A 144,179-nucleotide genomic window follows, 5' to 3' on the forward strand; every position below is an offset into this window, starting at 1 on the left:
CAATAAATGGTTGTGCTAACGGGGCATTTTGCTGTCTCTATTGTGGGCACCAACCCACTTGAAAACTCCCATTCAAAAATTCTGCTTGCCCCCGTTGACAGTGTCTTGTGTAAGTCAGTACTGCACATAACTTCAAGTGCGGTAGCATGACTTCAGGCACTCAATGATGTACAGTCAGTACACCCTAAAATTATGAAAATATGTCACCCAACATACTGTACACATGGTCTATTTGTTATACAAGAATCACTACATTCTTGTGTAGTCTGAAAATATAGTGGCACTCTTAAAAGCCATTTTGCTAATTACAGAATGCTGATACAACACATACGTATTGTGAGATATACACAGTACAATAAGTGTTACGGGGCCTGTACGAGAAATGACGGGGCCTACAGGGGATGGAGTGGACCCACTGTGTTGCGAACCTCTGTACAGAGATGTGGACTTGGCTGCTAGTATCCCCAGATTGGTACCCCCACAGAAGGCTCCATTGACAATGGCTGACTTGGACAGACGAAGTACGATAAGAGCAGGCAAGATGCAGGGTTCTATCACAGGTCAGGGCAGACGGGGGACGTTCACTCACGGTTAGTAGAGGCAGGGCAGGTGGCAGGCAGTCGAGGTCAAATTCAGACAGGGTTGATTACAGAAAATTCATATTCCAGTCTCAATGTAATACCACCAGCAAGCCAGAGTATGGAACATCATTTTTCAGGCATGGAGCAATGTGGGAGGTACCCATTTATACCCGGGAAAACTGGGTGGAATTTGTCGTGGCTCGAATTACGTTCGAAACCACTGCGTGTGAACATACCCTAACATTGTTTGTGTACTTCATATTAGGAAATAGAATAAATGTGTTTTACCAACTATGTGTTTTATGACCTGTCAATTAGAAATTTTCCCAAGAATGGGCCAGTAGAGAAATCCATTATACCTAAAGTTTGATTTTTCAGTATTTAACCATTAAAATAGTTAAATGTTTAATTCTCCCTTCCCTTTTCATTTCCAGGGAAGAATACCAGTGAAGTGGATGGCTATAGAATCCTTGTTTGATCACATATACACCACACAAAGTGACGTGTAAGTTTTTTATTTCGATTTATGGGGAATATTTTTGTTTTATTTATCTTTTATCTTTTTTTTTACCTGTACTAAGGAAGCAAAAGCTGAAGACGGCCAATAGACTACAAGCAGTGTTCCCTATAAGGTGCGCGCCCGCGCACCTTCCACAGTCCGCCCGCTCACTAAAGTTTAAAACCTGCACACTGTCACGGGCGACGGGCGGATGCAGTGGCTTTCACTTGTATGTGCTTCCTCAGGACTAAGATACAAATTATTACTATAGGCTGCAGGCCACGTTAGGCCTGCAGCCTATAAGGCGCTGGGAAGACTCCCTGCGCAGGCTGGCGTGATGACGTCACATCATTACGCCGGTCTGCGCATGCGTCCCGCTCATGAGCCAGTGTAGTGCTCTGTTTATCACGGGAGCGTGGCAAGGTAAGTACAATCTTTTGTTTTTTGAGGGGCGGTGTGGTAATATACAGGGGGGGGATTGCTGTGTGGCAGTATAAACAAGGGGAGAGCGGGCTGTGTAGCACTATATACAAGGGGAGAGGAGATTGCTGTGTGGCAGTATATACAGGGAGGGAGAATTGCTGCGTGGTAATATACACTGGGGGTATTGCTGTGTAGCACCATATATAAGGGGAGGGCTATTACTGTCTGGCAGTATATAGAAGGGGAGGGCTATTGCTGTCTGGCAGTATATAGAAGGGGAGGGGGATTGCTGTGTGGCAGTATATACTAATTTAAAATAAGTTTTCTTATTCTCTTATTTAGTACTTAGGACTAAGAACTTTGACTACAAGTCAATTTTATAGGTCGTCTTCAGCTCTCCAGACATACTGCAGTGGAAGTTTTCTGTAACTGGAGGTATACGTTAATTATAGCCTTTATGTACTATCTTTTGGTAACAGGTGGTCTTTTGGAGTTCTTCTGTGGGAGATTGTTACCCTTGGCGGAAACCCATACCCAGGTATTGCTCCTGAGCGTCTCTTCAACCTCCTTAAAACTGGTTACAGGATGGAGAAGCCGGAGAACTGCAGTGATGAAATGTAAGACTGGTGTCTGCTTGTTTTTCACCTTGTATATAATGATTGATAAGAATTATTTTTGCTTGCTAGAATAACCTCAAGATTAAAGAAGCTTGTGTTCACATCGATATTAAAGGAACTCTAAATCTTTAATATGAATGAGTTGACTACAACATACCTGAAGCATAAGGCGGGTTTCTCGCCCACCATATTGCCAATATGTAAGGGTTCAGTGCTATATACTGTTATGTTACAGCACATTTAGGCAACTTTCATAGGCATTTCCTTAGTTGAACAAACAAAAGAAAAGTGAATGGCATTAATTGTGCTATGAATTTATAGGTACAATCTTATGCTGAAATGTTGGAAGCAGGAGCAAGACAAGAGGTCAACATTTGGTGAGATCAGTAAAGAATTGGAGAAAATGATGGTGAAAAGCAGGGTGAGTCCAGAAGGGAGACAGCACTGTCATATTCAAGATGAATTGTCTATTTCTCAAATCTATTACACACAATGTTGACGCAACAACTGAGCCAGAATATATTGGACTGATTTTTCTATAGGGTATGTCAACCGGTACCCGCCCTCCAGTGATTTATCCAGTTTCAAATCATAGGCGATCATTGACTCCATTGAAAAACAGCTTCAATAACGTCCGTAAAATACGACAAGGAAAAACGCGAGTAGTTACAAAAACGTCTGAAAATCAGGAGCTGTTTTCAGGCGAAAACAGCTCCGTAATTTCAGACGTATTTTGCTAAGCGTGTGAACATACCCTAATAAAAAATGTCACTATCCAGAAGCATCCCAAGGAGAATCGGCTCCTTATCACACAAAAATAGGTAAATATTCATCTGTATTCTCCATACTAGAGAGAGACTAAATAAAAAAACATTCATCTCAAGAACTAATAACATAGAATTGTTTCAGACAATGCTCACAGATATATTAAAGCAACCATGACTTATTAATCTCAAAATGGCTCCTTCAGACCACAAGATGGATTCCAACTATCCAAACTGGATGCCAACCATACAAGATGGAGTCCACGCAAAATGTCATCCTTTAAACCTATTCTAATCACCTTCACACACAACAAATACAAATATTACTAGGAGAAGTCATGCACTATAGAATTAATAAAGGTATACGGTATATAAATCTTCTATGTAACTATTAAAGCACTTATTTGAAGAATGCAAATATGCCTTTAAATTTTATACAACCAGACATACCCTAGGTCAGCAGCAGAGGCGTTGCTAGACTATGAGCACCTGGGACACCTCGGATTACTGGTTTACTACCAGAATGGTGGAGTTCAGGGGCGGCTAGTTATTTGTTCTTACCCCCAAACACATAGTCTCATCATAAGAAAGTATAGCATAAATCGAAATATTAAAAATATTAAAAATACCGTCGTAACATGATCCATTATTATAAGCATACACCAGACCGGTAAATGCAGTACTGATTTTGCAGTCAAAGAATAAACAGCTTTCAATCCAATGACTCACAGTTGACGACTTCTCTAAATCTAGTCATTTGGGCAGATTTACTATTCAAAATTGGCCAGAATTTTGGCGTACACGCCACTCTTTTCGACATGCTCGACAAGGGGACGTGACTTATAGGGAAAGAGGGCATAGTCTGTCAAAAAGGGGGGGTAACTTAAGAGGCAACATGGTGTAACAAAAAAAGAACCAAAATTTTGTGTTAAAAATACTGGCATAAACTAAGCCAACCAAGAGTGGTATAAGGAAGAAAAGAGTCTAGGTAGATGCACCAAATTTATCAAAGTAGTGAAAGCTGCATGATAAATGTGGCGCATTTCATGACTGCCTTGTATACAGGCCCTCTTACACCGGCCATAACCGGTGCAACGAGCGCCGATCAATGAGACATCTCGTTGATCGGCGCTGGTTTGCGCCTGTCACAAGGAGCTATGTATGGGAACGAGTGCTCTTCACTCAGATCGTTCGCCCCGATACATTTGTATCATGTCGGCATCGCGTCTCCCTGTTTACACTTTGAGATGTGCTGCCGACAACGATAATATTTTAGTTTTTTAAAACGATACGATCAGCAGATGATCGAGCTCATTCATCTGCTGATCGCTGCCCTGTTTACACAGGGAAATTATCGTCAATGAGCCTTCTATGAACGCTTGTCTGCCCTATAATTGCCCAGTGTAAAAGGGCCTTTAGTTTACACAGTCCAAAATTTAGACAGTATTAGTAAATCTGCCCCATTTCCATCCGGATCAGCCCGGAATGAAGGCTTGTACCAGCCATCACGCATCTCTGTAGAGTTTGCCTGCCAGGCGTCTTTGGCTCCTTGCTTTCACACCACATGCCCCTATGAGAGCCACAATGCCTATTATGGCAGCCACAATACCTTAATAAGTTCAGCCCAGGTCAATTCTCTAGTTTCAAATCCTGTGTGAAATTTACCCAGAAAACACTCATTTTGTGACTTGGAATTTTTTGGAAGCATTTACAACATGCATTTTGTACTCCACTTTCTAGGATTATTTGGACCTTGCAGCCTCTACTCCTGCAGATTCCATGCTCTATGATGATGGCCTTTCTGAAGAGGAGACACCTCTGGTGGACTGTAATAATGCCCCACTCCCCAGAACTCTGCCCTCAACTTGGATTGAAAACAAACTCTATGGTAGAATTTCCCATGCGTTTACTAGATTCTAACTACGCTATCCAGTAGGACAAATACTATCTATCTGAGCATTTATAGAACTCTGCTTCTCAACAACCCAGGGCTGTGTGTCTCTAAGAAATCAAACTATGCTTCAACAGCTGTTTAATTTTATTTGGATTTTTTTTTTTCCTTTTTGTAAAATTTAAATGCCAACGGTTTAAATATTTTTTGCAGCAATATTGTAGAAATTTTCCATAAAACACGTGCCTAAAGCATAGCCAAGGAAATTATGTACATAAATAGAAGGCTCTAAATCCAACTCATATCTGACATTGTATGGCGTGACCCAACAGCACTTAATATATAACTTACATACAATATGTCCATATCTTGATCACCTACCATTCAGCAATCATTCCATTTATGTACCTTGGCCTTTAGAGCAATCTGGTAGTGCATGTAGTCAACAGTAGAGTCTAGGCAAAATGTGAGCTTAAACTATACACCAAAACTATACTAATACTTAGAGAACAAATATTCAACACCAGTAATTGAAACACTTTATTGATGAAGCAATGAACTACTTTTCCTAAGTTTAAATGATGAGAAAAACATTCATAAATTGATTGTCTATTGCTCCAACCATGCTGTCTCATCACAACCAGTAGCTTCAATCTTAGGCCTAAGCAGTGTGTGCAATGTACACAGGACTTAATGTATCAGTCTTAGGCTGGATTCACACGAGCATGTTCGGTCCGTAAAGGACGGAACGTATTTCGGCCGCAAGTCCCGGACCGAACACACTGCAGGGAGCCGGGCTCCTAGCATCATAGTTATGTACGATGCTAGGAGTCCCTGCCTCTCCGTGGAACTACTGTTCTGTACTGAAAACATGATTACAGTACGGGACAGTTGTCCTGCAGCGAGGCAGGGACTCCTAGCGTCGTACATAACTATGATGCTAGGAGCCCGGCTCCCTGCAGTGTGTTCGGTCCGGGACTTGCGGCCGAAATACGTTCTGTCCTTTACAGACCGAACATGCTCGTGTGAATCCAGCCTTAAGAGAGAAAAAAATTGCCTCATTTTAATAAAGGAGGCCCGAAGTTTAATTCCTTTTTACAACTAAGAAACATGGCCACAGCATGGCCTAGTGGGGATACCCAAAACAAAGCCCCAAAAACACTGTTTTACCAAACCTTTTTATGGTGGAAATGCTCACAAATTCTCTGGAATTATTATTTTTTCTTGCCCAGAGGTCTAACTTGAAGTTCCTAGGACACAATGCAAACAGGGCCCCCTCCTACCATATAATACTGATGTGGGCCACTTCAGACACCAGGTGCGACTTCTACCTCTGCACTCCCTATAGTTAAACCCCTGTTCTTGCCCTTAGATATCTCACAGACCTATTTTGCAGGTAATTGATGCACAAACTGGAAGTTACCCTTTGTTATGTTGAAGGGCAACGGTAGAAATGAATAGTTTAGAGGCGAGAGTTATGTAAGAGGGGACTTCCAGTTTTCAAGTGTGTGGTAACTAAAAACTTTTAATGATGTATAAAAGTTGACTTGTTCTACATTTTTGAGGTAGGAGGCATATCTATCTACTTGATGGTACAATATTATCGCACCAGTATCTTTTCATGGCTGAAATGACCATAATATGAAATAATTTATAATATACTGTATATAAAATCTGATTAACGCAGGGCCGTTTTATTATTCATTACTAAGGTTTTATTATAAACCTGGATGTATTCATTCACTTATCAAATTATATCATTATATTTATTTCTGAGAGTTTTATGCATTATTGATTAGGCGAGAGACTTTACATTACTAGTAGTTTTATTTATTTCTAAGGTGCCACTACATTTTATTGCTGTAATATGTATTACTGTACATATTGATATGATTATGACTGGGAAAACAAGCATTGGATAGTAATGATAACCATATCCTAAATTCTGGCCATAAAAAATAATAACATTTGATCTTCTGGACATAAGACCATATTCCAAATATTGCAATATGACCACATTGTAATTCTGGCAAGAAGATCTTATTCTGATAAACATGCGTTGTCAGGCTCGTGTGGTTAGATATCCACCTTTCATTCTGTAGTTGGAGTGTAGGAAGATTCTAGTTACCATCTGCATGGCATAACCTCACACAATAAATAAAAATCAAGCATAGATGAACGTAAAATGTTCCTTGCTCTCAATGCTATCCACCCAGGAGTAAAAAATGACAAAAAAATGACAAAAAAATAGAAAAAAATTATAAAAAAAATGACAAAAAAATAAATATATATATATGACTTCTGGTGGAGAGTTGATGAATATCATTAAAGGGGTTGTATGAAATTAGAAGAACATTCTTGCTCTCTACAAGAAACAATGCCACTCATTTTCAGGGCCTCCGTCTGGTATTACAGATCTTCCCTGTTAAAGTGAATGGGGCAGAGCTGCAATACCGGACACAGCCCATGGAAAAAAAAAGTTACCCAAGTGGCACTGTTCCTTGATCTTATACTACCTCTTTAACACCCCACCTTTCCAAAACATGACCGTATTCTGACAATCCCACGTACAAGTTATTTTGCAATCTGCTTTGTTTCTTTCATGTTGTCTGTTGAGATGTCTCTGGTATAAGTGTCTTGTTGTGTTGGTGACCTGAGACAGTAAGCATAGTTCTTGCCAAAACTCCTTCATTTTTTAGCTTCTGATTTTCAATAATTAAAGAATCAGACTTGGGATTTTCCATTATTCTGTGTTCAATACCCATACACAATAAGGGGAAGAGTCTTACCAATGTTTGTAAGAATATTAACATTGATATACCCTGGATTATAAAATCACATACATTGGCCTCACGAAAACTCAGTCTTAATTTGCAACCTTACGTGGTGGACCTCCTCTTAGTATATCCTGCTTGCCCTCATGTTTCACGACTGCTTCTTGTTGCACAGACATTCGCCATTGTTGTTGCCTTGGAAACACAATAAGATTAGTTAACGATTTCTGATCTGTATACATAATAAATAAAAGAGAAGTAACCATAGAATTAATAATGTGACCCTTTGACATCACTTCTCCTATTAAAGATTGTCATCTTGAGCTCTTCTGCAGCCAGGACTAGAACATGACTCCAGTTGTGTAAAATCTTTGCATTGCACAGTCTGTGTGACTCAATGTGGGAGATGAATCTAAACTGGTGTAAGAAGTGGTGGAGAAGTGGTCCTTAGCAATAAATCCGGTCGCTGCTTTCATTTTCCAAGGGGCCTCTGAAAAATTAGGTGGAGTCTGATTGGTTGCTGTGAGCAACTACTTTACTTTTATTTTTAACCAGTCTTTCTCGCCAAATGACTGTGATATCGGGTCACATCCAAATTTCAACAGACTTTAACTTTGATACGACTTGGAAAAGTTCCATTCTAGTATAAGTGAGCGAAAATAATGACGTTTTCCTTTAACTTCTATAAGATGGTGACTCAGGGGAATAAAATATTGCATTATGTCTAGTTTAAGATCAATTTTAAAAAGGTATATACTGTGTTATTCTTAATGAAAGGCTGAAGACGCCGGTGCAAAAAATGGCCATTCTCTTTTTGGTGTTCTTTAAATCCCAATGTCAACCACTGCCCTCTCTGGCCTGCTTTAGGCATGACACAGTATATTAATTTAATTCCTTTTATGGAAGCTCTTGACCTGTTTAAAGAGAATTTACATCTAAAAATTCAAAAATATCCATATATTGGTAAACCAGAAGTTAGGACTAAAGTTGCCGTTTTTGCAAAAGTGACAACTAAAAGTTCTACCATACTAGTTGTCACCTTTGCATGATCTTTTCTTCAACTGATGGTGCCAAAATTATAGTTTACTAATTTCAGTCAATAACAAAGTGACAACTTACCGTCAATTACTGAGAATCTAATTCGAAGGTGACAACTAATATGGCTGCACTTCCTGTTGTCCCTTTAGCAAAAACGGCTGCCTCAATAAAATACTAATGTATGTAATTAAAAGAAACATAATTACCAATAACTAACATAAATTATTTACTAAGTTATGTTCAAATTTATAATTTGGATGGAAGAGAGAGTCTTGTTGAGGTCCCTTCACTATTATCAGACTGTTAGCACTCTCCAATGTTCTTTAATATACTATTTGGCAGGGGAAAGAAATATTGAGGTCCAACAAGTGGCAATACTTATTAATAGCCCCATGGTTAGTTTTCAGCTTTCAATGTCTATTATGTTGTGTGTCTCAGTAGCAACATCAATGGCTTGTGTACTTTTCTCAAAAAGGGAGTTTTGCCAAGGGCCTTACTGTCTGCACGTGAAGCTATTACTATATATTTTTGGTTCTTCAGTGCAGAACAAATTATGTCTTTTCATTTTTAGGCATGTCTTATCCGAACTGGCCTGAAGAGAGCCCCGTTCCAATCCCGAGATTCGATGCCAATAAGTCTGTTTTTTCAAGATATGCCAATGACTGTGTTTATTCTAATTGGATGATTCCACCCGCAACGGCAAAATTTATGGACAAGTTTGATAGCTAAATATCAGTTTTATTTTTCCCTAGAAGGTAACACAATTGTGTTGAGTGGGGAAGAAAAAAAGTAAAAAAACACACCACACAAAGAATAAATGGAAAGTCCGTTAGCTGGTTCTTTGTGCCAGTGAAAAGTGGTCAAACCAATGCTGCCCTTGTGTGTCAGTTGCTCCAAAAATTTAGCTTGACCTACCTCTAAGGCTGCCGGAGAGGGCTGCACAAGTCACCTCACTATATATATATATATATATATATATATATATATATATATATATATATATATATATATATATATTTCTGTATATGTATTACTCCCAAGCAGCAGGAGTGGGCTCTGTGTTATTCTTTCCTACAACATATCAGATCTGTAAACTAAGTAGAACCTTTTGTATATGCTGCTGTTGCACAAATAGTCTGTATTCAGTACACTCATGTATGTGTTGCTGTGAAAAAAAAGTATACTTTTTATTTTTGATCATATGTTAATTTAAAAAAAATATTATTTTTAAAGTGTAAGTTGATGGTTATTTTATTTAATGTGTGTGGGCGCCTCGGTACAAGAGATCTGCCTGTCTCATTTACTGACCTTATGTATATGTATACATATTGCATCTGCTGTATATGAAGGAACGAGATATACATTCAGACATACAGTGTTACATGAAAAAGATTGGGGTTATTCTCACTGGTTCCTACAATCGGAAAGTTTTGAAACCTCTTAATTAAAACGACATGTAAACTGGTTTGTACCAGGACCTTGTGAATGACTTTCGAAAAGGTCACTTGTAAAATGATATAGCCTATAGAAAATTAGATTATATTTTAAATATTTCTCTGGAATACTGTTTTTATGGTTTCTTCATCATAATATAGCACAGATTCACAAACCCAATCTCAGTAACTTGTAGGTGCAGTCCTACTACTGCGGAAGACCGTGTTGCTGACCACGTTGGTTTCAAGTACAGTGTCTTCAGACATGATGTCAAGTCAAAACAATGAAATAAAATAGACAAAAAAAGACAAAATTTTATTTGCTAGGAGATGCCAAATAGCAGGTTTTGTTTTTTTCTCAGTTTCCAATTTTATATTCCTTTTATATGTATTTTTTTAAGTACAGAAAATTGTATATTTTAGATATAATTTCAGTTTATTACAGGATGTGTTTGAGGATTGACTGCCTATCAGGATGGCCTGTTGAAAGAAGAAGCATAACATCATTTTATAACTACTATGAGTTTCCTCGTGCTGTACTGATTGTTTAGCTTCACTACAGATGACATGTTCTGCCAAGCCTGAGCCTTCCATATATATGGTTTTGTGTCTTATACGTGAGGGACCTTTACAAATGGTTTAGGTGCGCTTGCCTTATCACTGAACCATGGTTGTCAGACTGTCACATTAAATTGTGATTTTAAATGCTGCACAGTATGGAAATGTTACTATGTATCTGCTCTACCATGAACCATGCCATTGATGAATTGTATTATAATAGAAATAAATCATTCTGTCATTCGAGAAATGTACCAAAGAAAGATTCTAGGTTTGACTTTCTAATTCAGATTAGTTTTTTTTCCTTTACTAAATGTCATTTTACTGTCATCAAGTTGTGTTTTGTATGATTCCTGGGAAAATCATCTTTTTCTAAGTATTTTGTGCTCTAAACTTGTCAAATTGAATCCCTACAAAAATAGCAAACTGTACAATAGGGCACAAGGCATTGAATGCTTATATTCATTTTTAATTTGAATATACGCCTACACAAATGCACATCAAGAATAAACATACTACACAGGAACCCACTGTGGCTGTTACGGGCCCATGGAGTTATAGCTCATGTCGGCCCTATGGCCTATTTCCGCTATATGTGGATAAGGTTTGGAGTACCCTTCCACTTGTATTGCACTGTAAATTGTTGCAGATTTGGGGTTGGAATCTGCACCGCAAATTCGCTAAGTCTGGCCACACCCTTAAGGTATGTTCACATGGCTTATTTGCGGCCGTATTTCGAGGCAAAAATGGCCGAAAAATCGGAAGCAGAACGCCTCGAAACCTGGGCCCATTGATTTCAATGGGAAAAACGGCATTCTGTTCCGACGGGGCATTTTTTACACGTTTTTAGACGTTTTTGGTTAAGCGTGTGAACATAGCCTTAGCCAGAGTCCAGACATAGTGTAAATTTTCTGCTGTGGCTGCCAATCTGTTGCTTGATTCTGCAACAAATCAGTAGCATATAAGGCATACTGTGGATTTAAAAACATTTTGTAGAACCCCATTTAGTAGCATTGCACTGTAATATATTGCATATGTCTAGTGTAGACGGATATCCACAACAAATATGCCAAGTCTGAATGTGGTCTTACAGCACAGTGGATGAGGACTCTACAAATGTCCATGTTTCATTACAATAATCCTCACATGACCAGAAAAGATTTCAGCCCCATGGAATAACAAATGAAGATTTCCATTCAATGACGAGATACATAAGGGCTCGCGCACACTGGCATGTAGCATGTAGGTCTCCTTTAGTATAAAGTTGCACAGCCCCCATGCAGTGCCGTACAGGTTGTGTCAGACTCTGTGTGTACGACGGTGTTCTCTCCTATAGACAGGAGAATGTATTTCTGGTCTAAACATTGGGATAGATCACTTATGCTGTAGCATGCCACGATTTGTTTTCTATTGGATTCGTACAGTCTGCGACAGAGAAAACATCAGTATGAGATCTGGGCATACAAAGGTAATGTGTCCATGATAATTGTGCACGAGCCATAAGTTGGTTTAAAAGCTTTCAAATGATACTTAAAATTGTAAAATGCTTGGATCTATAAGCAAAAACAATTACTCATCGATTCACATAAAAAAAACAAAACATGCGTCAAGTAATTTCTTTTCTATGTCATAAGAATCATAAAGATAGATGGATGGATGGATGGATAGATAGATGGACTTGATAGGCATGTGGCACTTCATCAAGAACTGGTGGCACCCAACCATTGAGGCCTGGCTAAGAGATTGAGAAGAACTAGTTGGACGGGTAAAACCTTTTTAATATGTATTTTTTGCTCCAATACATCTCAAATTAAAAACAGAAATGAAGCAACTTTGCAAATAGTCTTATTAAAATGATATTACTGTTTTAGTGTCTTCAGCTCCTATTCAAACCTGTGCGTAGCCATGGTTACAGACCACAAATAAAAATCCTGTGTAGTCTGATTCTATAGTAATACCCTATTTTTTATTTGTCCTCCAATTTTTATCTAATCTACCAGGTGTATGATACCAAGAGGTAGGGGAGAGATGGAAGGAAGTATGACTGCAGAATCCAACTACACAGGGTTTTGTCTGTTGTCTGTAACTATGGAGACAAATGGGGCAGTACAGGAGCTGTAGACTCAAATTGGTAGTATATTTACAAGGTTGATCCCCTTTTTTATTTTAGATACCTTTGAACAACACAAAATGATTGTAAAGGTGGAAAAATCCTTTGAGTGCAATACTATGAGTTTCCGTGTGCATAAGGAGAGTGGCACTGCTGTGAGGCACTCAGAGATCGCCCAGGTACATTGACACACCGCTGGTGGCACACACTAGGGCCACGGAGGGACAATATGGACAAAGTACAATTATGAGGACTAGAATGGTGTAGGGCCATAGGGAGAGGTAGAGACCACAGATTCAGAGGGGCATTGGATAATATGAAATGAAACAGTCAAAATTGATCTGTTCATTCAACCCTGCCGATGCAACGGTCCCCAATCTGAAGATCCATTCAGTCTCCCTTTGAAGCACTTTTTTATCCTAGTTACCACCTCTCACGGATGGAGCAACAAGATCAATTCCCATAAACCTCAAGTCATTAAACCCTTCCCGCCACAGCCCTTTTTCAGATTTTCATTTTCGTTTTTTCCTCCCCACATTCCAAAAGCCATAACGTCTTTATTTTTCCGTCGATATAGTCCTATGAGGGCTTGGTTTCTGCGAGACGAGCTGGAGTTTTTCGTAGCACCATTTATTTTGCCATATAATGTACTAGAATTTTTTTTTTGTGGGGTACAAAATAAAAAAAACAGTGATTCCTCCATGGTTTTTTGCGCACCGTTTTTACGGAATTCACTGTGTAATTAAAACAACATAACTTTATTCTGTGGGTCAATACGAATATGGTGATACCAAATATATATAATAATTTTTTCTATATTTTACTACTTTTACAAGTAAAAACCTAAGTGTAAAAAGAAAATGTATTTTGTGTCGCCAAATTCCGAGAGTCATAACTTTTTTTTATTTTTCCGTCGATTAAGTGGTATGAGGGCTTATGTTTTTGCGGGATAAGCTGTAGTTTTAAATAATACCATTTTTGTGTACATGCGATGGTTTGATCACTTTTTAGTTCATTTTTTGTGGGAGATTAGGTGACCAAAAAATAGAGATTCTGGCGTTTACATTTTTTTTACGGCGTTCACCGTGCGGGTTAAATAATGATATATTGTAATAGTTCAGACTTTTACGGACGCGGCAGTACCAATTATGTTTATTTTTTTATTTTTTTTACTATGCTCTAGGGGGAAAATTTGAAAAGGGGGTTTTTTCGAACTTTTAATTTACATTTTTTTTTACACAAAAAAAACAAACTTTATTTACCTCATTTTTACTTTTTTTTATTAGTCCCCCTAGGGGACTTCAACCAGCGATCGTTAGATCGCTTGCACGATATACTGCAATACTAATGTATTGCAGTATATCGTGATTCTGACTCATCTATTAAGCCCTGCCTGAGGCAGTGCTTAATAGGTGCACAAAGATGGCGGACCTGGGGGCCTTCATTTGGCCCCCAGGCAGCCATAGCAACCATTGCCCCCTCGCGATTGCGTTGCGGGGCGCGCAATGAGCTGTTAGAGGGTGTAGCCCCCCTCTTTCTAACCATTTAAATGCTGTGGTCGCTATTGACCGCAGCATTTAATGAGTTAAACAAGCGGGATCGCGCTTGAGCGCAATGCCGCTGGTTACTCTGAAGTGTCGGCTCTAACAAACAGCCGAGACTCGCATCGTATGGAGCGGGTTCACTCCGTGAGCTCGCTCCATACTTCCCCTACCCGACTTTGGTGTATGGATACGTTAAATGTCGGGAAGGGGTTAAGAGTACCATTATGTACAGTATTGATGTGTCTAGAGATAGGAGTGTCCCGCCTATGATTAATGTCATCAATGTGATCACCAATTCCTTTACGGAACTCCCGTATTGTCTTTCCCACATACTCCATTTTGCATATACATGTTGCCTTATAGATAACTCCACGTGACCTACAGTTTATGAAATCATTGATTCTAAATATCTTCTTAGTAATCGAGCTTAAAAAGCTCTTGCCACATTATATAAATTTATATGCTATACAGCCACTACATTTATACCAGCCTTTAATTTTTCTCTCAAACTATATCCCTTTCTTGATTTCGGGGGAAAAATAGCTATGAACCAATCTGTCTCTTAGAGAACAACCCTTCCTGAATGTAATCTGAGGGACCCAACACATCTCTGATGTCCCTGTCCATTTTAAGAATGTTCCAATATTTTCTGAAGATCTGTTTCGCTCCATTTGCTCCATTATCAAATGTTGTAATCATCCGGATCATATCACAACCCTCGCTAGTATTTATTTTAGGAGTAAGCAGTTTGTTATGTTTTTTGGAGAGTGCCATCTGAAAAGCCGGTCTAAGTACATCATCAGGATGTCCTCTATCCCTAAAGCGAGATCTGAGGTCACCTGCTTGACGCATAAAGCCATGACACGATGAACAATTTCTCCTAAGCCTGAGGTATTGTCCCCTTGGGATGCCTCGTTTTAAAGGGAGTGGGTGGTTACTGTCCCATCTTAAGAGGGAATTAGTAGCCATAGGTGTCCTATACACCTCAGTGTGAAGTTCAGCCTTATTTGTAGTAACAATGAGTACATCTAGAAAAGGTAAAGAGTGTGCATCGATCTCATAGGTGAATTTGAGACCTATCGCATTCGTATTGAGCCCATTTGTGAACTCTACAAAGTCCTCCCTAGTGCCATGCCAAATGACAAAAATGTCATCAATATATCTTGTCCACAGTTCCACCCTATCTATCAATGGTATAGCCTCATCACCAAAGAAAATAGTCTCCTCCCACCAGCCCAGAAGAAGGTTGGCATACGTGGGGGCACATGGGCTCTCCATCGTAGTGCCCCTGAGCTGGTGGTAAAACGTACAATTAAATAGAAAGTAGTTCCTTCTTAATAAGAACCTCAAAAGTTTAAATAAGAAGTTACTGTGGCACGAAATTGCAACCCCCTAGTTGCCAGAAATAATTCAACTGCTCACAGCCCCATATCATGTAGGATGGAGGAATATAAGGCTTCTACATAAATGCTCGCCAGCCACATGCCATTTTCGAACTAAACACCCTCCAAACGTCTGAGGAGGTCTGTGGTGTCTCTGATATATGTTGGAAACGCGGTCACAAAGGGGCGAAGTACTTTATCTAAATAAATTCCAATATTCTGACAGAGACTGGTAGTACTTAACACTATGGGTCTGCCATTGAGTGGATTAACACCTTTGTGGATCTTCGGCAAGCAATAAAAGGTTGCAAAAAGCAGCAGGGCGCTCGGGAGGAGGTAATCAAACTCCACTGAGTTAATAAGGAGAGTGGTTTTAGCCTCATCTAAAATGTCTTTAAGTTCTTTCTTAAACTCAGTTGTCGGATTATGCTGTAAGATCTCATAGCCATCTCTGTCATAGAGGTGTTTGTCACACATTTTTTGTACTAGGCTACAGGATCATGCCGGTCTACGCAAGGATCCCGTCGTCGGCGTTGTGCGGTGAGTACAATTTTTATTGTTTGTGGGCGCACTGTCTACAAGGAGGAGGTGAGGGGCTGTATGACACTGTCTACATTGGGGAGGTGGGGGCTGTATGGCACTGTCTACAAGGAGGAGGTGGGGGATTATGGCACTGTCTACTGGGTGGGTGTATGGCACAATCTACAGAGGGGCACTATCTACAAGGAGGGGCTGTCTGTGGCAGCCAGGTGAGGAGGGCATCATACTCTGTGGAGGCCACTAAGCGGACATTATACTGTGTAGGGGCACTACAGGGGGCAATATACTTCACTTATGGGGCATAATACTGTGTGGGCACAATTAGAGGACAAAATACTGTGTCCTTGAAGGGGTTATAATATATTATTAAATATTATTATTATACTGAAAAGGGGGCGCTAAAGGGGCATTATGCTGTGTGGGGGCACTATATAGGGCATTATACTATTTTATGGGGCATTTTTTTATGTTGGGGTGGGACGCCAAAAGATAATTTTGCACTGGGCGCCATCTATCCTAAGGCCAGCCCTGCCCCGCCCCACACAGTAATGATGCCCCTTTATGCCCCCTATAGATAGTGCCACAGTACCCATCTAGATATTGTCTATGTGCACAGGTCCATAGCACCATGTAGATAGTGCCCATGTAGATAGTGCCACAGTGCTCATGTAGGAAGTGCTACGGTGCCCTGTAGACATTGCCACAGTGGCCCTTTAGACAGAGCCACACAATGCCCATGTATGTAGTGCCACACTGCCCCCTGTATAATGCCCCACTTCCCCTGCATAGTGCCACACTATGCCTTGTATAGTGCCACACTGCCCCCTGTATAGTGCCACACTGCGCCCTGTATAGTGCCACACTGCACCCTGTATAGTGCCACACTGCCCCAGTATAGTGCTACAGTGCCCCCTGTAAAGTCCCACACAGGCCCCCATAAAGTTAATGCCACACTGGACCCCGTATAGTGCCACACTGCCCATGTATAGTAACCCACTCTTCCCTGTATAGTGCCACATTGCACCCTGTATAGTGCTAAACTGTCCCATGTATAATGCCAAACTGCCCATGTACACGGTGCCACAGTGTCCCTGTAGATAGTAGCCATGTAGATAGTAGCCATGTGCCAAAGTGCTCATGTAGGTAGTGCCACAATGCCCCTGTAGAGTGCCACAGTGCCTATGCAGATAGAACCACACACTGCCCATGTACGTAGTGCCACACTGCCCCTGTCAAGTGCCACACTGCCCTGTATAGTGTCACACTGCCCTCTGTAAAGCGATGCAGACTTGGTCTCTTCTGACCAGGCCAGTTCCAGCAGAACATTGTAGATGGCTCGAAGGGTTCCTTTGTCTCACCAGCCCTGCCTGTTGTGTCCGCGTCCTAGGGACACGGACACAATTGAGTCTGGGGCCCTGCGTGCGCGACTGCTTTTACGGGCCAGGTTGTCAGTGGCCCCTGTCGCAGTCACGCACGCAGGGCCCCGGATTCAATTTGGCGTGGCCTTTCTTGTCTACTAATTGACTGGCCAGGGAGGCACATGTCACCCAGCCAGGATCGCCTTTAAACAAAGGCCCTGGGCACAGTTCAAAGTGGGGCCCCAAATGCTGAATTACTGTATCAATAATGCAGTCAATTCAGAAGGACGTGTGCAAAGAAATGTATCGCTGATTTCTAGCGCGTCCGGGAGTGTTGCATGCCCCAAAGCATATGTCCCCCCTCTCACACTAAAAATTATATATATAGCCAGTTCTGGGTGTATGTGCAGCATAGGGGCCCACCTATAGAGTACGCCTTCTCGTGGCAAGTGGGCTCACACAATTTGATCAAAATGTGCCCTAAGAACCTCAAAATTGTAAGTAAATTCAGCAGTAATGCATATTTATTTATTGATGGTTCATAGGTGCCATTGGTGTTTGCAGAGTGCTGTCGCCATTTTCTTGTGTACTGTGTGTGTATGTATGTATATATATATATATATATATATATATATATATATATACACTACCGTTCAAAAGTTTGGGGTCACCCAGACAATTTTGTGTTTTCTATGAAAACTCACACTAGAAAATATAGTCAAGACATTGACAAGGTTAGAAATAATGATTTTTATTTCAAATAATAATTTTCTCCTCCAAACTTTGCTTTCGTCAAAGAATGCTCCATTTGCAGCAATTACAGCATTGCAGACCTTTGGCATTCTAGCTGTTAATTTGCTGAGGTAATTGAGAGAAATTTCACCCCATGCTTCCAGAAGCCCCTCCGACAAGTTGGATTGGCTTGATGGGCACTTCTTGCGTACCATACGGTCAAGCTGCTCCCACAACAGCTCTATGGGTTTGAGATCTGGTGACTGCACTGGCCACTCCATTACAGATAGAATATCAGCTGCCTGCTTCTTCCCTAAATAGTTCTTGCATAATTTGGAGGTGTGCTTGTGGTCATTGTCCTGTTGTAGGATGAAATTGGCTCCAATCAAGCGCTGTCCACAGGGTATGGCATGGCGTTGCAAAATGGAGTGATAGCCTTCCTTATTCAAAATCCCTTTTACCTTGTACAAATCTCCCACTTTACCAGCACCAAAGCAACCCTAGACCATCACATTACCTCCACCATGCTTGACAGATGGCGTCAGGTACTCTTCCAGCATCTTTTCAGTTGTTCTGCGTCTCACAAATGTTCTTCTGTGTGATCCAAAAACCTCAAACTTTGATTCGTCTGTCCATAACACTTTTTTCCAATCTTCCTCTGTCCAATGTCTGTGTGCTTTTGCCCATATTAATCTTTTCCTTTTATTAGCCAGTCTCAGATATGGCTTTTTCTTTGCCACTCTGCCCTGAAGGCCAGTATCCCAGAGTCGCCTCTTCACTGTAGATGTTGACACTGGCGTTTTGCGGGTACTATTTAATGAAGCTGCCAGTTGAGGACCTGTGAGGCGTCTATTTCTCAAACTAGAGACTCTAATGTACTTGTCTTGTTGCTCAGTTGTGCAGCGGGGCCTCCCACTTCTCTTTCTACTCTGGTTAGAGCCTGTTTGTGCTGTGCTCTGAAGGGAGTAGTACACACCGTTGTAGGAAATCTTCAGTTTCTTGGCAATTTCTCGCATGGAATAGCCTTCATTTCTAAGAACAAGAATAGACTGTCGAGTTTCACATGAAAGCTCTCTTTTTCTAGCCATTTTGAGAGTTTAATCGAACTCACAAATGTAATGCACCAGATTCTCAACTAGCTCAAAGGAAGGTCAGTTTTATAGCTTCTCTAAACAGCAAAACAGTTTACAGCGGTGCTAACAAAGGGTTTTCAAGGGTTTTCTAATCATCCATTAGCCTTCTAACACAGTTAGCAAACACAATGTACCATAGGACCTCTGTCCTTGATTATAATAGCACCATACACTATGTCCCTGATTATAATAGCACCATACACTTTGTCCCACACACACAGTTCTCCAGATCCGCTGTAGATAGTACCCACATACAACCCCCTGTAGATAGTTACTTTAACATCCCCACTGATAACCTAATCTCCTCACCTGCCTCCCAGTTTATATATTTAACCTCCTCCTTAGGTTTGTCACAACTTACTAACTCTCCTACACATGAAGACGGCCATTCACTTAACCTGATTTTCTTCCGTCTCTGCTCAGTTTCTGAGTTTAATAATTCTCCTCTCCCGCTCTCTGATGACAACCTTCTATCCTTTACTATCACAAATGCTCTACTACCTAAAACATACCCATCAGACATACAGAAATCTACATGCCATTAACACTCAGCAACTCATAAACAGCCTAAAGTTCACATTGTCCCTTATCTCTTGCCTCTCCTGTCCCAATCTGGCCACCAAACATTATAAGAATACTCTGAAAAACGCTTTGGATGAAGCAGCCCCCCCTACACTCCGAACCACCTGGCAAAGACATCCACAACCCTGGCATCTTAACCCTTTAGGCATTTCACAAGAATTAAAGCAAATTAAAGGTGAAATTTACAAATGTAATTTTTTTTGCAGAAAATCTGTTTTGATCCATTTTATTTGTATAACACAGAGGGTTTTACCAGAGAAACGCAACTCAATATTTATTGCCCAGATTCTGCCGTTTTTAGAAATATCTCACATGTGGCCCTAGCATGCTAATGGACGGAAACACAGGCCTCAGAAGCAAAGGACCACCTAGTCGATATCGGGGCCTTATTTTTATTAGAATATATTTTAGGCACCATGTCCGGTTTGAATTGGTCTTGTGGGGTCAAAACAAAGAAAACACCCAAGAAAAGATATCGTTTGGCAAACTACACCCCTCAGTGAATTTATCAAGGGGTATAGTGGGCATTTTGACACCACAGGTATTTTGCTGAATTTAGTGTAATTAGGCTCTGAAAATGAAAATCTACATTTTTTTCTAATAAAATGTCGTTTTAGCTCAGATTTTTAAATTTTCACCATAGATAAAGGAGAAAAAGAACCCCAACATTTGTAAAGCAAACTCTTCTGAGTACGGCAATACCCCATATGTGGTACTAAACTGCTGTTTGGACCCACGGCAGGGCTCAGAAGGGAAGGAGCACCATTTGGCTTTTGTAGCTCAAATTTTGCTTGATTATTTTTCAGGTGCCATGTTTCATTTGCAAAGCCTATAAGAGGCCAAAACAGTGGAAAACCCCCAAAAGTGACCCCATTTGGGAAACTACACCTCTCAAGGAATCTATCTGGAACAGGGGTCTCAAGCACGCGGCAGCTAGCTCCATTTCCTGCTGGTACAGCAGGATGTCAGCTGTAACATGCAGTTGACATCCTTCGGCTGATGGCGCAGGCTCAGCTTCTGAGCCCACCGCCATCTTTCATCTGCGGCCTGGAAGCCTTTTAAGCCCCAGCTCAGGGCGTGGCCAAACAGGCTGCCATACTTGGCAGACATGGGGCCATTGTTAGGTCTTTTGTTGCCAACAGCCGATCGGCTAGCGTGACTACCCGGGTCTTTTAGCCCGGTAACCATGCTGCAATACTGTGATTGGTCAGTGCCATACCGCAATTGTTCCCCCGACGAGTTCCCCCGATGAGTGACTCTGACTATCGGCTGTCTGTGACAGCCAATGACACTGTTCTGTCACCATGTCTTTTGACATGGTGACAGAAAAGTACCATGACGTAACTGTACTTCATGGTGCCTTAATGCAGTGCAAACCATGACGTACAGTTGCGTCAAGGTGCGTTAACCGCTTCACGCGCTGCACTGCAACTGTCCGTCCTGCAGAGGGCTTGCTTCCCGCATCAGGGCGTACAGTTGCGGAGTAGTTCCCGGCGCACACTCTCTTAACGGACAGTGTCCGCGAATCGGAAGGTTAGCTGTCCCCGACAGCAGACACTCCAGTCTTGCCGGTCAGCGGACTATCGCCGCTGATTTTGGCAATTAACCCCATAAATGCAACGACAGATTGCGTTCGCCGCATTTAAAGGAACAGTGTCACCAAATTTTTTTTTTTTTATATCAGTTTTATGTTAGGGTTTTATTAAAAATGTTTATATTTATTTGTGTGTTACATTTTTCTATTTTTACACTTTTTCTTCCCTATGGGGGCTGCCATTTTTTTTTCCATTTCTGTATTTGTCGATTAACGACACATACAGACATGGAATACGGCAGCTCCAGTCCCATAGGGACTGCGAACGGGGCCCGTTCCATCCACTATGGTGTACGCCGTGTGTGTGGGAACGGCGCATGCGCCGCTCCCACACAGTCCGATTTGAAATGCGCGCCGTCCGGCGGCATTTTCCTGTGGACCGGAAGTCGCGGCCGGGCAGTAAGATTACTACTTCCGGTCGCGGCTTCCGGACTTGTGCACATGGAGCAGCGGCAGCAGACGGAGCGGACGGACCGGAGGGAGCGGCGGCGACTGGAGCAGGTAAGTGATTTCTATGTATGTTCGTGTTTCAGTGTGTTTTACTAGTGTATGTAAACCTTCTACACTGTGTGTTAGCTCAAAAAATGGCGACACACAGTGTAGGAGGTTAGACCGTTCAAACCCCTCGTTTCTCCCGGCACTACTCAGGATAAAGGAGGGGGGATTCTGAGAGCTCACTAGAGCGAGGGATTTTTTCCCAATTTTGCAGCATAAAGCAATGTGGTTGCTTTACCACATGCAATGCTGCAATTTTGGGAATTGCTCCATCTAGTGACCAGTGCTGGGAAATATTATAAATTGAATCCAATTTATAATATTTCCTGACTCGTGAAAAAAATAAAAAAAATTAGAACAATGTTTAATCACCTACACACTAATTGTTTAACTAAAAAAAAAAAAACATGTTTTGCTGGCAACACATTCCCTTTAAGTGGTTGGAAGCACATTGGCAGCCCCCACATAGTGATTGTTAGAATACATTACACTATGTAGGTAGTGTAATGTACTCTAGCAGCGATCAAAGCTGCAAGTCTAAATGTCCCCTAGTGGGACAAGTTAAAAAAGTTAAAAAAAGTAATACAATTTTTTTTTTTTTTTAATTAAAAATAAAAGTTATTCGTTATATAAACAAAAAATGTTTTTTGAATACATTAAAAAAAGTACACATATTTGGTATCGCCACTGTAATGATAATAATGTAGTAATGTAGTAATATTTTGCCGCACGATGAACACCCCAAAAAAAATCTATAAAAAACTACACAAAAATCACTATTTTTTGGTCACCACACCTCCCAAAATAGAGAATAAAAAGTGATCAAAAAGTCGCATGTACCTGAAAATAGTACAGATAAAAACTACAACCCGTCCCGCAAAAAACAAGCCCTTACAGAGCTTTTTTGACTAAAAATTTAAAAAGTTACGGCTCTCAGAATACGGTGACAGAAAATAAATTAATTTATAAAAAAGTGATTTTATTGCGCAAACGCTGCAAAACATAAAAAACCTATATACATATGGTATTGCTGTAATCGTACCGACCCACAAAATAATGTAAAACTGTCATTTTTAGCACACGGTGAACGCTGCAAAAAATAAACTAGAAAACATTGTCAGAATTGATGGTTTTTGGTCACCCGACTTGCAAAAAAATGGAATAAAAAGTGATCAAAAAAATCGCATGTACCCCAAAATGGTGCGAATGAAAACTACAGATTGTCCCGCAACAAATAAGCCCTCACACGGCTCCGGTGGTGAAAAAATAAAAAAGTTCTGGCTCTCAGAATATGGCGATGCAAAATGTGCAGAGTGTCCAAAAGCGGATAAGATTGGGCACCATTTATCAGTGCGACACCGGCCACACATCTATGAATTATTATTTATTTACTGCATTATTATACCCTCTTATTATGCCCTGATGTTCTCCGCACAGATTACATATGCCCCCACGTTATAAACTGAAATACCAGCAAAACCCCAAACAAAACAACTACCAAGCAAAATCTGCACTCCAAAAACAAAATGGCGTCCATCCCTTCTGAGCCCTGCAGCGTGCCCAAACAGCAGTTTGCGCCCACATATATGGCATCGCCATACCTGGGAGTACCCTCAACGTTTTATGAGGTATTTGTCTTCAGTGGCACAAACTGGGCACAACATATTATGCACTAAAATGGCATATCAGTGGAAAATTGCAATATTGACACCATCCGCTGTGCATTAACCCCTTTGCGCACTATGACTTAACAGCACGTCCTGGTGCGGGGGTTGATGTATGGAGCGGGCTCACGTGCTGAGCCCGCTCCATATGCTGCGGGTGTCAGCTGTGTATTACAGCTGACACCCAGGACTAACGGACAGGAACAGCGATCGTGCGGTTAAAGAAGCCTGTAAAAATAACAATATACTGCAATACTTTAGTATATTGTACCAGCGATCCAATGGGGATCCCTAAGGGGACTAATAAAATTTGTAGAAGAATTAAAGTTATTAGTAGTGAGAAAGAAAAAGTTTAAAGTTAAAAAACACCCCTTTTCCCATTTTTCTTCTAAAGTAATGTAAAAAAATAAACAAAATTGGCATTATTTAAATCGCACAGTGAACACCGTAAAAAACGTAAATAATTTAAACCGCAAAAATCACTGTCTTTTTTTGTCACTTTAGCTCTAACAAAAAATGAAATACAACTTTTGGATCACTTTTTATGTAAAATGGTACCAATGAAAACTACAGCTCGTTCCGCAAAAAATAAGACCTCCCACCGCTCAATCAACCGAAAAATATGAATGTGGTGAAACAAAACAATTTTTATTTTAACAATTATATTTTTCTTTGTAAAAGTAGTATAATATAAAAAATACTATATAAATTTGGTATCACCGTAATGGTATTGAGCCGCAGAATAAAGTAAAGTTTTGTTTTTACCGCACGGCAAAAGCTGTAAAAACGAAAATTCCAAAAAGTGGAATCAGATTTTTTTCCTATATCAGCCTGCAAAGAATTTTTCCGTTTCCCAGTACATTTTATGGCACTTTAAATGATGTCAGTAAAAACTACAGATCCTCCCGCAAGAAATAAGCCCTCACACCACTCTACTTACAGAAAAAGAAAAAAGTTCTGACGCTAAGAACGTGGGGAGTGAAAAACGAAAATAAGAAAGAAAAAAATGGATCAGTCCTGAAAGGGTTAATTCATTTCTAATGAAAAAAAAATTATGATCACATGTGGGGTATTTTCGTACTTGGGAGAAATTGCTTTACGACAATTGTTTGTTTTTTTCTCCTTTATCCCTCGTGAAAATGAGAAAATGCAACATTTTGGTTGAAAAAAATTGTGATATGCATTTTCGCGGCCTAATTCTAATAAATTCTGCAAAAGACCCGTGGGGTAGTCTAAATGCTCACTATAGCCCTAGAAAAATTCCTTGAGAGGTGTAGTTTCTAAAATGGGGTCACTTTTGGGGGGTTTCCCCTGTTTTGGTCCCTCCAGGGCATTGCAAATGCGACATGGCACCGAAAACCAATGCAGCAAAATCCGTGCTCCAAAATCCAAATGGCGCTCCTTCCCTTCTGAGCCCTGCTTTGGGTCCAATCAGCAATTTATTACCACATTTGGGGGGGTATTGCCGTAATCGGGAGACATTGCTTTACAAATGTTGGGGTGCATTTTCTTCGTTATTCCTTGTAAATATTAAACATTTCTATGTTTTTTCAGAAAAACCAGTAGATTTTCATTTTTACAGACTAATTCCAATATATTTAGAGAAAAATCTGTGTGGTTAAAATGCTAACTAAACCCCTAGATAAATTCCTTGAGAGGTGTAGTTTCCAAAATGGGGTGACTTTTGGAGTGTTTCAACTGTTTTGGCACCACAAGACCTCTTCAAACCTGACAAGGTGCCTAAAATATATTCTAAAAAAAAAGGAGGCCCAAAATCCACTGAGTGCTCCTTTGCTTCGGAGGCCGGTGTTTCAGTCCATTAGCACACTACGGCCACATGTGGGATATTTCTAAAAAAAACTGCAGAATCTGGGCAATAAAATAATGAGTTGCATTTCTTGGGTAAAACCTTCTGTGTTACAAAAAAAAATGTATTAGAAATTAATTTCGGCAAAAAAAATAAAATGTGTAAATTTTACCTCTACATTGCTTTAATTCCTGTGAAACGCCTAAAGGGTTAAAACACTTTGTGAATGCTGATTCGAATACCTTGAGGTGTGCATTTTTCAAAATAAGGTGACTTCTTGGGATCTTCGAATATATAAGGCCCTCAAAGCCACTACAGAACTGAACTGGTCCCTGAAAAATATGGCCAAATTGCTGCTCAAGTTCTAAGCCTTGTAACATCCTAGAAAAATAAAAGAACGTTCAAAAAATGATGCAAACATAAAGTAGACATATGGGAAATGTTAACTAGTAACTATTTTGCGTGGTGTTACTATCTGTTTTACAAGCAGATACGTTTAAATTTAGAAAAATGCAATCTAAATTTTGGTGCTTTTCAGAAATAAATACCAAAATTATCGACCAAATTACAAAAAGTAAAATATGTCACGAGAAAACAATCTCAGAATCGCTTGGATAGGTAAAAGCATTCCGATGTTATTACCACATAAAGTAACACATGTCCGATTTGAAGAAATCTACTGTGTCCTGAAGGCCAAAACAGGCTGGGTCCTGAAGGGGTTAATATTATATTTCTGTTGATTGGTATAGGACTGAAAATAATCAGTGTTACACATAAAAGGGCAGAGTCCACATCGTAAACCTGCACATTTATATGAGCCCTGTATGTGAGCCAGTTTCTGTCCTTATTTGTATTCCGACTATTGAAATCACTTGGGGAAATCAATTTCCCAGTAGACATGGAATTCCTGGATACAAAACCGCATCCTGTATAGAGGATCCTCTTGAGGGAATTGTCCCCATAGAGCATCGGTAAATATATTTTAATAATGGCAATTATTTGGTTATAGTCAGAGATAAAATCTGTTGAAAACACCACTTTATTGTGTTCTTGACGGTTTGGTTTTTTGGGGGATATAAATATTATTTTCTAGTTTTTGTATTGGTGATATTTTTAGCTCGAATTGAATTGATATTAGAGTATCCCCACACACGTAATCTAGTGTCTATAGTGACACACTCCTGTAAATAATTCTTCATGGTTGGTACAGATTCGTTTGGCTCTGATATATTCCCCAATGGTGGTTATTATACTGCTATGGGTTATTATACTGTATGGGGAATCTGTGTGGGCATTATACTGTATGGGGGCATTATACTATTTGGGTCAGCTATGGGGGCATTATGCTGTACTTGGCAGCTATGGGGCATTATGCTGTATGGTCGAATTTTGGGGGGCATTATACTGCATCTGTGTTGACTTTATACTCTACAGGTGCAAGTATGGTCGCAGCCAGAGGGCATTATACTGTGTGGACTGAACCTTTAAAAAAAAAGAGGGACAGCATCGGATGTCTCTCTGTGTGATACTTGAAAGTTGGGAGGTATGCATTAGAGGGTAAGGTCTGTCTCTAGCTGTACAATAAAAGGTTGGGGCTGCCTCTTGCTGTACATAAGGGGGTCTGGTCTCTAGCTGTATTTTAGATGTTCTGGGCTTTCTCTAGCTGTACATTGGGGTCTGGGTTGCCTCTTGCTGTACATTAGAGGGTGTGGGCTGTCTCTAGCTGTACATGTAGAATAAATATTGGGATGCACTCCTCAAAACTAAGGTGTGGTGCGAATGGGGTTGCGAAGAGCTCCCAAAATATGTAGTCCAGATACCCCAGCACTCATTGAAGAAACAAATAGATTTTGAATGCAAACATTTTTTATTGTATCATTAACTGCTGTATAGCATCAACAAAGATTAAATGGCGACTTGATAGACGTTTCAGCCAATCCACGGCCTTTGTCACTGTTGTTGTAGGTGTATTGAGATGGGTAAGTAAATGTTACATAGTTACATACATAGTTACATAGTTACATAGTTTGTACGGTTGAATAAAGACACATGTCCATCAAGTTCAACCAAGGGATGGGAAAGGGGAAGTAAAAAATTTCTACACATAGGAGCTAATTTTTTTTTGTTCTAGGAAATTATCTAAGCCTTTTTTAAAGCCATCTACTGTCTGCCAGACCTGCCAGTATGTGTCATTACAGGGTATGGGCTGTCTCTAGCTGTACATTAGAGGGTCTGGGCTGTCTCTAGCTGTATATTAGAGGGTATGAGCTGTCTCTTGATGTACATTACAGGGTATGGGCTGTCTCTAGCTGTATGTTAGAGGGTCTGGCTGTCTCTTGATGTATATTACAGGGTATGGACTGTCTCTTGCTGTATATTAGAGGCTCTGGGCTGTCTCTAGCTGTACATTAGAGGGTATGGACCGTCTCTAATTGTATATTAGAGGGTATAACCAGAAATTTTTCATATTTTCAAGAAAATGTCAAAAGCCTTTTTTTTAAGTACCAGTTCAGTTCTAAAGTGGCTTTAGAACTGAAATGTATTAGAAACCCCCATGAGAAACCCCAATTTAAAAACTAGACCCCTCAAAGTATTCAAAACAGCATTTAGAACGGTTTTTTTTAACCCTTTAGGCGTTTCAAAGCAATGTGGGGGTGAAATTTGCAAATTTCATTTTTCTTGCAGAAATTCAATTTTAATCCATTTTTTTCTGTAACACAGAAGGATTGACCAGAGAAGCACAACCAAATATGTATTGCCCAGAATCTGCGTTATTTTTTAAATACCCCACATGTGGCCCTAGTGTAGACTAAAACACAGAAGCAAAGAAGCACCTAGTGCATTTTGGGGCCTCTTTTCTTATTAGAATATATTTTAGGCACCATGCCGGGTTTCAAGAGGTGTTGTGGTGCTAAAACAGTAGAAATCCCCCAAAAGTGACCCATTTTGGAAACTATACCCCTTAAGCAATTCATTTATAGGTGTTTTGACCATTTAGACCCCACAGTTGTTGCACAAAACTTATTTGAATTGGGCTGTGAATTTAAAAAATGTCTTATTTTCACAAGGAATAAAATAGCACATTTTGCTACCCAATTTCTCCTCAGTGTGGCAATACCCCATTTGCGGTGATTAACTGCCGTTTGGGCCCGTGGGAGGGCTCAGAAGGGAAGGAGCGTTATGTGTTCTTTGGAGCCCAGATTTTGCTGGATTGGTTTTCGGGTGCCATGTCACATTTACAGAGCACCAGTGGTATCAAAGCAATAGAAATCCACCAAAAGTGACCCTTTTTTGGAAACTACACCCCTCAAGGAATTTATTTATGGGTGTTCTGACCATTTAGACCCCACAGTTGTTCCACAGAACTTATTTGAATTGGGCTGTGAATTGAAAAAAACAAACATTTTTCCAATAATATGTAGTTTTGGCTCAAAATTTCTTATTTTCACAAGGAATAAAATACCACATTTTGTTGCCAAATTTCTCCTGAGTGTGGCAATACTCCATTTGTGTCCAATGTCCATGTCAGTGTCCGATATATTGTGCCCAGCATGTGCCACCGTAGAAATACACCCCATAAACTGTAATGTGGGTTCTCCCGGGTACGGCAATACCCTACATGTGGCTGTTATCTGCTGCCTGGGCACACGGCAGGGCTCAGAAGGGAAAGATGAGGGGAATAAGCTGTGTGGAGTGCATCAGGGTAAATAAAACTGGGTTAAATTAAAAATTAAGGGATGTATGATAAATTCTAAAACAATCTTTCATACAGAGCCCTAGTTTTTCAGGACACGTGTTGAATTGGTATATTGTGCTGTAATGGCCGGAAGGAGGTGAAGGGAAAGTGAGCCCTAATCTACCCACCGCCCTGTCCCTGCCTACTTGCAACGACCCGCCCTAGGCGACGAGGTACAACTGGGCGGCGGTCCCTACGCTGTCTAAGTGCACAGGGAAACAAACAGGGAACATGCAAGGGAAGGGGCAGTAGCCACGGAACGCCACGAGGAAACGGAGCGGCGAACGGACAGTCAGGACCAGGACGAAGTGAGTACACCCAAGCGGGCAAGGAGACAGAAGCAAGCCAGGGGCAAAGCAAAGCAGGACAAGCAGAACTGCAGCAAGGCAGAAGCACGGCAGAAGCAGGCTGGAGCAAGCAGCAGTGGGGCCAGGAATCCAAAAGAATTACAAGCACTGAGGGAGAGAACAGGGCAGGTAATAAAGGACAGGGGGCGGAGCTAACTCCGACAGACCAGGCCGCGATAGGCTCTCCCACTCCTGAGCCTGCCACCCTGGTTGGTGGGAGATGGTGTCAGTCGAACAGGTCTGGCCTCAGGTGTGGATTGATTAATCCCAGGAGTATACCTAGATGAAGTACCTGGCAGATCCCTAACAGTACTCCCCCTTTTATGAGGGGCCACCGGACCCTTACTAAGGGGACCCGGTTTAGTGGGGAAGAGAAGGTGGAACCTCCTGATCAATACCCCAGCGTGAACATCACGGGCAGGTACCCAAGTCCTCTCCTCCGGCCCGTATCCTCTCCAATGGACCAGGTACTGGAGGGAGCCCTGGACCATCCTACTGTCCATAATCTTGGCCACCTCGAATTCCACCCCCTCAGGGGTGAGAACGGGAACAGGAGGTATCCTCGAGGGGGACCAGGACGGGGAGCAGCGTTTAAGGAGGGAGGCATGGAAGACGTCATGTATGCGAAATGATGGGGGGAGCTCCAGACGGAAGGATACAGGGTTGAGGACTTCAATGATCTTATAAGGTCCAATAAATCGGGGAGCAAACTTCCTGGATGGGACCTTAAGGCGCAAGTTCCTGGACGACAACCAGACCAAATCCCCGACGACAAACCGGGGGTTAGCAGAACGTCTACTATCCGCCTGAATCTTTTGTGCGCTCTGGGACGCCTCTAGGTTCTTCTGAACCTGGGCCCAGACAGTGCACAGTTCCCGATGAACATCCTCTACCTCAGGATTATTGGAACAACCAGGGGAGACGGAGGAGAATCTTGGGTTAAACCCGAAATTACAGAAAAACGGGGAGACCCCTGACGAGTTACTGACCCGGTTATTCAAGGAAAATTCAGCAAGGGGAAGGAATGAGACCCAATCGAATTGACAGTCAGAGATGAAACATCTTAAATATTGTTCCAGGGATTGGTTGGTCCTTTCCGTTTGGCCATTAGTTTCGGGATGGAAGGCGGAGGAGAAGGACAGATCAATCTCCAACTTTTTACAAAAAGCTCTCCAAAATAAAGAAACAAATTGTACCCCTCTGTCAGAAACGATATTGACTGGGGCCCCATGGAGACGCAGGATGTGTTTCACAAACAAAGAAGCTAACGTCTTGGCGTTAGGTAGCTTCTTAAGGGGCACAAAGTGGCACATCTTGCTGAAGCGGTCGACTACCACCCACACCACCGACTTGCCCTGAGATGGAGGCAAATCGGTGATAAAATCCATGGAGATATGGGTCCAAGGTCTCTGGGGAATGGGCAAGGAACGTAGTAGGCCCGCAGGTCGGGACCTAGGGGTTTTGGACCTAGCACAAACCTCACAAGCGGCGACGTAAGCCCTAACGTCTTTAGGCAACCCAGGCCACCAATAGTTTCTGGTAATGAGGTGTTTGGTGCCCAAGATGCCAGGATGACCAGATAGAGCGGAGTCATGGTTTTCCCTGAGTACCCTCAGCCGGTATTGCAGGGGAACAAACAGTTTGTCCCCAGGGACGTTCCCGGGAGCTGCACCCTGATCAGCCGCGATATCAGAAGCTAAATCAGAATCCGTGGCAGAGACGATTATACCAGGGGGTAAAATACAAGCAGGATCCTTCTCAGGAGGATTGGCCATGAAACTACGTGACAGAGCATCAGCCTTAATATTCTTGGACCCAGCCCTATAGGTAACCAAGAAATTAAATCTGGTAAAGAATAGTGCCCACCGAGCTTGTCTAGGATTAAGCCTCCGGGCCGATTCTAGGAAAACCAGATTCTTGTGATCCGTAAGGACCGTTACCTGGTGTCTGGCCCCCTCCAGGAAGTGCCGCCACTCCTCAAAAGCCCATTTAATGGCTAGAAGTTCGCGGTTGCCAATATCATAGTTACTCTCCATGGGCGAAAACTTCCTAGAGAAGTAAGCACAGGGGCGGAGATGGGTGAGGGAGCTGGTACCCTGGGACAAGACGGCCCCCACTCCGACCTCGGATGCGTCAACCTCCACAATAAATGGCTCCTCTTGGTTGGGCTGAATCAGCACGGGGGCCGAGATAAAGCACTTCTTGAGGGTCTCAAAGGCCAGGACGGCCTCAGGGGGCCAATGGAGGACATCAGCACCCTTGCGGGTAAGGTCCGTAAGAGGCTTAGCGACGACCGAGAAGTTGGCAATAAATCTCCTGTAATAGTTGGCGAACCCTAAAAAACACTGTAACGCCTTAAGGGAGGCAGGTTGGACCCATTCCGCCACAGCCTGAACCTTGGCAGGGTCCATGCGGAATTCATGAGGAGTGAGGATTTGCCCCAAAAATGGTATCTCCTGTACCCCAAAGACACATTTTTCAGTCTTAGCAAACAGATTATTCTCCCGAAGGACCTGGAGCACCTTCCTGACATGCTCCACGTGGGAGGACCAGTCCTTGGAAAACACCAGTATGTCATCAAGGTACACAACAAGAAAATTACCCAGGTACTCTCTCAGGATTTCATTAATAAAATTCTGGAAGACAGCAGGGGCATTACACAACCCAAAGGGCATGACCAGGTATTCGAAATGACCCTCGGGTGTGTTGAACGCAGTTTTCCACTCATCCCCCTCTTTGATGCGGATAAGGTTATATGCCCCCCGTAGATCGAACTTAGAAAACCATTGGGCTCCCTGAACCTGATTAAAAAGATCCGGAATCAAAGGAAGTGGGTACTGGTTCCTTACGGTGACCTTATTCAGGTTACGATAATCAATGCACGGCCTAAGACCACCATCCTTCTTCCCCACGAAGAAGAAGCCAGCACCTACAGGAGAAGTCGAGGGGCGAATGAAACCCTTGGCCAGGCATTCTTGGATATACACCCTCATGGCTTCACGTTCAGGACATGAAAGATTAAATATCCTACCCTTAGGAAGCTTGGCACCAGGCACCAAATCGATAGCGCAATCGTAATCTCTATGGGGGGGCAACACCTCGGAGGCCTCCTTAGAAAACACATCGGCGAAGTCCTGAACAAACTCAGGAAGCGTGTTTACCTCCTCCCGGGGAGAAATAGAGTTAACAGAAAGACATGACATAAGACATTCATTACCCCATTTGGTGAGATCCCCAGTATTCCAATCAAACGTGGGATTATGCAACTGCAACCAGGGAAGGCCTAAAACCAGATCAGACGATAATCCCTGCATCACCAGTACAGAGCACTGCTCCAAATGCATGGAGCCAACAAGGAGTTCAAAAACAGGAGTATGCTGAGTAAAATAACCATTAGCAAGGGGAGTTGAGTCGATTCCTACTACAGGGATAGGATAAGGTAAATCAATACAAGGCATCTTTAGAGACATATCTCCCACTCCTGAGCCTGCCACCCTGGTTGGTGGGAGATGGTGTCAGTCGAACAGGTCTGGCCTCAGGTGTGGATTGATTAATCCCAGGAGTATACCTAGATGAAGTACCTGGCAGATCCCTAACATGTGCCCTACCTTATCCCCCTCTTTGAGCAGGCTCTGCACCTCTTTTGACTTTTTCCCTTCTTGCCAGTTTGGGGAACTTCTCCTGGAAAATGTTGCCCTGGTATGATGTGTGTGGCCTGGCTTCCAGAAGTACTGGGTGCCCCCGCTTCCTGGTCTTGATAACCGCCTCTTGAAATTCCAGGAAAGTTCCCCTCTGGCCTGCAAATCGACGTAGCACGTACACATTGTACAATGCCATCTGTATGATGTGCACGGCCAGCTTCTTATACCACACCGCCTGGCGCTGTAGGGCTTCAGGACTTGATCTGACAAGTCCACCCCTCCCATGTACCTATTGTAGTCCAGGATGCAGTCTGGTTTGGGGGTCTCTGTACTGGTACCTCGTACTGGTACATGGGTGCTGGTGTGGCCATGTATTGTCGTCAATACAAGGACATCTCTTTTGTCCTTGTACTTGACACACAATATATTGCTGCTAGAATGTGCACTGCTCTCACCCCTGCTGAGTGTTTGCCCAAGCAGAGTCTTAGGGAGGCCTGAAAAATATATAGAGGGAAAACCTCCAGCTCACCTTTAGGCAGAGTGTCAGCTGCCAGCTGCGCCCGGATCCTCGTGTCGGCACATGTTGATTTAGAGTAGGAAAGAGGGTGGATGGAATCCAGCGCAAAGAAACAATTCCTAGAAGGTTATAGTTAAAATGGAAACTTGTTCCAATTTTATTGATAATGAAGTAAAGCCGGGAATCAATATCCCACAGGAGAAAGGTGGATGTTTGGAAAGAATACGCTGCCAACGCGTTTCAGACGATCTCCTCGTCCTTAATCATGGCAGAAGTGAGGAGATCGTCTGAATGTCTTTCAGTGCCACCATGGTGCCCATTTGCCACTAATTGCCCCATTGGCGTCCTTCTGCTTGGTGGCACCTTGATGCCCATTTGCCATTTACTGCCCCTGTAGCCTTTAGGATCTTTTGTGACAGAAGAACAATAAAGGGGCAACAAAATGGCAAATGGGCACCAAGGTGGCACTGAATCCTCTGTACATTTGCCATTATTGCCCTTTTGAGACCCCCATCAGTGCCCCCATTCAAACAAAGCACACAGTCAGTGACTGACCTGCTGGGCTTCTGAGAAACACTGCCTGCTGGAGCTGGAGCCGGCCATAGAAAACGTTTCCTCGGTGTCCCCACCAACCCTGGAAACGCATAGGAAGTGCGCTGTCTCCTCCCTGTCTTGCGTCCTAAATGATGTTATCACGCCTGTCTCATCATTCAGGACTCAGGACAGTGTGAGTGGATGAGCCAGTATTGAAGTCCGTAAGTGAGTCGCACCTGACCAGCTGGTGCCCCGAGTAGTGGCCACGGCGCGGGGCATGCACACCCGGTGGCGCCTCCTTACAGTGCGGCGGATGGCGCCCTGTGCGACCGCACTGGTCGCACGTACCTAAGGCCGGCCATGATTGGGGCTATTGCCCCTGACGTTTTAAGACCTTCATGACGCTCCTGGCTGCTAGTGCTGCATCGTTGGGTCACTTAGGAGACCCAGCGATGCAGCTGAAAGCTGAGCGCCGACAGCCAAGAGAGGAAGTTTAGGGGGCAAGGAGTATTTTTGCACTGGGGCCCGTGAGTCTTTAGCTACGCCCCTGGTATAAGCTGTCCCTTGATGTACATTAGAGTGTATGAGCTGTCTATAGCTGTATATTAGAGGGTATGAGCTGCCTCTAGCTGTATATTATGGGGTATGAGCTGTCTATAGCGGTATATTAGAGGGTATGAGCTGTCTCTAGCTGTATATTAGAGAGTGGTATGTCTCTAGCTGTATATTAGAGGGTATGAGCTGTCTCCATCTTTACATTAGAAGGTATGGCTGTCTCTAGCTGTATATTAGGGAGTATGAGCTCTATCTAGCTTTATATTAGAGGGTGGCCTATCTCTTGATGTACATTACAGGGTAAGGGCTGTATCTAGCTGTATATGAGAGGGTATGAGCTGTCTCTAGCTGTATATTAGAGGGTATGGGCTGTCTCTAGCTGTATATTAGAGGGTATGAACTGTCTCTAGCTGTATATGAGATGGTATGAGCTGTCTCTAGCTGTATATTAAAGCAGAGGCGTAGCTAGGTTCTCCAGCACCCCGGGCAAAGATTCAGTTTGGCGCCCCCCCCCCCCAACCTCTTTCCCGACATCTCCTTCCTCCTCGCCGTGTTTGTTTTCTCTACCAATCGACGTGTCATTTCTTTTCCACATTTCTTTTTATGTAACGCGAGCATAAAAGCATTTGTACATTTTACAAGCAATATAGTTCTATACACAACACAAGAACCAAGCTCAGTACATATATACAGCCCCAGAAACAAGCTCACTACATATACAGTGAAGGAAATAAGTATTTAATCCCTTGCTGATTTTGTAAGTTTGCCCACTGTCAAAGTCATGAACAGTTTAGAATTTTTAGGCTAGGTTAATTGTACCAGTGAGAGATAGATTATATATTTTAAAAAAAACTGAAAATCACAAAGTCAAAATTATATATATTTATTTGCATTGTGCACAGAGAAATAAGTATTTGATCCCCTACCAACCATTAAGAGTTCAGCCTCCTCCAGACCAGTTACACGCTCCAAATCAACTTGGTGCCTGCATTAAAGACAGATGTCTTAAATGGTCACCTGTATAAAAGACTCCTGTCCACAGACTTTTAATCAGTCTGACTCTAACCTCTACAACATGGGCAAGACCAAAGAGCTTACTAAGGATGTCAGGGACAAGATCATAGACCTGCACAAGGCTGGAATGGGCTACAAAACCATAAGTAAGACGCTGGGTGAGAAGGAGACAACTGTTGGTGCAACAGTAAGAAAATGGAAGACATACAAAATGACTGTCAATCGACATCGATCTGGGGCTCCATGCAAAATCTCACCTCGTGGGGTATCCTTGATCCTGAGGAAGGTGAGAGCTCAGCCAAAAACTACATGGGGGGAACTTGTTAATGATCTCAAGGCAGCTGGGACCACAGTCACCAAGAAAACCATTGGTAACACATTACGCCGTAATGGATTAAAATCCTGCAGTGCCCGCAAAGTCCCCTTGCTCAAGAAGGCACATGTACAGGCCCATCTGAAGTTTGCAAATGAACATCTGGATGATTCTGAGAGTGATTGGGAGAAGGTGCTGTGGTCAGATGAGACTAAAATTGAGCTCTTTGGCATTAACTCAACTCTCCGTGTTTGGAGGAAGAGAAATGCTGCCTATGACCCAAAGAACACCGTCCCCACTGTCAAGCATGGAGGTGGAAACATTATGTTTTGGGGGTGTTTCTCTGCTAAGGGCACAGGACTACTTCACCGCATCAATGGGAGAATGGATGAAGCCATGTACCGTCAAATCCTGAGTGACAACCTCCTTCCCTCCACCAGGACATTCAAAATGGCTCGTGGCTGGGTCTTCCAGCACGACAATGACCTGAAACATACAGCCAAGGCAACAAAGGAGTGGCTCAAAAAGAAGCACATTAAGGTCATGGAGTGGCCTAGCCAGTCTCCAGACCTTAATCCCATCGAAAACTTATGGAGGGTGCTGAAGATCCGAGTTGCCAAGCGACAGCCTCGAAATCTTAATGATTTACAGATGATCTGCAAAGAGGAGTGGGCCAAAATTCCATCTAACATGTGTGCAAACCTCATCATCAACTACAAAAAACGTCTGACTGCTGTGCTTGCCAACAAGGGTTTTGCCACCAAGTATTAAGTCTTGTTTGCCAAAGGGATCAAATACTTATTTCTCTGTGCACAATGCAAATAAATATATATAATTTTGACTATGTGATTTTCTGTTTTTTTTTTAGATAATCTATCTCTCACTGGTAAAATTAACCTAGCCTAAAAATTCTAGACTGTTCATGTCTTTGACAGTGGGCAAACTTAAAAAATCAGCAAGGGATCAAATACTTATTTCCTTCACTGTATACAGCACTAGCACAAATACAGATCAATTTAGTGCAACCCCTGCTGTATAGTTATGTACAGCGTAAAACTACAGCTCCCAGCATGGCCCGAACAATGGTAAGGATATGCTGGGAGTTGCTGTTTCACAAAAAAAAAATCCTATCATAATCATACCACCCATCATCTCGCTGCAGATCATACAGTGACTACAGTGCTGATTAGAGGCAGAATGAACATTTACATTAAGTGACTCAATGGTGACGTCTCAAATTCTAGTTATTTTTCTCCATTTGGTCCAGACCTCTATGATGACTTCTCCCGGTCACAGACCATTTCTGCAGTTTGCCGCTCAGATGTCTTCAGCTTCTCACTTTTCCAACATTTCTACACCTATAAATAGAGATAAACTTCTCATTATACCACACACTACACACCTGTAATGACGGGGGTAGGGAAACGGACAAGTGAGCCCTAATCTACCCGCCACTCTGTCCCTGCCTACTTGCAACGACCCGTACTAGGCGACGGGGTACAACTGGGCGGTGGTCCCTACGCTCAGTAAGTGCACGAGACAAACAGACAAGGGAACACAAAGCAAAGGGAAAGGGGCAGTTGCCCACGGCAACACCGTCAGCAACAAGAGTGGTGAACGAGCCGAGTCAAACCAGGAGTGCACGAGGTACCAAACGCAGAGCAGGAGAGTAGTCAGTAAGCCAGGGTCAGTATGGAGCAGGATCAAATAGTTAGGAGCTGTAGCTGGGCCAGGAAACCACACGAGAAGAAATACAAGCACTGGAGGAACAGGAAAGGCAGGTACAAATAGAGAGAGGGCGGTAGCTATCTCCGTCTGGCCAGGCTGTGATAGGCTCTCCCACTCCTAAGCCTGCTATCCTGAGTGGTGGAAGATGGAGTCAGTCTCAGAGACATAGACTCAGGTGCAGACTGATTACCTATGGGAGTATACACAGAAGTTGTGCCTGGCAGATCCTTTACAGTACCCCCCTTTTATGAGGGGCCACCGGACCCTTTCTAAGTGGACCTGGTTTATTGGGGAAACGAAGGAGGAACTTCCTGACCAGCGTGAACATCCCGGGCGGGTACCCATGTCCTCTCCTCAGGCCCGTATCCTCTCCAATGGACCAGGTACTGGAGGGAGCCTTGGACCATCTTGCTGTCCACAATCCTGGCCACCTCGAACTCCACCCCCTCAGGGGTGAGAACGGGAACAGGAGGTTTCCTCGAGGGAGCCAAGGACGGGGAGCAGCGTTTAAGGAGGGAGGCATGAAACACGTCGTGTATTCGAAAAGATGGGGGCAACTCCAGTCGGAAGGAGACAGGATTGAGGACATCAATGACCTTATACGGCCCAATAAACCGGGGAGCAAACTTCTTGGACGGGACCTTAAGGCGCAAGTTCCTAGACGATAACCACACCAGATCCCCGACAATAAACAAGGGGTTAGCAGAACGTCTTCTATAAGCCTAAGTTTTTTGTACGCTCTGGGACGCCTCTAGGTTCTTCTGAACCTGGGCCCAGACTGTGCACAGTTCCCGATGAACGACCTCTACCTCGGGATTGTTGGAACTACCAGGTGAAATGGAGGAGAACCGTGGATTAAACCCAAAATTACAGAAAAAGGGGGAGACCCCTGACGAGTTACTGACCCGGTTATTAAGGGAAAATTCGGCGAGGGGAATGAATGAGACCCAATCATAGTGACAGTCAGAGATAAAACACCTTAAATATTGTTCTAGAGATTGATTAGTCCTCTCAGTTTGGCCATTAGTTTCAGGATGAAAGGCAGAAGAGAAGGACAGATCAATCTCCAACTTTTTACAGAAGGCTCTCCAAAACAAAGAAACAAATTGTACCCCTCTGTCCGATACAATATTGACAGGGACCCCATGGAGACGCAGGATGTGTTTGACAAACAAGGTAGCTAACGTCTTGGCGTTGGGTAGTTTCTTGAGGGGCACAAAGTGGCACATCTTACTGAAGCGGTCTACTACCACCCACACCACCGACTTGCCTTGAGATGGAGGCAAATCGGTGATAAAATCCATGGAGATATGGGTCCAAGGTCTCTGGGGAATGGGCAAAGAATGTAGTAAGCCCGCTGGTCGGGACCTGGGAGTCTTGGACCTAGCACAAACCTCACAAGCGGCGACGTAGGCCTTAACGTCTTTAGGCAACCCAGGCCACCAATAGTTTCTGGCAATGAGGTGTTTGGTACCCAGGATGCCTGGATGACCAGATAGTGCGGAGTCATGATTTTCCCTAAGTACCCTTAGCCGGTATTGCAGGGGAACAAACAGCTTGTCCTCAGGAAGGTTCCCGGGAGCTGAACCTTGATCAGCCGCAATTTCAGAGACTAAATCAGAATCAATAGAAGAAATGATTATACCAGGAGGCAAAATACAAGCAGGATCTTCCTCCGAAGGAGGGCTGGCCATGAAGCTACGCGACAGTGCATCGGCCTTAATATTTTTAGACCCAGCCCTATAGGTAACCAAAAAGTTGCATCTGGTAAAAAATAGCGCCCATCGAGCTTGTCTCGGGTTTAGCCTCCGGGCAGATTCTAGGAAAACCAGATTCTTGTGGTCGATAAGGACCGTTACCTGGTGCCTAGCCCCCTCCAGGAAGTGGCGCCACTCTTCAAAGGCCCATTTAATGGCTAAGAGTTCGCGGTTGCCAATATCATAATTACTCTCAGTGGGCGAAAACTTCCTGGAGAGGTAGGCACAGGGACGGAGATGGGTGAGGGACCTGGTACCCTGGGACAAGACAGCCCCCACTCCCACCTCGGATGCGTCAACTTCCCCGATAAATGGCTCCATTTGGTTGGGCTGAACCTGCACCGGGGCCGAGATAAAGCACTTCTTAAGGACCTCAATAGCCTGGACAGCCTCAGGAGGCCAGTGGAGGAGATCAGCACCTTTGCGAGTGAGGTCCGTAAGAGGCTTAGCGATGACCAAGAAGTTAGCAATAAATCTCCTGTAATAATTAGCGAACCCCAAAAAACACTGTAACGCCTTCAGGGAGGCAGGTTGGACCCATTCCGCCACAGCCTGGACCTTGGCGGGGTCCATGCGGAATTCATGAGGAGTGAGTATTTGACCCAAAAATGGTATCTCCTGTACCCCAAACACACATTTTTCGGTTTTCGCAAACTGTTTGTTTTCCCAAAGGACCTGGAGCACCTTCCTGACATGCTCAATGTGGGAGGGCCAGTCCTTGGAAAACACCAGTATGTCATCAAGGTACACTACAAGAAATCCCCCCAGGTAATCTCTCAAAATCTCATTTATGAAATTCTGGAAGACCACAGGAGCATTACACAACCCAAAGGGCATGACGAGGTATTCGAAATGACCTTCGGGCATGTTAAACGCAGTCTTCCACTCATCCCCCTCTTTGATGCGGATAAGGTTATACGCACCCCGTAGATCAAACTTAGAGAACCATTGGGCCCCCTGAACCTGATTAAAGAGATCAGGAATCAAAGGAAGGGGATACTGGTTCCTTACAGTGACCTTATTCAAGTTACGGTAGTCAATGCACGGCCTAAGACCACCATCCTTCTTCCCTACGAAGAAGAAGCCAGCACCTACCGGAGAAGTAGAGGGGCGAATGTAACCCTTGGCCAGGCATTCCTGGATATACTCTCTCATGGCTTCACGTTCGGGAGAAGAAAGATTAAATATCCTACCCTTAGGAAGCTTAGCTCCTGGTACCAATTCGATAGCGCAATCGTATTCTCTATGAGTAGGTAACACTTCGGAGGCCTCCTTAGAGAAAACATCAGTGAAGTCCTGAACAAACTCAGGTAGCGTGTTCACCTCCTCAGGGGGAGAAATATAATTAACAGTAAAACATGACGTCAAGCATTCATTACCCCATTTAGTAAGCTCTCCAGTATTCCAGTCAAACGTGGGATTATGCAACTGCAACGAGGGAAGGCCTAAAACCAAATCGGACGATAATCCTTGCATCAACAGTACAGAGCACTGCTCCAAATGCATGGAGCCAACAAGGAGTTCGAAAATAGGGGTATGCTGTGTAAAATAACCATTAGCAAGAGGAGTGGAGTCGATACCCACTACCGGGACAGGTTTAGGCAAATCAATCAAAGGCATAGCTAGAGACATAGCAAATTCCACAGACATGATATTAGCAGAAGACCCTGAATCCACGAAGGCACTGCCGGCAGCAGACCTACCACCAAAAGAGACCTGAAAGGGAAGCAATATTTTATTACGTTTCATATTTACGGGAAATACCTGTGCGCCCAAGTGACCTCCCCGATGATCACTTAGGCGCGGAAGTTTTCCGGCTGCTTATTCTTACGCCTAGGACAGGTGTTCACTTGATGCTTGTCATCCCCACAATAGAAGCAGAGACCATTCTTCCTGCGGAACTCTCTACGTTGTCGGGGGGACACGGAGGCCCCGAGTTGCATAGGTACCTCCGAGTCTTCCATGGAAGAGCAAAGCAACGGGACCTCGGAAGGCATCATGGGGGAGTCAGAGGGGAAAACACAAAAACGTTCAAGCTGTTGTTCCCTGAGACGTCGGTCAAGTCGTACCGCTAAAGCCATAACCTGATCTAGGGAGTCAGAAGAGGGATAGCTAACTAGCAGGTCTTTCAGGGCGTTCAACAGACCCAACCTAAACTGGCACCTTAAGGCAGGGTCATTCCACCGAGAAGCTACACACCACTTCCTAAAGTCAGAACAATACTCCTCAACAGGTCTCTTACCCTGACGTAAGGTCACCAGCTGACTCTCGGCAAAGGCAGTTCTGTCAGTCTCGTCATAAATGAGTCCGAGAGCAGAAAAGAAACGATCAACGGAGGAAAGTTCAGGGGCGTCAGGAGCCAAGGAGAAGGCCCACTCTTGGGGCCCTTCCTGGAGTCGGGACATAATTATACCCACCCTCTGGCTCTCAGAACCTGAGGAACGAGGCTTTAAGCGACAGTAGAGCCTACATCTCTCCCGAAAGGACAGAAAAGTCCTCCGGTCCCCTGAGAACCGGTTAGGCAACTTGAGGTGGGGTTCAAGAGGTGAGGTGAGGGGCACTACCATGGTAGCGTCAGGTTGGTTGACCCTCTGAGCCAGGGCCTGGACCTGTAGGGAGAGACCCTGCATTTGCTGGGTCAAGGTCTCAAGGGGGTCCATAGTAGTGTCAGGGAGCAGGGTAGACTAGGTATACGGGCTTGTGATTATGTAATGACGGGGGTAGGGAAACGGACAAGTGAGCCATAATCTACCCGCCACTCTGTCCCTGCCTACTTGCAACGACCCGCCCTAGGTGACGGGGTACAACTGGGCGGCGGTCCCTACGCTCAGTAAGTGCACGACAAACAGACAAGGGAAGACAAAGCAAAGGGAAAGGGGCAGTTGCCCACGGCAACACCGTGAGCAACAAGAGTGGTGAACGAGCCGAGTCAAACCAGGAGTGCACGAGGTACCAAACGCATAGCAGGAGAGTAGTCAGTAAGCCAGGGTCAGTATGGAGCAGGATCAAATAGTTAGGAGCTGTAGCTGGGCCAGGAAACCACACGAGAAGAAATACAAGCACTGGAGGAACAGGAAAGGCAGGTACAATTAGACAGAGGGAGGGAGCTATCTCCATCTGGTCAGGCTGCGATAGGCTCTCCCACTCCTAAGCCTGCCATCCTGAGTGGTGGAAGATGGAGTCAGTCTCAGAGACATAGACTCAGGTGCAGACTGATTACCTATGGGAGTATACACAGAAGTTTTGCCTGGCAGATCCTTTACAACACCTAAATATAATAGCACCATACACTGCACCTCTAATTATAATAGCACCATACACCGTGTCCCACACACACACACACACACACACACACACACTGTGCGCCCTGTAGATAGTGTCTGCCATAGAGCCCCCTGTAGATAGTGCCCCGTGTAGATAGTGCCCCCATATAGCGCACCCCTGTATATAGTGTCCCACAAATAACTCCCCCTATATTGCTCTACAGATAGCCTCCTGTAGATATAGCCCACCCCTGTATATAGTGCTCCACAGATAGGCCACCCCTGTATATAACCCCCCTGTAGATATAGCCCACCCTTGTATATAGTGCTCCACAAATAGTCCACCCCTGTATATAGTGTTTCACAGATAGCCCACCCCTGTATATAGCCCCCCTGTACATATATTCCACCCCTGTATATAGTGCTCCAATAGATAGTCCACCCCTGTATATAGTGCTCCACAGATAGCCCACCCCTGTATATAGTGCTCCACAGATAGCCCACCCCTGTATATACTATATATAGGGGTGGGCTATCTGTGGAGCACTATATACAGGGGTGGACTATATGAACAAGGGGGCTATATACCGGGGTGGGCTTTCTGTGGAGCACTATAGGGGGAGCTATTTGTGGGATAATATATACAGGGGAGGGCTGTATCTACAGGGGGGCTATATACTATATAGCCCTTCTGTAGATATAGCCCACCCCTGTATATAGTGCTCCATAGATCGCTGACCACTGTATATAGCCCCCCTGTAGCTATAGCCCACACCTGTATATGGTGCTTCATAGATAGCCCACCCCAGTATATAGCCCCCCTGTAGAGACACCCCCTTGTAGATAAAGCCCCCCGCATGTAGATAAAGTCCCCCTGTAGATAAAGTCCCCCTTGTAGATAAAGGCCCCCCGTAGATAAAGTCCCCCTGTAGATAAAGGCCCCCCCCCGTGTAGACAAAGCCCCCCCTCCCCCCGTAGATAAAGCCCCCCTTGTAGATACAGCCACACACTTTTTTATTACAATTTTTAAAAAAAACTATTCAAACTCACCTTAATCCCGCTCCCACGCCGTCCGGCAACCATGGAGACCTGCTCTCTTCTGCGCAGGTCTCCTGGGGGTTGAACGAAGCGTCTATGAAAGGCGCTGATTGGCTGGGCAGGATGACTTTCCCTGTCAATCAGCGCCTTTCATAGACGGAAGCTTCACTGGTACAAAAGGTACCAGTAGCTTCACTGGTGCAAAAGCGCTGAATAGCCGGGCACGGAACGTGCCCGGTCATTCATTGCTTCTAATTGTACCTGTGTCCTATAGACACAGGTACAATTATAGAGCAGGACGAGGTGGCGCTGGCGCCCCCCTCTAAGTTGCGCCCGGGGCACATGCCCCGCCTGCCCCCCCCCTAGCTACGCCCCTGTATTAGAGGGTATGAGCTGTCTATAGCTGTGTATAGGAGGGTATGAGCTGTCTCTTGATGTACATTACACGGTATAGGCTGTCTCTAGTTGTATATTTGAGGGTGGGCTGTCTCTTGATGTACATTACAGGGTATGGGCTGTCTCTAGCTGTATATTAGAGGGTCTGGGCTGTCCCGAGCTGTGCATTAGAGGGTGGGCTAGCTCTTGTTGTACATTACAGGTTATGGGCTGTCCCTAGCTGTATATTAGAGGTTATGGGCTGTCTCTAGCTGTATATTAGAGGGTATGAGCTGTCTCTTGATGTACATTACAGGATATGGGTTGTCTCTAGTTGTATATTAGAGGATATGAGCTGTCTCTAGCTGTATATTAGAGGGTATGGCTGTCTCGAGCTGTACATGAGAGGGTCTGGGCTATCCCTAGCTGTATATTTAGAGGGTATGAGCTGTCTCTTGATGTACATTACAGGGTATGAGCCGTCTCTAGCTTTATATTAGAGGGTATGAGCTGTCTCTTGATCTACATTAGAGGGTATGGCTGTCGCGAGCTGTACATTAAAAGGTGGGCTGTCTCTTGATCTACATAACAGGGTATGTGTAATGCCCATGGCCGCGGGCCGCCAGGTTTACTTACCTCCTGACGGCCGCATACATGGATCAGTGAGCGCTGGTCCCCATCTCCTCCTCAGGAGACGCCATTGCTCACTTCCGCTTCACTCTGCTGTGTCTCGTAGGGTGCACACGCACGCTCGTGCCCGCTCTTAAAGGGCCAGCACGCGCAACAAGGTTGCTTACTCCAAACCTGCTGGCCTGCTCCAGCCACTGCCTGTGCCCGATGCTCCCTGGCAGCATATAGCAATGGACTTTGTTACAGGCCTGCCCACCTCTCCGGGATACAGTGCGGTCTGGGTGGTGGTGGAGCGATTTTCGAAGATGGCACACTTTTTTTCCGCTGACCGGTCTACCTTCTGCTTCTTGATTGGCCACCCTCTTCATCTAACACATCTTCCGCCTGCAAGGCTTGCCTCAGCATATCGTGTCTGATCGGGGGGTACAGTTCACATCAAGGTTTTGGAGAACCCCCTGTAAACTCCTCAATGTAAAGTTGGACTTTTCCTCAGCCTACCATCCTCAGTCCAATGGTCAAGTCGAGAGGATCAACCAAATCATGGAGAACTACCTACGACACTTCATCTCCAAGCAGCATGATGACTGGGTGCAGCTTCTTCCTTGGGCCGAGTTCTCATACAATAATCATACTAGCGAGTCCACAAGAAATACACAGTTTTTCATAGTCTACGGCCAACAACCACAAATATCTCTCCCGGTGTCCGTTATGTCCGAAGTGCCTGCAGCTGATTCTGCCATTAGGGACTTCCTGCAGATCTGGCAGCAGACCCGATCCTCAATTCTGCTGGCTGTGGACTACATGAAACGTACGGCAAACACAAGGAGAAGAGAACCTCCCCAGTTTTCTTCAGGTACCAAGGTCTGGCTGTCCTACAGAAATATCCGGCTGAGGGTGCCATCATACAAGTTTGCTCCCAGGTTCCTTCGAGATCTTGCAACAGATCAACCCGGTCTCCTACAAGCTTCGGCTGCCTCCTACCCTCAGGATCCCCAACTCCTTCCATGTCTCCCCTCTGAAGCCTGTGGCCCTGAACCGCTACTCCAAGATTCCTACTCCTGCAGTGGCTCCCAGCGGGTCATCAGATACATTTGAGGTTAAGGAATTCCTGGACACCAAGAGGGTGGGTGGAAAAAACCTTTTATTTGGTGGAGTGGAGGGGGTTTGGTCCTGAAGAGAGGTCCTGGGATCCAGAAGAGAACCTCAATGCTCCTACCCTCCTGAAGAAGTTTCTCTCTCGCTCTGGTCCCAAGAGGAGGGTGTGTAAGAGGGGGCATACTATAATGCCCATGGCCGCAGGCCACCAGATTAAATTACCTCCTGACGGCAGCAGCCATCGATCAGTGAGCGCTGTTCCCCATCTCCTCCTCAGGAGACGCCAGCACTCACTTCCGCTTTACACTGCTGCGTCCAGTAAAGGGCCAGCGCGCGCACCTGAATTAAAGACCAAATTAGCCCATGAGCACCCTGGACTATAAGAGGGACCCAGCCTCTTCCTGCATTGCCTGAGCGTTGTTGTCGTTTACCTATGTTTGTCTCTGCAAATGGTCCCTTAGTGTTTCCTAGTTCCCAGTGTTCCTATTCCTACTACCTGTATCCTGTGTCCCGTGCTATCCAGAACCAAGTGCCATATAGAGTTTGAGTCGAGCTGCGCTAAGTACTACGCCTGTCCTGTTACACCACGCCTGGTGTCTGCCTGCTGCCAAAGTCTCATCCGAGGCCTGTCTTGCTGCTGTCCGAAGTTGCCACAGGTACACCTATTTGAACTATAGACTTTGACCTGTGTCCTGTTGGCCAGCTGCCTTTAAGGCGGTACCGCCCAGTGGGTCCACGCACCCAACGTGACAGTATGGTATATTTCTAGCTGTATATTAGAGGGTATGAGCTGTCTCTAACTGTATATTAGAGGGTATGAGCTGTGTCTTGATGTACATTAGATGGTATAGGGCTTAGGCTGTCTCTAGCTGTATATTAGAGGATATGATCTGTCTCTAGCTGTTTATTAGAGGGTATGGCTGTCTCATGATGTGCATTACAGGGTATGGGCTGTTTCGAGCTGTACATGAGCAGGTATGAGCTGTCTCTAGCTGTATATTAGAGTGTCTGGGCTGTCTCGACCTGTATATTAGAGGGTATGGGCTTTCTCTAGCTGTATCTTAGAGCTGTATATGAGCTGTCTCTAGCTGTATATTAGAGTGTATGAGCTATCTCTAGCTGTATATTAGAGGGTGGGCTACCTCTTGATGTAAATTACAGGGTATGGGCTGTCTCCAGCTGTACATGAGCAGGTATGAGCTGTCTCTAGCTGTATATTAGAGGGTATGAGCTGTCTTGAGCAGTATATTAGAGGGTATGGGCTGTCTCTAGCTGTACATTAGAGGGTGGGCTGTCTCTAGCTGTATATTAGAGGGTATGAGCTGTCTCTAGCTGTATATTATCGGGTATGAGCTGTCTCTAGCTGTATATTAGAGGGTATGGGCTGTCTCTAGCTGTACATTAGAGGGTGGGCTGTCTCTAGCTGTACATTAAAGGGTGGACTGCCTCTAGCTGTATATTAGAGGGTATGAGCTATCTCTAGCTGTACATTAGAGGGTATGGGCTGTCTCTAGCTGTATATTAGAGGGTATGAGCTGTCTCTAGCTGTATATGAGAAGGTATGAGCTGTCTCTAGCTGTATATTAGAGGGTATTAGCTGTCTCTAGCTGTATATGAGAGAAGGGGCTGTCTCTAGCTGAATATGAGAGGGTGGGCTGTCTCTCGCTGTATATGAGAGGGTGGGCTGTCGCTAGCTGTATATGAGAGGGTGGACTGTCTCTAGCTGTATATGAGAGGGTGGACTGTCTCTCGCTGTATATGAGAGGGTGGGCTGTCTCTCGCTGTATATGAGAGGGTGGGCTGTCTCTCGCTGTATATGAGAGGGTGGGCTGTCTCTAGCTGTATATGAGAGTGGGCTGTCTCTAGCTGTATATGAGAGGGTGGGCTGTCTCTAGCTGTATATGAGAGGTTGGGCTGTCTTTAGCTGTATATGAGAGGGTGGGCTGTCTCTCGCTGTATATGAGAGGGTGGGCTGTCTCTCGCTCGCTGTATATGAGAGGGTGGGCAGTCTCTCGATGTATATAAGAGGGTGGGCTGTCTCTAGCTGTAAATGAGAGGGTATGGGCTGTCTCTAGCTGTATATGAGAGGGTATGGGCTGTCTCTAGCTGTATATGAGAGGGTGGGTTGTCTCTCGCTCGCTGTATATGAGAGGGTGGGCAGTCTCTCGATGTATATGAGAGGGTGGGCTGACTCTAGCTGTATATGAGAGGGTATGGGCTGTCTCTAGCTGTATATGAGAGGGTATGGGCTGTCTTTTAGCTGTATATGAGAGGGTATGGGCTGTCTCTAGCTGTATAAGAGAGGGTCGGCTGTCTCTCGCTGTATATGAGAGGGTGGGCTGTCTCTAGCTGTGTATGAGAGGGTGGGCTGCCTCTAGCTGTATATGAGAGGGTGGGCTGTCTCTCGCTGTATATGAGAGGGTGGTCTGTCTCTAGTTGTATATGAGGGTGGGCTGTCTCTTTAGCTGTATATGAGTGGATGGGCTGTCTCTCACTGTATATGAGAGGATGGGCTGTCTCTCATTGTATATGAGAGCTTGGGCTGTCTCTCTAGCTGTATATGAGAGGGTGGGCTGTCTCTCTAGCTGTATATGAGAGGGTGGGCTGTCTCTCGCTGTATATGAGAGGGTGGACTATCTAGCTGTATATGAGAGGGTGGGTTGTCTCTCTAGCTGTATATGAGAGGGTGGGCTGTCTCTATAGCAGTATATGAGAGGGTGGGCTGTCTAGCTGTATATGAGAGGGTGGGCTGTCTAGCTGTATATGAGAGAGTGGGCTGTCTCTCTAGCTGTATATGAGAGAGTGGGCTGTCTAGCTGTATATGAGAGAGTGGGCTGTCTCTCTAGCTGTATATGAGAGGGTGGGCTGTCTCTCTAGCTGTATATGAAAGCGTGGGCTTTCTAGCTGTATATGAGAGGGTGGGCTGTCTCTCTAGCTGTATATGAGAGGGTGGTCTGTCTCTCTAGCTGTATATGAGAGGGTGGGCTGTCTAGCTGTATATGAGAGGGTGGGCTGTTTCTCTAGCTGTATATGAGAGGGTGGGCTGTCTCTCTAGCTGTATATGAGAGGGTGGGCAGTCTAGCTGTATATGAGAGGGAGGGCTGTCTCTCTTGCTGTATATCAGAGGGTGGGCTGTCTAGCTGTATATGAGAGGGTGGGCTGTCTTTCTAGCTGTATATGAGAGGGTGGGCTGTCTAGCTGTATATGAGAGGGTGGGCTGTCTCTCTAGCTCTATTTGAGAGGGTGGGCTGTCTAGCTGTATATGAGAGGGTGGGCTGTCTCTCTAGCGGTATATGAGAGGGTGGGCTATCTCTGGCTGTATATGAGAGGGTGGGCTGTCTCTCTAGCTGTATATGAGAGGGTGGGCTGTCTAGCTGTATATGAGAGGGTGTGCTGTCTAGCTGTATATGAGAGGGTGGGCTGTCTCTCTAGCTGTATATGAGAGGGTGGGCTGTTTAGCTGTGTATGAGAGGGTGGGCTGTCTAGCTGTATATGAGAGGGTGGGCTGTCTCTCTTGCTGTATATGAGAGGGTGGGCTGTCTAGCTGTATATGAGAGGGTGGGCTGTCCCTCTTGCTGTATATTAGAGTGTGGGCTGTCTCTCTTGCTGTATATGAGAGGGTGGGCTGTCTCTCTAGCTGTATATGAGAGGGTGGGCTGTCTCTCTAGCTGTATATGAGGGGGTGGGCTGTATATTAGAGGGTGGGCTGTCTCTCTAGCTGTATATTAGAGGGTGGGCTGTCTCTCTAGCTGTATATTAGAGGGTGGGCTGTCTCTGTAGCTGTATATTAGAGGGTGGGCTGTCTCTCTAGCTGTATATTAGAGGGTGGGCTGTCTCTCTAGCTGTATATTAGAGGGTGGGCTGTCTCTGTAGCTGTATATTAGAGGGTGGGCTGTCTCGCTAACTGTATATTAGAGGGTGGGCTGTCTAGCTGTATATTAGAGGGTGGGTTGTCTCTCTAGCTGTATATGAGGGGGTGGGCTGTATATTAGAGGGTGGGCTGTCTCTCTAGCTGTATGTTAGAGGGTGGGCTGTCTCTCTAGCTGTATATTAGAGGGTGGGCTGTCTCTCTAGCTGTATATTAGAGGGTGGGCTGTCTCTCTAGCTGAATATTAGAGGGTGGGCTGTCTCTCTAGCTGTATATTAGAGGGTGGGCTGTCTCTCTAGCTGTATATTAGAGGGTGGGCTGTCTAGCTGTATATTAGAGGGTGGGCTGTCTCTCTAGCTGTATATGAGGGGGTGGGCTGTATATTAGAGGGTGGGCTGTATCTCTAGCTGTATATTAGAGGGTGGGCTGTCTCTCTAGCTGTATATTAGAGGGTGGGCTGTTTCTGTAGCTGTATATTAGAGGATGGGCTGCCTCTCTTGCTGTATATGAGAGGGTGGGCTGTCTCTCTAGCTGTATATGAGAGGGTGGGTTGTCTAGCTGTATATGAGAGGGTGGGCTGTCTCTCTATCTGTATATTAGAGGGTGGGCTGTCTCTCTAGCTGTATATTAGAGGGTGGGCTGTCTCTCTAGCTGTATATTAGAGGGTGGGCTGTCTCTCTAGCTGTATATAATAATAATAATAATAATAATAATAATAATAATAATAATAATAATAATAATAATAATAATAATAATCTTTATTTATATAGCGCCAACATATTACGCAGCACTTTACAATTTGGAGGGAACATGAAACAAACAATATCAGACATTACATAGTGACAAAGTTCATTTACAATTCAAACCTGGAGAGTGACGACCCTGCTCGCAAGAGCTTACAATCTATGAGGACATAAGGGAGACACAAAGTGTAATAGTGTTTGTTCTGTACAATGGTCCGGCCATTTTTATACACATGCTGTGGTGACATAAAGCTGCATGAGCCGGTCACCAGCCAGTATCCGTGTATGATGGACATGAAGAGAAGGAGTGTGAGGGTGGGCTGTCTCTCTTGCTGTATATGAGAGGGTGGGCTGTCTCTCTTGCTGTATATGAGAGGGTGGGCTGTCTCTCTAGCTGTATATGAGAGGGTGGGCTGTCTCTCTAGCTGTATATTAGACGGTGGGCTGTCTCTCTAGCTGTATATGAGAGGGTGGGCTGTCTCTCTTGCTGTATTTGAGAGGGTGGGCTGTCTCTCTAGCTGTATATGAGGGGGTGGGCTGTATATTAGAGGGTGGGCTGTATCTCTAGCTGTATATTAGAGGGTGGGCTGTCTCTCTAGCTGTATATTAGAGGGTGGGCTGTTTCTGTAGCTGTATATTAGAGGATGGGCTGCCTCTCTTGCTGTATATGAGAGGGTGGGCTGTCTCTCTAGCTGTATATGAGAGGGTGGGCTGTCTAGCTGTATATGAGAGGGTGGGCTGTCTCTCTAGCTGTATATTAGAGGGTGGGCTGTCTCTCTAGCTGTATATTAGAGGGTGGGCTGTCTCTCTAGCTGTATATAATAATAATAATAATCTTTATTTATATAGCGCCAACATATTACGCAGCACTTTACAATTTGGAGGGAACATGAAACAAACAATATCAGACATTACATAGTGACAAAGTTCATTTACAATTCAAACCTGGGGAGTGAGGACCCTGCTCGCAAGAGCTTACAATCTATGAGGAGATAAGGGAGACACAAAGTGTAACAGTGTTTGTTCCGTACAATGGTCCGGCCATTTTTATACACATGCGGTGGTGACATAAAGTTGCATGAGCCGGTCACCAGCCAGTATCCGTGTATGACGGACATGAAGAGAAGGAGTGTGAGGGTGGGCTGTCTCTCTTGCTGTATATGAGAGGGTGGGCTGTCTCTCTTGCTGTATATGAGAGGGTGGGCTGTCTCTCTAGCTGTATATGAGAGGGTGGGCTGTCTCTCTAGCTGTATATTAGAGGGTGGGCTGTCTCTCTAGCTGTATATGAGAGGGTGGGCTGTCTCTCTTGCTGTATATAAGAGGGTGGGCTGTCTCTCTAGCTGTATATGAGAGGGTGGGCTGTCTCTCTTGCTGTATATGAGAGGGTGGGCTGTCTCTCTTGCTGTATATGAGAGGGTGGGCTGTCTCTCTTGCTGTATATGAGAGGGAGGGCTGTCTCTCTTGCTGTATATGAGAGGGTGGGCTGTCTAGCTGTATATGAGAGGGTGGGCTGTCTCTCTACCTGTATATTAGAGGTTGGGCTGTCTCTCTAGCTGTATATGAGAGGGTGGGCTGTCTCTCTAGCTGTATATTAGAGGGTGGGCTGTCTCTAGCTGTATATGAGAGGGTGGGCTGTCTCTCTTGCTGTATATGAGAGGGTGGGCTGTCTCTCTTACTGTATATGAGAGGGTGGGCTGTCTCTCTTGCTGTATATGAGAGGGTGGGCTGTCTAGCTGTATATGAGAGGGTGGGCTGTCTCTCTACCTGTATATTAGAGGTTGGGCTGTCTCTCTAGCTGTATATGAGAGGGTGGGCTGTCTCTAGCTGTATATTAGAGGGTGGGCTGTCTCTCTAGCTGTATATGAGGGGGTGGGCTGTCTCTCTTGCTGTATATTAGGGGGTGGGCTGTCTCTCTTGCTGTATATGAGAGGGTGGGCTGTCTCTCTAGCTGCATATTAGAGGGTGGGCTGTCTCTCTAGCTGTATATGAGAGGGTGGGCTGTCTCTCTTGCTGTATATGAGAGGGTGGGCTGTGTCTCTTGCTGTATATGAGAGGGTGGGCTGTCTCTCTAGCTGTATATTAGAGGGTGGGCTGTCTCTCTAACTGTATATGAGAGGGTGGGCTGTCTCTCTTGCTGTATATGAGAGGGTGAGCTGTCTCTCTAGCTGTATATGAGAGGGTGGGCTGTCTCTCTTGCTGTATATGAGAGGGTGGGCTGTCTCTCTTGCTGTATATGAGAGGGTGGGCTGTCTCTCTTGCTGTATATGAGAGGGAGGGCTGTCTCTCTTGCTGTATATGAGAGGGTGGGCTGTCTAGCTGTATATGAGAGGGTGGGCTGTCTCTCTACCTGTATATTAGAGGTTGGGCTGTCTCTCTAGCTGTATATGAGAGGGTGGGCTGTCTCTCTAGCTGTATATGAGAGGGTGGGCTGTCTCTCTAGCTGTATATGAGAGGGTGGGCTGTCTCTCTTGCTGTATATGAGGGTGGGCTGTCTCTCCAGCTGTATATGAGGGTGGGCTGTCTCTCTTGCTGTATATGAGAGGGTGGGCTGTCTAGCTGTATATGAGAGGGTGGGCTGTCTCTCTACCTGTATATGAGAGGGTGGGCTGTCTCTCTAGCTGTATATGAGGGGGTGGGCTGTCTCTCTTGCTGTATATTAGAGGGTGGGCTGTCTCTCTAGCTGTATATGAGGGGGTGGGCTGTCTCTCTTGCTGTATATGAGAGGGTGGGCTGTCTCTCTAGCTGCATATTAGAGGGTGGGCTGTCTCTCTAGCTGTATATGAGAGGGTGGGCTGTCTCTCTTGCTGTATATGAGAGGGTGGGCTGTGTCTCTTGCTGTATATGAGAGGGTGGGCTGTCTCTCTTGCTGTATATTAGAGGGTGGGCTGTCTCTAGCTGTATATTAGAGGGTGGGCTGTCTAGCTGTATATGAGAGGGTGGGCTGTCTCTCTTGCTGTATATGAGAGGGTGGGCTGTCTCTCCAGCTGTATATTAGAGGGTGGGCTGTCTCTCTTGCTGTATATGAGAGGGTGGGCTGTCTCTCTTGCTGTATATGAGAGGGTGGGCTGTCTCTCTAGCTGTATATGAGAGGGTGGGCTGTCTCTCTAGCTGTATATGAGAGGGTGGGCTGTCTCCCTAGCTGTATATTAGAGGGTGGGCTGTCTCTCTAGCTGTATATGAGGGGGTGGGCTGTATATGAGAGGGTGGGCTGTCTCTCTAGCTGCATATTAGAGGGTGGGCTGTCTCTCTAGCTGTATATGAGAGGGTGGGCTGTCTCTCTTGCTGTATATGAGAGGGTGGGCTGTGTCTCTTGCTGTATATGAGAGGGTGGGCTGTCTCTCTTGCTGTATATGAGAGGGTGGGCTGTCTCTCTTGCTGTATATTAGAGGGTGGGCTGTCTAGCTGTATATGAGAGGGTGGGCTGTCTCTCGCTGTATATGAGAGGGTGGGCTGTCTCTCCAGCTGTATATTAGAGGGTGGGCTGTCTCTCTTGCTGTATATGAGAGGGTGGGCTGTCTCTCTTGCTGTATATGAGAGGGTGGGCTGTCTCTCTTGCTGTATATGAGAGGGTGGGCTGTCTCTCTTGCTGTATATGAGAGGGTGGGCTGTCTAGTTGTATATGAGAGGGTGGGCTGTCTCTCTTGCTGTATATGAGGGTGGGCTGTCTCTCCAGCTGTATATTAGGTTGGGCTGTCTCTCTTGCTGTATATGAGAGGGTGGGCTGTCTCTCTTGCTGTATATGAGAGGGTGGGCTGTCTCTCTTGCTGTATATGAGAGGGTGGGCTGTCTAGTTGTATATGAGAGGGTGGGCTGTCTCTCTTGCTGTATATGAGGGTGGGCTGTCTCTCTTGCTGTATATTAGAGGGTGGGCTGTCTAGCTGTATATTAGAGGGTGGGCTGTCTAGCTGTATATTAGAGGGTGGGCTGTCTCTCTAGCTGTATATGAGAGGGTGGGCTGTCTCTCTTGCTGTATATTAGAGGGTGGGCTGTCTCTCTTGCTGTATATTAGAGGGTGGGCTGTCTCTCTTGCTGTATATTAGAGGGTGGGCTGTCTAGCTGTATATTAGAGGGTGGGCTGTCTAGCTGTATATGAGAGGGTGGGCTGTTTAGCTGTATATGAGAGGGTGGGCTGTCTCTCTTGCTGTATATTAGAGGGTGGGCTGTCTCTCTTGCTGTATATTAGAGGGTGGGCTGTCTCTCTTGCTGTATATGAGAGGGTGGGCTGTCTAGCTGTATATGAGAGGGTGGGCTGTCTCTCTTGCTATATATGAGAGGGTGGGCTGTCTCTCTTGCTGTCTCCTCCTCCTCAGTCTCTCATTTCCTCAGTTACAGGAAGTGTCGGCACTGGAGAGTCTGTGCTGTGTGTGCGGGTCAGTGCATACACACAGATATAGATACAGACATAGACATAGCTATGTACAGGGCTGGCTGCTCTTTCTAGTGCTCGTACATCGTCCATGCAGTCAGCGGCCGCTTTCTCTCTGACACTGCTCCCTGCTGAGGAGGAGGAAGCCTGCGCCCAGGTAATGACCATGCCCGTCCTGTATAGTGTCCTGTATACCGGCACTGGCTTGTTGTTGCTGTTCACACGATGCTATTTACCTTCTGCACTCTTGTTTTCTGTAGCTCTGTAAATATTTGAAGATTTCTTATCATAGTCACAATAATAAATCATGTGCTCGTATCTACAATATCAGTGTAATATTCGGATAGAGGTGCACGTGTTTAATTGTTATAAGCTCATATAACAAAGGACCAGATGAGACCAGATTTCTGTCATGGGGACAATGAGGTGGTCTGTGAAATGTGAGGTGGGGGCTTCTTTACATTTTCCTTTCCATATTTATATAGTAGTGTGTATTGGCAGACTGTCACAATGATTGCGCCTACAGCTGTATATAAAATACTATATGGACTGTATATAAAATACTATAGGGACTGCATAAGCTGTCATAGACCTGCTGAGCTACAGTCCTGGAAACTCGGGGACCGTATTTTATGTAGAATTTTCAAAAAAGTTGAAGGTTTGATGGTACGACGACCAAAAACTCAGACGAGTGTAGAAAGATAATGGGGGGATTTAACCGTGTTTTCTGGCATCGATTTACGCCGTATTTATGAAAAATTTGGCGCCACTTTTTCTGAGACCTACGAATGTTTTGGAAATAATGGGCAGGGCTGTCTCAAACTTTTCAGTCACTTTTATTAAGTAATGTTTAGGTACCACGTTGTGTTTTTCATGCCAATGAATGAAATGTTCTAGGACCGTCTCATTTACAGACCGGCTCACTAGATGTTTCTTCATACGAGACTGCGGACCATTGAATCTATAGGGGCTTGTGCTTGTTTGAGTGACAGGTCCGCTTTTAACTGACAGCACATATGACATGTCCGTCGCTTGGTCTCCAGCCAGAAATAATAAATTGACAGAAATGTCCTTATAGTCTATGGTTTTCTTTGCAGCCGCCCGGAACAAATAAAGCTGAGCCGAAGTGGTGTGGCAGTTTCCCAGATGGACGCCTACTGGCCTACGCCTATTCTAGCAGTATTCTGTCAACGTCTGTGCTGTCAGCCCTTTCAACCCTGTACTAGCGCCCCATAGGCTTTTGCACATTTCCGGTTGCATATTTGACAGGTTTTCATAATAACGGTAGCTATGACGCAGGTGTGAACAGGGCCTCAGTGTTCGGACACCGCCATTATAGGCTTCGTCGGCAGTCCCGTAAGATTTGACCTGAAGAATATTCTATTCTTGTCTAAATGATGGAAACCACCATGTAACCCGATGGACCCCATTTATACAGAAACTAAAACGGAGTCTACGTTTTTATGCTGGGAAGAAGAAAAAAAAACAACAAAACAAAATTCTGCTCTGGGAATTGATTCAGAATCCTTTTTACCAGACGCTGCGTCAGTATTAGTGATGCTACAATTCGGTTACTCCCTTTTATTTTTATGGTTTTAGAAGTGTCAGTTTTGGCTGTAGACCATTCTATTCAATGACTGCCGCCACTCCGCTTTATGAAACAACCTTGCGCTGTCTGTTTTGTGAAAACCATTATTTTTTTTACATATTGTGAAATGGTCTATTTATAGGATCTTTATACATATATATATATATATATATATATATATATATCTCCGGGTGTTTTTCACTTCTGTTGTTCAAACTCACTTAAAGGCTATGGAGATCATGGGCAGCTTTACTTTTTATGAAATGATGTATTTCCACATAAAAATGACTTGTGATTGGCTTTCATTAAAAAAGTTTCATGGTTTATCGTCTGCAGCGTTCATGTATCACAGGACATACATGCTGCAGAATCCCGTTCTCAGCCGAGTCTGTCAAAGTTGGTCTCCTTGGACTTGTTCTGAATTGAGCTTAGATTATGGCGCAGGAGCCGCTGTACAATGAACGGACTGACTAGTTCTCACGGATTCGGCTGACTACGGATTCTCCAGCTTCCTTGTACTGTGATACGTAAAACCTGCAGAAGCTAAACCGTGAAACTACTTTAATAAAATCACAATACAAAAGTCATTTTTATATGAAAGTACATGCATTTCATAAAAAAATAAATAAACCTAGAGGTGTCTATAACCTTTAAGCCGTTCTTTTGGTCATCCACCTAACTTCGAAGCATAAAACCGCACCAAGAGGACATCAATAAAAACGAGTGTTAATTACATCCAGTTTTAGGCTATGTTCACCCAGGGCGGATACACTATGTAAAATCACACAGCGTTTCCGCTCTGGTCCTCACAGGGAATTCCGGTTGAAAAACCGCACCAAATTGAGCTGTTTTTCGGCCGAGATGTTCGCTGCGGAAAACAGCATTTAAAAAGAGAAAAAAATTCTATGCTTACCCGTAGTCAGGGCGGCGCATTCCTCTGACATCCTGCAACCCGGCCTCTTGGGATGGCGGTTCATCCCATGTGACAACTGCAGCCTGTGATTGGCTGCAGCAGTCACATGGGGCGAAACGTCATCCCTGGACACACAAGCAGAGAGATCTGGATAAGTATAATATTTTCTGCTGCAAAAATCTTGTGGGTTTTATCTCTTGAGGAGAATCAGCGATTCTGCTGGATAAATTGACATGCTGCAGCTTAAAAAACCGCACCGCAGGTCAATTTCTGAATGTTTTTTTCGGCGGGCCTTTTACGCAGCGTGTGGAAGAGATTTGTTCCAAAGCAACTCACGGGACTTTTCCAGTTCCTGCACTGATCATTGTAGGAAAGAAAGAACGGAGCTGCCGGCAAATAATGGTTGCGGGCTCCGCAGAATGGTATCCCAGATCATCGTTATATATATATATATATATATATATATATATATATATATAGGGGAGCAGAAATGTTGTAATTAGTTCAGAGCAAGCAGCACAAGCCATATATCCCATCAGGAGGAGCATGCGCACTTAGCAAACATGGGAAGTGAAAACGTACGTTTACAGAAACCAGCAGAGGAAAGGAAAAATGGCCGTAATATGCAAGTTATACAGAAGATTTCAGACTAGACTACAACTAATCGAAATCAACAGCATTAGGCTATGTTCACACGGGGTCTTTTGCCGAGTTTTTTGACGCGGAAACCGCGTCGCAAAACTCGGCAGAAACGGCCCGAGAACGCCTCCCATTAATTTCAATGGGAGGCGTCGGCGTCTTTTTCCCGCGAGCAGTAAAACTGCCTCGCGGGAAAAAGAAGCGACATGCCCTATCTTCGGGCGCTTCCGCCTCCGACCTCCCATTGACTTCAATGGGAGGCAGGAGAAAGCGTGTTTTATGCCCGCGGCGCTCAATGGCCGTGGGCGAAAAACGGCGCGATAATTGCTATTCACACGGAGTATTTTGGGGGAGGAATATCTGCCTCAAAATTCCGTTTGGAGCTTTGAGGCAGATATTCCTCCCCCAAAATACTCCGTGTGAACATAGCCTTAGAGCGCTTTCACACCGCAGTATTTTGCTAAAAAAAACTGAGCCAAAAGTCTCCCTCACTAGCCCAAGCTCCGCTTTTATTTACTAAAAAATATATACCTCTACTCTCCAAAGTTAGTCAATTATTAGAGAATTTCTCTAAACCCATGATCTTCTGGGCAGGTAAGATGGCCATTGTCAAAATGATGGTTCTCCCAGTTATACTGTATGTGTTCCAAACTGTAGTAGTACCAGTTGCAAATACTATATAGCTGCCCCCCATAGCTTCCGCCATACAGTATGATGCCCCCCATAGCTTCCACCATACAGTATAATGCTCCCCATAGCTGCCCCAATATAGTATAATGCCACCATAACTGCCCCCATACAGTATAATGCCCTATATAGTGCCCCCACACAGTATAATGCCCCCCATATGAGCTCCGCATACAGTATAATGCTCCCCATATTGTATAATGCCCCCCCCCCTCGCCATATCCACCCCCCCCCCCCATATAGTATAATGCAGCCATATGTGCATAATAGAAAAATAATACAATTACTTATCTATCCCCGTTCCCACGCCGGGTGGAGGATCCTTCTCCTCCTTTGGTCTGTGCTATGAGTCACTCGGCGTGATGATGTCACTACATCGCGCATGTCTACGTTGAGCCGCTCAGGGCACAGTGGATGCTGAAGCAAGGAGCCGTCATCTCCTTGCTCCAGCATTGAATGGAACCGGGACCTCGGTGAGTGACTTGCGACCCTCCGGAGGTCTTTACATGACCTCCCAGAGAGTGGCCACTGGGGTTCCTTTCATCTCTCTTTTATCGTTGAACAAACTCGGGCACAGAGTATTACATAAATGTATCCCTTCAATTGAAGCATCACCCAATGCCTGGAAATATCTTAGCGTGTCTGCACCTACATCAGCACGTACACAGTTGAAATGGCGCCTGCTATCAGCTAAACCTAAATAATATATATATTTTGTATTATTATGTATTTCTGTGTTATTATGACACGGACCTTATGTGATTCTCATGTATATCTATTCGAACCACCACATTATAGGTGATATGGAGGACTGTTTATCTCATGTTCTTATCTATATGACCCTATACGCCTTCGGGCTCATTCAGACGAGCGTGTATCACGGCCGTTCAGACAAGGGCCGTCACGCAGATTCTTGTATTTCAATGGGGCCGTTCACACGACCGTTGTCCTAATTTTAAATTTTTTTTGCGCTTCACGCATCCCTCCATAGACTCTAGTCTATGGGGGATGTGTGATAACGCGACCTGCACGCACATCCCCCAGTTTTTCATGTCCGAGGTTGGCTATGTTGGTATGAATGTAGAGGCGTTCTGTTTTGTGCCACATCTCTCCACGTCCTGTTCCTCCGCCATGTCTCTAGGTATGCCTTGTTACCTTCATTACTGGTCATTGCTGCAATTGTTAGTTTACCTGCATTGACTTTTTGTATTTGTGCCACTGCCATATATATATTTATCACCATGTAGTATTTGTGACTGCACCTGGTATATTAGTATCTTTATATCTGCTTGTCTTTTTGCAACAGCTATATTATCACTTATGTACTATATACATGGTGTTACTAGGCATTGGACGTTTGGTTTGAGATGGGTTATGTCTGTTTACCTCATGTTATATTTATATATTTTTGCTGCTGCTCTCCATGTATGACCTGCTTTATCTAGCTAATTTTATATCTCTGATACCATGTATTGTTGATAAATAAAGATTTATATTTGTTACAGTACGTGGTAGTTACATATTTACACATTCCATTGGGGTGTTATGTCCCCTGTGCTTTAGTGCTTCTAGGTTGTTTCTACAGTTTGTTGGGGACCCACTTTTCTTCCTTTTTTGAGGTTTCTTGTAGGTTTACTATGTTCGTATGAATGTAGCCTTTGAAAATATTACATAAACAGTAAATATGTAATAAAAATTACATTTAAAAAAAAACTGCCACAAAAACTTAATCAAAACTGTGTGTGTGATCGTGGATTTTATATTTCTTCTCTGTGTAGGTTCTACTCTTTACACGTTTAACTTCTTTTAAGAGAATATTAGGAAATTGCTTCACTAGTTGTAATATATAATATTGCAAGAATTGCTATAGTAGTACAAATCTACTTTAAAGCTGCCTTGAAATGTGGGTCTCTACAGACGTAATATTGTCACACAACATCCTGTAGCGTAGTGACGTTTTGCCACGGAAACTGCTGGACACGTCAGAAGTGGAAAACACAAATGATACGTGTTCCATCGAAGTTCTAGAGAATAAAAAACATTTTTTATTCCTGTGCTGTCTTGTCAGTGACTGAAGTCAGTGTGCCTGTAAAATCCGCTTCTGTGCCCACATTATACCATATGCTGCCCTGTGCACCAGCAGTTCAGACACTTAAAAATATATAATACGTTGTGGGTGGAAGGAAAAACACATGTAAATATTGTATTTATAACGTGGTGGTTTATCTTTAAAGTGTAGCTAGACGTTTGACAAACTTCTGACGTCATAGTGACATGTCAGAAGTTTGGATTGGTGGAGGTCCGAGCACCGAGACCAATCGCTAAAACGGAGCAGGTGAAGGTCTCGTGTGCGCGCTCAGCCGCTTCGTGTCCGACTATTTCCGGGAAAGCCGATGTATCGGAGTACGGTCTCATAGACTTTCTATTGAGTCCATACTCTGATACATTGATTTCTGGAAAAAGCCGAACAGACACGAAGCAGCTGAGCGCTCACACGAGACCTTCACCTGCTCCGTTCCAGCGATCGGTGGGGGTCTCAGTGCTCGGACTCCCACCAATCCAAACTTCTGACATGTAACTATGACATGTCAGAAGTTTGTCAAACGTTTAGCTGCACTGGATTATAATGTGAAACTAGATGTGCTGTTTTTTTTGTATTGTCAATACATTCAGCCACTGCTATAAGATAAGTCATATTACTTGATAAGATTATATCATAAAGATTTATATCACGCAGAGGACTCGGTTTACATGCACAGATTTCTGACCAATCTCACAGATGATGAAATTGCTCTGACTTGGCTGTTTACATACCCAGATATTTTGTTAGGTTAGAATTAATTCTCATCTTCCTCCTCTGTCATGATGGTCTTAAAAGAAAACCTTTCCGTTCCCTATATTGGCGTTGTTTTCTAGATATCTTTTTCAGATGTTTGCATGCTACAATTATTGTGATTGGCAGACAATTTTTTTTGCACGTCAGATCAGTTTGCAGGCACATGAGAAAGCGTTCTATAACATCAATTGGCCATTCACACTCACCAATTTAGACTGATATTGGTCTGATTGGACAGAAAATGTTCAGCTATCTGTAAGTGTAAGTACAAGGCCCTTTTACACAAGCAGATTTTCTGCCTGATCAGCAGCAAGCACTGATTCACAATACAGCAAGTCCATTAACGCTCATTTGCTCCATATAAACCGAGCAATGATGGGAATGTATAAGGAGGAACGATCATTAATCCGATCGTTCGTGTCCATACGTTTACAGCATGTTGGCAGCACACTTGGAGATGTGCTGCCAGCAAGTGACCATTTTTTTGGGCCACATAAAAGATCCAAACAGCCGACAAACGAGGCCATGTAAAAGGGCCTTAAAGAGGCTCTGTCACCAGATTATAAGTGCCCTATCTCCTACATAATGTGATCGGCGCTGTAATGTAGATAACAGCAGTGGTTTCTATTTTGAAAAACGATCATTTTTGAGCAAGTTATGAGCAATTTTAGATTTATGCTAATTACTTAAAGAGGCTCTGTCACCAGATTTTGCAGCCCCTATCTGCTATTGCAGCAGATAGGCGCTGCAATGTAGATTACAGTAACGTTTTTATTTTTAAAAAACGAGCATTTTTGGCCAAGTTATGACCATTTTCGTATTTATGCAAATGAGGCTTGCAAAAGTACAACTGGGCGTGTTTAAAAGTAAAAGTACAACTGGGCGTGTATTATGTGCGTACATCGGGGCGTGTTTACTACTTTTACTAGCTGGGCGTTCTGATGAGAAGTATCATCCACTTCTCTTCAGAACGCCCAGCTTCTGGCAGTGCAGATCTGTGACGTCACTCACAGGTCCTGCATCGTGTCGGCACCAGAGGCTACAGATGATTCTGCAGCAGCATCGGCGTTTGCAGGTAAGTCGATGTAGCTACTTACCTGCAAATGCTGATGCTGCTGCAGAATCAACTGTATTCTCTGGTGCCGACACGATGCAGGACCTGTGAGTGACGTCACAGATCTGCACTGCCAGAAGCTGGGCGTTCTGAAGAGAAGTGGATGATACTTCTATACACAACGCCCAGCTAGTAAAAGTAGTAAACACGCCCCGATGTACGCACATAATACACGCCCAGTTGTACTTTTACTTTTAAACACGCCCAGTTGTACTTTTGCAAGCCTCATTTGCATAAATACGAAAATGGTCATAACTTGGCCAAAAATGCTCGTTTTTTAAAAATAAAAACGTTACTGTAATCTACATTGCAGCGCCTATCTGCTGCAATAGCAGATAGGGGTTGCAAAATCTGGTGACAGAGCCTCTTTAATGCCCAACTGGACGTTTTTTGTAACTTTTTGACCAAGTGGGCGTTGTGAAGAGAAGTGTATGACGCTGACCAATCAGTGGCCAATCAGTGTCATACTCGTCTCTCCATTCCAGCCCAGCTTGTTTCACTGCACAGCGTGATCTCGCGAGATCGCGGTGTTCGGTCAAGTTTCTGTGGAACTTACTCACAGAAGTGTCGGGAGTGTGAATAGACATCGCGTCCTGGCTGTAGGTGATGTCTACTCACTCTCAAGGCACTTCAGTACCGTTAATGTAGGAGTAAGTGACAGCACATCGTGATCTCGCAAGATCACTATGTCTGAGTACATGAATGGAGAGAAGTGTATGACACTGATTGGTCAGCGTCATACACTCCTCTCCACAACACAATGTTGGTCAAAAAGTAAAACACGCCCAGTTGTCTATTAAGAAAGTCATTAGCATAAATCTAAAATAGGTCATAACTCCGTCAAAAATTGTTTTCTAAATAAAAACCACTGTTGCCTACATTACAGCGCCGATCACATCATGTACAATATAGGGCACTTATACTGTGGTGACAGAGACTCTTTAAACAGGCTCTGTCACCAGATTTTGCAACCCCTATCTGCTATTGTAGCAGATAAGCGCTGCAATGTAGATTACAGTAACGTTTTTATTTTTAAAAAACGAGCATTTTTGGCCAAGTTATGACCATATTTGTATTTATGCAAATGAGGCTTGCAAAAGTCCAAGTGGGCGTATATAATGTGCGTACATCGGGGCGTTTTTACTACTTTTACTAGCTGGGCGTTGTGTATAGAAGTATCATCCACTTTTCTTCAGAACGCCCAGCTTCTGGCAGTGCAGACAGCGTGTTCTCGAGAGATCACGCTGTGACGTCACTCACAGGTCCTGCATCGTGTCGGACGAGCGAGGACACATCGGCACCAGAGGCTACAGTTGATTCTGCAGCAGCATCAGCGTTTGCAGGTAAGTAGCTACATCGACTTACCTGCAAACGCTGATGCTGCTGCAGAATCAACTGTAGCCTCTGGTGCCGATGTGGCCGACACGATGCAGGACCTGGGGCAGGAAGTGAGTGACGTCACAGCGTGATCTCTCGAGAACACGCTGTGTGTCTGCACTGCCAGAAGCTGGGCGTTCTGAAGAGAAGTGGATGATACTTCTCTTCAGAGCGCCCAGCTAGTAAAAGTAAAAACGCCCGATGTACACACACAATACACGCCCAGTTGGACTTTTACTTTAAACACGCCCACTTGGACTTTTGCAAGCCTCATTTGCATAAATACAAAAATGGTCATAACTTGGCCAGAAATGCTCGTTTTTTAAAAATAAAAACGTTACTGTAATCTACATTGCAGCGCCTATCTGCTGCAATAGCAGATAGGGGTTGCAAAATCTGGTGACAGAGCCTCTTTAAGTAAGAGCAGTTCCTGCTCTGGTCGACCTGCCCCGTCCATATAATTAAATGGTCTGTTTTCGTAGTGGAAATGAATGGATAGCTGAGGTCTCAAGACTGCTGTCACAGCAACACAGGGGCGGCATTGTAAACATAAGCTGCATGACTGGGAAAAGGACATTTGATTCCCCAGCGCGGTGATCACAAGTGCTGCTCTCTGCTCTGAGTGACGGCTCTAGCAATCGGTGGCACTTCAGACCGTGGAATCGGGGGAATTAACTTGCATGAACGAGACAAACATTATGTTTACAATGCCCTCCCCTATATCGCTCTGTCAGTGGTTTAGAGGCCTCAAAACTACGGACAGATTCCCTTTTAAGTAAAGCAGTTGCCGCTCTAGTAGAACCGGTCTGTCCATGTATTAGATGGTCAGAAATGAATGTCTGGCTGAAGCATCCTCTGGCAATAACTAATCGCCGGGGGTTTCAAGACAGATCCATTTCAATTAGCTCATTGCCAAGGCAACTGTCTGAAAGTGGTTGTCTTCTGGTGACGGACCTCGTCCAGCCAGTGTTAAATAATAAATAGTTATAACCAGACAAGTGCCCAGAAGAGTTGTGCCCCAACCATTCCCCTACCCTTTACCACTAAATAGTGACTGCACCCCAGGGTATATAGGGGTAGGAATCTGAGGTCTATTTTAGGCAGGATTCGTGAAATTAAAACCAATATCTGCCGGTATAGGAGTATATCCAAGATCATTTTATTTAGCAACCATATCCGGTAACCCTAAGAGGGGCATCCAGTATATAAATATGAATAATTTATTTTAGAAAGTTCGAAGCCATGCATTGAAAATCTTTGTCCCCCCTCCATTTGACTACTATTTAATTTACTGTATTCTCCTTAAAGAGACTCTCACCACATTATAAGTGCCCTATTTCCTACATAAGGAGATCGGCGCTATAATGTAGGTGACAGCAGTGCTTTTTATTTAGAAATACGATCTATTTTTAACCACGTTATTAGCGATTTTAGCTTTATGCTAATGACTTAATGGATAACTGGGCGTGTTTTTACTTTGGTCAGCGTCATACACTCCTCTGTACAACGCCCACTTGGTCTAATCAGTGACGAATCGGCGTCATGCACTTCTCTCCATTCATGTAATCAGCGCATAGTGATCCTGATAGATCAGTATGTGCTGTCTTATACTGACACATTAACGTTACTGAAGTGTTTAGACAGTGAATAGTCATTCCTTCCAGCCAGGACGGGATGTCTATTCACAATCCCGACACTTCGCTAACATTTGTGTGGGATTTACAGCAGAGCAAAGCATTATCTCGCTGTAACCTGTCGTTTTACAGCGAGATCTCGCGAGATTACGCTTGCTCTGCTGTAAGTACCACAGAAACGTTACCGAAGTGTCGGGGTTGTGAATAGACATCCCGTCCTGGCTGGAAGGAATGACTATTCACTGTCTAAACACTTCAGTAACGTTAATGTGTCAGATCACTATGAGCTGTCTTATACTATCAGGATCACTATGCGCTGATTACATGAATGGAGAGAAGTGTATGGCGCTGATTGGTCAGCGTCATATACTCCTCTGTACAACGCACACTTGGTCTAAAGTAAAAACACGCCCACTTGGGCATTAAGAAATTAATTAGCATAAACCTAAAATCGCTAATAAAGTGGTAAAAATCTTTTTTCTAAATAAAAAGCACTGCTGTCACCTACATTACAGCGCCGATCTCCTTATGTAGGAGATAGGGCACTTATTAAAGAGACTCTGTCACCACATTATAACAATGGGAACTGATTTGTACCTAAACACTGAACAAACCAGTAAAATCATAGCGAAATACATTTGTGAAAATTGCTGGAAAAAAACGCACCATAACCGACGTGTGAATAGAGCCTCAGGATCCTTATCACCTACCCAACATTGAACATGTCACGCCTTAATCTCTGCACACACAATAAATATGCAGTCAGTGCTGGATAATGTTCACATTTGCCTCCGTTGCACATTCCGCCACATTTCACAAAAAATATAGCACAGCATGAGTTGCTATTTTTTCAGATAAAATGACGGACACCGCAACGGAGCCTAATGATAAGTCAATGGAGTCCACTGGGCATCTTTGGTTTCTGTCAAATCTATAATACGGAGCAGAACGGAATTGATAAACGCAGATTTGGCCTCCTTCACACAGCAGGGATGTGTATGCGGACTCTATGGGTGCACACAGATTCCCTATGGGTCTGTATTATGGGCCTGTAGGCATTCTGTGGGCCGCTGTATGATGCGTCTGTGGGGCTCCCTGTTCCTCCAAGAATATCTCATGTTATAGAACATGTTGGGGAGCCATGGATTCTTACGGGAAGAAAACCGTAAAACTTTCTCACCAAAACTACCGTAGAGCATTTGCAAAGCTTGGAAACACTTCACCCCACGTTTAATGTGGTTAATGTTTACCAAGCTTTTCTTTCTAATGTTTGTGCGCAAAAATTTCACAACTGCTTTCAAAGTTTTATCTGAAGCACTCTCCAGCAGGCAAAGTTCAACGTGTAATTGTGACATACAAGTGTTTACTAAACTTGCTTCACGATTATTTAATTTTATTTCAACTGACAATTACCTCATTGTTTAGAAATTAAGTAAGCCTGGGTTCACACAGAGGTTTTACAGGCGGAATATCTGCCTCACAATTCCGTTTGGAAGTTTGAGGCAGATTTTCACGCCATTGAGCGCCACGGGCATAAAATGCCGCAAAATACGCTTTCTCTGCCTCCCATTGATGTCAATGGGAGGTCAGAGGCGTAATCGTGCAAAGATAGGGCATGTCCCTTCTTTCTCCCGCGAGCAGGAGAAAACCGCCCCCATCTCAATTTTCACGCACCTCGCACGGACCTATGTTAGTCTATGGGGCCGTGCAGACAGTCCGTGAGTTTCACGCAACGTGTGTCCGCTGCGTAAAACTCACGACATGTCCTATATTTCTGCGCTGTTCGCGCATCAATCACGTGCAGCAAACGGAAGCACTTCCGTGGGACGCGCGTGATTTGCGCAACAGCAGTAAAAAGTATGAATGAAAACCGAAAAGCACGCAGCCGCGCATCATATGGGGATGACACACCGAGCTGTTAAGTACCTTTTGCGCGCGCAAAACACACACGCTCGTGTAAATCCGGCCTAAGGCTGAGTTCACACAGAGTTTTTTTTTCAGGCAGAAAAATCTGACTCAAAATTCCAGGGCATGTCGCTTTTTCCCGTGAGTGTTTTTTACCTCTCGCAGAAAAAAAACGCATCCGCCTCCCATTGAAATCAATGGGAGGCATATTTGGCCTTTTTTTTGTCACATTTTTCGACGCGGTTTCCGCGTCAAACGTGTCAAAAAACTCTGTGTGAACTGGGCCAAAGAGTTGGGGAGCATGTACACACCATGACATTTTCCTCTGGAGAAATGACTAGTCTAGGTGCTTGATCACAATTGTTCCCTACATGCTGCAACGTCTGGTACATGTTATTAAATCTGATATTGGCTCAACGTGAATAACAAGTCCGGAACCACCAAAATACCTCTGACTACTAAAAGGGAACACTATCTCTTGCAAAACAAACCATGCAAGAAAAAGAAAATGCTTACCCTACAATCTCCTGCTCACAACTGGGTCCAGCCACTTTTTTTCCAGGAGAAATCCCTGTGGTTAAAGGGGTTATCCGGGGACCAAAATTGCATTGCAATAATATATTTATAACTAAGTAACTTACTGATGTACTTTAATTTAAAATTCTGTACTAAATCGTGCCGTTCAAACATTGTGAATTGTTCCCGGAAGTCCTGGAGCTTTTCTAATAATGATGACGCTCCGACATGACGCCATGTGACTGAGGGCTTGCTCCATGTGCTGTTCGTGAACATGACTGCAAGAGGCTGTCACGTTGCCTATTGCTTGAGTGTCGAGCAGAGCGTCAGCTAGCGCTTTGCTCGGGACTCCAGCCCTGCTCCCGACATCCATATTTGGTCAATTCAGGGGTTCAGGAGTCCCCAGGCTGATGCTTTGCTTGGGAACGCCAGCCCTGCTCCCGACGTCACTGTCCATATATGGTCAGAATCAACTGTAGCCTCTGGTGCCGATGTGGCCGTCACGATGCAGGACCTGTGAGTGACATCACAGCGGGATCTGGCAGAAGCTGGGCGTTCTGAAGAGAAGAGGATGTTACTTCTCTTCAGAGCGCCCAGCTAGTAAAAGTATTAAAAACGCCCCGATGTACGCACATAATACACGCCCACTTGGACTTTTACTTTTAAACACACCCACTTGGATTTTTGCAAGCCTCATTTGCATAACTACAAAAATGGTCATAACTTGGCCAAAAATGCTCGTTTTTTAAAAATAAAAACGTTACTGTAATCTACATTGCAGCGCCTATCTGCTGCAATAGCAGATAGGGGTTGCAAAATCTGGTGACAGAGCCTCTTTAACCGAGGCAAGTGAGGCCTGCAGTTCTTTAGATGTTCGTCTGGGTTTTTTTTGTGAGCTCCTGGATGAGTCGTCGGTGCGCTCTTGGTCACATTTTGAATATCACTGTGGTTCGCTGGGGTCCCAGAGCTTTAGCGATGACTTTGAAACCCTTTCCTGACTGGTAGATTTCAAGGAGTTTATTTCGCATCTGTATTTGAATCTCTTTAGAACTTGGCGTGTCATAGTGACATGTCAGAAATTTTGATCGGTGGGAGTCCGAGCACTGAGACCCCCACCGAGCGCTAAAACTAAGCGACAAAAGACATCGGGTGAGCGCTGAGCCACTTAGTTTCTGATTGGCTTTTTCTGGAAAGCAGATGTAGCGGTGTAGGGGCCCATAGACTTTCTATTGAGTCCGTACACTGTTACATCAGATCAGAAATCAAGTGGCTCAGCGCTCACCCGAGCACTTCTGCCGTTTCTTTTTAGCAATCGGTGGGGGTCTCCGTGCTCGGTCCACCACCGATCTAAACTTCTGAGATATCACTATGACATGTCAAAAGTTTGTTGAAAATGTAGTTACCCTTTTAGGCCCCATGCACACGACCGTAAAAACACCCGTAATTACGGGCCCATAGACTTCTATTGGCCACGGGTACCTCCCCGTATGCTTACGGGAAGGTGCCCGTGCCGTTGAAAAATATAGAACATGCCCTATTTCAGGCCATAATTACGGCACGAGCAGGCCCATAGAAGTCTATGGGGCTCCCGTAATTACGGGTGACTATGTGTGTGCACCCGTAATTACGGGAGCATTGCTAGGCGATGTCAGTGTATAGTCACTGTCCAGGGTGCTGAAAGAGTTAAACGATTGGCAGTAACTCTTTCAGCACCAGGGACAGTGACTGCCGATCACAATATAGATAAAGCTGTAAAAATTTTTAAAAAAAGACGTTCATACTTACCCAGAACTCCCTGCTTCTTCCTCCAGTCCGGCCTCCTGGGATGACGTTACAGTCCATGTGACCGCTGCAGCCAATCACTGGCTGCAGTGGTCACATGGGCTGCCGCGTCATCCAGGGAGGTCGGACTGGATGTCAAGAGAGGGACGCGTCACCAAGACAACGGCCGGGTAAGTATGAATTTCTTTTACTTTTATTACGGAAAGGGCTGTCCCTTCTCTTTATCCTGCACTGATAGAGAGAAGGGCTGCCGATTACTGCAGTGTAATTTTGCAGAGAAAACGTGCCCGTAAATACGGGTGAAATACGGGTCGAATGCGTGTGACCAAGGACCCGTATTTATGGGTGGACAAAAATACGGTCGTGTGCATGGGGCCTAAGTGATGGTTAGACTCAACAGGTAATCCTGCTGGGTGTGACTAGTGAAGTCTAATCCAATTGTCAATTAATTTGGTTTACTGGTTAGGGCCTGTTCACATCACATTTTGGCCCTACGTTTAGTGTGCACATTGGGAAAGCTCCCTACGTATATGGGGCAGTGACGTCAGCGACTCCCTTTTAGGAGCGGAATCCAAGGCCAGAGCGGTGCAGATGCTTTGACCGGGGATTCTTACATTATAAAGTCTGTTTATGGACAGGGACGTCAAAGGCTTTCCTAAGACAGGACCCTTTAGTTAAATGCCCTGACATCGCTCTCCATATATGGACGGTGTCATCAGGGGCTTCCTCGGGCTTAGCGCTTAGGATCAGTTCACACATTGCGTAAATACTGTGGATTTTCTGCAGCATAATACAGTAGCAGCAAAGTGGATGAGTGCGAACAAATCTCATCCACATGCTGCGTAATTGCTGAGCGGAAAAAACGCTCAGGTATTGACAGGCGGTGCAGTTTTTTAATCCGCAGCATGTCAATTGTATTTGCGTGAACACTGCTTATTTGTTCACAAGATTTCCCCATTGAATTCAATGGGGAGGTAAAACCCGCAACAAATAGCAGATGTTGTGGTTTTTTTGCAGAGGAATCACAGCGATTCCGTGGCTAAAATCACAACTCAGGGAAAAAAAAATCTTATACTTACCCAGAAGTCTGTGTTTCTTCCTCCAGGCCAGCCTCCTGGGATGAAACGTCATCCCAGGAGGCCAGCCCGCGGAAAGGCAGAAGGGCGCTTTGCCATGGATCCGTAAGTAGTATCCGGAAGCTTTTTTTTTTTTTTTTTTTTTTCTGCTGCAGTTTTCCGCTACGGACATTCCGGTGGAAAAACTGTACCACAAGGTGTGGTTTTTGGGCCATAATTCCCTGCGGTGTACAGGGTGGAAACGCTGCGTGCTTTTACGCACATATCCACCCTGTGTGCACATAGCCTTAAAGTAGCGATGTGCCGGAGGAGTTCGGGCGAGGTATGCCGAAACAACAGTGGGATATGTCTGTGCCTTCCATCGGAGGTATACGTTGGGTCTTCTTCCAACATTCCTCAGATGGAAGGAAAAACAAAATATGAACAGGCCAATAGTTTAGTAGCTAAGGGGCAATTACTTTTTCACGTGGTGCCAAGTAGCCATTTTTTTTCCCCTTGAATAAATGGAATCATCAGTTAAATAGAGCATTTTGTGTTTACTTGGGTTATCTTTGTCTAATATTAAAAATAGTTAGATCTGAAAAATTTTAATTTGACAAATATGCAAAAATAAAAGGAATTGCAAATTTCAAGCAAAGTTTGCTCTTTTTTTTTTCCCATTTTAAGAATGTTGGCCTTCTCCGAGGGATGCTTTGCGAGCCCCTGTATAGCAGCACACAGAGAAGCCATACAGCCTCAGTTTATTGCTGTACAGACACCTTGAACAGAGCGGTTTGTATTTCCTATGGATCTGCTAACACAACATTTTTCTCGGTAGCTCTGTATATTATCATTTGCATCCTTTTGTTGGCAGTTCGTTTTACAGACACTACTGGGATATAGAAGTTACAGCCAAGTGTCACAGGTGGGGCACATCTGTCCAGTACAGAGTTTGGAAAACAGTGGTGGTATTATGTGTCAGACGTGGTGTCCGCCCGTGTCATGAGCTACTGTTTTGTTTTTTTACACTGAAACCTCCCTATGGACTTCTTCACAATTCCCTCTTTTTAAACTAAAGTATACAAGGTTTTAGGGCTAAATCTAAAAGCCATAACTTTTTTTATTTTTCCATCAAGAAAGCCGTGTGAGGGCTTCAGGGCTTGTTTTTGGTACGTGCAACTTTTTGATCTCTTTTTATTCCATTTTTTGGGAGGTGAAGTGACCCAAAATTTGTTATTCTGGTATGGCTTATTATTATTTTCTTTTATGGTGTTCACTGCGTGGGATAAATAACTAAATTATTTTGTAGTTCAGGCCGTTACGTTCATAGCAAATACCAATTATGTATCATTTATTAATTGTTATTAATAATAAAGGACTGATAAGGGAAAAAGGTGGATCTTTACTTTTTATTACTTTTAAAACTATTTTTTTGTATTTTTACACAACTTTTTTTTACTTTCTCCCACTATGGGTGCTTGAGGGCAGGAGGCCCTGACCGCAATTCTAATACACCACACTATGTGCGTAGTGCAGTGTATTAGAGCTGTCAGCTACTCGCTGACAGCAAGCATAGTGGCTCCTGACTTTGTCAGGACACACTAGGCTTGCATAGATGGCATAGCCAGAGGCCATTATTAGGCTTTGGTTGCCATAGCCACCATCGCCGCCCGCTATCGTGTAGCGGGCTGTCGATGGTGGTTTAACCCCGAAGAAGCTGCTATTGAACACGGCTTCTAAGGGGTTTATCAACGGGGACCGATCGCGCTGTACGAGACAGTTGCCACAGCTCCTGTATGTGTCGGGAGGACAGCCGAAATGGCCAATCCTCCCGTGACGTACGATTAGGTCATGGAGCGCGAACGATGCAGTTACCATGACCTAATAGTACGTCCAGGAGTGGGAACGGGTTAAACCTTGACTAGACTTCTAAAAGAATAGTAAAGAAAGGGCCATGCAAGGCATTATATTTAAGGCGCAGTATTATACATATCGACATGCAAACATCAATCATTTAAAATGAAATACACACAATTAAAGGAATACATACACAATTTTACGTAAGGGGAGTAAACATGAGAGCTACACCCCGAAGGCTGTACTTACACGACCGTGACGTCAGGGTCACCTCTAGGAGCAGAATCTCCAGCCGTCGCATTGCCAACGGACCAGCCGGGGATTCCGCTCCTATATGGACAGTGACGTCAAGGGCTCTCCCAAGACAGGAGTCCCTGGTCAGAGAGCTTGCGATGCTCTGGCCGGGGACTCTATAGTTAAAAGCCCTGACATCACTGTCCATGTATGGCCAATGACGTCAAGTGCTTCCCTGAGCTCAGCGCCTGAAGTAGCGCTGTGCCAGGGGAGTCCTCTTGTGAGGGCCAGCATGAGTTTTCAACAGCCGTCATAAGGATTCATTCCTAAAAAACAGCCGTTAAAACTGATCCAATGACATCTATGGGGGCCGTTGGGCTGCAAAAACGGCCAAAAAATAGAACATATTCTGTTTTTTGATGACCAGTATACACAGTCTGTTAGAAAAAAACTGCCGAGTCAATACACACACAAATCTTTATTGTTCTGAAAACTGCTGTGTGACGGCCGTTATGAAAACAGCCATCACACGGTCATTTTGTGAATGTAGCCTTATACTTTCTCACTCGGGATGTTCCTAAAATAACAATTCTTTCGCTTTAGGCATGTTTACAAGATACAACTACAAAAAGTCAATGTGACAAAAAGTTCTCATCACAACAAAATCAACAACTGTGAAAATCTCCTTTAAACATATTAGGAAATTGTTTTCTAAGCTTTCATCTAATATGCCAAGCAAAATTAGGTCCGATATATGGTATCCAATGTAATAAGTGGCTCTCCAGCTGTTACAAAAGTACAACACTGCATTAATGGTAGCTTTGCAACAGCTGAAGAGCCATATATTGAAGACCACTGCAATAGAGCATTCTACGTAATAAAAGACTGCCAACCACTGTAAAATACGTTATTGTGCATGCCCCCAATGAAACACAATACATTCATATTTGGAATCCCAATTATACATATCCGAAGACATGACTGAACCTGGCAATATCTATTGCTGCTCAAAGCCTTGCTTTCCAGCAGCAAGAGGAACGTAGTGGAAATCAATGGACCATCTGGTACCCAGGTGTAAACTTCTTTTAACTGTAGGCATCATGGTGGTTGCAATAACTGAAAGGGAAGCTTGTTTAAAATGTGTGCTCACATCAATAAATTGACAATTGGCTATTACCATACCCATGGTCAATAGGTGTGTCCCTACAGTGTGTCGCACACTGTCCGCAATGATTGGACAGTGACATAATGTCTAAGGAAAACTTAATTTGACAAGGAAATGGTAACACCACATTGTAAATTTTTCCAGGAGGAATAGCAGAGGAATGTCAAAATGCAAAGTTTTAAGAAAAGATTGGCAATTGTCATTTTATTGGGAATGCAAATGTTTACGAAGTCTGCCCGTACGAGGTAAAGCACATTAAAACTAAGAGCTCCATATGAACTTGACGTGCGGGCAGAAAGGTCCATTGCGAAACCACGGCAGTTCACATGAAACCATAGCCGCACAGTACAAACCCTTTGTGTGCGGTCAGCCTAAAATAGACCTGTCGTAAGAGCTGACCGGTCCTCTTTAAAAGGATTGTTTCATGAAGCATCCACTGTTGGGGTACATGGGCATCATGGAGGGGGGGGGGGTTATATGAGCCAAAGCAAGATCCCAACAAAGTGGAGCACTCGTTCTTGAGAACCTGAGCGATCTACTACAGGGGCAATGTATGGCTAGATACAGTTTCCCCTTATGACTCCCTGGTTGACATTTATTTTTTATTTATTATCTTTTATTATATTTTCAACTAACAAAATAGAATATCAAATACATCAATACTAATAACGTTTCATATACATATACTTCAAAGCTAGTTTATACAAGTCTGCAATTGTAATAGTGATATCCATATAAAAAAAATAATAGTGTAAGAAACAGGAGTCTCCTTGCGATACTTTTATAAAGAGGTGACATGGACAGAGGAGATAGATGCCTAAATATACACATAAATGGATCTAATAGTAACTTCGTTCCAATTTAAGAGTCAACACATAAAGTACCTTCTTCCATACAGAAAAAATGGGGAATATCCTCCAGCTCACCTTGTCACAGGTATGGTATGGTAATCAGCGCACGGATCCTCGTGTCGGCACACGCAAGGGAAACAGCAGAAAAAAGGGGAGTTGGATCCATAATATGCTGGGTCCTTAGTCATGGCTCATAAGCCATGACTAAGGACCCAGCAGGGGTCTGAAACGCCTAGGCTACCGCCTATCTCCTTCAACACTCTCTGTACTTTGGACATTACCTGCCCGTCACCACTATTTTTCGTTGTCCATTGTTTTTAACAAAGCAACATTAAAACTTGGAAGAAGATTCCCGTTTTTAACAGATTTTCCACTTCAGCGCTGGTTCCAACTCCCCTTTTTTCTGCTGTTTACCTTCTTCCATGCCTGCCAGTGGAAGTTTACATCTCGAACAATTAGAAGAACCGTAGTACCCAAATCTGTACAATAGGGAGGTAGTATGGTGCAGTATGTGAGTTAACATAAATTGTGACATTTCATGATCTCAATTTGGTGAAGAATTAATTGATTTCAACATATAATGCCATTTGACATTCGAAAAAAAATATCCCAAATCTTGTTCCCAGTGCCTCCAAGATTTAAATATTGCTTTAGGGGATACAAAATCAGTAACACGTTAATATAAAACCCGAGTGCCCCCTTTGCCATCTTTTCAAAGACATTATAGAATCTATAATGACTGACTACTCCACAATCATTTCATTTGTGGCTTAGAATATTGTGCAGAACAAAGCTATAGATATCTATAAAAGTATCTTCCTGCCAAAGAGAACAAAGTTGATCATATTTCGAAAGCGACAATTGTACCGTTAAGAAAAGTGTTGAGAAACTTAAAAAAACACCCTTCCAAAAAGAACAATTATTTTTTTCTAAATGTGGGATATCATGTTTATTCCACAGTGGGATATATTTAAAAACATGATTAATTTACAAACTTTGTTTCAACTCTCCCCAAACCTTAAAAAAAACCACAGTGGATATTTTTCTCATTGTCTGACTTAGTTGACCTGAATCAAATACATGAAAAATATTTTTCATATTATAAAAAAATTAGAAACCTCCTACTCAATGGAAGTTGGATCCATAATATGCTGAGGTTGGGAGGCAACAAAATACAATTTAAAGAGGTTGTCCACTACCGGACAACTGATGATCTGTATATCATCGGTGCGGGTCCCACACCCGGACCCCGAACCAATCAGCCTTTCCGGTGGCCTGCGGACACCGGATGTTATTGCCCATTATGTGATGTATTGAGCCGGAAGTAGTTGGCTCCGTACATAGCATAGCGGCCGTGCTGCAGAACTGCAGCTCTGCTCCTATTCTCTTGAATAGGAACAAAGCTGCAGTATTGCAGCTCGGCCTCTATTCCATGGCCAGAGCCATCTGCTTCCGGCATGTATGTCTGGTACCCGGAGGCAGCCGGAGCGGCTTAACGGTGCGTGGTCCGGGTGTCGGACCCCCACAGATCATGTACTGATGACCTATCCGGTGAGTTTTGCGCGTGCAAAAAATGCTGCGTTTTGCGAACGTTGCAGTTCCGTGTGTCATCAGTGAATGGTGCGTGGCTGCAAGATTTTCACGCATATGCCATCTTATGACACGCGGTTTCGAAGTGAAGGAAGGAAGTGCTTTTATTTTTTCCTTCATTTCTTTATCTACTGTTGCTCGAATCACGCGCGACACACGGAAGTGCTTCCGTGTGCTTCACGTGATTTTCACGCACCCATTGACTTCAATGGGTGCGTGATGCGCAAAAAACGCCCAAGTATAGGACATGTCGTGAGTTTTACGCGCTGCGTGAAAATCACGGAATGTCTGAATAGCCCCATAGACTAACATAGGTCCGTGCGACGTGCGTGATTTTCACGCGCGTATCACGGACATTAAACACGTTTGTGTGAATAAGGCCTAATCCCGTTCGGTAAATGGCGTAAAAAAAAATAATAAAAAGACAATACCAGAATCGCTATTTTTTTTAGTCGCTTCTCTCAAAAAATGTAATAAATAGGGATCAAAAATTTGCATGTACCAATGAAAACTAGAACAGTTTGTTCCACAAAAAACAAGCACTCACTCAGCTTTCTTGATGGAAAAATAAAAAATTTTCTCCCTTCGAATATGGAAACACAAAAACGAAATGTTTTATACATATCGACATGCAAACATCAATCAACTACAGTGTCCTGATAATGAATACACATGAAATCCAGCCTGGACGTCATGTGTACTCAGAATCCTGACACTTCTGAATCTTTTTTGTGAGATTCCGGCAAGTGAAACAAAATCTCGCGAGATCACGGAGGTAAACGAGATTTGGTTTCACTTGCCGGAATCTCACGAAAAAGAGTCAGAAGTGTCAGGATTCTGTGTACACATGACGTCCAGGCTGGATTTCATGTGTATTCATTATCAGGACACTGTAGTAATGTTAGGGTTTGTGTATGAGGCTGCACATAGTGATATAACTATATCGCTATGTGCAGTGTAAATGAATGGAGAGGAGTGCATGATGCCGATTGGTCAGCATCATACACTCCTCTGTACAACGCCCACTTGGTCGAAAGTAAAAATACGCCCACTTGGGCATTAAGAAAGCTCATTAGCATAAACCAAAATTCGCTCCTAACGTTGTGAAAATAGATCGATTTTTTTTAAAAATAAAAAGCATTACTGTCACCTACATTACAGCGCCGATCTCCTTATGTAGGGGATAGGGCACTTGTAATGTGGTGACAGAGTCTCTTTAACATTTTATGAGGTATTTGTCTTCTGTGGCACAAACTGGGCACAACATATTGTGCACTAAAATGGCATATCCGTGGAAAATTGCAATTTTCCCTTTGCCCCAAACGCTGCGCATAATTTCTAATGAAAAAACACCTGTTGGGTCAAAATGCTCACTACACCTCTTACAAAGCCTTAAAAGTTGTAGTTTCCAAAATAGGGGCCACTACTTGGGGTTTTGTTTTGCTATTTGACATCAGAGCCCTGCAATTTTGGGCCAATTTTTTGAAAGTCACCAAAATAGCCCTCAAATGCGCATGTTGCTCCTCACTTCTGAGTCCTGTCATATGTCCAGGCAGATGTTAAATGCCTCGAGGGGTGTAGTTTCCAAAATGGGGTCACTTTTTGGGTGCTTCCACTGTACTCTGGTACCTCAGGTAGTTTTGCAAATTTGACATGGCGCCCAAAAACCAATCCAGCAAAATCTGCATGCCAAATAGCGCTCCTGCCTTTCTAAGCCCTGCCGCGTTTCCAAACTGCAGTTTATGACCATATGTGGAGTATTACTGTTTTCGGGAGCAATTGCTTTACAAATGTTGGGGTGCTTTTTCTTCTCTATACCATGTGAAAATGAAAAAATTCCCAATTTTATTGTAAAAAATGTTGATCTTCATTTTCACTAGTTCTAATAAAATCTGCAAAAGACCTGGGGTCTAAATGCTCAATATACCCCTTTATAGATTCCTTAAGGGGTGTAGTTTCCCAAATGGGGTCACTTTTGTGGTTCTTCTACTGTTTTGCTCCCTCAGGGCTTTGCACATGCGACATGACACCCGAAAACCATTCCGGCAAAAACTTGAGCTCCAAAAGCCAAATAGCGCTCCTTCCCTTCTAAGGGCTTGTCCACACACAACGGAATTGCTGCAGAAAATTTCTGCAGCAATTCCGTTGAAAGTCAAAGGCTTTCCGCTGCAGCAAAAATGTACCCTTTCCTGGTTTTTTTTTTTTTATGGCAGAAAATGGTGCATAAATTGCTGCGTTTTTCCAAATGTTAGGAGATGGGAACATCACCTCTGAAAAACGCAGCAATTGTGGACACTTTCCGCAGCAGGAATTGATATCCTGCAGTCCAAAAAATACGCACCGCAGGTCATTTTGGGATCGGAAATTTTACACAGCATGTGGATGAGATGTGAAGTCTCATCCACTATGCTGCTACTGTATTCTGTTGCGTATTCTGCTCCGTTCGAAATGCCGTCTGGAAAAAACGCTGCAATTCCGCTGCGCGTGGACGAGCCCTAAGCCCTGTCGTGTGTTCAAACAGCAGTCTATTACCACATATAGGGTATTGCCGTGCTCAAAAGAATTTGTTGGGATGTTGTTTCTCCTTATCTATTGTGAAAATGGAAAAATCTGAGCTAAAACTACATTTTATTAGAAAAAACTTAGATTTTAATTTTCAAAGTTTAATTCCACTAAATTCAGCAATTCTGAAAAATACCTGTGTGATCAAAATGCTCACTATACCCCTGGATAAATTGCTTGACCGCTGTAGTTTCCCAAATGGTGTCACTTTTGGGGGGTTTCCACTGTTTTGGTCCCTCAGGGGCTTTGCAAATGCGACATGGCACCCGAAAACCATTCCAGTAAAACTTGAGCTCCAAAAGCCAAATGGTGCTCATTCCCTTCTGAACTCTGCCGTGGGTCTAAAAAGCAGTTTATTACCACATATGGGGTATTGCCGTAACCTGGAGAAAATGCTTTTCAAATGTTGGGGTGCTTTTCCTCTTTTCTGCCATGTAAAAAGTTTCTAAGTTTTATTGGAAAAAATTAAGATTTTCATTTCCATTAAATTCAGCCAAAAACCTGTGGGGTCAAAATGCTCACTATACCCCTCTATAAATTCCTTGAGGGGTGTAGTTTGCCAAATGGTGTCTTTTTTGGTAGTGTTTCCACTGTTTTGGCCCTACAAGACTTTTTCAAACCTGACATGGTGCCTAAAATATATTCTAATAAAAAGAAGGCCCCAAAATCCACTAGATGCTCCTTTGCTTCTGAGACCTGTTCTTCGGTGCATTACCGCACTAGGGCCACGTGGGATGTTTCTAAAAACTGTAGAATCTGGGCAATAAATATTGAGTTGTGTTTTTCTTGTAAAATCTTCTGTGGTACAGAAAAAAAAAAAAAAAAAAAAAAATTGTTACATTTTATAAATGTCACCTTCACTTGCTGTGAAAAACCAAAAGGATTAAGAAACTTTTTAAATGCTATTTTGGACATTTTGAGGGGTGCACTTTTCAAAATTGGGTGACTTATGGGGGTTTCTAATATATAAGGCCCTCAAAGCCACTTCAGAACTGAACTGGTCCCTGTAAAAGAATAGGTTTTGGAAATTTTCTTGAAAATATGAGAAATGGCTAAGGCTTGTAACGTCCTGGAAAAATAAAAAGATGTTCAAAAACAATGCCATTCTAAATTATTCATATGGGAAATGTTAATTAGTAACTATTTTATATTTTGTGTGGTATCACCATCTGTTTTAACAGAAGATATATTTAAATTTAGAAAAATGCAAATTTTTGCTAATTTTCTACAAATTTAGATATTTTTTACAAATAAATACTGAATTTATCAACCACATTTCTCCACTAACATAAAGTACAATATGTCACCAGAAAACAATCTCCAGAATCGCTTGGATTTAAAAGCATTTTAAAGTTATTACCACATAAAGTGAGAGCAGTCGGATTTGAAAAAATCGGCTGTGTCCACAAGGCCAAAACAGGCTGTATGCAGACTATTGCTGGAAGTGGTAGTTATTTATCTATCCAGATACTGCAACTCTCTTAACCTCCTTAATTTATCTAAACTCGACCAATATTTCCAAACAAAAATGAAAGTAGAAAAAAAGTCAAGCCAAAGGGCCAGTTCCCGTTAGTCCTGATCCTAGCATATTTGTTTCAATAAAATCCCTCTTTACCTTCAGGGAAGCCAACCAGTCTTTTATTAGATCCGTGGAACCGGTCTTCCCTGGGTGGTAGATTCCTACCCGCTAATTTGTACCCATTGATGTCTATCAGAGTTTATTTGCTCCGTTTGCATGGAGCAATGATCGTGGCTATATGGTGACAAACTATCGTTAATACGATCATTCATCCCATGCAGTTTTCATATTGTCGGCAGCACATCTCCTGTTTACATGGGGAGATGTGCTGCCGACAAACGATAATTTTTACGATGGTATAAACTAATCCGATCAGCCGACAAACAAGCGTTTGCTCGTTCGTCGGCTGATCGCTGCCATGTTTACACGAGCCAATAATCAGGAACAAGTATTTGGACGAGCGTTCAATCCCCCAATCATCGGCACGTGTAACAGAGATTTTAGGTGTAAGAGTAAGGCCACACAGAGCAGCCCAGACACGGCCAACAACCTTGCCGGCACCATTTTTGGCGCAGCTTTTCAAATACCCTGTTAATGTCCGTGCGTTATTGCGGGCAAAACGGCCCTTTACCTTCAAAGCTGTGCGGCCATAAAGGGTGTATTAATTAATGGCCGCACAATTTTGCATATGAAAGGACGTTTTTCCCGCAATAACGCGCGGCCATTAAACAGGGTGTTTAACAGCTGCGCCGAACATGGTGCTGGTGCAGTTGTTGGATGCATCGTGAACGCAATGGCCATCAGGATCGCTCTTAGGGTAAGGCCATCAGGGCCGCTCCGTGTGGCCTTACCCTTAGGGTATGTTCACACGACCTCTTTTCAGACGTAATGGAGGCGTTTTACGCCTCGATTTATGCCTGAAAGGACAGCTCCAATACGTCGGCAAACATCTGCCCATTACTTGCAATGGGTCTTACAATGTTCTGTGCAGACGAGCTGTCATTTTACGCGTCGCTGTCAAAATACGGCATGGAAAATGACGGCTCGTCAAAAGAAGTGCAGGACACTTCTTGGGACGTTTTTGGAGCCGTTTTCTCATAGACGCTATTGAAAAGAGCTCCAAAAACGGCCGCGAAAACGCAGCGAAATACACGAGTTGCTCAAAAAACTTCTGAAATTCAGGAGCTGTTTTCCCTTCAAAACAGCTCCGTATTTTGAGAAGTTTTTGACTCTGCGTGTCAACATACCCTTATAGTCTTGTATTCTTGCAGCAGTAAGGTGGAAAGGGTGGGGTAGGAAGGTGGAGACTACAGATGGGGTCATATTTTTTTTAATTGTATGTGGTGAGGAACAGAAGGACTGACAGTGCATGAAATGGGTTAATTCTCTCCCCAGCTCTGCTCTTTGTGGTCATGGTCTGTGTGCTAGAAGAAATTCTTCACACAGCACTTTTTTTTTTTTACTTTACTGTAGAGTTGGATTACAGAAACAGAAGCCGCAACTGCATGATCAGGCTAAGGCCAAGGAGGAAGTCCAGCAATGAAGGTAAATGTGATGGACTTTATTAAAGGTTCCCGTTTGCGACTTCTTTTTGTTGTTGTAACTGAGGTGAGTGATGAATCCCGTCATGTGAATTTTTTTTGGTACATACGAATGTCATGTGAATTGTTTTTAATAAACTGCAATCTTTCTGTGGAAAATATTTGGTGAGAGTGCTGGCTGTCGTTTGACTTTGGGTGGTGGTTGAGTCAGAGCTTCCGTTTCTATCGTTTTTGTGTGAGTTTTCTGCCAGCTAAATGTGCAATAAAGTGCGATCCACTTGGTTATCGTGCAGTTATTCTTTACTGAGGGCCTGTTCACATCTGTGTTAGTTTCCGCTGAGGGGTTCCGTCTGAGCTTTCCTCAGTCTACCGCACTATTGATTCCATCCAAAACTACGGAAGCCTGTCACAACGGTGACAGACGGAAACCATTAGCTAGGTTTCCGTCACCATTGAGTTTCCGTTTGACTTTCCGCTGAGAGGAAACCTCTGATGGAACCCCTCAGCGGAAACTAACTGATGTGAACTGGCCCTAAGCATTTTGATAAAGGATTTCCAAGTTTTAGGTGCAACGGTGGCTACAGTTGGCCAGTAGGGAAATATTGATTATTTATATAGCACCAACATATTCCGCAGCACTTCATAATTCAGAGGAAACATGTACGGATATCAGACAAAACTATCATACAAAAACAGTGAGAACCCAGCTCACAAGAGCTTGCAATCTATGAGGTAATAGGGGGGACACAAGCTGTAAAAAGTTCTTGTTCAGTACAATGGTCCGGCCATCTTTTATACATATGGGGTAGTAACATAAAGCTGCATGAGCCGGTCACCAGCCAGTGTCTGCGTATGACAGACATGAAGTGCATTGGATACTGAAGGTATCTAGGGGAGAAAACTTTAGGGTGCATTTACATGAGCAGGTTAGTATGACCGCATAGTAAAAACTGTGTTAAAAACTGCACGAATTTTACCATGAATTGCTGTGGTTTTGTGAGACTGTTATTGGACGCACCGTTTTTACAGGTTAAACACATTTGTTTAACATATTGCATCTGTAAAAACAGCACGTCTAATAATTGCATCACAAAACTGTGGCAATGCACAGTAAAAACCGTGCAGTTTTCAACAGAGTGTTTGAGAACGTTTTTTTTAACGTGCAGTCAAAATGTTAGTGTACTGTCAATACACCCTATTACAGTACACAATGGTGCATGCAATCCATTTGAGTAACTAGGAAAGACCCATGGCAAATTTTGACTGCCCCCCCCCCCCCCCGCAACCAACACCCCACACAACCCCCACCCTCCCGACAATAAACATTTATCAGTTCTGTGTGCAATGGAAAAATACAGCTAGGCCGCCAAGTGTACTCCTATTAACCTTTAGTTACAGGGTTAAGAAAATTGTAACAAACAGTTAAGCACTGATATTATAACATTTGTTATCACTTAATTATGTTATTTCATAGACCTTATAGTTATTAAAAAACCTAACCCGAAACTTAAAGCATCGGGACACACCCCTGTAGATTGTGCCACCCACACATCCATTGTAGATAGTGCCAAATATCCCCCTTGCAGATAGTGCCAAATACACCCCCTTGTAGATAGCGCCACAGGCCCCCTCTTGCAGGGACGTAGCTAAAGGCCCATGGGCCCCAATGCAAAAGTCCTTCTTGGGCCCCCCTCCCAACTTTTTCTCATGGCCAACGGCCCACAGCTTTCTGCTGCGTCTCCTAAGTGACTCAACGATGCAGCACTAGCAGCCAGGGGCGTCGTTAAGGTCTTAAAACATCAGGGTCCATAGCCCCAATACATATCCCTCCCCCCCAAAAAAAGTGTGTCATATATATATATATATATATATATATATATATATATATAAGACCACATATCTATAGCACTGCGCCCCTATAGCTATGGATAGGAGTAGATGCAGGGGCTCTGCAGACCTTATCACATGATACTTAGATATAGGACTCAGCTCGCTGACATTGCGGCACCAGCGCTGGACCCAGGAAAGGTAAGTATAAGAATTGCTTTGCTCTTTTACGTGTTACTAATTTCTTTTTGTGTGTTTATGGTTTTTATACAGGTTCTGTTGTTGGATTCGGGGACTACTTCGATGACAACGTTTTTCTTCTCAATAAAATTGTTAACAAGGATTGTGTGGGGGTTTTTATTTCAATAAAATATTTTTTCTATGTCTTTTTGTATTTTTTTAAACTTTATTACAACCACCTTAGTAATGGGCGCTGGCTGATTTGACAGCATCCATTACTAAAGCGGGGCTTAATGTTATGCTGGTGAATAGGCTAAAACTAACCCCCATTATTACTCCGTTACCCACCGCCACCAGGGGTACCAGGAACTGCCGGGTGTGATCCAGAACCCGACCATCTGTTGCGCTGCATCCGCAGGCTGGTATTATTTGGCTTGAAAAAACACAAAAACAGTGGCCCTTCCCACCCTGGTAATGCTAGGCTGCTGCTGTGTTGTATCTGGCTGGTTATGAAAAATGGGGGGACCACACATTGGTTTTTTTTCATTTAAAAAAAAATAAAATTACGTGGGGTCCCCCTCATTTTTCATAACCAGCCAGACACAACACAGCAGCAGCAGCCTAGCATTACTAGGGTGGAAAGGACCATTGTTTTTAGGCTTTCCCAGCCTAATAATACCAGCCTGCAGCCGCCCCAGTGCCCGACCATCACTATAGATGGTTGGGTACTGGATCGTACCTAGCTCTTTCCGGCACTCTGGTCACGGTTTGTACCGGGGTAATAATGTGGGTTAGTGTTAGCCTTTTCACCGGCTAACACTAAGTCCCCCCCCACATAGTAATGATGCTGTCAATCAGGTAGCAGCCGTTACTAAGGTGATGGTAATAAAGTTTTAAAAAAATACGAAAACAGAGATTTTTTTTATTGAAATTAAAAAAAACACACAACCTTCGTTAACCATTTTATTTAGAATATAAAAAAACGTCATCGAAGTAGTCCTCGAATCCAACGTAGTCCAAAAATCGAACCTGTAACAAAACACCAACACAAAATATAGTGAATATATTTTATAACATGGTAGAGGGCAAAGCCAGGCAGGCTTCAGTATAGGTGTTAACAAACACTATTAAGCAAAACTTTCCCCTCCTCCCTTGAACTTTTTAACTTGCTCTACCTGTCCTCCGCCCGCCCTGTGACTGTCCTGCGTTGTTCCCTCCATCCTCTACTGGCTCGAGCATTGCTACCTCCTGCTCAATCAGCTCCTCCCCCTACGAACATTGGTCCCTGCCCAATCTCTGAACATCCACGTCCTCTCTCTGACCGTGTTCAAATGTGGCAGTGGCTAGCACCGGGCATCCGGGCCCCCGTGGATGCCCCGTGTTAGTGATGCTGCCAGGCATGAGGAGGCCCATGCCGCCAGGCCCAGCACATAATGTAATGTGCCTGGCTGGACAGCACGGGCCCCGTAGCAGCTGCTACAGTGGTAGTCGTGCCTCTGCGCTACATGCAAGAGGCCTTAGGCCTGATTTACACGAGCGTGTGCGTTTTGCGCCCGCAAAAAACGCTGCGTTTTGCGCGCGCAAAAGGCATTTGGCAGCTCCGTGTGTCATCCGTGTATGATGCGCGGCTGCGTGATTTTCGCGCAGCCGCCATCATAGAGATGAGGCTAGTCGACGCCCGTCACTGTCCAAGGTGCTGAAAGAGCGAACTGATCGGCAGTAACTCTTTCAGCACCCTCGACAGTGAATGCCGAACACAATATACACCAACCTGTGAATAAAAAAAGACTTTCATACTTACCAAGAACTTCCTGCTTCCCCCAGTCCGGGCTCCCGGCCGTTGCCTTGGTGATGCGTCCCACTCTTGTCATCCGGCCCCACCTCCCAGGATGACGCCGCAGTCCATGAGACCGCTGCAGCCTGTGATTGGCTGCAGCCTGTGCTTGGCCTGTGATTGGCTGCAGCTGTCACTTGGACTTAACTGTCATCCCGGGAGGTCGGACCGGAGTTATCGGTAAGTCAGAACTTTTTTTTTTTTTTTTACAGGTTCATGGATTTTCGGAGCGGAAGTCACTGTCCATGGTGCTGAACCAGTTTAACGCTTTCAGCACCGTGGACAGTGACTGTCTCCTGACGTCGCGTACCCGAACATTTTTTACCGGTTTCGGTCAAAACGAGTTTGGCCGAACCCGGTGAAGTTCGGTGCGCTCATCTCGAATTTGACACTCCGTTTGGATGTTTGTAAACAGAAAAGCACGTGGTGCTTTTCTGTTTACATTCAGGAGTTTGACAGCTCTTGCGCGAATCACGCAGTTCGCACGGAAGTGCTTCCGTGCGGCATGCGTGGTTTTCACGCACCCATTGACTTCAATGGGTGCGTGAGTGCGCGAAAAACGCACGATTATAGAACATGTCGTGAGTTTTTTTCTGCGCACACGCGCTGAGCGCAATTCACGCATCGTCTAAACTGCCCCATTGACTAATATAGGTGCGTACGACATGCGTGCAAAGCACGCGCGTCGCACGCGCGTATATTACGTTCGTGTAAATGAGGCCTTAAAGGGAGTCTGTCACCAGCAATTTGCCTATCAAAGCAGCAGCTCAGTAATATAGTGCAGCCGCACCTGAATATAATGCTGTTTTCATTTTCCGGATGAGTGGCTCATTTGCAGTGATAACTTTATTCTTGATATGCTAATTGTAGTTTTGGAGCAATGGGGGCGTCACCGTTGCTCCGAACTGCTCTGCCTTCTATACCCACTCCGTCCCTCCCTCCCCTTCTCCTTTGATTGACAGGACCAGGCAATGTAGAAGCCGTGATCATGCCTGGCCCCATATTTTCCTGAGCGTGCCTACGCCTAGGCTTCTGAATCGGCGCATGCGCAGTACAGCAGTAAAATGTCACCTGTTGAATCGGCTGTATTGCACATGTGCTGATTATGTAACACTACATTCGCATGCGCGGATTCAGGAGCCAAGGCGCGGGCACGCTCAGAATACGGGGTGAGATCATGGTTTCTACACTGCCTGGCCCTGTCAATTAAGGGAGGGAGGGATGGACTGGGTATAGAAGGGAGCGCAGTTTGGAGCAACGGTGACACCCTCGTTACTCCAAAAAGCTCATTTGCATATGAAGAATAAAGTTATTATCGCTGCAGAAAAGCAACTCCTCTGAAAAATGAGAACAGCGTTATATTCAGATGAGGCTACATTATATTACTGCGCTGCTGCTTTGATAGGCTAATTTCTGGTGACAGACTCCCTTTAATATATTTGCACTTTGTCGCAGTTGCACTTTAAAAAAAAAATATATATATATATATATATATATATATATATATATATATTATTTTTTTTGTATAGTTTAGCTTGGCATACTTCAGACTTATCATTACTGCTTAGTAATCGTCAGACTTGCATCAGTTTTTGTGAAAAGATTTATCTTAAGAGGAAGTAGAGCGGAGTTTGTCATTTAACTAAGGCTGGGTTCACACGACCGATTTTCAGACGTATACGAGGCGTTTTTTGCCTCGTTTTACGTCTGAAAATACGTCTCAAATACGTTGTCAAACATCTGCCCATTACTTTCTATGGGTATAACGCTGTATTGTTCCCACGACGCGTAATTTTACGCGTCGTACGGCAATTACGACGCGTAAAATTACGCCTCGTAAAAAGAAGTGCAGGACACTTCTTTGGACGTTTTTGGAGCTGTTTTCTCAGACTCCAATGAAAACCGCTCCAAAAACGGACGTAAAAAACGCCGCGAGAAACGGCGTGAAAAATGTGAGTTGCTCAAAAAAACGTCTGAAAATCAGGGACTGTTTTCCCTTGAAAACAGCTCTGTATTTTCAGACGTTTTTGGTCACTACGTGTGCACATACCCTTATTGTCTGGATTAACAAAGGACTGCAGGTAAAACTGCTGCAAGGAAAGCAGCTCAAGAGTCCAAAAATTAAACCCATGCTTTATAGTTTACATACATTTATAAAAACCTGAGTGGTTAAACAGTTGGAGCAGGATGTTTTTCCTGTGCCTCCAGTCACTAGTTTTCCGGTGCCCATCCTACTTGGCATGCTGTTACTGTACCAGCCAGCATGTCTCCTGGAATAATGACCACTCCAGACAGACCCATGTCATTCTCTGTTTTTTTTGCCTATGGGGAGGAGGATGACTCCATCACTAGGTTCCGGAGATTTTTCCTGACAGACTCCCGCCCCTTCCCCAGTTAAATGAGGCCAGTAATTGGAAACAGATGGGGCTGCTGACTTTTATGCGGGACTACCCTGGCCACGTATGTGTATCCATTTTCTCATACTAGCAAAGAGGATTACAAGTGAATGCTGAGTCGCCAGCTGTCTCACTGGTGGGAATCCCTTCTTAACCATTTAACGTTCATACAGCTTTCTACTCGTCACAGTTGCAGGCCACGGGCCTGCAGGGGCCCAGGCGCAAAAAGTGTTGAGGTTGGGAAATGTCATAATTTAGTCTTTAAAGTGGCATATCTCAATAATTTGCATCATTTTTCTGATGTTTAGAGCAGCTGATGGAAACATTAGTGTGGTTTTGTTACAATAAGAGCTTTTTTTTTTTTAGGTAAGCAAATAGCTCAAACTACTGTTCTTTTATATATGGCGTGTGGCATTTGTTTTGTGCGTATTCCCCAAAGCCAAGACAAATTTGCTGTTTCCAAATTGAAAGGGGTTGTATGAGATTAAACAAACATGGCGGCTTCCTTCCAGAAACAGGGCCACTCTTGCCCTTGGGCTGTGTGTGGTATTGCTAAGCTGCAATGCCACAAACCATCCATGGACAATAGTGGTACTGTTTCACACGTGTGGTCAAATCACAGTTATTTGCCGCGATTACCATGAAATCGTATCAAAATGTTGTAGTTTTGCCGTGGTTTTGCAAAAACTACAGTGGTTTGTGGTGATCGTGGTAATAAACCGCAAATTGACTGCAACGTGTGACTATACCCTCTAGCATTAATGCTTAACTCCAATAAGTTGAGTATATATTTGCGTGTCTGTTTTTGATACATAATATTTAAAGTTATCCATTCTTTCATGGCCTTTATATTTAACTAAATATTAGAGGAATTGTCTGCTTCAGACAATACATTTCGCTAGTGGGATTTTGCTAGTATTGATTTCAGAGAGTCCTTTTGATTTAAAGGCTATGTAAACCTTCGAAAGCAATTTTGTTTTTAAATAAAAAGGTCAATCAGTGTGTTCGTGCAACTTTATAATTAGTTTTTATTAAAACATGTATTTTTACTTTTTGAGATACAGCTGCTTTGTATCCTGTATACAGAGCAGCTGTATCGTGCGCTGAAACCTGAATCTGCCAGGTCTGCGGGACTGATGGGTTCAGTGTCTGACATGCAGGATCCACCTGTAATCTGTCACATATAAGGTATGAACCTAGATGTAATGGATAACAGGGGGTAGGTATCCTGTGTGTCAGAGACACGCAGGACCCGCTGACACTGAACTCGTCAGCCTTGCGGACCTTACCGATACAGGATTCCGCGTAAGATACAGCTGCTCTGTATACAGAATAAAGAGCAGCTGTATAGTAAAAATAATTTTTAATATAAACTAATCCTAAAGTTGTACAAATCTGACTGACCTTTTTATAAAAAAAATAAATAAATCGCTTTCTTAGGCTTACATAGCCTTTAATTGTAGTTGGGGAGCCAGCAAATGTTCCATTTACATCTAGCACATTGCAGAAAAAATAAGGCACCAGAGTATTTCTTTGAGTCGTTTTTCACAGTTGTTATTAAGGGCCACTTCACACTGAATTTTTTTGTCGAAAAACGTGCCAAAAATGGATTTCAATGGGAGGCGGGAGCGTTTTTTTTCCCGCAAGCGGTAAAACCGGCTCGTGGGGAAAAAGAAGGGACATGCCCGATCTTCGGGCGTTTACGCCTCTCACCTCCCATTGACATCAATAGGAGGCAGAGAAAGCGTATTTCGCTGCGTTTTATGCCCGCGGCTCTCAATGGCCGCGGGTGAAAAACGCCGCGATAATCTGCATGCAGCCAGAGCAAAATCTGCCTCAAAATTCCAAACGCTAAGGCTATGTTCACAGAATTTTTTTTGCAGGCGGAATTTCTGCCTCAAAATTCCGTTTGGAAGTTTGAGGCAGATTTTCTTTTCCCTGCACGCCGATCTACGCAGCGTTTTTCGCCCGTGGCCATTGAGCGCCTCGGGCATAAAACGCCGCAAAATACGCTTTCTCTGCCTCCGATTGAAGTCAATGGGAGGTCAGAGGCGTAAACACCCGAAGATAGGGCATGTCCCTTCTTTCTCCCGCGAGACTGTTTTACCGCTCGCAGGAGAAAACCGCCCCCACCTCCCATTGAAATCAATGGGAGGCATTTTCGGACCGTTTTTGATGAGTTTTGCGACGCGGTTTAATCACTACAAAACTGCTGTGTTTTTTTGTTTTTTTTTAAAGCTTCCGTTTAGCTGCTATTATTAAAATGACAGCAGAAATATTTTTTATTTCCACAATATCCATTGAAATCAGCCACGCCGGGTCCTCCAGAATATAAACCACTCTACTTTCTACAAGTGGGGTAGACGTTGCCTTTTAATACTGTGAAAAAAACCAGTATCCACGTGTTAACACTCTGTTGGCATATGTTTAGCTCATTGACCCCTATGGGTACATCACAGGATATGTTTGAATACTTTTTTTGCTTCCCAAAGTATCTTTCTGATGTAGCCCATAGACATGGTGTGAATAGAGCCTTAGCAAAAGACTACAAACTATAATTATTCTTTTTTTTGAACAGTTAATAGCAAATCGGAAATTGCAGAGACGCAAATGACAAAACATTTTTTATCTAATTTGGCAAAGCGGAGACAAAAAGTTGGCCATACATTTAATAGTTGGAGTATTTGTCTGCTATCTGACTTTACTTTATTTCCCATAAACATTCACATTGTTTCCAAAACCTGGGTTGGGCTGACTGGCATCACAGTTTTAATGCTATGGCTGATCGGTATATGTCTGCCCTCGTAGGGTCTATTCACATGGTGTTGATAATGCTTTTTCAGCAATTCTTGCAAAATTTCAGCAACACACACAATGATTTTGAAACTATCTTTTAAGAAGTTCCTCAGTGGTCTGTTCCTCCGGGAGGTCCGTGACTGACTGCTCCTGCAAAATATACTCCTGGCTTTATGGGGCTCATGTTATCTGGGAGATCTAATTTTCTTGGGAGATTGCTGGAGAGCGCAGGCGGGTAGAAACGACACTAATATTGTCTATGGACCATGTATGCCGTAGATGATACGGAGCTGAAATACGAGACACAGCTGGACAACATGGTTTGTGGCTGCCGGTGGGTTCAGTATTGATTTACATATACTTCACATGGCAGGCTTCATGGGCATGTGTCTGCAGACCACTGAGGAACTTCTTAAAAGATCGTTTCAATGGGTAACTGGTTTTTACTGAAGTTTCCCTTCATCACTAATGTTATAATCATGCAGTAAACAGTCATCTGTGTTATTGGTTCTCCTTGTTTGTGATCTTGACATCTGTGTATGATAACCGGAACCCTGCAGGAAACAGGTGCATGTAGCCAGCAGTATTTAACATGTCATTGCTGCTCTAGTTATGGGGGCCACTGTGGGCTGGGAAGTATTTGGGTGGTTTGATGTACTGGAATATTTGCTTATTTATTATCTCCCTGATTCTAATATATGGTACAATGTGTGATTTTGCAAAAAAGTGGTTTTCTGCAGTCGGGCATAAAACATGCTTTCACCATCTATGGCCATATTTAGGGCCAAGGAAACAATCATGTCCTATGGAATCTGGATCACAAGGAAATCCAATTTTGTTCTTGACTCTAAATATATGTCCAGGTGCCTTACTGTACAATGGGGTGGGTTCTAGACTTTAACTGTAGGAGGAGTGTTTTATTTTTGTCATTAAAAAAAATGAAGCAAAACATGTATTCCCGGATCTGGTTCATCAAGTGACCGAGGGAAGAGTTTACAATGCTCTGAATTTTTCTTTAGGCTATATACATAATTTTGTATTTATTGATGCAAACTAAAGTGGCCGATAGAATGTGACCAGGGAATGCAGCAGGTCAGGAACCTCTATGACGAGCCGTGATCTGCTTCCGTGGTCGTCCTGAACCTGTAACTCTCACATGAAAGGGAGTCACTGTGGATGACCATCCAGCACACTGCATTTAAAAGGGTTGTCTCATATAAACAATCAATGTAGGGGCGTAACTAGGAAACACTGGGCCCCATAGCAAACTTTTGACTGGGCCAAAACAACCCCTCCTTGTACATAATGCCCCCCTGTAGACAGTGCTATGCAGCCCCCCCTGTAGACAGTGCTATGCAGCCCCCCCTGTAGACAGTGCTATGCAGCCCCCCTGTAGACAGTGCTATGCAGCCCCCCCTGTAGACAGTGCTATGCAGCCCCCCCTGTAGACAGTGCTATGCAGCCCCCCCTGTAGACAGTGCTATGCAGCCCCCCCTGTAGACAGTGCTATGCAGCCCCCCCTGTAGACAGTGCTATGCAGCCCCCCCTGTAGACAGTGCTATGCAGCCCCCCCTGTAGACAGTGCTATGCAGCCCCCCTGTAGACAGTGCTATGCAGCCCCCCCTGTAGACAGTGCTATGCAGCCCCCCCCTGTAGACAGTGCTATGCAGCCCCCCCTGTAGACAGTGCTATGCAGCCCCCCCTGTAGACAGTGCTATGCAGCCCCCCCTGTAGACAGTGCTATGCAGCCCCCCCTGTAGACAGTGCTATGCAGCCCCCCCTGTAGACAGTGCTATGCAGCCCCCCCTGTAGACAGTGCTATGCAGCCCCCCCTGTAGACAGTGCTATGCAGCCCCCCCTGTAGACAGTGCTATGCAGCCCCCCCTGTAGACAGTGCTATGCAGCCCCCCCTGTAGACAGTGCTATGCAGCCCCCCCTGTAGACAGTGCTATGCAGCCCCCCCTGTAGACAGTGCTATGCAGCCCCCCCTGTAGACAGTGCTATGCAGCCCCCCCTGTAGACAGTGCTATGCAGCCCCCCCTGTAGACAGTGCTATGCAGCCCCCCCTGTAGACAGTGCTATGCAGCCCCCCCTGTAGACAGTGCTATGCAGCCCCCCCTGTAGACAGTGCTATGCAGCCCCCCCTGTAGACAGTGCTATGCAGCCCCCCCTGTAGACAGTGCTATGCAGCCCCCCCTGTAGACAGTGCTATGCAGCCCCCCCTGTAGACAGTGCTATGCAGCCCCCCCTGTAGACAGTGCTATGCAGCCCCCCCTGTAGACAGTGCTATGCAGCCCCCCCTGTAGACAGTGCTATGCAGCCCCCCCTGTAGACAGTGCTATGCAGCCCCCCCTGTAGACAGTGCTATGCAGCCCCCCCTGTAGACAGTGCTATGCAGCCCCCCCTGTAGACAGTGCTATGCAGCCCCCCCTGTAGACAGTGCTATGCAGCCCCCCCTGTAGACAGTGCTATGCAGCCCCCCCTGTAGACAGTGCTATGCAGCCCCCCCTGTAGACAGTGCTATGCAGCCCCCCCTGTAGACAGTGCTATGCAGCCCCCCCCTGTAGACAGTGCTATGCAGCCCCCCCCTGTAGACAGTGCTATAACTTGGCCAAAAATGCTCGTTTTAAAAAAATAAAAACGTTACTGTAATCTACATTGCAGCGCCTATCTGCTGCAATAGCAGATAGGGGTTGCAAAATCTGGTGACAGAGCCTCTTTAATGACGCTCCTCGATCGCCAGGGAGGAGTTTTCTCTGTGCTGGCTATGAGGATTATATTGATAGAAATGTCTATTAGATACTTGGCCACAATAAGCGGTATGTTAACAGCCTTTAGGCTTCATTCACATCTGGTGGTAGTAATGCACCATCACTTCTGCACCACACAACTGCAGCAAAGACATAATAATAATCTTTTTGTAACGGCCGCGGTCCCAGACCCCTTTCATCCTGCCGACGTCTTCCTCTCCGGAGATGCCAGCACATTCGGCAATCTTGTCTCTGCAGAGACCACTATGGTGCGAGCACGAGCTCACTCCTGGTCTTAAAGGGCAAGTGCGCACACATGTTAAGAATTAACTAATTAGTCCCAGATCTCTGGACTATAAAAATGGCCCCGCCCTTTCACTCCTTGCCTGAGCGTTGTTTGTATTCCTCTGTTAGTCTTGCAAATGGTACTTTAGTCGTTTCCTGTTTCCAGTGTTCCAGTGCTCTTCTACCTGTATCCCGTGTCCCGTGCTATATTTGTTCCTGTGCCCTCTATAGTGTTGGATTCATGTTGTGCCGTTTACCACGTCTGCTGTGTTACACCGCGCTTTGCATCATCTGCCGTCTGAAGTTCCATCTGTGCCTAGCCGCTGCGACTGTCTGGACTATTCAGTTACCCTTGTGCTGGACTTTGTATTGATTGGGTACTCTGCTCTTTGGCCAGCTGCCTTACCGATACGGTGGTGCGGCCTAGTGGGTCCACATACCCACAGATCATGACAGTACGCTCAGGCCATGGACCCCGCTGGTCAACCCAAGACCGTGATGACGTCACAAGCCATGCAGGCAGACATGCGAGACCTACAGTCATGGCAAGAGCAACTCCTCCTGACAGTGAATGCCATTGCACTGTAAGTTGGAGTCGTTCATACTGAACTGATTACCGTCCATGTCTTGCCTAAAGCCGTCAATCCGGCTCTACTGGGCCTGCCTTGGCTCCGGTTGCATTCTCCAGTCCTGGGTTGGAATTCCGGAGAAGTTCTCCAATGGGGCCCCAAATGTTCCCACCGCTGCCTGTTACAGATCCATCCTGTCCAGCCTTCTCTGCCTCTGTCATTAGCGGGATTACTTACTAACTTTTCCCAATTTGCAGACATCTTCATCAAAAAGGATGCTGAGATGCTTCCTCCACACCGGTCTTAAGACTGTCTGATTGAACTGATTTCAAATGCTTCCCCCCCCCCCTGTGGACGGGTACATTCTCTCCCCTTGCCGGGGACTCAATCCATGTTGGCCTATATCAAGGAGAATCTGGAGAGGGGGGTTTCATACGAAAGTCTTCCTCCCCGGCCGGGGCTGGGTTCTTCTTCGTTCAGAAGAAAGACGGATCTCTTCGACCCTGCATTGACTACCGTGGTCTCAACAAGATCACGGTCAAGAGCAAATACCCGTTGCCCCTAATATCCGAACTGTTTGACCATATACGAAGAGCCAGGATTTTCTCGAAACTAGACTTGCGTGGGGCTTACAATTTGATCCGAATCCGTCAAGGGGACGAGTGGAAGACGACTGATTTCTGCACTTCGTTCCTTTTTTCTGTGGTAGTTACAGCAGAGCAAAGCGTAATCTCGCTGTAACCTGTCATTTACCGCGTAATCTCGCGAGATTACGCTTCCTCTGCTGTAACTACCACAGACAGAGTAAAGAAGTGCAGAGATTGTGAATAGACATCCTGTGGAATGTCTATTCACTGTCTAAACACTTCAGTATCGTTAATGTGTTAGTATAAGACAGCACATAAGGATCTAGCAGGATCCCTATGCGCTGACTAAATGAATGGAGAGGAGTGCATGACCCTGATTGGTCAGCGTCATACACTCCTCTGTACAACGCCCACTTGGTCTAAAGTAAAAATACGCCCACTTGGGCATTAAGAAACTCATTAGCATAAATCTAAAATCGCTAATAAAGTGGTGAAAATAGATAATTTTTCTAAATAAAAAGCACTGCTGTCACCTACATTACAGCGTCCATCTCCTTATGTAGGAGATAGGGCACTTATAATGTGGTGACAGAGCCTCTTTAAATAGTTGTGAAGCAAACAGACTTAAAAGGAACAGAGCGACAGAAGCCGCAGCTATACTGAACGTATGGACAATTAGAAAAAGGTGTAGCATGTGTCTGTCACTCCTTACTGGTTTGTGTCTCTAGGCGAGCCTCTTTGGCTGAGGGTGGGAGAGGGTGACAGCGAGAGGTAGAGGCTAGCGCCGCGAGGACCTCCGGTGGTACCAGTAGGTCCGGTTAGTCCAACTGACATTGATAGCGCACCCAGGGACCAAGAGCGTAACTCTTGCCCCTAGGCATTCTGCTCAGAAGTTAGTAGCTACCGCAGTGACTAGTTTCCATCGCCCTATCTCTGGCCAACGTGGGTTCATCAGGCGCAACCTCTCTCAGGGGGACTCAAGCGTGATCTATGTTCCCAACCTCCATTTAAGAGCTCATTCAGATGAGCGTAATACTCGTCCATGTGCTGTGTGTTGAAAAAAATCACAGCTCAACGGACCCATGCAATTCAATGCATTGTTTTTCACGCAGCGTGTGACCGTTGCGTGAAACTCACTGCATGTCCTATCTTGGTGCGTTTTCACGCACTTAATCGCCCATTGAAGTCTAAGGGTGCGTGAAAACCATGGACTGCATACGGACGACATCTGTGTGCAGTCCGTGTTTCACGCATCCGATAAATAGAAAAGCAGAGAAATAAATGTAAAAAAAAAAGTACTTGCACAGACATAAACATATGCCACACTGATGCCAATACGCGACACACACGGACAAGAAATGTAATAAAAACGTGTGTTTTTACGCGCTCAAATCGGACACGCTCCTCTGAATGTAGCCTAACTGTTGGCTTCACATCAAAGATAAATAGTTGCAGTTGTACTGCAGTAAACCGTGCTACCAAGAATCTGTGTTGACGGCTCTATCACATTTACAAGTGTATCACCTGCTTACATGCTCGTATGCCCAGAGTAGGTTACCAGCATCAATAGAGAAAGTGATGATAATTTTGATCCTGAAGGTGGACAAGGACCGCTATGTTTGGTGCTCACATCGCCCTTACTCTTTGTTAAATGATGATGTTAAAATATTGGCAAAGATTCTTCTTGTGGTACATGAATCATCTCTGATTCATGACGATCAATGCGACTTTATGCCAAAAAGGTCAACAACTTATAACGCTCATAGGGTGTTTGCTAACAAACCGTGGAAGGGAAAGGGACACCTCCACGCCATACTGTCACTGGATGCTGTTAAAGTGTTTGACACTGTGGAGTGCAGGTACCTCTTTGAAATTTTGGATCAATATAGTTTGGGACAAGTGTTTGTCAAATGGATTAAAATCTTGTATAGAGGCCCTAAAGCTAGATTGGCTATACATGGAAATAGATCTAATTCTTTAGAGCTCGGGAGAGCTACAACACAGGGTTGTCCTCTCTCCCCTTTACTCTTTGCATTGCTAATTGAGCCATTGTTAAAATCAGAGGAGATTTAGGAGTGGATGGCGGGAGGGGACAAGATTTCACTGTATGCAGATGATCTACTAATTCTTTTGGATAACACGGAAGAAGTACTGGAGCATATTATGCATTGAGGAGTTCGGGGTGATCTATAAAATGGAGTAAATCCGTTTTGCTACCCTTGGATCCGGGTATTGTGCTGGAGGGGCATAAATCAAAGACTATTGATCAGCATGGGCATTTTACATACCTGAGTATTTACATCTCTCTGGACCCCTGTTTATATAGCGATGTTAACTTGGTTCCTCTGTTAAAGAGGATGGCCTATAGGATTTGCTTGATAAAAATGATAATTCTCCCGCAGGTGTTATATGTCCTGATAAAAGCGCCATTCTGGATTGAAAACTCTGTTTTGAAAACAATAGAGAACATTTAAACAAACTAATATCAGGCAGCAAAAGGGTCAGGATGAAACTGACATACTTACCTGTGATCACCTAAATATGGAGGACTGGCAATACCAAATGTGAAACGTAACTTTCTAGCAACACAACTACCTTACATAAAAACCTGGGCTCAACATGATATTTTAGAAGTGCTGGTTAAAAAAGTCAAGGACCTGTGCCAAATATTTCTGCATTATTTAAGTCGGGTCAACTTGGGGAGAGTCAGTGGAGAGGGATTCCATTGGTTAAAATGATAACGAAGACTTGCATGTGCGAGAGCATTTGGGAATTGAGGGATCACCCCCTGTTGGTATAATAGACAGCTGGGGGAAACAACTCATTTTAGTGAATTTCACTACTGGACCAGGAAGGGATTTTAATATATAGCTCAATTCTTTCACAATGGCAAGCGGAGATCTTATAACGCCATTGGGGAGGACTTAGATAATACAAAGGATTTACTTTTTAGGTATTAACACATTCAGGATATTAGTAGACACATTAGGAATACTCACGGATACCTTATAGAGGCAAACCTGTATTGGTTACTAGATGGGAAGGTGGGGATAAATTAATGTTGCTACTATATGACAGATTAGATGGGATAATCGGTAAAGGTATTAGGTATAACAATAAAATGAAAAAAATTATATTGGGCCGATCTCTGAGAGGGAATGGTGTTGATGCAACAACTGAGCCAAAATATATTGGACTGATTTTTGTATTGGGTATGTCAACCGGTACCCGCCCTCCAGTGATTTATCCAGTATCAAATAATAGGTAATATATGTATATATATAACATATATATATATATATATATGAGAAAAGATGACAAGAGACCATGCTTGGTATTCTCAAAATCCTTCTCTGACGTTTGTTCATCAAGCAATTACAATAATATCTTTAGAGGTAGGAGCAGCGTCATTCCAGCCAATCATCTGCAATGTTTACAATATGACGTTAATTTGGACTTCGTTTAGCCAATAGCATATAATGACCATATGTTTTGTCCTGAACCAATCATGGGCTTACATGGCGTCTGAAGTGTAAAACTATGAGTTCCCAAAATATACCATGTCCTAGATGCTGGGAGTCCGACTACCCCAGAAAACGGGGATAAATATGTTAATAGCTACAATTTCTCTAGCATTTGTCGTGGATAGTATCGGTATTTTTACCCCATGCCGCCGCAGTACAGTTTTTAATTTACGTTTCTCCCTCCCTTCATTGCAAAAGCAATAACTTTTTAAAATATTTTTACATTGATATAGCAGTATGAGGGCTTGTTTTTTTGCGGGATGAGAAGTCGTTTTTGCCTAGTTTCAAAAATTCTTTGAGGGGTGGAAAGGGAAACTAATAATGATTCCATTATTGTTTTTTGGGTTTGCTTTTTCATCCACAGTGGTAAAAACCGACGTATTTACGTTCTTCTGCGGATTAATACGATTATGGCGATACCAAATTTATATGTATGTGTGTTTCTTTGTTTACTACTTTTACACTGAAAAAACAAATTGCTAAAAAAAAAATACTGTCCCTTGCCAGCCCTAAGTCAAATGTCAGCAAGGGGGTTAAAAAAAATATTAAACCCCTTAGTGACCAGCCCATTTTAGGCCCTAATGACCAAGCTATTTTATTCGTTTTTCTATAGTCGCATTCAAAGAGCTATACGTTTTTTTTATTTTTTCGTCTACATAGCTGTATGAGGACTTGTTTTTTGCGGGATTAGTTGTACTTTTTAATAGCACCATTTTAGGGTACATATAATTTTTTTTATTAACTTTTATTAACTTTTTTTGGGGGGATTATAAAAAAAAAACCTTGAAATTCCACCATTGTTCTATGCGTTTTTAAATTGACGCCGTAAATAACATGTTACCTTTTTTCTATGGGTCGGTACGATTACGGCGATACCACATATGTGGAGGTTTTTTATGTTTTACGACTTTTGCACAATTAAAACACTTTTGAACTAAAATTATTTGTTTTTGCCTCGTCGCTTTCCAAGAGCCGTAACTTTTTTATTTTTCCATCAATGTAGTGATTTTTTGGGCTTGTTTTCTGCGGGAAGAGACGTAGTTTTGATTGGTACTGTTTTGGGGTACATGGGACTTATTGATTCATTTTATTATGACTTTTTTGGGGGGCAATGGAAAAAAAATTGCAATTTCGCCATTGTTCGCTTTTTTTTGTTTTTACGGTGTTCACCTTGCGGTTTAAATTACATATTAGCTTTATTAATGGAGTCAATACGGTTGCGGCAATACCAGATATGTGTACTTTTTTATTTATTTTTTACACTTTCACTAAATAAAACCACTTTTTATGGAAAAAAATGGTTTTTTTTTTTTTTTTTTTTTACTGTCATTTTTATTAATAATCTTTATTTCACATTTATTATTTATTTCATTACTCCCACAGATCGCTGCTATAATGCTTTGGTATACTTCGTATACCAGAGCATTATTGCCTGTCAGTGTAAATCTGACAGGCAATCTGTTAGGACGTGCCTCCGGCGCGTCCTAACAGGCATATGTCCAGGGCAGACCTGGGGGCTTTCATCATGCCCCCGGCTGCCATGACAACCCATCGGAGACCCGCGATTGCATTTGCGGGCCGCCGATGGGTGAGAGGGGGAGCTCACTCCCTCTGTAAACAAGTTAAATGCCGCAGTCGCTATTGACGGCGGGATTTAACGGGTTAAACGGCCGCGATCGAAGTAAACTTCGATCGCGGGTGTTGGAGCAGGAGCCCGGCTGTCATCAGACAGCTGAGCCCCGGCTCCAGCCTACACGGGAGACCCGTGCAGGACTTAGACTAGGCTCACGTGAAAAGGCGTCAGCCTAGCCTAAGGCCCCTTAGTGACGAACGTGAAAAGGCGTATGGTTGGTCACTAAGGGGTTAATGAAAATGTTTCTATTGAAATTAGGTTTTGTCATAGTCTCTGAACTCTATCTGAACCAGTTAGGCTATGTTCACACTGAGTATTTTGCCGAGTTTTTTGACGCGGAAACCGCGTCGCAAAAATGGCCCTAAAATGCCTCCCATTGATTTCAATGGGAGGCGTCGGCGTCTTTTTCCCGCGAGCAGTAAAACTGCCTCGCGGGAAAAAGAAGCGACATGCCCTATCTTCGGGCGTTTACGCCTCTGACCTCCCATTGACTTCAATGGGAGGCAGAGAAAGCGTATTTCGCGGTGTTGTATGCCCGCGGCGCTCAATGGCCTCGGGCGAAAAACGGCACGAAAATCGCCGCGAAAATCGGCGTGCAGGGAGAGGAATATCTGCCTCAAACTTCCAAACGGAATTTTGAGGCAGATATTCCTCCTGCAAAATACTCAGTGTGAACATAGCCTTACTGTAATCAAGACGACAATGAATCGGAGAGACAATAGGAGTTTTTGGCTGTTTCCACATAAGAAAAGGGCAATAGACCCTGTGGTAAAATCAATCCAGTCCTTGGGGGATATAATACTTTTAGCTTTTATTTTTTAAATGTTTCTATTGCATTAAGCTGGAGACAATGTGATAATTCGGTTATCTTAGTTCCAGCACCATATCTGGCACCGTCTCCGATCTGTCTCTGAAGCTCTGTTAGGGGTAAACATTCCCCCAGATCTCTCTTGTGATACAATTAACCTCCTTTTGCTGTAGTAATTATGTATGTAAGTCTATTCAATGCAAATGGTCCGACCTCTCAGAAACCTCCTGTTGCTGTGGCGCCTGCATGTAAGTCTACTTGTGGAATACGGTTTATGATAAATATGTTTTTGCAATTTTTTTCTTAGGCTCTATCGATGTATCGTCGCCAGGTCATTGGTATGTTCGTCGCCAGCTTTCAGTCAAGTGTAAATACATTACATGTATTCGGTGTTATTCTTACACTTGTGTACGTATTAATATTGGTGCGCCCATAATAATAGGTCAAGTTTAGTACCTATCTGATCGCCAGGATGAAATATGACTTCTAAAAGGATACTTGTCAGTGTAACTTCTTTCATATGGGGTTGAAGTTCTGTTCTATAATATTTCTGAATTGCTAGTCAAAAAGAGATATGTGGCATTGTGCATTAGTAATGAAGTGCCGTCCCTGTGGGTTGATCTAGGCGGGGAGGGGATTAACCTTTCAACCCACCCCCATGCCGGAGTGTATAAACATAAGGGTCCATTCACACTTTGAGGTTGCAAATTGGGGACCCGATTGAATTGGAGTCGTGCACATCTTCTGCCCATGTCCCTGGAAGTAAAGTAAAGACTTTACCATACGGAATCGCTAAGTATTGGACTTTTCTGTTTTTCCACTTCTTTATTTTTACAAAATCAGAATTGGGCTCTTGCTCTAGTCCACAAACCAGGTGTGCTATATGTACGTATATGTATATATATATATATATATGTGTGTGTATACACAAAACCTACAAAACAATCCAACACCGCACAAATTGTATAAAAAAATTATGAATACTTTATTAATTCACTACATGGTAAAACACACAATAGTTAAAAGGACCGTTTATAACTCTTTTTGCTTATATGTATGACCTTTTTATTATGTTATTTTAAAAACATTTTGTAACCTTTTTAAGCGCTGCACTTTCATATGTTTAATCTTAAAACTAATAAGTTTGTTCCTTGCTGCAGTAAGCCTACCCACTACCTCAAAGAGGTAAAGCATAACCTGTTTGTTGCCATTCAGATTCAGTGTGTGAATTTGTGGGTTACCAGGAGTGGACTTTTGTCTGCCTAATACTGCAAGTGGTGGTAGCATTTTGCATGGATGTGTGGACTGGTGTTTGGGTGCACTTAAAGAGGCTCTGTCACCAGATTTTGCAACCCCTATCTCCTATTGCAGCAGATCGGCGCTGCGATGTAGTTAAGAGTAACGTTTTTTGTTTTTTTTAAAAACGTGCATTTTTGGCCAAGTTATGACCATTTTTATATTTATGCAAATGAGGCTTTCTAAAGTACAAGTGGGCGTGTATTATGTGTGTACATCGGGGCGTTTTTATTTATTTTACTAGCTGGGCGTTGTGAATAGAAGTGTATGATGCTGACGAATCAGCATCATCCACTTCTCTTCGTTACCGCCCAGCTTCTGGCAGTGCAGACACAGAGTGTTCTCGAGAGATCACGCTGTGACGTCACTCAAATGTAGCCTCTGGTGCCGATGTGTCCTCGCTCATCCGACACAATGCAGGACCAGGGGCAGGAAGTGAGTGACGTCACAGCGTGATCTCTCGAGAACACGCTGTGTGTCTGTGCACTGCCAGAAGCTGGGTGTTAACGAAGAGAAGTGGATTATGCTGATTCGTCAGCATCATACACTCCCATTCACAACGCCCAGCTAGTAAAAGAAGTAAAAACGCCCAGATGTACACACACAAAACACGCCCAGTTGTACTTTTACTTTAAACACGCCCAGTTGTACTTTAAAAAGCCTCATTTGCATAAATATAAAAATGGTCATAACTTGGCCAAAAATGCTCGTTTAAAAAAACCCAAAAACGTTACTCTTATCTACATTGCAGCGCCGATCTGCTGCAATAGGAGATAGGGGTTGCAAAATCTGGTGACAGAGCCTCTTTAAAGCCTCATACACTTCTTTACAACACCCACTTGGTCAAAAGTAAAAACACGCCCAGTTGGTCTTTAAGAAACTCATTAGCATAAATCTAAAATTGCTCATAACTTTCTCAAAAATGATCGTTTTAAAGACCACTGCTGTTATCTACATTATTGCACCGATCAGATTATGTAGGAGACAGGGCACTTATAATCTGGTGACAGAGCCTCTTTAAATAATAAATCGTGATAACCAGACAAGTGCCCAGCCTTTAAAGAGGCTCTGTCATCTGTTTATAATGGCCCTATCTCCTACCTAATCTAATAGGCACTTTGATGTAGATAAGTACTGTGTTTTGTTTTGTTTTTTCAAAAACGCTTATTTTTGACAAAGTTATGAAGGTTCTAAGATTTATGCAAATTTGTTCTTAATGCCCATGGGCATTGTGGCGTTGTAAAGAAAAGTGTATGACTCTGACCAATCAGCGTCATATGCTTCTCTTCATTCATGTCCAGCTGTACTGACAGCACAGCGTGATCTCGCGAGATCACGCTGTGCCGTCACTTACTTCCACAGTAACTTCACCGGGGTGTCGTTAGAATGACCAGACATCGCCTCCAGCCAGTGATTGGCTTAACACATTTACCTATGGTAGAAAAAGCAGTAAACAACCTTGCAATGGACCTTTCAAATTTTTACCTATAGGGAAACACTGAAGTAGAGGTGTGAGATAATGTGACGTCTTTACCGTGACTTTCAGGCGACACTGTAGAGTTCCAGCTTAAATAGAATAGATCCATATTCTATTCAAAGCATTGTGCATTTTCATATAATATTCAATATGTTTGTTTGAATAATATTTACAATAGTATTTTGTATACTCTTTAAACGTTAACTACTTTTTTGTTTTAGAACAAAGCAATTGACTTCTTCACATCTTGAGAGGCTGGAGTGTTAATACATCTCGAATCAACATCCTGAAATGCACAGTTCTGGAGCTACTCTTCAACAAGCAGCAGCTTATAGCCAGCAATGTTTCACTAGTTGTGGATGTTTAACAAGGGTCTACCTAATTTTTACGGATTGAATGGACATGTGTGGGCCTGTTGCAGTCTTGATTAAAACATATTTTTGTTTCCATGACATGAGACAAAAACATTTGGACATAAAGGAAGGACTTCACTGAATAATTATCTAAATTGTCTTCATGCGCAAGAAAAATACTAATTTCCAAGAGAATGCCCAGGAGAGGGTGGTATCTCCAAGGCAGGACCCGATGGTTATTTGTAGGACTTGCCCTGGTTTTCAGCTTAATGCTTCTCACATATCTGTTAGAATGTGCCCCTACTCCTGAAGGAAATGGTTCTCTTCCTGGGATTGCAGGAGAGATGTACAACAAGGACTACTACCAGGCTCTTCTTCAGGAGCAGGAGGAGCATTACAAAAGCCGTGCAACCAGCCTAAAAAGACAGATTGCCCAACTCAAGCAAGAACTTCAGGAAATGAGTGAGAAGCTGAGGTTGGCACATGAGAAGAAACAATCAGCTGGCAATGGTGCAGGGCACCAAGGTACCAAAGAGCAGCCCCCTAATGACCTGCTTGAGTTTCTACATTCACAGATTGACAAGGCTGAGGTTGTGGTGGGTGCTAAACTTCCCAGTGAATACGCAGTTGTCCCCTTTGAAAGTTTTAATACCATGAAGGTTTACCAGCTGGAGATGGGACTAACACGTCACCCAGAGGAAAAACCTATGAGGAAGGACAGGAGAGATGAATTGGTTGAAGTTATAGAAGCTGGCCTGGAGGTCATTAATAACCCTGATGAAGATGATGAAGAACAAGAGAATAGAGGGTCGGAAAAACTGATATTCAGTGAATCTGATTTTGTGGAAGGTATGTTCTACGAAATTTGTTCTTTCTGGCATCTCTATATTTATCAGTAGTTGTGTAGACACCTTTTAGATATAATTTATCCATAATTAAATAAGTAGATAATTTATAGGTTAGTTCACAATGTTTTTACTTGTACACATGGTTCATTTACACATGGTTCCTCTTCCGGCTGCCACATCAGAATGGAATGAGTGGGCAGGCACTGGTGAGTGATGTCATCAGCTGTGCCCCCGGCTCCATTTAATTATTGTCTACTACAGGTGTCAGCACAGTCTTGAGATTCTTTTACACGAGCCAATGATCGGGCAAACAAGTGTTCAAACGAACACTCATTCCCGATCATTGTCCTGTGTAAACAGGGTAATTATCAGCCGATGAACGAGAAAATGCTCGATAATCGGCTGATCGCATCTTTTATGCAGCACTAAATATTAGCATTGTTGGCAGCACATCTCCCTGTGAAAACCGACAGATGTGCTGCCGACATGTATGGGGCGTATCTGGCACTTCTATAAAAGCCATATCTGTGTGCAATGATAATACTAAGCAGCAACCCCCCTCATGAAGAGTAGGCACAAGAGTGGATGTTCATCATTATTTTGCACCTTGCAATCTCCCTCTATGTAGCATTGTGGTCTGTCTGCATCCTGGTGGGAACTGGTGTATAACCTGCCCTCGTATGAGTAAGAATGGCCTTTTTCATTGATTTTAAATAAATATAGCTCTTTTTTTTTTTTCAGGGATCTGTTTGAAATGTATGGGGACGAACGATCGTAGTAACGATCGCTCACCCCCATACATAACTGATTATTACTCCTTGTGAAAGGAAGAAACTAGCGCCGATCAACGAGCTGTCATTTTGGCCCGTGTAAAAGGACCCTTAGAATACTGCTCTTACAATAATGCCACTGGTGGGAAGTGGTAGCCTGAAAGTCATGGCAACTTCTATTGCCATGACTAACATGAAGATGAAGATCATGCTAGTAGCTAACAGCTGCTAGCGCAATCTTAGTGAGCAAAATATGTCAGGGATGTATATAGCTATTCAGCTCTGACATCCTATATAAAGTGACTGTCACACCGGACAAACCTTTTTTTATTTTGGACTTTCCTTCTCAAAGTTCCCAACCCTGACAAGTGCGGTTTTTATACCTTGACAATCCTGTACCTATCATGCCAAATTATAGGAACTTTATTATGCAATAATTTCTTTTAAATTAAATTCGCTTATGTTTTTTGTTTTTTTACTTTTATCATTATTAGGGTATTATAGAACTGAAAGAGATAAAGGATCCCATTACGAACTGTTCTACAAAAAGCCTGAATCTGGGAGTTATCGCCACATCACTTTATTCAGACCATTTGGCCCACTCATGAAAGTCAAAGTGGAAACACAGGACATCTTTAGGACATTTGTCAACATCATCATCCCGTTGTCTGGCAGAACGGAAGCCTTTGCACAGTTCATTCAGAACTACAAGTAAGAACTTTAGAGCATATTTATAAAAATATTTCTTTGTCTGAAGTTAGTAGTCACCGAGGAGTTCTGTGACTATAAAAAAAGTATGAAGCCCGAGTCCACTTATGCAGGCGCCTATGTAGCACCACCGATCTCTGTAAGAGCATCAGGTTCTGACACTGATGATAACTAGAAAAACAAAAAAAGAAACAAGCTGTCATTCTCTATGATAGTATTTCTGTTGTCATAGGATTGAATGAAGTTCATGACAATTTATCGTCCTACGGCTGAATTCACATATGCAGTTTTTGGTGCTGTTCTACTGCTGATCCAGTTGTTTTGTTTTTTTTAGCCAAACTGGAGGACGAATGCAATAGAGAGATGTATCAGTCTTTCATGCTTTTTCTTCAGCTAGGATCCACTCGTGGCTTTGGCTAAAAAAAAAGCTGTGTCATCTGGTCCAACAATACCATGTGTTGATCCTGCCTATGTGGAAAAAAATCCTTCTTCGCTTGAAATAGTGATAAGTCCCTGGATTTATTAAATTGCTAATTTTAAAGTAATATAATGCAGATATGAGTGATATGTGTTTTTGAAAAATGTATCTATCCATTCATTTAATTTTTTTAGTCAATGTAAGATATAATTGAGGCCTTTAGAACTCTCTTATGCCTTAAGGGGGTTTTACACTGGGCGATTATCGGGCAGACGGGTCTTCATATAACGCTCGTTGACGATAATTGCCCAGTGTAAATAGGGCAGCGATCAGCAGATGAATGATCAAACGCTTGTTCATGTGCTGATCGTATCGTTTTAAAAAAGTAAAATATTATCATTGTCGGCAGCACATCTCCTGTGTAAACAGAGAGACGCGCTGACGACATGATGATAATATTTGGGGACGAACGATCGGAGTAACGACCGCTCGTCCCCATCCATAGCTCATTGTGACAGAAGTAAACGAGCGCCGATCAACGATGTCTCATTGATCAGCACTCGCTGCAGTGGACAAAATTCTCCAGTGTAATAGGGGCTTTAGTCTTGCCAAGTAGCTTGAGCAACCCTTGGTGTCAAAATGCTGAATTTTGGCTTTTTTATGATCAGACTGACAGGTCAGGTTTAACTAACCTGCTTTACCCAATATAGATATATATCTATATATATGTGTGTGTATGTGTATGTATGTATGTGTGTGTATGTATGTGTATATATATATATATATATATATATATATATATATATATATATATATATATATATATATATATATATATATATATATCCCTCACTAGATTGTTGATTGTTGTATTGACACATATATTAGTATTTCCTGTGGAAAATGTTGATAACTGGTACATAGCACTTCAAGTACAAAACTACATTTTTATGATTATATTTCTTGTTAACAATGTGTATGATCAAAATGGATGGACCTACTAATTACGATGGTTGTCCTCATGCTTTTTGGCTACGTAGCATTTGCTTTAATGTATCTATATATCATAAACATACTGTATTCTACTCTAATCTAGAGATGTGTGTATTCAACAAGATAAAAGGACTTACCTGACAGTAGTCTACTTTGGTGAAAATGGACTGTCAGAGGTGCAAAATATCCTTAAGAATATAGAAAGGTAAGTCGGATCCTTTTAAACCTGGGTTGAAAGTTATTTGTAAGAATATCAATTTGGTTTTAAATTCTTAGACCTCCTTACCCTGCTACCGTAGAATGGTGTATGTCATTATCTGTTTGTATATGGGTGGCCATTACTAATTACTTATTTATTAAAAATTATTTTTACATTTTGGCGTTCCCAAAGGAGGGAAAAGTCAGTTTTTGACTAATAGAGGAGCAGACTTCTACCCAATAAAATGTATTTTACTTCGTCTTGGTTTCCACGGTCCGTGCATTGCCCAGGACCCTGGACCGCAAAAAGATAGGACATGTCTTATTACGGCCATATTTTGCGGTCCAGGCTCATAGAAATGAATGCACGCGGCCATGTGCACGGCCTGCGATTTTGCGTGCGGCCAGCGAGTGACACTCCGCGGACATCCGAGCCGCAAATCACGACCGTGCACACACCACTACGGTCGTGTGTATGAGGACTAAGATGACCGTGTTATTCTTTGCACGAGGGCGTCTGTAAAAAGCAGTCCTCAATCTGCTGGACATTACAAGCACCAATAGAAAAATGTGTTTTCAATATATAGACACCCCTCCACTCTCTGTTGATGTCATAACTCAAAATATATTAGACTGAAATTTTAGATGAGTGTTTCAACCGGCACTCACTCCGGAAATGTATCCATCTATCGGAGAGAAGTAGAGACACAGACCTTGCTTGTATGCTTAAAAATACTCCCCTGAGATTCATTGATCAAACAATTTATAATAATATTCAAATGGGGTGTAGGCTTGAAGTTAGGGTAACCAATCAGAGGCAATGTGACAATAACTCTGATTAAGCTATTAACATACAATGAGAATATTCGTATTGAGCCAATCACAGACATACAATACATTTCAAACGTAATATTATAATATCATTAGGGGCTTACATCAGACTTGGATCTGTTCTTTTTGGTAAGAATACAATAGCTTGTTCTTCTAAATGGGGAGTGTGGAGGAGTTATTATATTCACATGTGTATGTGACAAATTAATAAGGAATGTGATAACTTAATGTCTGGGTGTTCAGCCGGACCACTATCTACAAGGTTACATAAGAAATATTCAAAGAGGATATATTTCTGAAATATGGGGGGGGGGGGGTCATTGCAGGTGGAATAGAAATTACATCTCTGTATGATCCGGCATCCTGCTCGATAATCCACAATCTAATTTAATAAAGAGAATATAAGCAAATGGACCACCCATCACAATGGAAGTATTTATTTTGTATGATATTTTGTTTTAAGCTGTTACTCAACTTTATGAGTTCTGTAATTCTGTTATGCTGCATTAAAGAAAAGTAAGAGTCACTATTGTCTTCCGCTGCTGCAGTGACACAAACTTCCATAACTACACCCTAATCCCACTGAAGGAGGAGTTCAGCAGGGGACGTGGACTAGAAGTAGGAGCTCGAGCTTGGGATAAGGGCGATGTTCTGCTTTTCTTCTGTGATGTTGACGTATACTTTACATCTGGGTTTCTGGACACCTGTCGACTAAATGCAGAAACTGGTGAGTATGCACATTTTGTTTACAATCAAACAAGAGATTTATGAATCCTTGATTTTCTAAAGCTATAGTAAGTTTTAAAAATAAAATTGTGCTAAGTATCTAAGGCTTCGTTCACATCTGCATTGGGGTCCCGTCAGAGGTTTCCGTCAGAACGGGACTCTGAACAGACAAACTGATACGAACGGAAAGCAGAGGTTTCCGTTTCCATCACCATTGATTTCAATGGTGACGGATTCGGTGCCTATGATTTCCGTTTGTGTCTGTTGTGCACCGGACCCGTCCATTGCTTCGGGTGAAAAGACGGGTCCGGTGCACAACAGACACAAACGGAAACCATGGGCACCGGATCCGTCACCATTGAAATCGGTGTCCTTTTGTGTCTGTTCAGCGTCCCGTTCTGACGGAAACCTCTGACGGAACGTCCGAACGGGACCCAAACGCAGATTTGAACGAAGCCTAATATTGTCATTGACAATAGTCAAAAGTGTACACTGTTATTTCAGAAACACCACAATCATTGTGATACTGACATTAACCCTTTCACTAACTTTGACCACCAGGGGTGCTGGCATTAACACCTTCATTTTATTAGAACATCAATGATGCTTGCATTAACCTCTCCACTACCCTATCACACCAGGTACTTTGGCATTAGCCATTTACTACCCTAACCACCAGGAAATATGGTAGTAAACCATTAACTAGAACAGCAGGGTCATTACTATTAACTCTTTATTAACGTATACTACCCATATGAACACATTTGCCCTCCTATCCTGCACAATTTTGAAGATCTGCACAGATTTTTGTCTGCTGCATATGAATGCATTTTCTATGTCCACTATGTTGTATTGATAAGGAGCCCAGAAATTCTTTGGGCAGTGATATCTGATGGTATCTCCATCTTAATATTGTAGGTAAGAAGGTTTTCTACCCTGTTGTGTTTAGCCTTTACAATCCTGCAGTCGTGTATGCCAACCTAGAGGTACCACCACCTGTGGAGCAACAACTGGTAAGGTCCATCTTTATTTCACAAGTTATCCTTTATTACCTTGCTAGTACATTGGGTTGCCTTCAAAAACTGTAGTAGATAAACCAAAATTTAAACTCCTATTTCTTATAAAAAAATAAAAATAAAGACACGCGGGATCGAGCTGTTACTGATCACGTCTAAGTTCATAACGTAGGTGTAATCGTTAACAGGGGGATCCTGTGAGTCAGAGACTGTCACTGAACCTGTCAGTGCCGCTAACCTAACCGATACTGGATTCAGCACTAGATACAGCTGCTCTGCATACAGGATACTAATCCGCTGTATCTCAAAAAGTAAAAACTATTTTTAACCAAGTATTTAGGAAGTTGCACCAAACACATTGATAGATATTTTTATTAAAAATCAAAAAGATTTAAAGGTGTACATAGCCTTTAAGAGCTTTCATCAATATAATAGTGAAAAAGGTTCTACTCCTCTTGTAGTATGTGTTTTCTTCTCTAATCAAACAAAATCACTGTCATAAAGAACAGTTTCCTAATCCGTGGCCCCTTGGGGCTCACAAGCTGATGGCACTGTTGTGCACTAGTGGTACCAGGGATGCCATATCATTACTAGAACTTGGTACTAGGATCAAAGCCATATCACTGGCAGTTAACACTGGTAAAAGTCAAATCACTTGTTCATATAAATAAGGTGCGTTTTTTGCCCAAAAACGGCGTCTTATAGCCACACGTAGCTTAGCCCCATTGGATGGGACTAATCTTCCGCACAGCAACGTGTCAGATTTCTGGCACGGTTTTGCAGTAATAACGGAGGGTCAGTCTAATGCACCCGTATCCATAAATGCTTCAAATTCTATTGGTTGCCATTGGAAATAGACCACAGAGAAAACAACTCGAAAAATGTAAGCAAAAAATCTACTACTAGTTTGAGTGTTAATTGTTCCATCATATACTTTGCATACTGCAATCTTTGCGAGGAGCACACCTCTAGAAAACCACCTTTCAATGCAATTTTGGGCGGCCATGTCCAAAAGGTTTCACTGTATTAAAACTGAAAAGTTTTTAAAAGTGCACGATTACAATTTGTATACTGCGGAACTTAACTACAGTAGCGCTAAATACTGAAATCCTGCTGTGCACCGGATAAGAATAATAAGGATTCCAAATGTGATTTGAGTTACTATTAATGTAGAATATGTGAATGTTATTATTAACATGAACTTGTCTAACTGGGTCAGTTCTAAAAGAAACAATGCAGGATGTTTAGAAAATTCAGGATTTTTTTTTTTTGAACTCTTCCTTTTTGTTTTCTTCTCCAAGGTTCATAAAAAAGACTCTGGGTTTTGGAGAGATTTTGGTTTTGGAATGACTTGTCAGTACAAATCGGATTTCTTGACAATTGGTGAGTAATTTATTCTGTACTCTGCTTTATTCTGCCCTTTTCGTGGGTCAATGCTAGATAATTGAGCCCAGTTTAACTACCTGTCTGCACAGTGGTATTGTTTAATTAATCTTTTGCAGTGTAGTCATCTGCTATACAAACTAAAAAATTGTTGACAAGCTGATGTTGATGGATCTTATGGCTATATTGTTGATCAAGATAAGATTGTGCAAAGCACAAACAGTCAGAACTTCTGGAATAGCATGGGAGCGCACATGCTGGGGAGGAGAGGAAGACCTCTGTATACACAGATAGCTAGTCCGTATACAGAGTTTACATGGAGACGGCCAACAGAGGATTTGTTTACTAGGAGAAAGCCACTTAGCAACAGGAGATACAGAGTAAAAAGTAAAGCAGTTACCGAGTCAGAATTTTTTTTAGAATAAATATTAGAAAGTGATTATACTATAAATAAGCAGTTCAAGTTTAAAAATAACTTTAAAGAGGCTCTGTCACCAGATTTTGCAACCCCTATCTGCTATTGCAGCAGATAGGCGCTGCAATGTAGATTACAGTAACGTTTTTATTTTTTAAAAACGAGCATTTTTGGCCAAGTTATGACCATTTTTGTATTTATGCAAATGAGGCTTGCTAAAGTCCAATTGGGCGTGTTTAAAGTAAAAGTCCAACTGGGCGTGTATTATGTGTATGTACATCTGTGCGTTTTTACTTCTTTTACTAGCTGGGTGTTCTGACGAGAAGTATCATCCACTTCTGTTCGTTAACACCCAGCTTCTGGCAGTGAAGACACACAGCGTGTTCTCGAGAGATCACGCTGTGACGTCACTCACTTCCTGCCCCAAGTCCTGCATCGTGTCGGACGAGCGAGGACACATCAGCACCAGAGGCTACAGTTGATTCTGCAGCAGCATCAGCGTTTGCAGGTTAGTCGATGTAGCTACTTACCTGCAAACGCTGATGCTGCTGCAGAATCAACTGTAGCCTCTGGTGCCGATGTGGCCGACACGATGCAGGACCTGGGGCAGGAAGTGACGTCACAGCGTGATCTCTCGAGAACACGCTGTGTGTCTGTGCACTGCCAGAAGCTGGGCGTTGTGAAGAGAAGTGGATGATGCTGATCTCTCGAGAACACGCTGTGTCTGCACTGCCAGAAGCTGGGTGTTAACGAACAGAAGTGGATGATGCTGATTCGTCAGCATCATACACTCCCATTCCTAACGCCCAGCTAGTAAAAGAAGTAAAAACGCCCCGATGTACGCACATAATACACGCCCAGTTGTACTTTTACTGTAAACACGCCCAGTTGTACTTTTGCAAACCTCATTTGCATAAATACAAAAATGGTCATAACTTGGCCAAAAATGCTTGTTTTTTAAAAATAAAAACGTTACTGTAATCTACATTGCAGCGCCGATCTGCTGCAATACGAGATAGGGGTTGCAAAATCTGGTGACAGAGCCTCTTTAAATGATAGCGACCCTTTGACTGATTTTACCTTGCAGTGTAAAAAATAAATTTGTTGCTACCGGGAAATTCTTTTCAAACTGAGAAAATTGCCAAAATTAGCTTATTAATATGAAGATTGCTAAATGCTAGATTTTATTCATTTGCTAACTAAGGCTACATTCACACGGCCGATTTCAGAACAATGAAGTTCTACGGGTGTATTCATACGGCTGTTTTGTTAACGGCCCGTGAATACTGGGCGTCAAAAAATGTCCTATTTTTGGTCGTTTTCACGGCCAGACGGATCCCATAGAACTCAATGGATCAGTTTTTATTGGCCGTTTTTCAGGAATCAATCGGCTGTAAAAAATTGATCCTGGCCGAGGACTCCCTGGACACAGCGCTACTTTGAGTGCTGAGCCCGGGGAAGCCCTTGATATTACTGTCCATATATGGACAGTGATGTCGGGCTTTCAACGATGGAGTCCCTGGCCAGATCATCAAAGACCACTGGCCGGGGACACCTGTCCTGGGAAAGCCCTTGACGTCATTGTCCATATATGGACAGTAACGTTAGAGGCTCCCTCTGACTCCCCTGTAGATAGTGCCACTGTAGATCCTTGTATGAGGGGCCAGACCCTCTGTTGTTGATGCTCTGGGCGGCGATTCCCCTCCTGGAGAATCCCCTGGCGTGACTATCCATATATTGACAGTGACGTCAGTGGCTGCTCCTTGAGCAAAATCATCAGCCAGAGCGCTGCCAACAAAATCTACAGAGAGAGGGGGGGTGCAATCTACAGGTCTATGTCACTTTATATGCGAGCACTGGCACTTTATATGTGGGCACTGTGATACTATATGGGCACTGGCCCCATGTGGGTATTATCTACAATGTGTCACTATCTACAGGGACATTGCGGCACTGTGGTGTTTTCAGGGTGTTGGGACAAAAAAAAACATGAAAATGAAATACATTTTTTTTTTTTTATTTATTTATTTTTTTTAACGTCCATGAAAAGTTGATGAAATGGAAATTTTGTAGAGTCACTGATGCAAAATGGCCATGTTAAACTGACAGTTGATCAGTTTTTAATGTCCATTTTTTTGTCCCTGTCGTGTCAATGTAGCCTAATGGTCCCAGCACCTGTGTGTCCATCACACGACCATGGACAGATTTCATCCACTGAAAGAAACCATGAATGTTCCGACTGAATAACAACTAGCAGAAGTCTTAAAAACGATGTGGAATTAATACTAAAAGTATATTGGAAAAGTTGTATAACTTTTCATTATGCAAAAAAATAACATCAATTTTCTGAATTTAGACAACCCATTTAAATGATAAAATTCTGGCTGCATGAAGCAACCACTAGGTGTAGCTAGTGTACACATTGAGCTCCATAATTAAACCGTATGCAGTATTCTCTAAGCCCCCCCCCCCCCCCCCCCCCAGTGATAACTGCAGGTAACTATATGTCTTTACAGGAGATTTTGAAGCCCTATATCCACAACGACTGAGCTCGCACCACTAGAAAGATACATTAAAGGGGTTTTCCCATGAAGGACATTTATGACATATCCACGGGATATGTCATAAATGTCAGATAGATGCGGGTCCCACCTCTAGGACCTGTACCTATCTCTAGAACGGGCCCCCCATGTCCCCGTTTTAGCTTTTTGTGCTCACGCTGACTCCCGGCCACTTTCTGATTACATGGTCGGAGTTACGGAAACCGCGTAACTCGCTGAGCAACACTGTTCCCCTAACTCCCATAGTGGTTAATGGCAGTTACGGAAGCAGCGTAGCATGTTTATGTAACTACTGTTCTGTTCTACGGGAGCTTCGGATACAGCGTAGCTCAGTGAGTTACGCTGTTTCCGTAACTCCGACCATGTAATCAGGAAGTGGCTGGGAGTCAGCGTGAGCACAAACAGCTAAAACAGGGACTAGGGAGGCCTGTTCTAGAGATTGGTGTGGGTCATAGAGTTGGGACCCGCATCTATCTGACATTTATGACATATCCTGTGAATATGTCATAAATGTCCCTGATGGGAAAATCCCTTTAAGCAACATGCTTGCGCACACTTTTTGGCTTAGTTTTTTTTAAGCCAAAGTTAGAAGTAGATCTAAAAGGAAGGAAAGATATAAAAAAAAAGTCCAACACATCATTATTCGGAAACGGTGTGTTTGGTGCGTTTTTCTTTAAACATGTCAGATACAATGCTGAGACGCGCAAGATAAATTGACATGTCGTGGAGTTTGAGATACGCACTGCACGTCAATTTATGTGCAGAAAAATTCTGCAAGTGTAGAGGAAATTACTTGAAATCTCATTTATAGTACTGCATTAGGCCCCGTACACACTGAGTTTTTTTGCAGGCAGAAAAAACTGCCTCAAAATTCCATCTGGAATTTTGAGGCAGATATTGACGTGCCTGCACGCCGTTTTTCAGTCACAGCCATTGAGCGCCACGGGCAAAAAACGTAGCAAAAAACGCTTTCTCTGCCTCCCATTGATGTCAGTGGGAGGTCCGAGACTGACACACCCGAAGAAAGGGCATGTCGCTTCTTTTTCCCGTGACCATTTTTTCCGGCTATTTGGCAGTTTTTCGCCAAGGTTTCCTTGGCAAAAAACTCTGACCCCCAACCCCAGAGCCTTACATTGCTGTCCTGCAGGAAAATCTGCGTGGCAAATCCGCACATAATATGCATCAGGAATATCATAGAGAAAAAAAGCTGCAAAATTTTGACAGACAGGTTGCAAGCCTAGAAAATGTGTGTTTTTCAAATTCCAAATGTAAGCGGGCTATAAATGTGTCCATGTAACTTCTGTAAATGGTAATCAATGTAACGGAAATACAGTTCTTGGGAAATTCATCATAAAGTTCACATTACGTTACCAATAAGTGCAAATAGGTGTATTCCACTTTGATCTTCTTATCCCTTTACATCTGATTCTTTTGTGCCATATTCCATAGGAGTAACAATTTTTAAAACCGCAATTGTATGTATACTGCCGTTATTTCTGTATACGCTATTAGTATGACCCCCTCTAGTGGCAGTTGAAGAACATGCATACAAATAGTTCCTGTAAACTATTCTGATTTGTCCATATTGTTTGTCTTTCTGCAGGTGGCTTTGATTTAGAGGTCAAAGGATGGGGCGGAGAGGATGTTCACCTTTACAGAAAGTACCTTCACGGCGATCTGATTGTGGTCCGTACGCCAGTGCCCAGCCTGTTTCATTTGTGGCATGAAAAGCACTGTGTGGATGAACTGACCCCCGAGCAATATCGTATGTGCATTCAGTCCAAGGCTATGAATGAGGCATCCCACCCTCACCTCGGCATGCTGGTATTCCGGGAAGAAATCGAAGGCCATTTGCGCAAGCAAGCATTTAGGACAAATAATGAGTCCGAAGCATGAGCCATTACGGTTTACATGGAACATGAAAATCGAGCTTTAATTGCAAGCTTGTACTAAAAAGTTGACCCATTGTTTATGGATGCGGGAAACATGAGGGCTTAACCAAACCTAATACCCTCACATTTAGGCCTGATAATGCCATTTAAGCCAGATGCTATTCGTTACTGCGCTGCCTATACAGTTTGGAAAAATCTCAAATCAGGGATTATCTAGAGCAATAGTCGTCGTCCCCCGCAAACTTTGTTTTTTATGTCTGCCCAGCACATGTATGGTTAATGTGTAACGGTATCGAAATTTGGATAAAGGCATATCATTTCTCGATCAGCAATGAACATTATGCCGTGCCGTAAATCAGCACAGACAAAGTGAACAAAATGGTACTTTGAGGCCTGGCAGCGTCCAGCTCCGGTGTGCCTTAATGCTTCAAAGAGTGCAGAGAGAGTCCATGGACTACATGCAGTACAGTGAAATGCTGGTTTTGTGTATGTATAGTGTGTGTACATACACATTATATCACATCTGCACAACTTTTTTTATGTTATTTTATATGATTCTTTTTCTTTATAATGCTGCATATACACCTAGCACAAGGTACTAATGATGGCAAATCACCCTCCGAATCAATCTTTAGTCGCTGTTTGTGGTGTCTGCACCTTTTGTATATATTGGCAAGTCACAAGTAAGCACAATAATAAAGCCTGTAGTCCATTGTCGATGGCTACATACTGTAGCATTTATCCTATTAATACAACATTGGTCATACGTTTGCCATAGAACATTCCAGTTTTCAACTTTAAGTGCAAACTCTAAGGCTGGGTTCACAGGAGCATGTTCAGTCCGTGAAGGACGGAACGTATTTCGGCCGCAAGTCCCGGACCGAACACACTGCAGGGAGCCGGGCTCCTAGCATCATAGTTATGTACGACGCTAGGAGTCGCTGCCTCACTGCAGGACAACTGTCCCGTACAGTAATCATGTTTTCAGTACGGGACAGTAGTTCCACGGAGAGGCAGGGACTCCTAGCATTATACATAACCATGATGCTAGGAGCCCGACTCCCTGCAGTGTGTTCGGTCCGGGACTTGCGGCCAAAATACGTTCCGTCCTTTACGTACCGAACATGCTCGTGTGAATCCAGCCTAAAATAAATGCAATACAAGGACCTGATTATTACCTGGTATTAGTTTACAGCATTTCACAGTATAATGTAAAACAAAATGTTGAGCAACTTTGTAAATACTTTCCTTTACTTATCTTGTATTGATTTAACTGTTCTTCTCCGTTCAATATAAATCAAGATTCCGATGGTTTCTAATTACCAGAGAGCAATGTATTATGGATGCTTAAATGTCAGCGACACAACAAAATTGCTCCAAAAACAGTAAAGATAAGTAGCTAAACTGTTATTTTTATTTATTACAATTTTTGTTTTTAAGGATTGAAAGTGGCATCACGCTGTTAAAACCCAATTCTGCCCAACAGCAGTCTTGGTAAAAAAGTGACAAGCACTATGGGTGAACTTTTTGGACACCAAGTGGTCACATTTCCACTATATCGGAGTGGGGGTGGTGCTCAAACTGAATAAAAGCCATACCAGTCTAGGCGGAGTTTAAGTGGTAGTTCAGGTTTATCAGTGTATAAAGAGTGGACAATCCTAGCTACTCATACCAGTCAGTATATGGTCAGAATGTGCTGTTATTTCACAATGTGGCCTCATTGCTCATGGTAACCAATCGGCTTAGTTTTATTTTCTAAACTACCCTGAGAACTCTGATTTATTGCAGTGAGCACGGCATGAGCACAGGTTTTGTATTGAATACCCTATGGAGCATTCAAGATGCAGTCACACAGACATAACTGAGCTCAGTTTGTTGTTCAACTTCTATCATGAATCCAAAATAAAATGAAATCGGTTTGCCTAAAGCCTTAGATAATTTATAGTGATATTGCAGTGATATTAGCAAGGTGAGCCCAAGGAAACGGTGAGCTCTGCTAGATCTGTATGTTCTGTGTAGTTTTGGAAACTTCCCAAATCACTTTTGTAAAACATGACGTTTGGGTGTTAGATGGGTCTTATTACAATCTTCTTTTATATACATATATAGACTGGTACAATTCTCCCATAAGGGATAATGTTATAGTTCTGGTATCACTGTTCCAGTACCTTTTTCTCTCTACTTTATCTTGGCTATTTAAACCAGTATTAAGTTAACGTTAAAATAATGATGATTGGAATAATGTGATGTATTGTTTGTTTGTATTTTATGTTATTGTATTTTTAATTGTCATTTTTATTTGTCTTCAGCTGAACTGTTCTAAACACCATTTGTGGATTTTTAAAACCATGGGACAAATTCACGTTTACCAAAGAGCTTCTGCTTTTTAGTAAATGGTTGTAGACTCTGCAGACAAAATTAGACTTTTCTGTCCCACCACAAGTACGTGAAGAAATAAAATTATTTTTTGCTATGGACTCAGTGTTGTTTACTGTATCTTTATTGGGGTATGTAATGTCATATTAAGGGGGTTTCATGTATGGGGACGACTGCTCGTCCCCATCCATAGCTCCGCGTGACAGGAGCGAACGCGCGCCGATCAGTTGGGCAGCAAGCTAAAACCTGCGCTGTAAATGTCTATGGCGCGGGTTTTAAGGACCCTGACCGCTGGCCGTAAATACACAGCCAGTGGTCGGGAACCTGTTAAGCAAATCTCATCCATATGCTGAAAATGATAAGTAGAAAAACGCTCAGAAATTGACCCGCAGTTGTTTTTTTAAAAATCTGCAAGCATGTCAATTGTATCTGCGTAATCGCTGCTTTTTGTTCCAGCTTTTCCCCGTTGAATACAATGGGGAGGTAAAACCGGCAACAAATAGCAGATGTCGAGATTTTTGCGGTGGAAAAGCTGCGATTCCGCCGCAAAAATCTCGGCTGAGGAAAAACAAATGCTACCCAGAATTCTGTGCTTCTTTGTCTAGGCCGCCGGCCTCCTGGGGTGAACTTTCATCCTATGTGACCACTGGACGTCGGAGGGACATGTCGCCATGGTAAGTATTTATTGGGCTGTAAATCTTTAATTTTTTACACTGTTTCGGGAAGACAGGACAAATAGGAAAGGCGGTGGTGTATGTCTGTATGTGAGAAGTGATATGGAGGCGGTGATGTATGTCTGTATGTGAGAAGTGATATGAAGGCGAGTGTGAAAGACATTAGAGGGTGAAGATTGTGAGGATGTTGAAGCCTTGTGGGTAGAATTACAAAGGAAGGTAAACACTGAAAAGATTATCTTTGGTGTAATCTATAGACCCCCAATCTAAAGGCTCTTTTACACAGGCCAATTATCAGGCAATCAATCATTCACCGAATGCTCGTTTACGATGACGCTCGTTAATCAACTGCTCGTATCATTTTAAATACTGAAACTATAATCGTTGTCAGCAGCACGTCTCCCTATGTGAACTGGGAGATGTGCTGCCGACATGACAGAAATGTATGGGGATGAGCGATCTGCGATAAAATGTATTCCTATAAAACAAGGGTAAACTACTAAAATTAAACCCACATGGCTTACACCTTCTGTAAACAAGGGCAAAAAAATTAATAAACAAAAGGTAATTTGAAAAATATAAACCTGAGGGTACAGCTCAGATTTAATAGTAATAAAATCAGCAAAAAATACAAAATGAAAGGCAGGTGTTGAAAAATAGCAAATCTATTCTCCAAGTATATAAATGCAAAAAAATAAAACACGGTCATAATAATAATAATATTAATAATAATCTTTATTTATATAGCGCCAACATATTACGCAGCACTTTACAATTTAGAGGGAACATGAAACAAACAATATCAGACATTACATAGTGACAAAGTTCATTTACAATTCAAACCTGGGGAGTGAGGACCCTGCTCGCAAGAGCTTACAATCTATGAGGACATAAGGGAGACACAAAGTGTAATAGTGTTTGTTCTGTACAATGGTCCGGCCATTTTTATACACATGCGGTGGTAACATAAAGCTGCATGAGCCGGTCACCAGCCAGTATCCGTGTATGACGGACATGAAGAGAAGGAGTGTGAGGGAATCTTATTCTGATGACTAATCTAAATGGAGGGCCATGGAAAGGAGTCAGATTAGGGAATGTTATAGGCCTGTCTAAATAGATGTGTTTTCAGGGCACGTTTAAAACTGTGGATATTGGGAATTAATCTGATTGTCTGGGGTAGCACATTCCAGAGGACGGGTGCAGCACGAGAGAAATCCTCGAGACGGTAGTGGGAGGTTCGGATTATGGAGGATTTTAATCTAAGGTCGTTGGCAGAACGTAGAGCCCGAGTAGGGTAGGGTGGTCATAATATGTAGGACCCCTAAATAGTAGCAATGGGGAGTTGGTCTCGGATCAAGAAAAGGCAGATCTACTAAATAGGTCCTTTAGCTCTGTATATACAACATAAGGCATCATTTACACGAGCGTAATATACGCGCGTGCTTTTCACGCGTGTCGTACGCACCTATATTAGGCTTTGGGGCAGTGCAGACAGTGCGTGAATTTTGCGCAGCGCGAGTGCGTTGCGTAAAACTCACGACATGTCCTATATTTGTGCGCTGTTCGCGCATCACGCACCCATTGAAGTCAATGGGTGCGTGAAAACCATGCAGGTCGCACGGAAGCACTTCCGTGCGAACTGCGTGATTCGCGCAAAAGCTGTCAAACTCTGAATGTAAACAGAAAAGCACCACGTGCTTTTCTATTTACAAACATCCAAACGGAGTGTCATAATGATGGCGGCTGCGAGAAAATAACGCAGCCGCGCATCATACACTGATGACACACGCAGCTGTTAAGTGCCTTTTGCGCACATGCTCGTGTAAATCCGGCCTAAGAAAGAGCAGCTGATCTAGCCAGTGCGGTTAATACATCAAGCCAAGTTTTTTAAATGTGGTGCCTATTTTTAAAAAGTGCTCTAGGTTTTCCCCGGGTAATTATAGACCAGTAAGCTTAACATCCATTGTGGGGAAAATGTTTGAGGGGCTATTGAGGGACTATACACAGGAGTATGTGACAAAAAATAATATTACAAGTGACAGCCAGCACAGATTTACTAGGACAGTATGAAGAGGTGAGCAGAAGCCTAGACAGAGGGGCCGCTGTGGATATAGTGTTTTTATACTTTGCAAAGGCATTGTCCCTCATAGACGTCTAATGGGTAAATTAAGGTCTATAGGTTTAGAAAGTATAGTTTGTAATTGGATTGAGAATTGGCTCAAGGACCGTATCCAGAGAGTTGTGGTCAATGATTCCTACTCTGAATGGTCCCCGGTTCTAAGTGGTGTACCCCAAGGCACAGTGCTGGGACTGCTATTATATAAAGGGGTTTTCCAGGGAGAAATAATGTTTGAGCTAATATTCTATGGAAATATTTAATAAAGTTCCTAATATTCATTTTGTATTAAATCTGAACACTTTCTTTCCTGTTCACCATACCTCTGCCCCGGCCGGAAGTTCTTCGTTTCATCTGTCTTTTTTTTTTTTTTTTCCACTCGATGCAGGCTCGTGCACGAGCGTTGGTATACACACAGCCCTGTGTCGATACCTCTCTGACCTACGTAACGACACAGGGCTGCCCCCTCTGTGTCTATTGGCCCTCCCACTAGTTCACCCTTTCCCTTTAGTTTGTCCCGCCCACCTGCTTGATTCTGAGGTGTGGTCACAGAATCACGTGACCGCACCTCAGATAACTAATGTAATCCCCATCTCTAAATATATGTACGCCATCATAACTGTAGGTACCATCAGGGCAGGCAGCTTTCAGCCACTGATGAAAATGGTGCCACTATTTGAAGTAGAAGTAAGGAATGAACGGAGCGGACATTGAAGAGGCTGTGGACAAATTGGATGCTTCAAACTCTGCACTTCTGACATATACTCGGCCCATACAACAAAAATATTTGAAAACCTGTTCCATGTAAAATTCCCTAAAAAGACAAGGGGGCATTCCCTCTGTTTGGAGAAATATAGGTTCAATCTCCAGAGGCGACAAGCCTTCTTTACTATAAGAACTGTGAATCTGTGGGACAGCCTTCCACAGGAGCTGGTCACTTCAGAAACATTAGATGGCTTCCCACCGCTGCCATTTTTTAGAATTTAAATTTCATTTTTTCCTCCCCACATTCCAAAAGCCATAACTTTTTTATTTTTCCATAGGTATAGCCTTATGAGGGCTTGATTCTTGTGCGACGAGTTGTAGATTTTCACGGCACCATTTATTGTGCCATATAATGTACTAGGAAACAGGAAAAAAAATATTTGTGGGGTAGAAAATTAAAAAAAAACAGTCATTCCGCCATAGTTTTTTGTGCTTCGTTTTTACGGAGTTCACCGTGCAATTTAAACGACGTAACTTTATTCTGCGGGTCGATACGATTACTGCGATACCAAATGTATATAGTTTTTTTTCTATATTTTACTACTTTTACAAGAAAAAAAACGAACTGTGAAAAATCAAATTTCCTTGACGTCCTTCGCAGCAGCGCTCATGGGGATATTCTATCCTCCTAAAAGACAGGACAGGTGGTATCAATTACTTAAGTCAATTAACGGTCCTATAATAGCTAGCATCACAGTAGGCATCTTGTGGTTTTTTTCTGTCCTTTCTACAAAAGGGAAGGTGGTGTCTACAGCGTTGGGAAGTATAATCTAATTTTGTTGTTTATTCCAACTCCTGTTAAATTTATGTAACGGACTGATGTATACCGTTAGAGGCTTACTGAGCCCGCTTCTACCTCCCGTGCCTTATATATCTACTTTCCAGCAGATTTTGCAGGATATAACATTGAAGTTTTTTCTTGTTTGTGGTGTACTTAGAGGTGGCATCCTCCGGCTTGCAGGGAGTAGAGCGTATCTGAGCATGCGCGCGATGGCCGTGTGACATCCTCACGTGCCTGGCGCCATTGTTTTGTAGTCCTTTCATTGGCTGGGCATCCACCGCGCATGCTCGAGTTAGGCCACTGCACGTGGCTGCCGCGCGTGCGCAGATTAGTGGTCGCGACGCATGCGCGATTTAGTAACCGCTGATGGGGTAAACACTAAGGCACTTTCCAATCGGGGCATAGTAATAGCTTGAGGAGGGATATTTAAATCAGTCAGAGACTGTTGATTAGTCCTCGTCCTGGCTGAACTAGATATTCCTACTCACAGGAAAGGTACGTGTATCCTCTTCATTCAATAAACTACTTAAAGAGGCTCTGTCACCAGATTATCAAATCCCTATCTCCTATTGCATGTGATCGGCGCTGCAATGTAGATAACAGTAACGTTTTGTTTTGTTTTTTTTTAAACGTTCATTTTTGGCCAAGTTATGAGCTATTTTATATATATGCAAATGAGCTTTGAAATGGACAACTGGGCGTGTTTTTGTTCCGTATTACCAACTGGGCGTGTATTGTGTTTTTAACTGGGTGTGTTTACTTGTTTTACTAGCTGGGCGTTGTGAATTGAAGTGTATGATGCTGACAAATCAGCATCATCCACTTCTCATCGTTCCCACCCAGCTTCTGGCAGTGCACAGACGCACAGCGTGTCCTCGCGAGATCACGCTGTTGATAGGTCATCAGTTGTCCGGTCGTGGACAGCCCCTTTAATAATGCACTCTATGAGAGAAGCATGAAGTAGTGACAAATGCTGATTTCAGCAGTTTGTCATTTGTGTGTAAATATGCAGTCATTTTGGTGAACTAATATCCTACCAGCTGCAGTACGCTGCAAGCCCTGTGAACTTGTATTCAGATGTAACCGTGAGCTTCAGGCTCCCCCGCTCCCCTCGACTTACCTGCTAACGCCGATGCTGCTGCAGAATCAACTGAAGCTTCTGGTGCCGATGTGTCCTCGCTCGTCTGACACGATGCAGGACCTGTGAGTGACGTCACAGCGTGATCTGGCAGAAGCTGGGCGTTCTGAAGAGAAGTGGATGATACTTCTCATCAGAGCGCCCAGCTAGTAAAAGTATTAAAAACGCCCCGATGTACGCACATAATACACGCCCACTTGGACTTTTACTTTTAAACACACCCACTTGGACTTTTGCAAGCCTCATTTGCATAACTACAAAAATGGTCATAACTTGGCCAAAAATGCTCGTTTTTTTAAAAATAAAAACGTTACTGTAATCTACATTGCAGCGCCTATCTGCTGCAATAGCAGATAGGGGTTGCAAAATCTGGTGACAGAGCCTCTTTAACATTCCCCCTCAAAAATGCAAACAGAGGAATTATATTCAGTGTAATGTCAGCGGGATCCCTAGAAATTTTCACTCCTAAATATTCGATCATCTCAACAGAATTCAAGGAGGAAATCTGATCGAGGTTAATCTCAGCCGAGATATTTAACAAACTAGCTCGTGGTATACATGGTGGATTGAGGATAAATCCCCTATAAGCAGGAGAACATTGTCTGCATATAACGAGATTTTATCGACCTTATTACCCATTTGAAAACCCACTATAGTCTCATAGGTTCTTATCGTCATTGCCAAAACCTTCAATTACTAAAGTAAATAAAATGGGGGAATAAAGAACAACTCTGCCGCACTCCCCTTTCCACGTTAAAGTAAGCTGATTTCTAACCATTCATGCCTACTGTGGCCTGCGGTTGTCTATACAGTAATTTGAATCCAATTTATAAATTTTTCCCCAATACCAAAGCAACCCAAAATCCTAAAAAGAAAACGCCATTCGATTGTATTGAAAGCTTTCATTGAGAGGATAGCACCCTTCTTAGCGTAGACTTTCCTATATTGTAAATAGAGCAAAAACTCGGCGGACGTTCTTTACCATCACTCTGCCTGGAATAAACCCGGTCTGGTCCGGTTGAATCATACTGTTCATTACCTTCATCAGTCTGCCGGCCAAAACCTTGGCCAACAGCTTGACGTCGAAATTCAACAATTAAATAGGCCTGTACGATTCCGTCAGGGCAGGTCCTTATCTTTCTTAAGGATCACAATAATTTCTGTGGCCTTCATATTTTCGGGAAGCCCACCTCTAACATAGCAAAAATTTGCAGTTTCCACTAAAATAGAATTCAAATGGAATTCTGTCTACCCCCACAGCTTTGTTTCCAGCAAGGACGCTATAAACTCTTCCAATGTTATCGGGTGATCTAACATTGATCTTTGTTCGCTCTCAATAGTAGGGAATTCTATTCCATCCATATAACTATCTATGCTATCCTCAGAGTCTTTTAACCTAGAGCGGTACAGGTCTTGATAGAATCTTCTGAATTATTCTACTACTTCCCCAGTGTCGTGAACAAGTTGCCTCTTTGTATTCTTAATAGAGGAAACAGAATTAGAAGGGCGTTGGTTACTTATAATATGTGCCAAAAATGTACATGATTTACTGGCTTCAAAATAGTATTGTTTGCAACTCAAAATAAATTTGGGAAACTTTCCATTGAGATTCAGTAGCTTCTGAAGGATTATCTATATATTGCCTTTCCACTGTCACGACGCGGGGTGTGGACCTACTGGGCCGTACTGCGTAGCGGGGTAGCAGCTGGCCAACTAGGTACAAAACAATGTCTATAATCCAGAAGGGGTACCTCAGGCAATGTAGACAGTAGCGGAGACACAATTTGACTTTTCACTGTAGATGACTAGTAGATGCAGCCGAAGACACGACTTGACTCTCACTGTAGATATGATAGCACGGGATACAGGGTACAGGCAGCAGGAACGGGTAACACTGGGAACTGGAAAACACTGGGAGACCATTTGCAAGACAAACTTACTTATACAACAACGCTCAGGCAAGGATCAAGTGGGCAGAGCCCTTTTTATAGTCCAGCAGCCATTTGGGCTAATTATTGAGTAATGACAGCTGGATGCGTACTGGCACTTTAAGGCCGTGCACACGCGGTCGCGCGCGCCCTGCGGGAAACAGTCCGAGAACCCGGAAGTGAGTGCCGGCGTCTCCCTGAAGGAAGATGTTGCCGAGGACACAGATATCCATGACCGGGACAGTCCGAGGGTAAGTCTGAACAACGGCACTCGGCCATAGACGTTACAGTATCCCCCCTCTTACGCCCCCTCTTCTTGGGGCCAGAGCTGGAGAGAAATCTCTTCATGAGGACAGGGGCATCAATGTTCTCCTCTGGCTCCCAAGACCTCTCCTCTGGACCAAATCCCCTCTAATCCACAAAATAAAACATCCTTCCTCCCACTTTCTTGGTGGCCAGCATCTCTCTCACTTTGAAAGTCCCAGACGAACCGCCAGTAGCCACTGCGGAACTAGGAGTCCTGGAGTAGCGGTTCAGGACCACGGGCTTCAGCAAGGAGACATGGAAGGAGTTAGGGATCTTGAGGGTAGGAGGCAGCCAAAGCTTGTACGACACAGGATTGATCTGTAGCAGAATCTCGAAGGGTCCGAGGAACCTGGGAGCAAACTTGCAAGACGGCACTCTCAGCCGGATATTCCTGGAAGACAGCCAGACCTTAGTACCTAGAAGAAACAGGGGGGGTTCTCGTCTTCTAGTGTCTGCTTTTCTCTTCATGCGGTCCACCACCAGCAGAATAGAAGATCGTGTCTTTTGCCATATCTGCAGAAGTCCCTGAAGGTAGATTCAGCTGCCGGCACCTTGGAAATAGTAGAGACAGTCAGAGGTATTCGAGGATGTTGGCCGTAGACCATGAAGAACGGGATGGAGGTGGTGGACTCACTAGTATGGTTATTATAGGAGAACTCAGCCCACGGGATCAGCTGCACCCTGTCATCATGCCGTCTGGAGACAAAGTGCCGCAGATAGTTCTCCAGAATTTGGTTAACCCTTTCGACTTGTCCATTGGACTGAGGATGATAAGCCGATGAGAAGTCCAACTTTACACCGAGGAGGCCGCAGAGTGCCCTCCAGAACTTCGAGATTAACTGGACCAGAGGCAAGCTGTGCAGATGGAAGATGTGTTGAACAAAGAGGTCGGCCGAAAGGACTTCCGGTTCCGGCGCTGCCATGCGAGGAGAGTGAAAAAGAGCTCTCCAGACCTACGATACCCAAATCGACTGACATAGCCAGCACAATTATTGTATCGACCGGGGAACGATAGACATCTCACCGGCAGACTACGCCGAATGTGGAGGGGGAGTCCCGACATCATCGCTGCAGCCATAGCAACTCCCGAGGTACTTTCGCTGTGATACGGCACGGACGCCATTAAAGACCCCATACCCCAAACGGTGCCAGCTAAGGAGAGGAGAGGCACGGAAACCAGAAGGGCACGGCACGGGGAGCAATAAAGTTATCGGGACACCGCAGAGTACGCATTTTGGCGCCAAAATTCCCGGGGCAGCTCAGAGGAGAGAGGGCACGCCATCTTGCAGGTTTGTGCGGAAGGGACCACTCGCACACAGACAGGACTTTGATAACGAGAAACACACTGACCTACCCTGAATAGACGTAGAATCTGACACAGAGACATTCATCGTGAAGCACTTATCGTGATGCCACCGATCACCAAGAAAGACATGCAGACAGTGAGTCGCCCATCGTCAGAACAGGAAGATGAAATGTCGGACGGGGAAGGGGGAGGGGAACCCTCGACCTCGATGAAGATAGACTACAAAAGACTGGCCATGGAAGTGGCTAAGCGCATTACGCCTGATATACAGGACACCCTAGCCAGTACTATATCAGACTCCCTGAAAGAGATGCAGGCGGATCTTATGCAACATGGTACACGACTAGACGAGGTGGAACAGCGAATCTCGATGCTGGAGGATGAGGCAGCAGAGACACATGGAACACTGCAGGAGCTGGTAGCAGAGAAGGAAAATATGCTGGCCAAAATAGATGATCTAGAGAACAGATCACGACGGAATAACGTCCGGGTGGTGGGAATACCAGAAACAGTGCCGGCAACGCATTTAAAAAGTATCTGTGAATATGACCTCCCGAAGATGTTGAATATGGAAGGCCCGTGCAAAGTAGAAAGAGCGCACAGGGTGGGCCCCGACAGACAAAAGCTGACACAGCCACAGGGTCAGATACAGAGGGCAAGACAAGTCATAGTTCGCTACCTGGATTATTCTGACAAGGAAGCGCTACTACGTCAATACAAGACCAGAAGAGGGCCGGTAAAATTAAATGGGGTCACAGTCATGTTATTTGGAGACTACTCAGCGGAAGTCTCGAAGAAAAGGAAATTGTTTAGCAGAATCTGCACAGCGTTTCATCATCGAGGCATGAAGTTTCAACTTCAGTATCCGGCGATTTTAAAAGTAACAACACCAAGCGGCACACCACAAGTCTACACGGATCATCGGGAAGCGGAAGCAGTATACAAGGACATACTCAAAGGTCCAGGACCTACTGCGACAGAAAACAACCCTGCAAGAAGTGGCACGCAACAAGATACACCGCATCAGAAAGGACAACCGCCAAAAGAGAAAAGACTGACGCAGACACCGAGGCATGGATAATCTCGACAAATAGCCAGATGATGGTGGACTGTCCGATTTATGGGAGTAGTGAGTAATGCAGATGTTTAGCTCCAGATATATTTTGTTGGCGGGAACTCTCTCTGGGGTAATAGAAGAAGGGACGTTTCAAAAAAGGATGGCAAGGTGGGATGTATAGATATATATTTGTGAACCCGGGAGATATGTTATAAATGTTAATCTAATATGTGATAAAGAAAGATAGGCTGCTTAGGACAGGTTTAAGACTAGGTGAAAGAAGATCACATGGCAGAAAAAAGTGAAGTCAAAAGTAATAAAAGAAGGGGGAAGTGGGGTTGTCGGAAGGCAACAAAAAGATTTAAATTGTTTTTAGTTGGAGTTTAAGGCGGAATGGTAGCCATATTAAAGGGAATATTGAAAAATGGTTCCTCCTAGGAGACGAAGATACATCACATGCAAACACAGACACATATCATAAGAACCCTATATGAAAGTAGTAACATGGAATGTTAAGGGGCTTTTGTCCCCACACAAAAGATCGATGGTTCTGAGGCATCTCGGTAAAATGAAGATAGATTTGGCCCTACTCCAAGAAACACACCTGGAAGAAAAAGATTTCTTCAGGATGCGAAAATTTTGGGTGGGACAGGTCTACGGCTCTCCGGCAGTTCAAAAAAAAAAACGGGGTCCTGATTTTAATAAATAAAAATCTTGCCGCAACGATGCGCTCAAAAGAGGTAGATTCGGAGGGACGCATGATGCGTTTATTGTTGGACACGCAATTGGGAGAGATCAGTGTCTATAATATTTATGCACCTAACACAAATAACCGCACCTACTTCCAGACCCTGCAAACGACATTACTAGCGGACACTTGTGCAATGAAGTTAGTGGGAGGAGATTTTAACTGCAATGTGCGACTGAAGATAGGAAGAGAAATACTCAAGCATCGGCACTAGGCACGGATGGTATTTTAGCGGAATTCGCGCAAACGACACAAGTAACGGATGGGTGGAGATATAGTCATCCAGATGATAGGGAATACACCTATTATTCACCATACCATAAATCCTGGTCTAGAATAGATTACATATTTCTGAGCCAACAATTACTGCAGTATGTGGATCAAATAGACATCACTGACATGATCATATCGGATCATGCGCCAGTGAGGCTGGTACTGATAGATAAACACCCTAGGGGGAATTCACGCAGTGGAGATTCCCAACTCACGTGGCAGAAGAGGAAGAGTTCCAACAGAAGTTAAAAGGATGGTGGATGGAGTATTCGATAGATAATGCAGAGCATGTCACTGATCAGGCGCTTTATTGGGAAGCGGCGAAGGCGGTATTAAGAGGGAGGCTCATATCGTATGCAGCGTTTAGGAAAAAACAAACGCAGCAAAAATTTAGGGAATGCAGTGACAGACTTAGAGCGGCATACTCTACCTTTGTAGTTGACCCTATAACAAGTAAAAAACTCAAATGGATAGAGGCCAGAAGACATTTCGAAACATGGTTAGAAAACAAAGAAAGGTTCGGGAGATCACTCTATGAAGCCAAGCTTTTTAGGTTCGGCAACAAAGCCGGAAAGATGCTAGCAGGGATATCTAGAGGGTTTCGACCGCAGACGCACATAACTAAAATGAAGGATCATGAGGGTCAAATTCATTCAGAGCCTAAGAAAATAAATGCTGTACTGGAAGAATTCTACCAACAGCTGTATACTTCCACAGCGGGACCTGGGGATATACAGGATAGCCAGTTTTTAGCCAATCTCCCCATGCCCACACTCAATTAGGAGCAAATAGGGGAGTTGAATGCACCAATAACGCAGGAAGAGCTACAGCAGACGATTAAGACATTGTCAAATGGAAAGGCGCCGGGACCTGATGGTTATCCGGCGGAATTCTACAAAATACTACAAGATCAAATAACCCCGCCGCTACTAACATACTTCAATTCATTGTTAATGGGAGAAGGCATTCCTGTAGCAGCAAACATGGCTTATATAAAAGTGTTGCCCAAGGAGGGAAAAGATTTGTTACTGCCGGGCTCCTATAGACCCATATCTTTAATTAATCAGGATCTTAAGCTAATCTCGAAGATCATGGCGACCAGACTGGCTCAGATAATGCCACTATTGGTGGGTCCTTCACAAGTGGGGTTTATAAAAGGCAGATCGGCAGTCACAAACATTAGAAAGGTATTGGGAGTCATGGACGGGATAAGGGCCGAGATAGAGTCACACAACCAGGCAGCAATAGTGTTATTGGATGCTGAAAAAGCATTTGATAACGTTGAGTGGAGGTGGTTAGACATGGTCCTGGATAAATTTAATATACAAGGAGCATTTAGAGTATATCTGAAAGCACTGTACAATAATACCACGGCAGCAGTCTGCACTCCGGGCGTTAGATCAAACATGTTTAAGTTGTCAAGGGGCACACGACAGGGGTGTCCCTTGTCACCACTTTTATTTGACCTTGCTTTGGAGCCTCTGATACAGGTCCTGGAGCGAGGGCAGATATATTCAGGGATCCAGGTGGGCGAAGTAGAAGTCAAAACAGCGGTTTTTGCAGATGATATTCTGTTATTTCTCTCCCACCCGTCCAGACATCTGCCTAGAGTATTTGAGGTGATTCAGGAATATGGAAAACAAGCGGGACTGAAAATTAACACAATTAAGAGCGAACTTTTAGGTTTAACGCATCATAACCACGCAGCAGACGTGAATCTCCAACGGTTGGGAATTAAAATAGCAAAATCGCAGATAAGATATCTGGGAATACAAATAGGGCGGACCACAGGAACCCTATACCAATTGAATTACGAACCCATTTTCCGCAAAATAAAATTAGAACTACAAAGATGGATGGCCTTACCACTATCCATGTTTGGGAGATGCCATTTGGTCAAAATGATTTCCTTTGCGAGATTGCTATATCCGCTGCAAACACTACCTCTGTTGCTGAAGCATAGAGATGTAAATGCCTTTAACTCGGCTATAACGAAATTCATATGGATGAATAAGCGCCCCAGAGTGTCATTGCTAAAATTACAGGGATATCATTGGCAAGGGGGAGTGAACATACCGCACTTAAGAGGGTATAACATAGCTAGCCTTTTCCGCCATGTCCTGGATTGGATACATAAAACTAGTCACTACTCGAATAGAGATTTGAAGTCTGCTCTGGCGGGAGAATATGATCCCTGGGCCTTGCTCCACACTAAGCTAGGACACCTACCCCAAAAGGTCAAATCCTCAGTCATACTACGTGACACAATAATGTGTTGGAAGGAAGTGAGGAAAAAACAGGGCCTTTCCTTCCAATTGTCTAAGTATTTGCCCCTGTGGACTGATGCCCGGTTCCAGGCGGGGAAGTCTAGCAGTCTATTTAAGGCATGGAAAAACAAAGGGATAGACTCAGTAGAACATGTATTGCATGCGACGGAACCGAGATTAAAGACGCTACCAGAACTGGGGAGCGAATATTGGATCCAGCAAACTCATTTTCTGCAATATCTGCAAATTAAAGCTTTTTGTACGAAGCTGGTGGGGAATTTAGAAAAATAAATAATAGACAACCCCTTCGATGCGCTAGTGGGAGAAGATTCACATAGGAAGTCCCTATCGGAATTGTACCGGGCAATGAAAGTTATGTATGTACGACTAGAAAATAAAAATCAATTCCCATATTGGAGACGTATTCTTAAAACACCAGATATAAATGAGCAACTACTGGAGGGATGGCAAACAGTGAGAAAGCATGTGATTAATGAAGTGTGGAGGGAGACACAATTTAGACTGATGCATGCAGCCATTTATGCTTTTAACATACCGCCCACAGATGGGAATCCAAATAGGATACATGCCTGCCCAAAGTGTGCTCAGCCGCACACAGACTTATATCATGGTATCTGGTTGTGTTCGGCTACTCGGGGATACTGGACGGAAGTATTGGCATATATCAGGAAGCTATGGGGTAAAACTATTCAATTGAACCCGACGCTGCTATTATTTCACTCAATAGCGTTACTAGATATTGAAGAAGAGGGAATATTGCAACACATACCGCCGTTAGCACACATAATAATACTTATAGCCAAAAGGTGCATTCTGAAAAATTGGCTGGAAACTAACACCCCGAATTTGGAACAATTAGTCCAGCAACTACATAAGTATCAACATTCGGATAGAACTGAGGCACAAGGAACGGGGGACGGCGAAATTTAAAAAAAAATGGAAGCCATTCTTAGTACAAATGCCAGACTTGAATATAGCAAAAACGATGGAGGGCTTCAGGCAAACTAAATGGTATCTCATCGAGGATATCAAAGGGACATTAGGGAAATTAAAAGCTACAAGATCAAACGATCAGAGAGGAACACATTGAGCGCAAGACATAAATGGAAACAGGAGAAGAGACAAATGAGAAAATATTAGTTAGGCTACCATAGTTACCGTGTTAATTGTATCTAGGTTTTTCAGTATAACCTGTCATCAAAGCTGCAATAGATATACAATCTAAAAAAGTTTGGACTTATAAATGAAAGAAAGAATATGTACCATAGATATACCCGTTTCAGGGTATGAACATTGCAATGTATTGTCTATTTTTATTGTTTTTCTTTTTTTTTTTTCTGTTGACATGTTATATATGTATGTTAAATTTATATGGAAATTTAATAAAAAGTTTAATAATAAAAAAAAAAAAAAAAAAAAAAAGAGGTCGGCCAGTCGAGCAGCAGAAGGCAGGCCAGTCAGGGGAACAAAATGAGCCATTTTAGAAAATTGATCCACCACCACCCAGATCACACTGCATCCCACAGAGAGAGGCAGATCTGTGACAAAGTCCATAGCAACATGCCTCCAGGGGGCATCGGACACAGGCAGTGGTTGGAGCATACCGGTTGGTCTGGAATGGGCAACTTTGTTTGCTGCACACACCGTACAGGAGGAGACAAAGTCCATGACGTCTTTGGGCAGCGTGGGCCACAAGAACTGACGGGCGATTAGGTCTCGGGTCTTACAGGCCCCCGCGTGACCTGCTAGCTTGGAACTGTGACCCCAGCGAAGGGTTCTTCCTCTGTCTGCCAGACGTACAAAAGTCCTTCCCGGAGGAATGTCTCTAATTTGCAGAGGGTTAACAGAATAGATGCAGGAAGGATCGATAATATTCTGTGGGGACTCCACAGTGTCCTCTGTTTCAAATGACCTAGACCAGGCATCGGCCCTCACATTCTTGTCAATGACCACCTGGCTTGACGAGGATTCAGCCGTTGAGCCGTCTTTAGATAGGTCAGGTTCTTGTGGTACGTGAAGACCAGGATAGGATTAGCTGCGCCTTCTAGTAGGTGTCTCCACTCCTGCAGGGCCAGCTTGATGATGTCCAGTAACTCCCAATCCCCAATCGAGTAGTTGCGCTCTGCGGGAGAAAACAGCTTGGAGTAGTAACCACATACCACCGTCTTGCCTTTCGAATCTCTCTGGAACAAAAGTGCACCAGAACCAACAGAGGAGGCGTCCACCTCTAACGAAAACTGTAGGGATACATCAGGATGATGAAGAATAGAGGCTGACGTGAAGGCCTTTCTTAAGGTTTTAAATGTGACTTCCGCCTCTGGAGTCCATACCTTGGCATTCATACCCTTTTTAGTGAGGGTAGAGATGGGGGCTGTCAAAGAAGAGAAGTTGGGAATGAACAGTCGGTAGAAGTTGGCGAATACCAGGAAGCGTTGTATGGCCCTTAAACCTTGGGGGCGGGGCCACTCCAGGGCAGCCTTTACCTTCTCAGGGTCCATTTTGAGACCCTGATCAGAGATGATATAGCCCAGGAAGGGAAGAGTCTTCTCTTGGACCACGCACTTCTCCAACTTGGCGTAAAGATGATTTTCCCTTAATCGAAGCAACACCTGGCGGACATGACCCTAATGAGTCACAAGGTCTGGGGAAAAAATCTAAATTTCATCGAGATACACCACAACACAGACATAGAGGAGATCACGAAAAATGTCATTGACAAATTCTTGAAACACCGTAGGGGCATTACACAGGCAGAAGGGCATGACCAGATATTCGTAGTGTCCATCACGTGTGTTAAATGCAGTCTTCCACTCGTCACCCTGACGGATCTGGATTAGACTGTAAGCCCCCCGCAGGTCTAGCTTGAAATTTTTTTGCGCCCCCCCCCCCCCCGTATGCGATCAAAGAGTTCCGAAATCAAAGGCAATGGGTACCTGTTCTTCACCGTGATCTGGTTGAGGCCTTGGTAGTCAGTGCAGGGTCGGAGGGATCCATCCTTCTTGACAAAGAAAAACCCGACTTCGGCTGGGGAAGAAGATTTACGTATGAAGCCCCTCTCCTTAATGTAGGCTGACATAGACTGGGCCTCTGGCAAGGAGAGAGGGTATACTCTACTGCGAGGAGGGGACGAATCGGGAACCAAGTCGTTAGGACAATCATATGCTCGATGTGGTGGCTTCCTTCTTGTTGAAGACATCAGCGAACTGAGAGTAACAAGGAGGCAACCCTGCCAGTGACTAATGCGGAGAAGGCTGGGACGGATGGACATGCACTAGACAGCGGTCGAGACACCTCTCAGAGTTCCAATCCAGGACTGGGGCATGTAGACGGAGCCAAGGCAAACTCAGAAGAACAGGGTTGACAGCCTTGGGCAGGACAAACAGGGAGATGAGCTCAGAGTGAAGAGCTCCAACTTGGAGCCTTAACGTCTTGGCCACAGACAACACTGGGTCAGGCAAAGGCAGGCCATCTACCGAGGCAACGATCAACGGTCTCTCCAGCAGAACAGAGGGCAACTGAAGAAGATCCACAAGGTCTTGGATGAAATTGGCTGCGGAGCCAGAGTCCAGGTAGGCAGAGACTGGATGAGGTGTCTCGCCAGCGACGATGGTCACAGGAATGAACAGTTTGGAGGAGAGTTTTCTAGTAAATGCTGTCAATCAAGGTAAATCAGACACGGTAGAAAGAAGTTGGCACCACTCGTTATTTTTATAGTAAGGAGCAGATGGATAGATGCAAACAAGGACAGGTGTTCCTAGCCAAACAAACTTTGTCCGGTTCTCAGCATAGAAAAAACAGTCTTGGAATATCATGTAGTGAGAGGAATGAAAAAGCGTCACTCACCCATTTTGGCTCTTAAACTTTATTATGTAGTGACATCTTAGCAAAGATAAAAAGCGTTAAAGGAAGGACATAGCAGATTGCAGGTTACAGCCTGTTTCGAGCTGGGAATAGCGCTTCTTCTATGTCCTCCCTTTAACGATTTTTATCTTTGCTAAAATGTCACAACATAATATCGTTTAAGAGCCAAAACGGGTGAGTGACGCTTTTTCATTCCTCTCACTAGATGATATTAAATGCTGTACTGCCCAGGGTTGTCTCTCCAACCGATCCCAGGCTTTGGAGTTTATTTGGCTTCTGGGAACACAGATGCACGACATGGCCAGCGAGGCCGCAATATAGACAGAGTCCAGAGGTGCGTCTGCGCTGTTTTTCTTGAACTGATAGTTTAAGCCGATCCACCTGTATCGGAACATCGGGCGGCGCAGAAGAAGAAGGCAAGAGGGATTGCTGGAAGTTGGGCGCCAGTCTAGGAAGCCGTCTCACCTGTAGAATCTCTTGAGATCTCTCCCTGAGCCTTATGTCCACTCGAGTAGCCAGTGGAATCAGGTGGTCCCAGGCAGCTGGTAGAGCTCGAGCAGCAAGTTCATCCTTGATCTCGGGCGTTAGGCCATGCCAGAAGGATGCTACCAAGGCCTCATTGTTCCAGGACAATTCTCCTACCAGGGTCCGGACCTGGATGGTGTATTCGCCCACTGAGGCGGCATCCTGCGATAGCAGTGGCTGCTGACGAGACTCGTCCAGGCTCCTCAAATACGGAACGGAACAACCGCACGAACCCCTGAAAGTCTCGAGTCCCTGTCGTTCCCAGATTGGATTCGCCCACGCCAGGGCCTCCCCAGCAAGTAGAGATATAATGAAGGCGATTCTGGCTCCGTCCGTAGGGAATACTCGGGCGTGCAGAGTGAAGTGAATATGGCATTGGTTCAGAAACTCCCTGCACGAACTTGTGTCTCCATGGAACCGAGGTGGCAATGGCAGCGAGAACCGAGGGTCCGAACCGGAGCTACCAGGAGGTGTAGCAGGAGGGTCGATCAGAGGAGCTTGAATAGGAGCAGTGAAGGAAGTAGCTAGCACCCCAAGCTGCTGTGCCATGGAGTCTACTGCCACAAGTAGTTGATCCTGTCGTGCTTGCTGATCCTGACAGCTGGATGTGTACTGGCCCTTTAAGGCCATTCACGCGCGTGCTACCTGCGGGAACCAGTCCGAGGACGCGGAAGTGAGTGCCGGCATCTCCCTGGAGGGAGATGTCGCCGGGAAGACAGATGTCCATGGCCGGGGCCGTCAGTGGGTAAGTCTGAACGACGGCCCTTGGCCATAGACGTTACAGGGAGATACTGGCCACCAAATTGGCTCTGGAGGAGTGGAGACATCTGCTAGAGGGTGCAGCTCACCCAATCCTGCTATACACAGACCACAAGATCTCCAGTCGGCTCAACGGCTAAACCACCGCCAAGCCAGGTGGTCGCTGTTCTTCACCTGGTTCCAATTTGTGCTCCACTACCGTCTCGCTGACAAAAATGTTAGGGCCAATGCCATTTCAAACGGAGGACACTGTGGAGCCCCCTCAATATATCATAGACCCATCCTGCATTGTCACTGCCAATCCTTTGCAAATTAGAGATATTCCTCCGGGGAGGACTTTTGTTCGGTTGGCAGACAGGAGAAGAATTCTTTGCTGGGGACACCGCTCCAAACTGGCTCGCCACGCTGGTAATCGTAGAACTCGAGACCTGATAACTCGTCATTTCTGGTGGCCCACACTGCCCAAAGATATTGTGGACTTTGTCTCTTCCTGCACTTTGTGTGCTTCTAACAAGTTTGCTCACTCCAAGCCTGCTAGTCTGCTCCAACCTCTGCCTGCGCCCAACTCTCCCTGGCAGCACATTGTAATGGACTTTGTCACCCATCCCGGAAGATGTAATTGACGAATTCCTGGAAGACCTCGGGAGCATTACACAGGCCGAAGGGCATCATTAGGTATTCATAGTGCCCGTCTCGGGTGTTAAATGCCTTCGTCCATTCGTCACCACGGCGAATCCGGATTAGGTTGTAAGCCCCATGCAGGTCTAGCTTAGAAAACATCTTGGCTCCTCGTATGCGGTCAAAAAGTTCTGAAATTAGTGGCAACGGATATCTATTCTTGACCGTGATCTGGTTGAGGCCCTGGTAGTCGACGCAGGGTCGAAGAGATCCGTCCTTCTTTTTGACGAAGAAGAACCTGGCCCCGGCCGGGGAGGATTTTCGCATGAAACCCCACTCCAAATTATCCTTAATATTGTCCGATATAGACTGAGTCTCTGGCAAGGAGAGAGGGTATACCCTACCACGGGGAAGGGACGCATCAGGAACCAGTTCAATAGGGCAGTCATATGCCAGGTGTGGGGGCAGCGTCTCCACCTCCCTCTTGCTGAAGACATCTGAGAACAGAGAATAGTGTGAAGGCAATCCTGCCAATGACTAAGGCGGAGGAGACTGGCCCGGCTGGATCTGCCCCAGGCAGTGGTTTACACCCTAGAGTTCTTAAAGAGCTTAGTTCAGTTATTTCAGTCCCCCTCTTCATAATATTTTGAGATTCTGTCGTGACTGGTATAGTGCCAAGGGACTGGGCAGGGCAAATGTGGTTCCTTTTTTTCAAAAAGGGCTGTAGGTCTTCCCTATTGACCAGTTAGCTTAACATCAATCATGGGAAAAATGTTTGAGGGGCTATTGAGGGACTATATACAGGATTATGCGACATAAAATAATATTACAAGTGACAGCCAGCACGGTTTTACTAAGGACGGAAGTTGTCAAACCAACCTGATTTGTTTTTATGAAGAGGTGAGAGGCAGCATAGACAGAAGGGCCGCTTTGGATCTATATTGGTTTATGAGCTTAGTGAACTTTGAGTCATCATATGCCAGACACTCCACGTAGGACTTATGATCTGTGCTGCCAATGCTTGTACTCAGATTCTTTGGCATTAGTGCCCTTTTTAGAATACCACTAATAAAATAATTTCAAAACGTTTAGACAAGCAGTAAAATATTTATCAATAATTTAAACTTATACCTACTACACCAGTTTTGGAATTTATTCCCTCCGTGTATACTCTACAAAAAAAAGCAGCCACTAGTTTCTACCATGTAGAAACTGTACTGTAAGGATATGTGCACACAATAACTGGCTTTTACGTCTGAAATTACAGACTGTTTTCAGGAGAAAACAGCTCTGTCGTTTCAGACGTAAATGCTCCTCCTCGCATTTTGCGAAGCGTCATTGACTCCTGTAATCTCGAGCTGTTCTTCATTGAATCCAATGAAAAACGGCTCAAATTGCGTTTCAAAGAAGTGTCCTGCACTTCTTTGACGAGGCAGTAATTTTACGCGTCGTCGTTCGACAGCTGTCAAACGACGACGCGTAAATGACAGGTCGTCGGCACAGTACGTCGGAAAACCCATTCAAATGAATGGGCAGATGTTTGCCGACGTATTGGAGCCGTATTTTCAGACGTAAAACGAGGCATAATACGCCTCGTTTACGTCTGAAAATAGGTCGTGTGAACCCAGTCTAACATTGAGTACAGAGTACAAAAAGCCTTCAAGGGAAAACAGCTCCTTATTTTCAGAAGTTTTCTAAGCCACTCGCGATTTTCGCTGCGTTTTTTACGGCAGTTTTTGGAGCCGTTTTAAATAGTGTCTATGAAAAAGGGCTCCAAAAGTGTCTCAAGTGACCTTCAAAGTGGCCGCGTAAAAAAACGGCCCGTCGGAACAGAACGCCATTTTTCCATTGCAATCAAAGGGCAGATGTTAGGAGGCGTTCTGCTTCCGATTTTTCATCCGTTTACAGTCTGAAGAACAGCCGAAAATAGCCTGTGTGAACATACACTTAGGGTATGTTCACACAACCTAATTTCAGCTGTTTTTTGGGCCATAAACGGCCCAAAAAACGACTAAAAATATGGGGGCTGAATGCTTCAAACATCTGTGCATTGATTTCAATGGGAAAAACGGTGTTCCATTCCCACGGGGCATTTTTTACGCGACCGTTTTTAAAAACGACCACGTATTAAAGCGCTTAGTAAAAATGCATATCACTTCTTGAGCCATTTTTGGAGCCGTTTTTCATTGACTCAATTGGAAAACAGCTGTAAAAAACGCAGCTAAAAACACAAGTTGCTTAACCTGTTGCCGACACAGAATGAGAATGTTCGTCCTGAGCGGCGAGTACTTGGCGCATTAGGATGAGCATTCTCATCCTGTGTGACAGCTGTCTGTGCGCGCAATCGAGAGTGAGGCAGCGGCTGTAATACACAGTCATGGCCCCGCTCTGACAGCGAAGAGAAACATCTCTCCGCCTTCGACCCTTTGAATGCCGCGATGACAGCTGATCGCGGCGTTCAAGGAGAGGGGACTGCACTTTGATCGCGTGACAGAAGATAACTGTGATGCGATCAAGGCCCATAACTTGTAATATCCAGACATCCCAGGGTCCATTGAAGGACCCCAGGGCTGTCTGAACATATTTCCCGTTAGTTCATACTGAGGTATGTCCTAACAACTGCCTGTGTACAATCAGTACACCGGCTAATGTTCTAGCATATAGATCTATGCCAGTACATTACAGTTACAAAATCAAAATGATAAGTCCCTTTATGGGATTAAAAAAAAAAGTTAAATGAATGTAAAAAAAAATTAATGAGAAATAAATAAACTTTTTAAAATATAAGTCCCAAAACATGAAATAATATATGCATATTTGGTATCGCCACGACCGTAACAACCTGTATAACAAATCTATAACATTTTTTATGATGATCGGTGTATGGTGTAAAAAAAATAAATATTAAAACTGCTGCGGAACTTCTTTTTTTCTGCATTTTCACCAAAATAAAAATGTATAGAAATTAAACGATAATGTATTTGTACCAAAAAATGGTACCTACATAAAGTACAACTCGTCCCGCAAAAAACAAAGTCTAATACAACTACATCGTACAAAAAATAAAAGAGTTATGAGCCTAGGGATGCAAAGAGGGAAATCTAAAAAAAATTGTTCTGTCCTCAAGGCCAAAATTGGCCGTGTCCTAAAGGTGTTAAAAAACGGCTGAAAATCAAAGGCTGTTTTCCCTTGAAAACCGCTCCGTATTTTCAGCCGTTTTTGTAGCCGTTTTTGTTAAGCGTGTGAACATACCCTAAAAGCTTAATGTACACAGCATTGCCATATGCATGGAGCCTGTATGTCGTTACATGGTCTCTTGTCTCCATGTGCCACCCTATAGTGCCTCAATTCTTCATAAGAGGCAATGCTATAGCATATACAAACAGTATGTGATAGGTGATATTTGATATACGACTGAAGTTTTCCTTTTAGGCATGCAGATTGAAAAAAAAAAAAAAAGCCAAGGTAAACATAGTATATAGAGCATATTGTGGAATGGTTATTTGTGAAATAGAAAAGTTACTTCAACTACTAGAGAATGAAAACCCAAGACTCCAGGTTCACTTTGAAGCATTTCTGTATTTATTTATGCAAGCACATTAGGTCAAACACAGAATACCCTGCTTCACGGTACAGATTTGATTGAATAAGCTGGTGGGAGCAGAACAAAATTACCAAATAATACAGAGTATGAAGGTGTGCATGAGAAAATGCTTCAGTACTAAGAAATATAAGGCGGAGTATTCCGCTATGATGGAGACTTTGAAACCATCCATCCTGCATTACAGAAGCCCTAGTTAAATACACAACACACAAGATTTGTCCATTCGTCTTGTTGCATGAGATGGACTTTGTTTTAGGATGTGCGGTTTTCCGTAGTCCGGTCAATTAATGTAGTATGGATTACATTGTATGGTCAGATACAGTACCTACTAGTTCTAGAAAAGCAGCTATAGGCAGATACTAATACTTCAATCACAATGATGCCCAATGTCTGTTGTATGAAAGTCTCAGCCCGAACACAGAGCACTGAAACAAGGTGGGATTTGCCAGATTATGTCTCAATGATTATTGACGGGCGGGGGGGGGGGGGGAATAAAAGGGACACTTAAAAATAAATAACGCAAACTAAATCAAAATGTAACAAATGTTGCTTTCCCTTGACTTGCAAACCAATGCAATGTTAATCTCCAGAAGATGCAAAATTTGGATATTACAAGAAATGATCCCAAACGAAAAAAAAAATGAAAACGCCCATTTTTGTTGGCTTGATTCAGCTTGAGGCTACTTTTCGTGCCACTTTACATCACTTTATAGAGTATAGGCAGTAGTGTGAAATCATAAGGAGGACCATTTCAAATAGGAGAATTCTTAACCTGGAAATTCAGATGTGACTGTAGTTCAGCCCAATATCATACTATGCCAATGTCACACTCACTTATGTGCCGAAAGATGATATAGTTTTTTTTTGATGGGGTCCTGTGATGTCATGGTTGATTTTTTTCCCCCAGACTAACAAAATAGGAGGTTTACATGCACACGACCATTGTTTTTGTCTGTGTGCTATCAGTTTTTTTTACGGATAGCACACTGACTCATTCATTTCTATGACCCGATGAACACTACCGTGTTTTTCACAGATTTGTGTGGGGGCCATGGGACCGAGCCGCAAAAATCAGAGCAGGTCCTATTCCTGTCTGTGTTTTCATCTCGGTCTCAGTCATTTAAGTCTATGGCGACATGAAAACCACGGACGGCACACGGATGTTATCTATGTGCTGTCCGTATGCCATCCGTGTTACATAGTTACATAGTATGTACAGTTGAAAAAAGACACATGTCCATCAAGTTCAACCAAGGAATGGGAAAAGGGAAGGGAAACATTTCTACACATAGGAGCTTATATTTTTTCATTCTATGAAATTATCTAAGCCCTTTTTAAAGCCATCTACTGACCCTGCTGTGACCAGTTCCTGCGGTGACTATTCCATAGATTCACAGTTCTCACAGTAAAGAAGACTTGTTGTCTCTGCAGGTTGAACCTTTTTTTCTCCAGATGGAGGGAGCGCCCCCTTTTTTGAGGGGGTTTTACATAGAACAGGATTAACCATATTTTTTGTATGTGTCATTCATATATTTATATAAGTTAGTCATGTCCCCCCTTAGTCGTCTCTTTTCAAGT

The 144,179-nt window shown here is 43.7% G+C and overlaps 3 protein-coding genes and 1 long non-coding RNA gene across 10 annotated transcripts in view; 2 read left to right on the plus strand and 2 right to left on the minus strand.

Annotated features, from left to right (window-relative positions):
* The window catches only part of RET (ret proto-oncogene), an 86,124-nt gene extending 75,240 nt beyond the window's left edge, over nt 1-10,884 (plus strand). Inside the window, exons 16-20 of the mRNA XM_075841724.1 lie at nt 1,016-1,086; nt 1,983-2,120; nt 2,442-2,541; nt 4,625-4,772; nt 9,159-10,884. Coding sequence (XP_075697839.1) covers nt 1,016-1,086; nt 1,983-2,120; nt 2,442-2,541; nt 4,625-4,772; nt 9,159-9,316 — 615 coding nt within the window. The 3' untranslated portion in view covers nt 9,317-10,884. The remainder of the gene's footprint in view (nt 1-1,015; nt 1,087-1,982; nt 2,121-2,441; nt 2,542-4,624; nt 4,773-9,158) is intronic.
* A 15,472-nt stretch (nt 10,885-26,356) lies between these two features.
* On the plus strand, nt 26,357-118,348 carry CSGALNACT2 (chondroitin sulfate N-acetylgalactosaminyltransferase 2). Of its 4 annotated transcripts, none has more exons than XM_075841728.1 (9): nt 26,357-26,490; nt 82,337-82,408; nt 104,588-105,568; nt 106,832-107,048; nt 108,560-108,661; nt 110,034-110,212; nt 111,130-111,224; nt 112,529-112,610; nt 117,190-118,348. In XM_075841728.1, the coding sequence occupies exons 3-9, from the start codon at nt 104,914-104,916 to the stop codon at nt 117,480-117,482; spliced, it is 1,623 nt and encodes a 540-aa protein (XP_075697843.1). In that variant the 5' UTR covers nt 26,357-26,490; nt 82,337-82,408; nt 104,588-104,913; the 3' UTR covers nt 117,483-118,348. The 4 variants fall into 4 exon arrangements, with proteins under 4 accessions (XP_075697843.1, XP_075697844.1, XP_075697841.1 ...); XM_075841726.1 differs by lacking the exon at nt 26,357-26,490 and adding an exon at nt 54,995-55,196; XM_075841729.1 differs by lacking the exon at nt 82,337-82,408.
* On the minus strand, nt 106,902-108,747 carry LOC142663236 (uncharacterized). The gene is made up of 2 exons (XR_012851065.1): nt 108,594-108,747; nt 106,902-107,216 (listed from the first exon to the last, which is right to left on the minus strand). It is a non-coding gene; the product is annotated as an uncharacterized LOC142663236 (long non-coding RNA).
* Nucleotides 118,349-142,556: 24,208 nt separating the features above from the next.
* The window catches only part of RASGEF1A (RasGEF domain family member 1A), a 315,309-nt gene continuing 313,686 nt past the window's right edge, over nt 142,557-144,179 (minus strand). For all 4 annotated transcript variants that reach the window (XM_075841731.1, XM_075841732.1, XM_075841733.1 and 1 more), the window contains one exon: nt 142,557-144,179. This exon is cut by the window's right edge and continues 956 nt beyond it. The gene's annotated coding sequence lies outside the window, so the exon portion shown is untranslated.

This window comes from Rhinoderma darwinii, chromosome 11 (genome assembly GCF_050947455.1).
Source record: "Rhinoderma darwinii isolate aRhiDar2 chromosome 11, aRhiDar2.hap1, whole genome shotgun sequence".
Classification (NCBI taxonomy): domain Eukaryota; kingdom Metazoa; phylum Chordata; class Amphibia; order Anura; family Rhinodermatidae; genus Rhinoderma; species Rhinoderma darwinii.

Coding starts and splice junctions, on each gene's coding strand:
- CSGALNACT2 (XM_075841728.1), top strand. CDS start 104,914: ATGCCCAGGAGAGGGTGGTATCTCCAAGGCAGGACCCGATGGTTATTT. Junction 110,213..111,129: donor TCGACTAAATGCAGAAACTG/GTGAGTATGCAC, acceptor TTAATATTGTAG/GTAAGAAGGTTTTCTACCCT. Junction 111,225..112,528: donor CACCTGTGGAGCAACAACTG/GTAAGGTCCATC, acceptor TTCTTCTCCAAG/GTTCATAAAAAAGACTCTGG.